The 114,366-nt window shown below is 41.6% G+C and overlaps 3 protein-coding genes and 1 long non-coding RNA gene across 5 annotated transcripts; 2 read left to right on the forward strand and 2 right to left on the reverse strand.

The window, feature by feature from the left end:
* Window positions 1-3,100: 3,100 nt before the first annotated feature.
* Window positions 3,101-6,113, reverse strand: LOC116421032 (basic proline-rich protein-like). The gene is made up of 2 exons (XM_031949365.1): window positions 5,822-6,113; window positions 3,101-5,724 (listed from the first exon to the last, which is right to left on the reverse strand). The coding sequence occupies exons 1-2, from the start codon at window positions 6,111-6,113 to the stop codon at window positions 3,101-3,103; spliced, it is 2,916 nt and encodes a 971-aa protein (XP_031805225.1).
* A 7,412-nt stretch (window positions 6,114-13,525) lies between these two features.
* On the forward strand, window positions 13,526-66,972 carry OGDHL (oxoglutarate dehydrogenase like). 2 transcript variants are annotated; one of them, XM_031956269.1, is made up of 24 exons: window positions 13,526-13,679; window positions 13,815-13,978; window positions 27,801-27,996; window positions 31,416-31,601; window positions 34,554-34,656; window positions 35,272-35,387; window positions 35,857-36,011; window positions 37,300-37,446; window positions 42,640-42,730; window positions 43,224-43,403; window positions 43,702-43,830; window positions 44,636-44,815; window positions 45,602-45,754; window positions 46,466-46,568; window positions 47,222-47,350; window positions 49,291-49,441; window positions 55,452-55,579; window positions 56,571-56,749; window positions 59,848-59,919; window positions 60,524-60,649; window positions 62,515-62,587; window positions 64,611-64,774; window positions 65,472-65,623; window positions 66,230-66,972. In XM_031956269.1, the coding sequence occupies exons 3-24, from the start codon at window positions 27,802-27,804 to the stop codon at window positions 66,351-66,353; spliced, it is 3,036 nt and encodes a 1,011-aa protein (XP_031812129.1). In that variant the 5' UTR covers window positions 13,526-13,679; window positions 13,815-13,978; window position 27,801; the 3' UTR covers window positions 66,354-66,972. The 2 variants fall into 2 exon arrangements, with proteins under 2 accessions (XP_031812129.1, XP_031812128.1); XM_031956268.1 differs by lacking the exon at window positions 13,815-13,978.
* A 15,183-nt stretch (window positions 66,973-82,155) lies between these two features.
* Window positions 82,156-85,490, forward strand: LOC116421925. The gene is made up of 2 exons (XR_004232520.1): window positions 82,156-82,261; window positions 85,243-85,490. It is a non-coding gene; the product is annotated as an uncharacterized LOC116421925 (long non-coding RNA).
* C2H10orf53 (chromosome 2 C10orf53 homolog) lies at window positions 85,483-109,825 on the reverse strand. The gene is made up of 3 exons (XM_003755185.2): window positions 109,375-109,825; window positions 87,708-87,827; window positions 85,483-86,643 (listed from the first exon to the last, which is right to left on the reverse strand). The coding sequence occupies exons 1-3, from the start codon at window positions 109,469-109,471 to the stop codon at window positions 86,579-86,581; spliced, it is 282 nt and encodes a 93-aa protein (XP_003755233.1). The 5' UTR covers window positions 109,472-109,825; the 3' UTR covers window positions 85,483-86,578.
* Between the last annotated feature and the right edge of the window lie 4,541 nt (window positions 109,826-114,366).

Genomic DNA, 114,366 nt, shown 5'->3' on the forward strand with positions numbered 1-114,366 from the left:
CAGCTTAAATACATCTAATTGTGGGAATTTACCAGGTAAATTCACAAGGCAGCCTTTTATTCTTTTGACAGGTCTCGTTAGAACATTTCCTTATATGAATTCAACATCCTTCTCCCAGGAATGTTTAGTCAACTGTCCCATGTCTCCCCTCTTGGACTAATCAGAATATATACAATTTCTTTTCTATATAACAAGTCTTTGAATCTTTGAAAACAGGTGTTATACCTTGCCCAAGGAAGGAAACAAGCATGCATTTATTGTGTGTGCTACGTGCCCAGTATCGTGCTAAGCACTTTATAAATATTATCTCACTTGAGACTCATAACCACCTTGGGAGGAAGGGACTGTTAATATTCCCATTTTAAAATTGAGGAAACTGAGTGAGACATAGGATCACACAACTAAAGGTCTAAGGCTAGATGATTAACTCCAGGCCCAGTGTTCTACCTATTCACTACTTAACTACCCCCAGTCTTTTCTTCTCCAGGATAAATGTAATAAACTTTTTGAAGCACTTTCCTTAGAAGAATTCTTTGACAAGTCAGCTAGATGGCGCAGTGGGCACCAGCTCTAAAGTCAAGAGGATTTGAGTTCAAATGGAACCTCGGACACTTAACATTAATTGTGTGACACTAGGCAAGTCACCCAACCCCAAATGACTCAAGGGGAAAAAAAAAGAATACTGTGAGGTAGATGGTTCAAATATTATTATGACCATTTTATAAATGAGAAAACTGAGAATTTACAAATGTCAAATAACATGTTCAAACTGATGCTTTGGCTTCCAGTGAAGTTTTCCCATTACACCACACTGGGTTAAAGGCTATGAAAACATTTTTATATAAGAGAAATAAAATAATCTAAACTTTTAATTGTTCCAAATGTTCCATTCTAATCAGCAAAATTAGCTTGATGCATCAATTAAATTAGAAAGCATGATCTCACTCCCAGCAGGAGCCAACAGCAGTTGATCCATTTATTCTGTTTCCTGGGCTTTTCTCTCTCTCCCTCTTTCATTATTAAGAACAGTTTCGAGAAAATGGACATTTTTTTTTTTTTTAAACCATTGAAACCTAGCCAGGAAGTTTCCCGGAGAATTTCTGGCCTATTTATATGAAAATCTTGATTTTTAAAAAATTAAATGTTACAAATAATATGGTCCAAATGATGACTTCTGCCCTTCTGTCCTCTTCTGGCCTTCTGATTACTGCCAGGAAAATGGGTAGATAATTAGTAGTCTATTGTTGAGATAGTTTTAGATTTCTTCAGGTCCTCATTTTCATTTAGAGCCCTAAACTAGTTAAAAACCTGAATTTGGACCACTTAAGCATCTAGGATTAGCTCAATGTAAAATGCTAAATTTAATGGCCCGAGGACAAAGCTACCATTACCATTTCCTAGTTATGGCTTTGCCGGAAGAGTGGAGCTGGTCTAAATGAAATTTAGATTTAACTTATTTTTTAAAAATGGACCTGTGATTTTCATCTGCATAAGAAATATTCATTGTCCAAACTCTCTCTGCTGATTGACACAGAGATTCAATAGTAACTTATGTCTTCGAGAGTTGTCTGGTGCACTACGGGGTTAAGGTACTTGTCCAGCATCTCACAGTTAGTAATAATCACAGTTTAAAGGGACGGCTTGGACTGAGACTTCTATTATTTCAAGACTGATCTTCTATTCACTAGGTTGAAATGAGAGGCAGTGTGGAATAGTGGATAGAATCAGAAGTCAGGAAGATCTGAGTTTGTATCCTGTGTGAACATGGGCAAATCATATTTGAATAATTTTCTAAGTTACAAATGAATTACTGATCTGTATTTGTGGAGAGTTTCCTTACCCACAGTTCCTCATAATGATGATTTTGACCAAATGTGAAAAGGACCAGAGCTAGGGGGATTGTGATTTATTTGTTAGCTGCTTCTGGGAATCTGTTTTTTCACCTTTCAGCTTTATTCAGTAACTTCCCTGACTGGAACCATTCTTGAAAATGTTTCTGGTTGTTACTGATTCATTCTTGCTTTAGCTTCTTTTATGAGTCATCTAAATAATGCCCACGAACCCTCCCAAGGGGGATGGCTTTGATGATAAATCCCTTTAAGACCCATCTGCTTACCGGAGTCTACAGGCTGAGAGTGGGCAATCTTATCTCTCAACAATGGAATTTACCAAAGTGTCTGATTCCTGTGGCTTATGCTCCTAAATAACAGGAGAGTCAAGTTCTCCATGTGTAATGAGCAATTTTAATGTTCTGGTTTCTTGAATGAAAAGAATTGCTAACAGGTTATATTTAAATCACTTGCCATATCTGATGGGTATAGCATCTATTAGTACTTCCTATTCTACAGATGAGGAAGTCATAAGAAAGGCAATGCAGCATAATGGATGAAGTGCTGACCTAGGAGCTGTACTTGGACAAGTTCCTGCTAGATTTCTCTATAATAAACTGACTTTTACGGGAGGGAGATCCATCCAGGAGATCTCTCTATCAGTAAAATCACTACTAGTCCAGGCTCTATCCTTTTCCAGTTGAGGAAACAGGACCTGAAAGGTTAACTTATTTGCCCTGGGGTCACACAGCTAAGAAGTGTCATTTCTGGGATCCAAAATTCTTTAGGGACACTAAAGAGTACCAGGAACGGCTCTGAGGTCTTAGCTTCCCCCGTTTCTCATATTTTCCCTCAAATTTGGAAAATCTCTGGGCTGTTCTTTGAGTGGGTGCTATAATGTGATTTCTTGCAAGTAAATAAAAGAAAATCAGGGCAAACTGATTCTAGAACAAGCATATGAAAGTGTGGAAGAATTGATGGCAAATTTGTGAATAAATTTCATCTGCCATTAATAAGTCTAATAAAAGGTTCGTTATGTTTCAAAGAATGTCAAATCATTGATTTCACTTTTCATCTCTGCCCAAACACCTCCATTTAACACCATTATCTAAACAGAAACAGTCAACTGTCCACTTCCCATGTAGTTCATCCACTTTTCTGAAGTCCCCATGTCAAGATTGTAAACCTGAATTGATTTTTTTTTAATGCTGTCCTGCCTGTTCCTGGATATCTAGGTGATCCAGTCAGGATGACTCATCTTCTACCTGAGTTCAAAGCTTCAGACACCTACAGCTTCCCTGGGGAAGGGATGACGCTCGGGTCCAGGAAGGATGGCGCAGGGTCCCTGGGGAAGGGAATGACCCTGCAGGTCCCGGGGAAGGGATGCTGCGGGTCCCCTGGGAAGGGATGACCCTACGGGGTCCCTGGGGAAGGGATGACCCTGCGGGTCCCGGGGAAGGGATGACCCCAGGTCCCTGAAGGACACGCGGGTCCCTGGGAAGGGATGCCCTCGCGGGTCCCTGGGGAAAGGATGACCCTGCAGGGTCCCTGGGGAAGGATGACCCTGCGGTCCCTGGGGAAGGGATGACCTTGGGGTCCCGGGGAAGGGATGCGCCTGCGGGTCCCGGGGAAGGGATGACCGCAGGTCCCCTGGGGATGACCCCTGCGGGTCCTGGGAAAGGGGATGACCCAGGGGTCCCTGGGAAGGGATGACCCTCAGGTCCCCTGGGGAAGGGATAGGGGTCCCTGGAAGGAGACCTCGGGCCCGAGAAGGGATGACCCTCGGGGTCCCTGGGGAAGGGATGGCCCAACGCCGGGTCCCGGGAAGGGATGACCCTGCGGGGTCCCTGGGAAGGGATGACCTCAGGGGTCCCTGGGGAAGGGGATGACGCCTGCGGGTCCCTGGGGAAGGGACTCTCCCTGGGAACGACCCTGGGGTCCCGGGAAGGGATGACCCGGGGTCCCTGGGGAAGGGATGACGCCTGGGGGTCCCTGGGGAAGGGGATGACCTGGGTCCCTGGGAAGGGGATGACCTCTGCGGGTCCCTGGGGAAGGGATGACCTGCGGGGTCCCTGGGGAAGGGGATGACCCGCGGGTCCCTGGGGAAGGGATGACGCGCGGGTCCCTGGGGAAGGGATGACCCTCACGGGGTCCCTGGGGAAGGGGATGACGCGCGGGGTCCCGGGGAAGGGATGGACGCCTGCGGGTCCCTGGGGAAGGGATGACCCTGCAGGGTCCCGGGGGAAGGGGATGACGCTGCGGGGTCCCGGGGGAAGGGGATGACCCTGCGGGGTCCCTGGGGAAGGGGATGACCCTGCGGGGTCCCTGGGGAAGGGGATGACGCTGCGGGGTCCCTGGGGAAGGGGATGACCCTGCGGGTCCCGGGAAGGGATGACGCTGCGGGGTCCCTGGGGAAGGGGAGACGCGGGGTCCCGGGGGAAGGGAACGCCCGGGGCCCGGGGGAAGGGATGACCCCGGGTCCCGGGGAAGGGACGACGCCGGGGGTCCCCGGGGAAGGGGGCCCGCCCCGGGGGCCCCGGGGGGGGGAGCCGGGGTCCCCTGGGGAAGGGGGACCCCGGGGTCCCCGGGGAAGGGAGACGCCGGGGTCCCGGGGGAAATGACGCCCGGGGTCCCGGGGGGAAGGGGGTGGGGGTCCCGGGGGAAGGGAGACGCGGGGGCCCCGGGAGAAGGGAACGCCGGGGGTCCCGGGAAGGGGGAGACCCCGCGCCCCTGGGGAAGGGATGACGCGGGGGGTCCCCCGGGGAAGGGACAGCCGGGGGGTCCCCTGGGGAAGGGAGCCCCGGGGTCCCGGGGGGGACCCCCCGGGGTCCCCGGGGGGGGAGACGCCGCGGGGTCCCGGGGAAGGGACGACCCGCGGGGGTCCCGGGGAAGGACGACGCCGGGGTCCCCTGGGGAAGGGACGCGTGGGGTCCCGGGGAAGGGGGACACGCCGGGGGTCCTGGGGAAGGGGACGACCCTGCGGGGTCCCTGGGGAAGGGGACGACGCTGCGGGGTCCCTGGGGAAGGGGACGACCCTGCGGGGTCCCGGGGGAAGGGGACGACCCTGCGGGGTCCCGGGGGAAGGGGACGACCCCGGGGGTCCCGGGGAAGGGGATGACCCTGGGGGTCCCGGGGAAATCGGGACCTGGGGCGAGGAGCCGCCCCTCAGGGACTGGCCGGGAGGAGGGCACACCAGCGCGGCCCCGGGCCTGCCCCCCGATTTCGCCCCCTTCCCGCCCATCTCTCGGAGCGGGAGGAGGGCGGGCCTCCGACGCGACCCATTGTGACGCCACGACGCCGAGAGAACCCGGAGCGGCGAGTTCACCGGAGCTGCCTGGCCCAAGAGATTGCCGGCCACGGACCCGGTAAATTTCCTTCCCGAAACGCCCGGCCGCGGGCCCTCGCCTCGGCCGCGCGGACCCGCGGGTTGGGGGTGAGCCCCAGTTTGCCGCCGCCGCTGCGCGTTGGCCGGCCCGGTGGGTCTGGGGGAGCGCTCCCGTAGCCCGGCCCCCTCCGGCCGCCGGAGCGCGGGGCCCCTGGCGGCAGAGGGGGGAAGGGACCGGCTCGGCCGGGCGACCCCGCGCCCGGCGCCTGCGAGTCGGGACCCCTCCTCCCCGCCCCCCGCTTCCCTCTCCGGGGGCTTTCCCGCTCCGACGGCGAGAGAAGGCCGGGTGGGGGCAGGGTCTGGCGCCCCGGGTGGGGGGAGTGCCCCTCCCAGCAGGGGGCAGGTGGACGGGCCGGGAGCAGCCCCGGGGCCCCTCCTCCGGCCGGAGCGGGGAGCGTGACTTTGTGCGTCGCCCTTCAGAAAGGGCGGGAGGAGGCCCGAGGGAGCGGGCGAGGAGAGCCCGGCGCATCCCTCCGCGCGGCGGGGGAGGGCCTTCGACCCTCCCTGATCCTTCCCCACCCCCGCAGTGTCTGAGAAAAGTTTTCCTCTGCGGGGAATCCCTTTCCCGGCGCCAGGGGGGAGGAGGAGCCAGCCCAGGCTCTGGGGCCGGCCCCTGCCAGGGATCCCGAGAATTTCTGGAGGCCGGGCCTGGAGGTCAGGGCGAGGCGGAGGAGCGCGGCTCCCGTCGGGAGCCCGACGTGGGACCGAACCGGGAAGAAGCGCCTTAACCGCAAGGAGTAGCTCTCCCTCCCGGCGGAGCTCCGGGCATCCTTGCGGCCTGCCACCCCGTCCCGCCTGACGGTGACAGCCCACGCACGCGCCGAGTCGGAGCTCTGCCCCGGCCATCCACCCTCCCCGCTCAGTCGCGATGCCTTGTGTCTGCCGAGCGCCCCAGACATTTTCCAGGGCCCAGCGGGGAAGCCCTTTGTTCTGGGCCCCTGACCGCCCGGGAATCTGGAACCAACAAAACTACTTTCTTTTCCTTGTAGATTAAAAAACACATTCATTTAACAAAAATCAACTGAGCGCTGATAGGCTCCAAGGAAAAGCTATGTCCTTGTTCTTATAGGTTCTTACTGTATAGTTGAGGTCAAAGGATCACAGATTTGGGGCTTAAATGGACCTTAAAGATTGTCTAGAATACACCAAACCTCCTCTCCCCCCTTTTACAAAAGGGAGCGTCAAAAGTAGGGCCCCAATGTCTGTGAACTTTCTACTTCAGCAACCTTCTTCCCTGTGAAAGTTAGGTTGACGCCCTTCCTCCACCCTTCCTTCTTCCCACCCTTACAGTCAATAAATTCCAGTGACTCCTGTTACCTTTGGGATCAAACATAAAATCTGGTTTTTTGAACCTTTAATAATCCAGCCCCTTCCTACCATCCTTTCCAGACCTTCCTCAGCTTCATGTGCTTTCTCTTTGATCCAGTGGGTTACCCCTCCCATAAGACATTCCATCCCCCTCCTTGTGACATTTTATCCTGGATGTCTCACATGCCTAAAACTCTCCCCTTTTTTATCTTTTTTCCTAACTTCAGTTTCCTTCAAATCTCAGTTAGAAATCTGACCACCTACAAGAAGTCTTTCCAGATCTCCTTTAATGCCAGTGTCTGCCTTTTCAGACTGTCCCCAATTTATCTTGTCTGTGTCTTGTTAGAACAAAGTTGTTCACATGTTGTCGTCACCATTAGAATAGGAGTTTCGTGAGGTAGGACCTGTCTTTGCCCTTTTGCTGTCTCCCGGGCACCGAGCCCTGTGCCTGGCACATAGTAGGTGCTTAATAAATACATCTTGATTTGACTGGGCTGATACTGATACCGACACAGATGTGCCATCTTGAGTGATGTTGAATTCTTCCCCTTCCCTTTGCTCATTAACCTGGTCTCTCCAGTGGTCTATCGAAATAAAAATTCTTCTGCTGCATTTAGTAAACCCTATTTAACAACAAATTCTCTTGTTTTTAAGCAGGCAATGAATGTTATTTTAATGTTTTTTAGGATTCTTCTACAATCAGGACCCAAAGCCATACTTCCTTTCCCTTCCTTGTTATACAAACACATTCCAGGCAAACTTAGATTTTACTTTCCCAGTTTACTACTATCTTCCACATTCCTGCATTTACAAGTTTGTTCTTAACTTCCCTCTCCTGAAAGCCCTTCCTTTCCAGCCAGATCTTACTTTTTCACAATCCACAGACTAGTCTCCTCTTTCTCCTCCCCTGCCTTTTCATGGAGCCTTCCCAGACTACTTAAATTCATAGTGAATCCTTCTCTCTGAATTTATAGTTTATTCATGAGAGGAGAGAGTAAATACAGTTAGTATCCACAGTGTTAAAAGTCATCAAAATACACACAAAAGTCTAGCCAGTGTATTTTGGATGGCTGGATCATTTATTAAATTATCCTCATTTAACTACATATTTAGCCAAGTTCTCAATTTCCACATGTCATTCGGCCAAAGAGATATATCCTAGAGACCTATTTCCTCATGGATCATAGCTAGATGTTCTATGACCTTGAGTAAATGTGATCCATATGTATTCTCATTTTTATTTTTATTTTTTTATTTGAAGCTTTACTGATTTTTTTTCCCAATCAATCATTTTCTATAATATAATCTAAACACTTTCCCTGCCTGTGTCATACATATCCTTGTAACAAAGAAAAGCTAATTAACCATAGCAACAGTTAGTAGCCATTGTTTTCCATCCTCCATTCCAGCAATGGGTGGAGGGAAATATATTTCTTCATTTGTCTTCCAGAACTAATATTTGTTGTTGTTGTTTTTGTTCAGTCATTTCAGTCATGTCCTATTCTTTGCGATCCCATTTGAAGTTTTCTTGGCAAAGATATTGGGGTGGTTTGCCATTCTTTCTCTAGTTTATTTTATAGACAAGGAAAGCGAAGCAGTCAAGGTTAAGTGACTTGCCTAGGATCACACAGCTAGTCAGTGTTGGAGGCCAGGTTAGAGTTCAGGTCTTATTGATTCTGGCCAATGCATTTAACCTGTTTCAATTATCTTTTAATATGCTTTCCATCTGTAATATTATGGTCGTTGTGTATATTGCCTTGGTCCTCCTGTTTCTTTGCTCTGTATCAGTTTTACTGAATACTTGGATATCATAATTTGTTCAGCCATTCCCTACTCTCCACACTTTAAATATTTCATTCCCAAAGTTACTTCCTCTCCTGCCCTCTACTTTTATGTGCCTCTAATCTTAAATTACAGTTTCTTAATAGGCCTGGTTGGGTTCTGAAAACTAATCTACTACCAGAGTCTGTTGAACACCCTGAAATCCCAAGGTTTCTCTGGGGTTGGCCAATTAGTTCCAAGTCTGACTTAGTTAAGGCAGTGGATAGAGTACCAGGCCAGAGAGAGGAAAACCTGAATTCAAATTCTGCCTTGGACCCTTACTGGGTCATCACTTAACCCTATTTACCTTAGTTTTCTCTTCTATAAAATGAACTGAAGAAGAAAACGGCAAACTGCTCTGATGTCTTTGTCAAGAAAACCTCAAAAGGGATCAGACATAATTAAAAATGACTAAACAACAACATTTGGAATATCTCCTAGTCCCTAGCATAATGCTGGACACAGGGTAGGCCCTTAAATATTTATTGAATTGAAAATCAACAATCAATAAACATCTGCTAGACACTGGGGATACATAAAGAGGCAAAAGGAGCAAAAGCTCCTGTCCCCAAGGAGCTTACAAGTTAATTACAGCCTAAGGGAGATGGGAAAGGGGGACTCCTCCATGAGTTTACATGTCATTCTTATATTCATTTCCAAATCTAGGTTCCTGTCTTGTCTCAGAAAAATTTATGTGGTGGATGTTATGTGATACTGTCCCCCTTTCCCATTTTTTCAGGCTCTGTTTCTTTAAGCACTAGCTCCTAAATTGCATCCATTATTTTCTTTCTTTAGGCCAACAGTCAAGTCAATAAGAAGATTAAATGTTTAGCATATATTGGACTACTTGCCATGCAGAGGAGGGGGTGGAGGGAAGGAGGAAAAAATTTGGAACAGAAGGTTTTGTAAGGGTCAAGGTTGAAAAATTATTCATGCATGTATTTTGAAAATAAAAAGCTTTAAAAAAAATAACAAGGTTCCTTGGAAGAAGTACAGAGAATCATTTCCAAGAACACCCTGGTCTAGTTACATTGGGAATGTTACTTCATTTCTTCTAAAAATGAAGGAGTAAGTAGGACTAGAGGACTTCTAAGGGCCCTTCTCCCTCTGGGTCCATGATCCCATGATCCCTGGATACCAGTTGTGGATTCAGTAAATTTACACGGACATTTGACTAGTCAGAAAAGACTTGATATGAGTGGTTTGGAGGGAAAGCACTGTGGGTTCTGAGCAGGGAGCAGTTGCTGTGGGTATTTTTTTTTATGTGGGTATATATATTTTAGGGCAACAGTTTAGGCCCTGAAAAGATCGCTGGGTTCCAATTCTGCCTTTGCCACTTAGGGAGAGGTACAGGGGATAAGGGCCGGGCATAAAGAAGACCCTGGATGGAGAATCTCCCTCCTCAACGCATTCCTCCACCTTCGAGTTTCAGAGATTGCCTAAAATTACCCACAGTCCAAAGCCAGGATATATTAGAGATGGGGCTTGAACCCAGAGAAGATATAAGGTTGGTTTTCTTTAAAAAAAAAAATCATTTGTTGAGAGGCAATGGGGTTAAGGCCCAGAATCACACAATTTGTAAATGTCAAACGTCTGAAGCTGGATTAGAACTGAGGTCCTTCTGGGCAGGTTCGAAGCTTTCTTTATCACTAGTGTTTAATTCAAAGAGAAGGATCCCTGCAGCCCCACACTGACCTAGACAATCACAGATTAACATCATCTATGTTGTGTTGTATTTATATTTTTGTTCAGTGTTTCCAAGGTATTTTGATACCTCCACTCCTACTTATTGAGTGACTTGGCCATGTTCATGTTCTCTGAACCTCAGTTTTCTCATCTGTTAAACGGGCATGAAAATGCCTGTAATGATTAATGGGGTTCAAATGAGATCTCAGAAGTAAGTGAAGAGCTTTGTAAAAACTTTAGATGCCAAGGAAATGTCACTCAGTATTGTTATTACCCTTGCAATGGGGAGGTAGGAGGGAAAGAATTCAGAACTGAAAACAGAATAAAACGGAATTTTTAGAAAACCCTGTAAAATAGGTGCTATCTGACCACTCCCATTTTACACAGGGGGAAACTAATGTTCATTGAGGTTTTAAGTCCTGTGGGGTCACAAAGCTGTTGTCTGAAGTAGAATTTGAATCCCATCTTCTCACTCTGAATCCGGCACTCTTGTTGCCTCTAATTCTAATGAAGCTTTGGAGATGGAGGAATTGATCTGTGTTTCCAGGTCAGGAAGGGCAGCTGGATGGTGCAGTGGACGGCTCACTGCTCTTCAAATCCAGCCTCAGAGATTTACTAGCAGTGTGGCTCTGGGCAAGCTCCTGACCCTGATTTCCTCAAAAATAAATTCAAATTTAAAAATGGAAAGGCTTATAATGTGGTATGCCATCCTTTGTATCCAGAGCCCAGTTAAGGGAGTTGGGGGCCTCTGGCTAAGGTCTTATTTGTAGGCCACATCTAGAGGAAACTTTAACATCTGGCACTTGTTGTTTTCCAGCCAGAGAGGCTGATGTGATTGCCAGGAGGGAAGCTGGGATTGATGGATTTGCTGACTGGGCAGTTCAACCCAATCGTCCCCATGGCAGCAAGGAGCAGGCAAAGCTGATGATGAGCCTTCTCTCCCTCCCCTCCCTCTCTTCTCCTTCTCCCTTTCCCTCTCCCTCTCCCTCTCCCTTTTTCCTCTTCCCTCTTCCCTTTTTCCTCTCCCTCCTCTTTATCCCCTGTCTCCTTTTTCTCCTTTACCCCCCAACCCCTCCCTGTCACTTCTGTCTCCCCCATCTCTCTTTATCTCTCTTATTCCTCTCTTTTCTCCCTCTCCCCCTTTCTCCACCTTCCTTTCCCTTCTTTCTCTCCCTCTCCCTTTTTCCTCTTCTTCCCTCTTCCCTTTTTCCCTCTTCCCTTTTTCCTCTCCCTCCTCTTTATCCCCTGTCTCCTTTTTCTCCTTTACTCCCCAATCTCTCCCTTTCACTTCTGTCTCCCCCCATCTCTCTTTATCTCTCTTATTCCTCTCTTCCTCCCTCTCCCCATCATCCAAAGTCCTTTAAAAATGAGAGCCAGAGCCAAATCCTGGAGGGGTGCCAGGCCTTGTGAAGACTGGAGCTTGGGTTCTGCTGGGTACACAGAGTCTCCTGCTGAGTTGGTGAAGGTGAATGCCCCAGAATTGTGAGTCCTTGGTTAGTCCACAAGTGCCAGCTGAGGTCACTCCTTAGCTGATAATGTTTTCAAAACAAAATGTTCCCACAGCCGGCAATAATGGGATGATGGTAGCTATCTTTTTCCTGAGCTCAGAGATGTATCCTCTGATTCTCCCAGAGATTGGTGAACTGCTTTTGCTTGACAGGTTGATATTTCAGCTGGATTTTCCTGGCTGTAGTTGGGATGTTTGGATCTCAGTCCTGGGCCATGATTCTTTAAAAAAAAATTTTTTTTAAATTAAAACTTTTTATTTTTCAAAACACATGCATGGACAATTCTTCAACATTAGCCTTTGCAGAACCTTGTGTTTCAAATTTTCTCCCCTTTTCCCCACCCCTTCCCCCAGATGGCAAGTAATCCAAAATATGTTAAACATGTTAAAATATATTTTAAATCCAACATATTGTGCATATTATACAATTATCTTGTTGCACAAGAAAAATCAAATCAAAAAAGAGGAAAATGAGAAAGAACACGAAATACAAATAACAAAATGAGTGAAAATACTATGTTGTGATCCACAATCAGTCCCCACAATCTTCTCTCTGGTGTGGATGGCTCTCTCCAAATACAGTATCATTGGAACTGGTCTGAATCACCTCATTGTTGAAGACAGCCACATCCATCAAAATTGATCATTGTGATCCACAATCAGTCCCCACAATCTTCTCTCTGGTGTGGATGGCTCTCTCCAAATACAGTATCATTGGAACTGGTCTGAATCACCTCATTGTTGAAGACAGCCACATCCATCAAAATTGATCATTATATGGTTCTGCTCATTTCATGTAATTTTCTTTAGGCCTTTCAAAAATCATCCTTCTGATTGTTTCTTACAGAACAATAATCCATAACATTCATATACCACAATTTACCCAACCATTCTCCAGCTGATGGGCATCCACTCAGTGCCCAGTTTCCTGCCACTACAAACAGGGCTGCCACAAACATTTTTGCACATACAGGCTCCTTTCTCTCCTTTATGATCTTTTTGGGATGCAGGCCCAGTAGTAACACTGCTGGATCAAAAGGTATCCACCATTCAATAACTTTTTGAGCATAGTTCCAAATTGCTCTCCAGAATGGCTGGATCCATTCACAACTCCACCAACAATGCATCAGTGTCCCAGTTTTCCCACATCCCCTCCACATTCGTCATTATCTTTTCCTGTCATCTTAGCCAATCTGACAGGTGTGTAGTGGTTGGAATCTCAGAGCTGTCTTAATTTGCATTTCTCTGATCAAGAGTGATTTAGAGCACCCTTTCATGTCGCTAGAAATAGTTTCAATTTCTTCGTCTGAAAATTGTCTATTAATATCCTTTGATCATTTGTCAATTGGCGAATGTTGGGCCATGATTCTAGAACTTTTTAGAGCAGAGGTTCTTGGAGTCCCAGTAAGCTAGCCCTTGGTTGGGTTGGGTCAACGCTTACACCTTTGAAAGACATTACATATTTTTCTAAGTGCTTTTATATCCATTCTCACCTTAGTTTTGCCCAGCATTCCTGTGAGTTAAGTATTATAGTCCCCATTTTCCAGATCAGAAAACTGAGACCTATAGAAATCCAAAGAACTACTATTTTTTTTGTTTCTTAGAGTTTGAGTATTAACTGTACTAGAAGATCTCTGGGTCCTTCCTGATTCTGGGCCACTTAGTAACCTAAGTCAGGTCTAGAATCCAAGTCTCCTCACTTCAGATCTGAATTTCTTTGCTCTCCCATTGTTTGTGACATTCTTGGGCAGCCAGCCCTGCTGAGCTATGTCTCTTTTATCAGATGCTATTTTATGCACATTTTATCAGGCACGAGACTGTCTTCTAGGAAGGCAGGGCTGCTGGCAATCTACCTGATGCAAGATGCAGGAGTGTGCGGGGCAGGCTGAGATGTGCAGAAGGAGAGCCTGACCCTGCAGCAGGGGCAGTGACGGCCTTCTTCTCTGAGCCGCTTGGAGCCCTTCATCTTAGGCTCTGATTCACTCTTGCCTTTCCTTCCCTTTTGTCCAGACGTGCCATCCATTGCTATTCGGATCTCGTCGTCTCCTGCATGAGAAGACATTCCTGTCTGTTCCCAGGGGACCCAGGACCCTGGATTCTGGCCCCGCTGACCCCTGAGCCTTTGACAGCTGCCCAGCCTCGTGTAAGTAGGCAGGTCACAGAGGAACCCGGTCTGCCCTCCTCCCCGGCCCTGAGCTTCCCGGAGGCTGTCTCTGTGAGGGCCTTCGCCATCTGGTTCTGGTGATGAGTCCGTTTCCTGCATGTCTGGTTTGGGCAGGAGCTTTCAGGACAAGTCAGGTCCCAGCGAAGCAATTAACCGCGGCGTCTGCGCCAGAGAACAAACAGAGAGCAGCCCCAGAGACGTGTGGGAAGCCGAGGAGCCGAGGTGGTAACTAAACAGGAGGTGGGACCTGGAGCGTGAGGTTCTTAGGAGCAGACAAGGTGAGGCTGGAAGAGCTGTACTGTGGTCTGACCTCTCATTTATAGAGGAGGAAACTGAGGCAGGAGCCGATTACCCCTAGTCACAAAGACAGAGTAACAGCTGGTTTTTGAACCCATTTGTTCATTCAGACATTTATTAAATGTCTTATTGTGGACCAGGCCTTGGGTTGCTGGGTCAGGCTTCTGAATCCAAATCCTGTGGTTTGTGCAGTTCCTTCTCTGTACAGTCTTAATGCGGCTGTAGGGACGTACAAAGAGAAATACAAAATGATCCCCATTCCTCAAAGACCCTCAAAGCTCTGAGTTCAGTAGCCTAATACAGTGGGGTTTGTTTTGAGGAGGAAACATACTAGGGCAAAGTAGGGCTGGGGTAGGAAAGAAATACGGGGAGAAAGGAAATCCTCAGTTATGGAAGCAGTGATATCCAAAGAGACAGCTTGACTTGCTGGATCAATTGGTCCAGTAGAGTAGAAGCTCCTTGAGGTCACTTGCATTTGTGTCCTCAGCACTTAGTGTGGTATATAGTAGGTGCCTAATGAATGCATGTGAAATTGAACTGGTGCTTTTATATAGTAGGTGCCTAATAAGTGCATGTGAAGTTGAACTGGTGCTTTTTATATAGTAGGTGCCTAATAAATGCATGTGAAACTGAACTGGTGCTTTTTTACAGTAGGTGCCTAATAAGTGCATGTGACGTTGAACTGGTGCTTTTCTCCCAACGCTGTATATCATACTGGGAGAGGGCAGGGATCACAACTTACACTTTCACAAGTCCTTTCTCTGGGCTCATAATTTGTCTCCTCTGGAAGTATGGTTGGAGGAATTCACAAATCATGTAGCACATTGGACTCCCTGGCTGCCGTACTCAGGGGTGGAATCGCAGTTACTGTTACAGAATCCGGGAATATCAGCGTTTCCCGGGGGGATCATGACGTCCTTAGCCTCTAAGGGAAAACATTAATTACCTGTGTTGTGGCTCTGTACTGGGAAGGGCCTATTTACAGGGAGATTCTGCAGAGAATTTATTCAGTAAACATGTGGCACAAATACTGGCTATTCATGTATTTTAGGGCAGTTAGGGGGAAGAATGGATAGAGTGCTGAATCTGGGATCAGGGAGACTCGTTTTCCTGAGGTCAAACATGGCCTCAGATGCTTACTGGCTGTGTGACTCTGGACAGGTCGGTTCTGGGTTCTGTGACCCTGGAAAAGGAGATGCTGGGGCTGGAGCGGATATGATAGGTAGGAGAGGAGGGGGGCGGGCTCAGGCACTTGAGAGCTCCATTCTGCATTCATCCACTTGGGCCTTTCTGGGCAGAACCCACATTCTTCCCCATAGGACTCTACCTCTTGTCCCACTTGCACACTTGCTGTAGCACCTGTCCCTGCTTCCACCCGGCATCGCCTTTGAGAATGAAGGACAACGACTGTGCCTCAGAAAGGTTTCCAGATGATTCCCACTATGTAACCTCCGTCCTTTCACTGGACATTTTTCTTGGGTTACAGCCCAGTTGCTCACACCTCCCCCAGAAACTCTCCTGGGTCCTCCTTTCCCTGGGGCTGGGAGTGGGAGGCCATTTATCTCCAGATCTCTGGGTCTTGGGCTTTACTTGGACCAGGAAATGCCGAGCTAGCTCTGAGTTCAGTTGTCTAATACAGTGGGGTTTGTTTTCCCACTTAAATCGATGGGGTTGTGCAAGATGGATGTCAGGGCTCCTTTTCAAGCCCTGGAATCAGAAACTGCCCATTTAGTTCTCTAATTATTAACCCAGTGAGATTTGGAAAGTGCAGGGAGGATCTGAGTCTGGGGCTGGGCGGAGCTGCTGACCATAAAGGGACATTCATCTTGAATCTGCCCCTGGGGTTTCCTTGGTAACATGTCATAAAACAGGGCTAAGAGAATCTTACCCAGGAGTCTGCTGGGGGCTAGCTGGACTGAATAAGGGGTTTTTCTTGGTTTAAAGCCCTCCCTCTTGAAGTTCAGGGGTGACCCTCTGGACTCAGTGGCCGGCAGTGTTGTTTATAGGGATGAGCTCAAAGTCAGCAGTTAATTAACCAAGGTGCAAGTAGGACAAAACAGTGTGTGTGTTTAGGCAGCGTTACCAACCCGGTCAACCAGGAGTCAGTGACATCCTGGTGACTAACTGCCTTCTGCTGTCGTCATTCTCTCACCGATGTTTATTATTGCTCCTGGGCTTTGGGGGGATTGGGGTAGGGTGGGGTGCACAGACTGCCCTGAGCCTGCAAAGCTCTCCCCCTCACCTCCTGAGCTTAGAATCCCTAGCTTTCCTCAAGGCGCAATCACCTGTCACCTGCCCATCCCAATCCCTCCATCTGGCCCCTCTCCCAACAATGCCTATTCATTTTCCAGGTATTCCTTATCCACTGGGGTAGTGTCGTTTCCTCTAGTAGAATATGAGCTTCTGTAAAGGGCTGGGGTTCTTTTTTTCTTTTTTTTGTCTGCATCCCCAAACCTAGCATATTGTAGACACTTAATGGATGCTTATTGATTAATTGATTTGAAAATTAATGAGCCCCTTGAGAACAGGGATTATACATTACAATCTAATTAGGGAGAGGAGACAGATGTCCCACTTCCTACCCCCCTTTTAAGCAAGGATGGCTAGATAACGAATAAAGCCCTGAAGTTCATTAGAAGTTCCTGCCACCTGATCCACTGACCCACTTTCTATTCTTATCCCTGCAATCTACCATCCCAGGTTCTGTGTTCTCAGTGATTTAAAAAATTTTTTTTACTTGGCTGGAGAAAATTGGAAAATCACCATACTGGATCTACCACAAATTGCTTTTTTCAACCTTAACTGGGATCTTGTGACTGCACAGGAGTCCTTTTGTTCATCATTTATCGACTACTCCCTTTCATGTTACCCAGAGCTTCCAAATCTTGTCCTCCAACCCCCAATTTTGCTTCTATCTCCAACAGAATTCCCTCAGTGGAGGGTCTTCTCTCTGACAGGAGATTGAGACCATCCATCTTGAGCTGCTTCATCTCCCCATTTTCAGCCTTCTTTCATCACCCATTCTGCCCTTTCCTTCTCTTCTAAGGATGAAATTGCGTTTCCTTTTTTTTTTTTTTTAACATCCTTTCCAAAGCTTATTCTCCCATTTGTGAGTCCTTCAGCTCTTTGCTGCTTGTGCTCCAGGACAAGAAATATTTATGAGGTGCTTTTTCACTTGCGGCTCTGTGCTGAGGATACGGAGAAGAAAAGAAATATAATCTACTGGGGGCTGTAGCATTTAAACAGATAAATGAGTTTAAGATAATATAAGAGGAGAGTTCTAGTGACTAGGCAAAGAGAAATCATGAAAGACTTCCTGTAGGAAGAGGTACTTAGGCTAGGTTTTGAAGGGAACTGGGGATTCTAAGAAGGAGGGAGTTATACGTCCAGATGTGGGGTCAGCCTGCATAAAAGCTTGGAGATGGGAGATGAGCATGGAAGAAAGTAATTTAACCAAAGGATAGAATGTAGAAGGTGTGAAGGGGAATAAGGTGAAATAAGACTGCAATGCTTAGCTGGAGGCAGTTTGGGAGGGCTATAAATATCAAGCAGAGGAGTTTGGTTTTTATTCTAGAGGTAATAGGGCCCCTGAGGATTCTTGAGTTCACAGACAGACCGGTGCTTCGGGAAGATGATTTTGGCAGCTCTGTGGAGTGGGGATTGGAGAGGAGAGGAAGTGGGAGTACCTATTTTATTGTATATCTTGAACCCCTCTGGCAGACTGGGAAGCTTGTGAACTCCTTCCCAGAATGTTTTCTAAATAATGTGTGTAGGATTACTAAGGAAACCTATTCTATTTGCTTATGTATATATAGAGGGAGAGAATCAAAGAGAGACAAGAGACAAGATTAACAGAGAAAGAGAGACAGAGACAGACAGACAGACAAATTTAGAATTATCATCCATCTATATATCTACACACACAAGTTCATAGACCTTGAGACCATTCTGGACTAGAGAGGAAAGGAGACCCATGAGATTGTCACACCATGGGGGAGAAAATAGTGTGTGTGTGTGTGTGTGTGGAAGAGGGGACAGACAGATGGCTCATTGAGTAGTCCCTCTTCTCTCCTTGATCTTTACCCTTTATACTTCCTTCCTTCTTCTCTGTCTATAAACAGTATAGTACAGATAACAAACACACTAGAAATCCTTGTGGAAGGAACTTGTGAATTGAGTTGAAATGCTTGCTTCCCTAAAAACGAAACATCCCTTCTTCTCCCGGATTGCTGGGGTTCTTGGTTCTGTTGCAGCCTTAGATTACTGTTTTTCTTTTCCTCTTCTTAATCAGCCCTTTAGGAGCCGTGCTCTGTGATTAAGGCATTCATCCCCTCATTGCCCCGCAGCCTGGCTTCTGCTCTCATCTTCTGACAGAAAGCGCTTTCTCAGAGGCCCCTTGGTCACCAGACCCAGGGGGCTTTTCCCGGGAGGTGCTGTGCTGAGCATTGGCCCTGCAGCCAGAGGATCCGGGCCACTTCATTTCCAGAGGTTTCTTCTGTAAAGTGGGCAGAGGAAGGGCAGGGTGTGGCTCACGTGGCCCCTGAGATCCCTTCCCCCTACAGATGCATAATCCAAGGCCTCCAAGGTATCTGTATGAATATGCATCCTGGAAGGGGAACTTCCTTCCCATCCTTTAAATCACCTCCATAGTAATGGTAATATATATCACTGGGATCAGAACACCCTCTTTTTCTAAAATCTTCCTAAGCTACTTAGGGGCTGCTTGTGCTCTAGGACAAGAAATATTTATGAGGTGCTTTTTCACTTGCGGCTCTGTGCTGAGGATACAGAGAAGAAAAGAAATATAATCTACTGGGGGCTGTAGCATTTAAACAGATAAATGAGTTTAAGATAATATAAGAGGAGAGTTCTAGTGACTAGGCAAAGAGAAATCATGAAAGACTACTTAGCTACTTAGGGGCTTAGTAAAAATAAAAAAACCAGAAGCATCTTATCATGGTATTCACGGCCCCTCACGGTCTGGGTCCTGTCTAATCTAATTTTGTACTATTCTCCACACACTCTGAACTTCAGTTAATTTTCAAAGAGCTTTTGCAAAAGTACTTACTGAGAAAATGTAGCCAGAACAGAAATGACCAACATTCTCTCTCAATGCTGGACACACTCTCAGTTCCAACCTAGGGAAAGTGGCCCAAGTTTAAAGCAGTTGTTGCTGAGTTTTCTTCTGAACGTGGTCCAGCCAATCCAATCACCGGCTTCTTGGCTGCAGGGCGAGTCCAGTGCTTGGTTCTGCTGGCAGAGCAGGCTCAGTTAGCAGAGCTGCTCTCCCTTTCAGAGCTCAAGGCCGAGGCCCAGTCCATTCCATCTCTAAAACTCCAAATATGGGAGAGGGGGATGGTTATATGGGGGAAAGAAACAATACCAGAGTCATGTTCTCATTGTGTGTTTATTAATCTGAGTGTTGAGAACCATGTGGTACCGCCTCTCTGGGGCCAAGTATTCATGGTTCCATTCTAGCTTCTTCCTTGAGGAGCACTGGAGCTTGTCTTCCTCAATTACAGGAAAAAAGAGCTGTTCCAGTTACATTAAGCTCTCATCTCACTCCCTTTTGCTTCTGTGTATTATTGCGGTGCAGTCATTTTAGTCATATCTGGTCCTTCAGGATCCCATTTTGGGTTTTCTCATTTTGGGGTGGTTTGTCATTTATTTCTTTGGCTCATTGAACAGATGAGGAAACTGAGGCAAACAGGATTAAGTGACTTGCCCAGACTCACAGCTAGTAAATGTCTGAGACTGGATATTTTGTATGTCCCCTATCTCTGGAATGGACTGCCTTCATATTGCCAACTTTGGTAGTCTTTTCTCAGAATAGGGCAAAACTTGGTGTTATCTCATTGATGAAACCTTTCTTGAGCTCTTCAGAGTAAAGAAGATCAAATATTTCCCCATGTTTATTATTGAACTTGGTAAGAATATTTCCATAGTGTTTTACAAATTTAATCTAAATGGCTTTAATCTGAAAAAAAGAAAAAAACTGCCTTTATACATCTATAGCAAAGTTTCTTAAACTGTGGGTTGTGACCCCATATGGCTTACATATGGGACTGTGGAACTGACTGGGAGGGTCCTGAAAAATTTGGCAACAATGAAAGGTATCAAATGTTTCACCAAGATTTAATTCTTTATGTAAAAATAAAGAAGCACATCCATCTCCTTAGTATGCAAATTTGCTTTCATCTTTAATAAGTGGTAAAATTATTTATTTACAGAATTGTTTTAAAATAAATTTCTTTATGATTTATTATCAGTAAATATTTGATTTCTACACCTATTTTCTATACCTCTATACCTGAGGTTATGTAACAATTTTTGGGATGTAAAGGGATCACAAGTGGAAAAAATTTACGAAACTCTGCTTTATGTTAGTTAAAATACCTAGAGTTCACAGGAGACAAAATACAGAAAAGGACCTAGGCGTAAAACCTGAAGACTTCAAACATCTGCTTAAAGTTCAAGCAACAAGCAAGGGCAGTTTTAGGCATTCTGAAGCAAGGAGACTAATCTGATCTTCTTCATAGGCATCCTTGAGATTTGGTGGAATCCAACCCTCCAGACAATTGCTCTGTACAGGTAGAGATGAGTCTGTATGGATATGGATGACTGTACAGCTAAATGATATCTCTATAACTTATACAAGAGAAACAAAAAAAATCAGAGCAGGTGGGTCCTCATGGTGGTAGAGAGCATTTGAGTAAAGATTCCCAGAAGGAGAAATACAGTGTTATTTGTTGCAATTTTAAGCTTTAATAACTTGAGGTGATTTTTATCATCGGGGTATATTATAATCCATAGTTCTGAACAGGAAGGGGAAATGAAGAGGTTGAGAAATAAATCAGAAGCCCAGCACAAAGACATAATAATTATATTCTAGTCCTTTTTTCTGCCAAAGGCAGAGCAGTCAGTGATTTTTAACATTGCTTAATGACAATTTTATCTTTCAAAAGGTAAATTAAATGATAAGGGAAATTTTTCTTGTCAATTTGATTTCTCACCATCAAGGAAGAGATGGTTCTTAGGATGGAAGTGATAGAAACCTGAGGGAATTGTTAGAAACTCCCAGAGTTTGTGAGAAAACTGAATTGCTATTCCCGTGGTAAAGCAGGAAAGGTGTCTCTTGCTGTTTTTTCAATCATGTCTGATTCTTCATGACCCCATTTGAGGTTTTTTTTTTTTTTTAGCAAAGATCTTGGAGTGGTTTCTCATTTCTGTAGCTTATTTTACTGGTAAGGAAACTGAGACAAAAGGGTTAAATGTCTTGCCCAGAGTCACCCAGCCAATAAGTGTCTGAGGCTGGATTTGAACTCAGAAAGATGAGTCTACCTGTCTCCAGGCTTGGTGCTCTGTCCAATGAGCCCCTAGCTATTGGGATAGTTGAATAGTTTTAGAACTGGTTCAGTTGGTCAGAAACAGTGTCTCTGTTACCCTAGGGATTTGTGCTTAATCCTGTGCTGTTTGACATTTTTCATCAGTAACTTGAATAAAGGCAAAGATGATATCCTTTTGAAATCTGAATGACACAAAGCTAGGAGGGAGAGCCAGTGTGCTGAATGGGAGAATCAGAATCCCAAAATGTTTTTACAGGCTAGAATATTGATCTGAATCTGTTGAAATGCAGTCAAAATCAATGTAAAGACTCAAAACTTGGGTACAAAAATTTTACTTTGCAAATAAATATAAGATGAAAGAGTTTTACTTAAACAATAGTTTGTCTAAAAATATCAGAGGGGTTTAGTGGGCCACAAACTCAGTCTAAGTTAATGGTGTGATATGGCAATAAAAAAGCAAATGTGATCTTGGTCTTTATTAAGAAAGACATAACTTGAAAATATGTTTAGAGTGCTTGTTCATATATAATCGATATCAGATTCCTTGCCATCTTGGAGAAGAGAGGAAAAAGAAAAAATATGGAACACAAAATCTTACAAAAGTGAATTTTAAAAACTATCTTTACGTGTGTTTGAAAAAAAAAAAGCAAAAGAAAGGCATAACTTCCAGAGACAAAGAAGTGACCGTTTTATTCTGCTGTAGTCAGATCGCATTTCTGAGCACCACAATTAGGGCATGAGTTGGAGAACATTCAGCAGAGGGGCAGCTAGTGTGGTGCAGGAACTCAAGGCTATCTATATTCTCAGAGAATTGGTTGAATTTGGAATATTTAAGACTTGGGAGTATAAACAGATATGTAAATATCTGAAAGGCTGTCACGTGTGAAATAGAAATTAAATTTGTTCTGGTCACATTGAGGGCTAAACTAGAATCCATGAGTAAAAGTTGCAAAGAGGCAACTTGGAATGTGATATAAAGAAAATCTTGCTTTAAAATGTATTTTTGTTATTCTGCACTTAACAAACATCACTTCTAAGTCCCATGAGGGAAAGGATCGTCTTTTGCCTCTTTTTGTATCCTCTGTGCTTAATACAGTGCCTGGCACATAGTAGGCACTTAAATGTTTATTGATTGATTGACTGACCAGTTAACATGAGAATTTTTACCTACAAAAAATAGAAAAAGAAAGATTTCATATGAAATCCTGAAGTTTTATTATAAAGAGCTTTTTAAAAAATATTTAGTAAATTCAGTATGCTAGTTTTAAAGCTATGCTGCTTGTTGTTATCTTCTTTCTAAATCTCCCTCTATCTCTTCTATGTTTTTTGGTGCCTTCTCATTTTCAATAACCTATCTTCTTCTCAAATCCCTCTTCCAAATTAACCCCTCTCTCCCTCACAAAATAACAACAAAACCAAAGCAAACAAAGAACTCCTCCCCTGGATAAATAGACCCCATTACAGTAAAATGTCAGCCATGTCTGAAAATGACTCTCTGATTCGGTATCTCACATCCATCATCTTGGAGCAGGAGGTGGACAGCATGCTTCCTTGTAGGTGTTCTAGAATCAAGGTTTGTCATTGCATCAATCAGAGTTCTTTTAAAGTAAGAAAATCTTGCAAATAAGTGGAGGGATGTCAAGTCAGGATGGGTTGCCTCAAGAGATTCAGCAGATTCCCCCTCAATGGAAATATTCAATCAGAGGCAAGAAGACATATTTGTTGAGTGTGTTGAAATAGCCTTTTTAAAGTTTTATTTTCAGTTAAGATTTTTTTTTATTACGTCCCACTTATATTTTGCCCAATGAAAAGGGCTTTTTTTTTTTTTTAATATGATTTTTAGAAGTTGATTTCTGAGGTCCCTTCCAACTTGTAAGGGCAGCCAGGGGACTTAGTGAAAAAAGTACCAGGCTTGGAATCAAGAAGACTTTTTGCTTATGCTCAAATCTGGCTATAGACACTCACTAGCTATGTCCCTCTGGGCAAATCACTTAACCTTGTTTGCTTCAGTTTTCTCATCTGTAAAATGAGCTGGAGAAGGAAATGGCAAACCATTTTGCTAAGAAAATCCCAAATGGGGTCATGGAGAATCAAACATAACAGAAACAACTGAATGATTCCAACTCAAGTTTTTTGACTCTGAAACTCTTGGAAATATCAGATATTACTCTTATTACCATCATGCTTTTTGGTTTCACTTGTCTTTTTTCATTGTAACTTGTATCCGTGTATGTGTTCCATTGCCCTATTAATTTTAATTTATTATATCAAGAACTGTCATTTTTTATCCCTAGGGCCTAGTCTGTAGCACAGGAGAATTGATAAAATGATGAAATGAAATAGCATGTAAAAGAGATTTGAAAACTGAATTAAGGGCTTAAAAATATAAGAGAATTCTTCTCTCCCTGCCAATGTAATGAATGACATGAGCGATTCAGTAACTGTTCTAGAAATTCAAGAAAAGAATGTTGTCATGGAATAGAGTATTCAAGGAAGACTTCATGGAGAAGACAGGATTTTGGGTAGACTTTGGAGGATAAGTAGGCTTTATTTATTTATTTTGCAATATATATATATATAATTTATAATTAAAGCTTTTTATTTTCAAAAGCATTGATAATTTTTCAACATTGACCCCTGCAAAACCTTGTATTCCAAATTTTCCCCTCCTTTTCCCCACTCTCTCCCCTAGATGGCAGGTAATCCAATACATGTTAAATGTATGTTAAATCTAATATATGTATATATATTTACACAATTATTTTGCTGCACAAGAAAAATCAGATCAAAAAGGAAAAAAATGAGAAAGACAACAAAATGCAAGCAAACAAACAACGAAAAGAGTGAAAATGCTATGTTGTGACCCACACTCAGTTCCCATCATCCTCTCTCTGGGTGTAGATGGCTCTCTCTAATTACAAGATCATTGGAACTGGTCTGAATCACCTCATTGTTGAAGAGAGCCATGTCCATCAGAATTGATCATTGCAATGTACAATGATCTCCTGGTTCTGCTCATTTCACTTAGCATCACCTCATGTAGGTCTCTCCAGGCCTTTCTGAAATCATCTTGCTGATTGTTTCTTACAGAACAATGATAGTGACAGGTAGGATTTATATAGGTGGAGAGGAAAAGAGTGCAATGTGATTGGGAGCACTTTATCAATCCTGCTATGGATTTTTTTTTGAGCGATAGTCATTTTGATTTGGCAGACTGGAATTTTTTAAAAAGATAATCAGACCAAGCTCTGTAGTACTGGTAGCAGGGGATAGAAGAGTTCTGTTCCTAATAAGGGCTGAACAAAAGGAAATAATAATAGACTCACCCTAGATCATGATGGATTTTGGCTGGATATATGGGATAGTATTCAAAGTAGCTCATAGGCTCAAAGGATCATTGATTTAGGGCTGGACAGAGGTAGTAGACCATAGAAGAGATTCCAGGAGCATCTGGAATTTTTTTGGTCTTATACAGATTTTAAAAATGTAAGAGAGAATCTCAACTGTCTGAGGTGGTTGAAGTGTGTCTGAAGAAAGATGAATGAGATGACATTTCAAAGGTCTTTCGTGTTTCCCCAAAGTCTAGAATAACAACAATTTGAAATAACCTGAGTAAAGCTCTTAGAACTCTGCTAAGAATGGGCACATAGGAGGTGCCCTATCAGGATGAGCTATCGTCATTATCATGATCATGATTACCATGTGCAGAGATCCTTGTCAAGTGCTAGGAAAGATCCAAAGAGAGATGAGACCGCTTTTGAGCCCTTGTAATAGTTATAGCTGCCATTCATAGCTTGCCTCTGACACTTTCCACTTGGATGACCGCCTTTGGCTAGATAGTGAGACCTTCCTAGTCTCAGTTTCCTTATTTGTTAAATGAACGGGTTGGACCCGGTGGGCTCTGCTCTGGATCTGTGATGCTTTGATCTGTCTTACAAATACCTGTATGGCCTAACGACCTGGGGGACGCCCCCCTCCAGGGCTGTGCTCTAGGATGTCTTGTCCTTTTGTTCTGGGCCATTGCTGCCCCTACCCACATTCCCCTCGATCTCAGCACATCCCTTGGGTTAAATAATTATTTCTTTGAATGTAGCTCCCAGATCCTGTCCTATTCTCTCCCTTTTCCTGCTGCCTTTTAGACACCCCAAAATAGATACCCACAGACATCCCAAACTCAAAAAATATGTCCAGAACAAAAATCACAATCTCCTGCCCTGCTCCCTCCCGCCTCCCTTCTTCAGAAGAGCTTCCTACTGTCGTCTTTCCTCCTCCCTCCACAGCATCTGTCTGATACAGTGAAAATCTAGTTTCTGCTGTCTCTGACGTATATTTCCTCTCCAACCTCAGCCTTCAGCCTAGCTGATGGACGTGGTAGGGCCTAGCACGGCGCCTGGAACATAACGGGTCTTTAAGTGTTTATCGACTTGCTCTCAGGAGCTCTGCTGATGCTAAGTTGGGTCAGATCAAGGAACATCGAGGGGACGGCTTTCCTTTCTATGGAAGAAGTGTTAGACTTACTCTCCTTGGCTGAGTTGCTGTGAACAACAGATGAAAGCTATGGGGAGTCTCACTTTGCCTTAATGTGACAATATTCTGGGAGCCTGTCCTTTGCAGAGTCCTCATTGCCTCTCACCTAGATGACTGAAGTAGCCTCTCTGCCTCAACTCTTGCCCTATATCTATCTGTTTTGATATTTAGACATTAAGTGAGTTTCCTTTTTTAAAAAAAACATGTATATATACACACACTTAAACACACATACAGATATAGTTAATTAAATATTTCCCAATTATTTAACTTTTCCCAATTCAAGATGATTTTTTGAGTCCTTACCTCTTTTTTTTTTAATTAAAGCTTTTTATTTTTCAAAACACATATGTGGATAATTTTTCAACATTAGCCATTGAAAAACCTTGTGTTCAATTTTCCCCTCTTCCCCCACACCCGCCCCTAGAGGGCAAGTAGTCCAGTATATGTTAAACATGGTAGAAATATGTTAAATCTAATTTATGTATTCATATTTATACAATTGTTGTGCTGCACAAGAAAAATCAAATCAAACCATAAAAAAAGAAGCCAAATAAAATGCATGCAAACAATAAAAAGTGAAAATGCTATGTTGTGAACCACATTCAATTCCCATAGTCCTCTAAGTGTAGAATGCTCTCTTCGTCACTGAACAATTGGAACTGGTTTGAATCATTTCATTACTGAAGAGAGCCTCGAACACCAGAATTGATCGTCTATAATCTTCTTGTTGCGGTGTACAGTTTTCTTTGGTTATATTCCTCTCACTCAGCATCAGTTCACGTAAATCTCTCTAGGTCTCTCTGAAATCATCCTGCTGGTCATTTCTTACAGAACAATAATATTCCATAATATTCATATACCACAATTTATTCAGCCATTCTCCAACTGATGGGCATACATTCAGTTTCCAGTTTCTGGCCACTACAAAGAAGGCTGCCACAAACATTCTTGCACATAGAGGTCCCTTTCCCTTCTTTAAGATCTCTTTGGGGTATAAGCCCAGTAGTAAGACTTCTGGATCAAAGGGTATGCACAGTTTGATAACTTTTTGGGCATAGTTCCAAATTGCTCTCCAGAATGGTTGGATGTGTTCACAATTCCACCAACAATGTATCAGTGTCCCTGTTTTCCCACATCTCCAACATTCCGCATTATCTTTCCCTGTCATCTTAGTCAATATTAGAGGTGTGTAGTTGTCTTAATTTGCATATCTCTGATTAATAATGATTTAGCGCACTCAAGGTGACTTTCTTAAAGCATATATTAGCTAATCTCATTCTCCTATTCAGTAAATTTCAGTGGGTCCCTTTTCCCCAAAATCAAATACTTTTTAAAATCCTCTAGCCTTGAAAGAAAGTTTTTTCTAATCTGATTCCTTCCTATGCTTTATTCCTCTCCCACACTCTGTGATTAGTTTGCTGTTTCTCCATTAATGGCCGTCTCATGTAGTTCCCTGTCTTTTGGTCTCCATGCTCAGACTGCTGTGTGCCCTCCTCTCTTCCCCTTTGGTTTCTGTCAACACTCAGCTCAACTCCTATCTTCTGCAAGAAGCTGTTCCCAATTCCCCAACCTGTATTGAATAACTTTTATCTATTTGTATTTATTGATTTTATATTTGTGTTATATGTCTGTCTATTTGCTTATGTCTTCAGTAGATTTTATATTTGTGTTGTATGTCTATTTGTTGCTTCTTCCAGTATTCTATATTTGTGCTGTATGTCTATTTATGTGTTGCTTCTTCCAGTAGATTTTATATTTGTGTTGTTTGTATTTCCATTTGCTTGTGTCTTCCAGCTCGTCCTGTTCAAGTAGTGTTTCCTTCCTTCTTTGGCTGAATTTGTGGACCGAAGTCACTGATTCGGAGCCAGGACCTTCAGTCACCGGGCTGAGGGCGGCTGGGTTTTATGTTTTATTTTTCCGTTCCCAGGATGAATCAGCTGAAGGTCCTGGCCAGCCGGCTCCGACCTCAGGCTGCCCAGCTTCTGGTGAAGCTCCACGCTCCCCTGCTGAGCCAGCGGGGTCCGTCCTTCAGGCCACCTAAGGCCTTCCTGAGCAGTGCCAGCTCCAGCTATGTGGAGGAGATGTACTTTGCCTGGCTGGAAAACCCACAGAATGTGCACAAGGTTGGTGAGCCCCAGGGATTCTAGAAATGCGGCCTCTGCCTCCCTTGGCCCTCCAGGGCAGGGGGAAAGTGCTGACTAGTCTGAGCCTCTCATCTCAGAATCAGGCTGCAAGGGGGGCATGGGGATGGGGGTGGGGGCTGGATTCTAGTCTCTTTCTGCACTGACTTACTGAGTGATCTTGGATTTTCACTTAATTTCTCTGGATCTTGGTTGTCCCAAGCCTACAAACTCTACAGTTTTGGGTAATAAGTAAATGTTTGTTAAAAGGTTTTCTGGGAGCCTTCCTTTGCATTTGATTCATACAGTGACTTAAAGGAAGCCTCCCTCACCCAGAATATTGCCCTCACTATTTTGTCAAGTCTAGGCCTGAAATCTTTATCATTAGAGTTTCCAGGTGTGTGACTTGTGGTGTCTGCTTACTTCTCTTGGCCTTCTTCTTACCTGTAGAACTTGGAGGCCAGATTATGGGACTTCTCCTGTCTCTTTGAGTTCCAAATGCTACGATAATTTGATGATAGCCTCCTGATATTTTAGGGCAAGGATTATTGGTTTAGAAACCTCCAAATGAAGTCAGTTTTGATTTATGAAAGTAGCTGATTGAAAACCCTCCTAATTCAGGACCACCATTGATGGGTAGGCCCTAAAGGTCATGAGTAACAATGTCAGATTTTGCATTTCCATCTTATTCTATCTCACCAACATGTCTGAACTTGGAATCCAGGCTGAAATCTCAAATAAAGATGCTGGGAGAGTGCTTTTAAAATTATGGAGCAAAAGCCATCCGATAAGTGTTTATTGAATGCTTAAAAAGCCCAATATACAATGACATCCCGAGGAAAAAAAGTAGCTGTGATTGTGATCTATTTAAAACTCCCCATTATCGTTCAAGTCTATAAGACAAATCAAGGTGAACAGATAGAATCTTAGGAAGAAGGACAACCATCCTTCATGATTAGCTCAGTATCATTATCAATTCCTCCCATCATCTCTAGGATGTACTTCCCATGTTAGAATTAAAGGTATGAGTCAGAGGAAAATGCCATTCAGAGGAGATAGTTGTAGTTCGCAAGCTGGGAAGCTGGGAGGTAAAGTAGGTGCTCTTTTCAGGTTGTATTTCAGTTGAGGGAAGTGTGTGTGTGTGTGTGTGTGTGTGTGTGTGTGTGTGTTTGAGTGTGAGAGACAGAGACAGTCAAGAGACAGAGAGAGAGAGAAAGATAGAAACCAACAAAGAAAGATAGAGACACACAGAGAAAGACAGACAGAGAGATCCAGAGATGTCACCAACTAGATATTACCTTTCAAGGACTAAAGTCCACCAAGGGCCATTTGGACTTTTACAGTGTCATTCATGGGCCATACAAAACATCACCTTAAAGAACTCAAGCCCTGGAGGGTGGTTGTTGCCTGCGGTTGCCATGGAAGGGCCAGACCAAACATGGCTGGTGGTCCCCACCTCTTTTAGAGCCAGATCTCTCCTTCCTTCCTTCTGGTCTGTCTTCCCTTGCCTGTGTTTGCTCTCCATTGGCCTCTGCTCTGCCTTTGTCCCCATGTCTCCACCATCTTCCCTTAGACTCCCTGAGTCCCCTTCAGAACTTAGCCATCTCCTGCACAAGGCCTTTGCTGACCACTCCAGAGTCGCCTCATATAGATTTTGCGTTTTTGTGCGTGATTACCTCTGCAACATGTCCTCCCCGTAGGATGCTCATAGAGGAACTGCTGAGCTTCATTTTCCTTTGTGTACCTAGTGCCTGCACAGTTCCTGGAATATACCAGTCTTTAAGTACACATTGACTGGTTACTTGTTCTCAAGATCTCTGCTGATGCTAAACTTTGCCAGATCAGGGAATAGTGGGGGAATGTCCTTTCTGTGGAAGAAGTATTAAACTTATTCTTCTTGGCTGCTGAGCTGTGAACAGCAAGTGGAAGTTACAGGGAGGCTCGTTTTACCTCAATATTGCAGAAAAACATCCTAACCATTAGAGCTGTTCTAATATGGAATGACCAACTCCATGGGGACAGGGAGTTCCCTGTGCTGAAGTTTTAAAGCAGAGGAGAAATGACCACTGGTGAAGGACCCCCACTTGTGGGATTGATGGTTCAGGCAAGGGTTGGACTGGATGACCTTTGAGGTCATTGATACAGTGGAAAGGACACTGGTTCTGAATTCAGATCCTATGGCTCCCACTCATGATTTGTATGATTTTGGGCATGTCACCAGAGGGGCAAGGCCCCTGCTTTATATTTATGAATGCCAAGAATTCTCTGAGTTGAGGGAAATGGCTTGAGTGAGGCTGCGTGTCTGAAGAGAAGAGGCTTTAGGAAATAGCGACCACAGAAATTCTGAAATCGGGTCCAATGTCTGGAAAAAGGCAGAGTGACTCCCATTTTCTGTAGGCCTTACCTCCAAGGGCCCACCATGTGTGTTTTTGGATTGCTTTGTTCCCCAGTAGATTGGATGAGGGAGCTCAGTGGGCTGGAATAGGATAGTCCAGGGAACATTGCAGAGATTAACAGGGAGAATGAATTAACTCATTTGCAAAGGGTAAGACATTCTAAGCAGTGAGAACAGTGAGAATCTTACATGAAATAACAGAAGGAAAGCACTTTGCAAATCTTAAAGCACCAGTTAGAGCACTTTAAAGTTGGCCACACCGATTATTTTCTCTCTGTTGGACTCTCCATTCATCCACTCAATTATTCAGTCAATTGACAAATATTTGTTAATGTCTACTCTGTGAAGTTCCTAGTGCCCAAGATACTGGGGAAGATTCAAATTTTAGCTGATTTAATATTTCTACTTTCAAGAGGTTAGTATAGTAGGGGAGCACAACATGATATAGATAACTAAATACAAGCTTAAGCTAACAAAACTTAAAGCTGCACTAAGACCTTTTGGATTTCCTGTATAAATTGTGCAGTTTTACCATGTTGATCTTATATTTATGGTATATGTGTATTAGACATAAATATATATATGTAAATATTTAAGTTATTTCCCTAAGTTTTACTAGCCTAAAACTGCACTAAGATTTTTGGAACACTAGTTATTTTGAAGTCATAAGACAAAGTGTTATATGAAGTTAAAGGGAGAAGATGGTCACAGAACTAGGAGAAGGCTTTGTGGAGAAAGTGGTCTTTGAGTTGGGGTTTCACTGTCTGGGTCATGGATGTGCTAATCCTGGTTGGGACTAGAATTTGTGCTACCAGCTTCCCCTTAAGACTTCTTTGCCAACCCCAAACCCATGGTGGTTAATGTGAAACCCTCTCTGGGTATCTCCTACCTCCTTGATTGCCCCTTTGGCCCCTTACCTTGGTTTTTAGGGGCTGTCAAGTGCTATTATTATTGATATCAGTAATGTAATTATTATCATCATTGCTGGTATCCCCTGTTTGCCCCATTTCCCCATTTCTGCCTCCAGTCCTGGGATACTTTTTTTCGGACTGCCAGCATGGGAGTAGCCCCAGACCATGCCCAGCCGGGGCTTCCATCCGTTATTCACCCACCTGCTGTCCAAGAGGGCCCTGGACGCACCAAGAGCCAGGCCAAGACCGAGAAGCTGGTGGCAGATCACTTGGCTGTACAGTCTCTGATCCGGGCCTATCAGGTAAGAGCATTTGGGTACGAAGGGGTCCAAGGGGAGAATCACGGTTTCCACCTTTAGAGAAGTTGGGAAGGGGCGGGGGTGGGGGGGAAGCTCAAGCTCCAGTTGTACCTCTTCTTCTGCCTGCTGCCGTTGTGGTCATCTGCTGGGGCAGCGAGATACCGTGGGGAAAGCCCTGGACTGGGCACCAGGGTTGGAGTCTTGGCTTTTGCTGCTTAATAACTGCCCGACCACAGATGCCTTAAGTTCTCTTGAGCTGCTGTTTCCTCATCTCTGAATGAAAACACTTACATTACTCAGGTACACTCGGGTATTACAAGTATTGCAATACCTGAGAAGAGTCTTGTAAGCAGTGAATCTGTCCCAGCAGCATCTTCGCCACTGCCTTTGAGAAGACAAGATTTGGGGCCAGGTTAGGAACTTGAGAACTGGGAGGGAAATTGAGGATCATCTGCCCTCCATCCCTTCCCTTTACATATGAAGACAGTGGGTCCATAGGCAGGATGTGGATCCTTCACGATCCCACCAGCAAGAATGGCAGAGTGGGACCTAGAGCTTCTGACTCCCAAGTCTTATTTATTAACCCCTTTTCCTTGCATTTCTGAAGCTCAGACCAGCTCATGGGGAGAAGAGATGGTCTAGAAATCTTCTGGGTCATGGAGGAAGCCAAATTGGAATTAAATTCTTGCTTCCTCCAGAATTGACGATATTGAGAGACCTTCATTATAAGAAGAACAATTCTGATGGGACTGTATTTGGGCCATTGATCCACAACGGCTCTGTTACTCCTTGCAAAGTTGTATACAAATCAGATTTTTGTGAATAAAATATTATAAATGCATTTTTTGGGGGGTGGGAATTTTTTAAAGAGCTCTAGAGTCATTCCTTTTTTGGTAAAATATAGTCCTTTGGGTTAGTGTCCCAATTTATCTCAGATTTTTTAATTGTGGAGTCTTTGGGTGGAGGGAATCTATCTCATCTAGATTAAGTCCTGGATAATTTCTTGCATGCAGTCTTGGTTTTGACCAAATATGGTTAATTGCAAAGATTCTCTCTGGGGTTGACTGGGTAATGAGCTTAATCATTCTAGTAATTGGTGGTAGTTGAGATTGCATCATTTCATCATAGAAACTTGTCTCTTGGAGGGGATTCTTAGAACAAAATGCATGTGGGTGGAGTGGTGATTTGAGGAGGGAAAGGTGATGATTATTAGGTGACGTAAAAATCGTCATAATGTCATCCAATTAGCAAATACAAATTGGTTGGGAGAGTTGCTCTAATTGTTGATTCCCAGAGGGTGTTTTTGTGCCTTAATTTGATTCAATAAGCATTTATTAAAATGTTGACTATGTTCAAAGCCTGCTGTTAGGTGCTGGAGAAAATTCAGACAAAAAAACAAAAACAGGCCCTGCCCTCAAAGAATCTGCATTCTACTGAGGGAATCCAAATGTACAGAGATATGAAAGCACACTCTCATTAGAGGAGATGGCTCCCGTGTTGAGTCTTGAAGAAAGCTTAGATGTCTAAGAGGAAGAAATAAGGAAGAAATATGTACCAGACACCTGTGATAGAGTGACAAGGGCTGCATTTTGCAATTCTTTCCCTCCTACAAGTCAAATAACTCATCTCTGTCTCCTCCTCTATAAAATGAGGAAAGATGATTCTAACATCCCTCCAGGGTATAATTCTGTGAGTCCCACAAGCTTAGCATGTAGTTGAAGTGGACAGCTTTTTTAAAGGAACCAAGATAGGCAATGGACTGATGAGTGGGGGCAACAATCTGACCTATGTGAGTGGAATGTGGAGTGTGTGTGTGTGTGACGGGGAGGGGATAGGAAATAAGTCTAGAAAGGGAGATTGGAGCCAGATAGTAAAAGACTTTAATTGCCAGGCTTAGGAGTTTGTGTTCTACCGGGCAGCCACTACTGGATCTTGAGTGGGGGGGATGACGTGATCAGGTCTGTGATTTAAGAAGATTATTTTGACAGCTGTGTGGAAGAGGTGGTTTTAATTTTATGGTCAATACCTTGACACTTCTTCATTTGAGGGTCATCAGCTTATAGATGTAATCATTCTGATGCTCCATATAAGTAAAAAGCAACTTAATTTAATTGTAATTATATTTATATTTCACTTTTTAGAAGCACATCTTCTTTGGCTTAAAAAAATAACAAGGAACATAAAAGAAATAATATAAAATATTATATAGACACGTACACACACATAGATGTAACACACATATATAAGTAAATATTATACTTGCATGTAAACATCACATGGTTATACAGACATATATGTAAATATTATATGCGTGTGCAAAGTGTTTGCACATATACATACACATGTATGTAAAACATGTATGCATATATAGGTATGTGAAATAATATATATATAACATTTTATATTATTGGTTTTATTTATTTTTTGTTTATTCTATTTATATATGTATTTATAATATAATATAAGTACATAGTTATATTTATTATATATTTATTTTTAAAGCCAAAGAAAACTTACTTTTAAGAAGGGAAATATAAGTATATTTACAATTACATGTATATGTAAGATACACGCACACACACACACACATATATATATATAACTGTATATTTCATTTGCTGATATATGGTAAAATTACATATTTGGGGATTTGAAACCTGCCAGTAAGATTAGATTACAGGGAGGGATATGCATGTGTGTGTATTTATCTAAATACTTTTAAGTCATTTTAAGCCTACTTTCTGGGAGGTTGCTGCTTGTTGGGAAATTCTGAGGAGGCCTTAATAGGCATTGCTGGGATTATTGGCTCCATATTCTTAAGAATGGTATCTCTGTGACACCCATAGGAATAAATAGCATCACCTCTCTGCTGGTTATTCAGTGGAGGGAATTCCGTGCCCCTTGTTTTTAGGAGCAGTAGACTGTCTGGCTCACTTCCAACCTTCTCCCCAACAGATCCGCGGTCACCACGTGGCCCAGCTGGATCCCCTTGGAATTCTGGATGCTGATCTGGACTCATTTGTACCCTCGGATTTAATCACCACCATTGATAAGCTGGGTGAGAAGCAGTAGCCACTTGTGAGAGCACAGGGCCAGTCTGTGCAAGCTTTCATTGCTTTCTTGCTGTCATTGGCAATTAGCTGGTGTTTATCAAGTGCCTCCTGTTTTCAGGCACTGTGACTACTCAGAAAAGATAAAACACATCCTGCTCTCAGGGAGCTTACAGCCTAATAGGGGCGACACTGTATATAACTTTGCACAAACAAGATAAACAGGGTAAATTGGAGATAATTAGCTGAGGGAAGGTACCAGCATTGAGAAAAATCAGGAATAGCATCCTGCCCAAGGTAGGACTTGAGCTGCTAAAGATAATCCCTCAGAAGCCCAAAAGAAGGATGTTCGAACCCTGTCCCTGCCCTCAGCCTTTTGCTCATGTAGGACACTGCATCTGGCATGGGTGTGGATTCATGACTGAACTTCCTGCTCTCTAACCCCCGAGTCCCCCCATAGTCTCTATCTTCTATGCAGAAGCAGGGTCTTCTTCAGAGTAACAGGACAGTGGTGGGTCAACATATCTCCTCTGTGAAGATGGAAAGGGTTCTGACTCTGCTCTAGCTTGGACCTTTTAGAATCCTGCACTGTCATGACTGAACTTCTCCTCTCATGCTCTCAGCCTTCTATAATCTTCATGAATCCGACTTGGACAAGGTTTTCCATTTGCCCACGACCACCTTCATTGGGGGCACAGAGAGCACCCTGTCTCTGAGAGAGATTATCAAGCGTTTGGAGGTAAGCAGGTCATACCATCACATCACATAATCTGCACCCTGAAGGAGATGCAGATTTTAGCTTCCAGAAAGGCTGTGAGAGGGAGAAACCCTAAGGGCTTTGATTTGTGAGAGGAAAAAAAGCATGATTTAGATGGGGTTTATTTTTAAAAGAAGGATAATTCTCAGAGGAAATAGGATCGCTTGAGTCCTAAAAGTCCAAAGAGAGATGGTCTGTGAGGTTTATTCCTTCTCCACTTCCCAGGCAAGTGATTAGACAAGAGTTCATTAATTAGCAAGTAAGTCCAAGTGAAATGGATAGAAAAATGGAATTCTGATGGTATTTTTTTGAGAATGCATTGGTAGCTACAGGTTTGCAAGGTTCTGTCCCAAAGGCTTGTTGCTGTTCCCCTCTTCCCTTGGTTCTCTGAATGGGAAGAATGAGGTGGTGGCTTGCCAGCCTCGTGGAGTTCCTCTGTCTCCTTCTCCAGAACACTTACTGCCAGCACATCGGCCTGGAGTTCATGTTCATTAATGATGTGGAACAGTGCCAGTGGATCCGGCAGAAGTTTGAGACCCCTGGAGTGATGAAATTCACCAACAAGGAGAAGAGGACTCTGTTGGCGCGGCTGGTGCGGTCCACCAGGTGGGATTTGGGGCTTAGAGGGGGCCCGGGAGCACCTAGGTCTCCTGCTGGCTTCCCGGGCCATTTTGGGCCTGGCTGTCTCTCAGTGAGGAGAACCTGGCCACAGTGGGAAGCCCAGCAATGAACGTATTAATAGGAAGAGTCAGAACAGTGGGATATTCCTGACCTGAGAGAAGGTCCTGCAAAAATGACACTGAGACAGGCCTTTCTTTAGTGGCTTGGAAAGGCATTCTTTATCCCTAATGTCATTTCTGAACTGAAGTAGGTAGATGTTCATGAAGAAAAACAGTCTTGGAATGAGAGGAGCTTTGGAATTGGAAATGAGGCAAGAATGTAGAAATACCCAAATATTGGGTAGGGAGTTAATTGCCCCACGATAGACCCTAAATGTAAGGAACATGGTCCAAGACCAAATCCACACCCAGAGAACACCCGCTCCCCTCATTCCCACTCGTTATTTTTCAAGTGAATTTTGTTGAATTAAACAAAAGAGATTATGTCAAGTATACCTGGTGCTCCATGGGTGAGAGCTGGGGGAAAGGAGGGGCTGTTTTTGGAGGAGATTAAGTTTGAGGGTGCTAGGACTCTTAGGTAGAACTATAAGTTCCTTTTCCTCTTTGCCAGCCCCAGGCCTATCCTGCCCAACACCGGGGTTATATTTAGGATTAAAGCTTGTGCCGACTGATGCTACTGAAAGGCAAAACCTACTTAGCTCTTCTTTGTGCCTTAGTTTCTCAGTGCTGTTTTTATTGTGTGTCCCACTTACTGCTGGCACCTTTTCCATGGAGAGAAAATATTGGGCTGACTCCTCCAAATTTTTGCTCCTCACATCTCTTGGATTAAAGACCAGTAAGCTAGACAGCCATTGGGCTTCTCCTGTATCTCCCAAGATGAGGCACATTGACTTTGGTTCTTGGGTTCATTGCCCTATGGTTTGGTGCCTGAGTTTTTAAAAAAAAATTTGATAGCTTTTTTTCAGCATAATTGATTTTCTTGTCATTTTATTTTATGTATTTAAAAACTATTCTGGGAAAGAGTCTATAAATTTTACCAATTAGTCAGAATGATTCACGACACAAAAATATTAAGATCTCTCTCTGATTTAGTGCAAGACTGTTTATCTCTTTCCCCAAAATGAATAAGCTATATTTCACTTAAATTTGATATTTTGTCAAAAAACTTGCCTTTTTGGCACAGTTGAGTGTTGGTTGGGCCCCTTTTGCGAACTCCCATGATTTTGTCTTTTTGTAGCAGATATTGACCCTCCTCTTCCCCTCCCCTATGGCAGATTTGAGGACTTTCTGGCCCGGAAGTGGTCCTCAGAGAAGCGATTTGGCTTGGAGGGTTGCGAGGTCATGATTCCTGCCCTCAAGACGATCATCGACAAGTCAAGCGAGATGGGGATCGAGAACGTGATTCTGGGAATGCCGCACAGGTGGGAGCTGAGGAGAAAGGAATTGTTTCTGGGAGATACTGGGTTTAAGGGAGCTAGTAAGATTCTGTGCTAGGACCCGACTGCCCTTTCTCTCAGGCAGACCCATTTCCAGCATAGCTAGCTCTTGGCTAGGGTCTAGACTGGTGCCATTGGTTAGTGCCATTCAGATGCTACTAAAGGGCAGAACCTTTAGCTCCTCTAGGTCCTTGGGCAGATATTTTACATTTCTAGGGTAAAGAGTGAGCTTAAATTTGCAAAGAGTTTCCAAAAAAAACCCTATTAACCAGCTCAGAATGCACCATCATTTACCACATTTCTCTGACCACACCCTGGGTCAGAACCAGCTGTCACCTGGTAAAGAGAAGGCAGTATCACAACTTACTTAGTACTGAGGAGAATGAGAAGTACACAGGTTAGTCATATTCGTTCCTTCTTCTCCATTTGTTCTCCCATCCATTTGTCTCTGTGTTTATCCATTCACTCATCCACCATCATCAACAAAGAAGACTTTCAAAGTCAGATTTCAGGATCTTACTCTTAGCCATCACCTGTCTGGCAAGAGCTCAGATGACTTCTGCTCCTCTAAACTCCAGAGATACAGAATTTGCTGTCTCACAGTGAAGTCTGTTTCACTGGTGGAGGACTCACAGTTTCACAGGGAATCCATTCTATTGGGGGCTTTGCTAAAAATTTGTATTGTAGTAGGAAAGAGTACTGGATTTGGATCCAAAAGACATGGGCTTGAATTCAGACTCTGCTCTTTGATGTGTGAGATGCAGAATGGAATAGTGGATAGAGAGCCGGCCTTGAAATGAAGAAGACCCGGAATCTGAGAGATATGCTGGCTGCGTCAGCTTGTCAACTTATGTAACCACTCTAAGACCTTGGGCTCTTCATCTGTAGCTTGGCCAGGATAGCACCAAGGTCTTTTTAAATCCTCAGTTTCTATTCTTTTGATCCTTCTACTGGGTCAAAATATTCTGCTATAATTTCCACCCATTGTTCCTAATTTTCCTTTGTAGAACCTTCCGTTCAAGGACTATCTCTTTCCTATGATAGAAGTTCAAATATTTGAAGATCTTTGTCTCTTCTAGCCTTCCCTTCTCCAAGTTATAATTTGTTTTTTTTTTTTTTCCTTCTCCAAACCCTATCATTATGGACATGCTTTTATTATTATCTTGTTCCTTTTTTTGATGAACTTTAGCTCTAGCTTTTCAACACCTATCCCAAAATATGGGACTCAGAATAGAAAGCAAAGCTTGTGAACTTATCTGTCTGGGGCAGAGTACAAGAGGACTATCACCTCCTGCATTCTGGATGCCATGTATCTGTGGGGAAGGTGGGGGAGATGAATTGGACTGGTGCTTTCACCAGGACAGGGAACTCCCCGCTTGAGAGAACTTACCCTATTAAACCACATCAGCTGTTACAATTATGGTCTTACAGAGCTCCCTAGAATAGTCCTGTCAAACTCAAATAGAAATAGATGCCCGCTGGCTCCAGATTGGCTTTTGTTGTTGTTGTTCAGTCACGTCTAACTCTTCATGACCCCATTTGGGATTTTTTTGGCAAAGAGGCTGAAGTGGTTTGCCATTTCCTTCTCCAGTTCATTTTACAGATGAGAAAACTGAGGCAGACAGAATTAAGTGACTAGTCCAAGATCTCAGACTTAGTAAGTGTCTAAGGCTGGGATTTGAACTCAGGAAGATGAATTTTCTTGACTCCAGGCCTGGTGCTTTTTCCAGCAAGCCACCCAGTTGCCAAACTGACTTAGAAAATCACAAATTAACATTATCCATGCTGTATTGTATTATTTATCTATTTTGTTAAACCTTTTAAATGACATTTTAACCTGGGTCAAGTGCATTCACCAGTTTTATGGGCAGCAAGTTAGACTCTTCTGGCTAGGACAAGTAAATGACTTTCCCAGCTCACACAGGCAGTATATGTGGCAGGCAGGGCTTGTGCCCAGTTTTATCCAGCTTTTGAGGCTGTTTCTCTCTCAGCTGTTTCAAGCTGCCTCTCATATATCTACTAAAATTTCATTAGCTTTTTAGCTGCCTCATACTATGCTTGTGGTATTCCAATACCCCAGGTCTTTTTCTCATGAATCTCCCTCAACTTTTACCTTCTCCTTCCTCTCCTAAATATTAGATTTTTTTTTTACTCTTACGTTCAGGACTTTAATACTTATTCCATTTCATCTTATTAGATTAATCCATCATTCCAACCTAAGGAGATTTTTTTTGGACCCTGATTTGGTCATTTATTGTATTAGTTTTCTCTCTCAGTATCATGTCACCAACAAATTTAATAGATGGATAGAGCCTTGCAGCCCTTCATCTTCCACATCTCTCCAGGTTGATATTGATTCCTTAATCAGTGCCCTAAATATCTGATCATTCAACCAGTTCAGATTCCTCTTAACTGTATTATCATCTAATACACACCTTTCTGTCTTATCCGCAAGAATATTATAAGAGACTTTGATATGTGCTTTGTTGAAATGCAAGTATGCATTGTTTATGACATTTTCTTGATTTACCATCAGGCAATCATTAATTTTAAAGTTATAAAAATAGTATAGCATCATTTATCCTTAATGACCCCACACTGACTTTTATTATTAATAGTATTTTACTTTTTCCAGTTACATATAAAGACATTTTTTAACATTCATTTAAAAAAATTTTTGAGCTCCCAATTTTTTCTTTCCTCTTTCCCTTCCTCCCTCCCTTAAATGGTAAATAGTGAATAGGTTATATATATCCAACCATATAAAATATCTTTCCATATTAATCATGTTGTGAAAGAAGAAACAGACCAAAGGGGAAAAAACCCATGAAAAAAATGAAATGAAAAATATGTTTCAAGCTGCCATTAGACCCATCAGTTCTTTCTTTGGATGCTGGATAGCATTTTTCATGATGAGTGGGATTTTTTTGGTTGTCTTTGGATCATTTTTTGCTGAGAATAGATAAGTTCATTCATAATTGGTCATGTTACAGTATTGTTGTTAACTGTATATAATTTTCTCCTGTTTCTGCTCATTTCATTTTGTATCAATTCATTTTTCCAGGATTTTTCTGAAATCAGCCTGCTCATCATTTCTTATAGCACAATAATATTCCATTATATTATTTTATCACTTATTTAGCCACTCTTCAAATGATGGGTATTTCCTCAGTTTCTAGTTCTTTGCTGCCACAAAAAGAATTGCTATCAATATTTTTGGTACAAATAAATCCTTTTACTCCTCTTTTTCCCGTTTTCCTCCCCCTCTTCCTCCTATTCCTCTTTTCCTTCCTCTTCCTTCCCCTCCTCCTCCTCCTTTTCGTCTTTTAATAATTCAATAATGTAATAATAATTTAATAAAACATTTTAAATAATTTATTTATTTTGCCAGGAACCATTATCAAATTTATCAATTTATGGAATCTAGTACTTCCCCTTAAAAAAAAAAAAAAAAAAAGGACACATTTTGTCATTCTTAAGCCCTGTGGTATTTCTTTTCTCTATCTCCCTTAAATATCCAATAAAAACAAATATCATATGGAGAAATTTTGTTTTTTTTCCTCCTATTTCCTTCAATATAATTTATCAGGGGCAGATGACCTGAACATATCGAAGGCAGGTAGATACTTTATTCCTATGTTGTGATTTATTTTAGGTTTCAATTTTTTAACCCTTTTTATTATATCTTTTTCAGTCATTTTTCTCACATAAGAGCTAATGGGAATTGAGTAGCTTGACTTTCTCCCTGTCATCAATCATTATTATTTCATCTACCCTAACCTCTACCCCCTTCTTCCTTGTTCTTTTGGCACTAAGAGAGTGGAAAAGAAATTGTTCTTTTTATTTATTTCCATTGGCTTCTTTCAAAAGCCTTAGCTCATTCTGCGCTTTAACCTCCCTGACCCTGTTTTTACAGGAATATGCCACCCAGAAAGAGAATATAAAATATTCATCCTGTGTTTACATGTCCTTGCGCCTGTTTTAAAATCAATCAGTCAATCCAGGAGAATTTATCCAGCCCCCACCATGTGTCAGGTGCATTGCTCAGCACTGGGGATATGTGAAAACTAAACATAAAGCCACATTAGTATTTCTTGACACATCCCCTCTCACTTCTTATAAACTCATAGATTTAGATCTGGGAGGAATTTCAGAGATTATCTAGTTCACGGGCCCTTTACTTGGGGTCCACAGACTGTCAGGGCTTCTGTGGAGAGGTTATAGTGGGGAAAAAAAAAAGTCTCTATTTTCAATAACCCCTAACTGAAATTTAGCTTTTCTTCCAATTATACAGATGCTAGACATAATCCTGGGCAGCTGTTTGTGGGCTTCACCAAAGTACCACTAATAATAGCTAGCACTGTGAGTGTCTCCATTATGGGAAGCTCCTTGAGGGCAGGGACCATAGGCTTTTTGTTTGTTTGTTTTTGCCTTAATTTGCTTTTCCCATGCTTAGCACATTGGCACTCAGTAATAAATACTTGTTAACTTGAGATTGCATTTTAAAGTTTGAAAAAAAATAATATATTTATATAAAAATATATATTTATACACATATACATATAAATAAACAATATGCACATAAGTGTATATGTACCTATATAAAAATACATGTGTGCATATACATAGTTTTTATATGTAAATATATGTTATACACATCTCATATATATGTTATTCATTTATATATATCATTTGGTCCTAAAAACCATCTTGTGAGATAGGTGCAGTTATTATCTCTGTTTTACAAATGGGGAAACAGAGGTTAAATGAAGACCTATCCAGGGACACACAGCTACTAAGGGTAGGAGGCAGTATTTGAACTCAAGTCTTCCTGACTTCAAATTAACTAATTTTGGCACTGTGTAGGTACTACTTCACTGCCTGGCGCTTAGTAGGCACTTACTAGTTGCCAAAGGGAGTCCATGACACAAAAACGGTCCAGTCCATTGCTTTCATTTTCCAGATGAGGAAATAAAATAAAATAAAGTTGAGAAATAAAATGACTTATCCAAGACAACAAGAATGGCAGATAGAGGATCTGAACCCAGATTCTCTGTCTTAGAAGTCCAGGGCTCATGTTGGGATTTTGTTTTGAGAGTTTACCATTCCCTGGAACTGATTCCCTTTTGGAACATCAGATTGTTGGGACTTTCCCACAGTAGACTCCTCTGTCCCCAGGGGCCGGCTCAACGTCTTGGCCAACGTGATCCGCAAAGAGCTCGAGCAGATTTTCTGTCAGTTTGACCCCAAGTTGGAGGCAGCAGATGAGGTTGGTGGCTGGCGATGGCCGGGGCAGGGAGAGAGCCGGATGCTTTGTTTCCCAGACCTTCCTCTGGTAGTGGAGAGTGGGTATGATTTGGGGGAGGGGGAGGAGGCTCAGCTTAGGGGCTGCTCCCTCAGCCCAGTTTTGGGAAGCTCCCTAACACAAATCTGCTTAATGAAGGAGAGGGAACCTGGTCAGGTTTTTCCCTTTGTGGCCCTTGTCGCCTGGATCAGCGCTTTCTGGACATCATGTACCCAGGGCCTGTCTCGGGGAGCTTTCTGTCTGAGACATCTCCAGTAGGGAAAGACATGCTCTAATTTTAGGGGCAGTAAGTGGCAGGGGGCCGGGTTTCTATGGGAAAAGCATTGTGGCCAGAAATGGTGTCCGGGGGGACGGTTTGGAGGCTCAGGAGTCCAAGGGCCCCACCCTGTGGCTCTCTCGGTGATGGATCCTGTGGACCCGCCCTGATTGGCTCACCGCTGTTCCCCTTGGTTTCCAGGGCTCTGGGGACGTCAAGTATCACTTAGGCATGTATCATGAGAGGATCAACCGGAACACAAACAGGAATATCACCCTGTCCCTGGTGGCCAACCCCTCCCACCTGGAGGCCGTGGACCCTGTGGTACAGGGGAAGACGAAGGCGGAGCAGTTCTATCGGGGAGATACCGAGGGCAAGAAGGTAACGGGTCCTTGGAGAAGAGGCGTGTTTCTTGGATTATGGAGGGGAGAGGAAATGGGGCAGGAGGAAGTCGGAGCCAAATGGAGTTTTGATGGAGAGGATGGAACTTCATCCCTGTGAGAACCTCCCTTCCCAGTCTGATGAGAGTGGATGCTTAAGATGTATGTCAGACATGAAAGGTGTGTGGCCCAAACAGCTCGACACAGCTAGTGTCGGAGACCCAGGGCTTAAGCTGGACTCCAGGGACAGGAGGGAGGCTCGGTCCTGTCCGTCTAGTAAAGATTTCTTTTCTGTTAAGGTCATGTCCATCTTGGTCCATGGAGATGCAGCCTTTGCGGGGCAGGGTGTTGTATATGAGACTTTCCATCTCAGTGACCTGCCGTCCTATACCACTAATGGCACTATCCATGTCGTGGTCAACAACCAGGTGAGGTGAGGTGGGGGTTGGGGAAGCAACCCAGAAGGTCCCGGGGCTGACCAGCTTTTCCATCACTATGGCTCTCAGAGAGACCTTCATTTCCCCCAAGGCCCATCCCTGACCACCTAGGGAGGTGGTTGGGCTGAGCACACAGTTTAGCCAGTGTGAAAATAGATAAACAGAGCAAGTTAAGGGAGTCTTGAACTGTATCAGAGAAAGGACCAGTGGTCTGAACTTCACTTTTTTTTCCTTGTTGTTCTTTGGTATTTCTGACCTCCGCTGCTTCAGATTCACAGTTGAAAAATAAAATTAAATCCATGATTGACCTAGCTAGTATCAGAGGACAATAGAATCCACCAACTACAGATGACCAGTCAGGTGGGGTTGACTTATTAGGTGTGGTCTACCCTAGGTGTAGAAACCCCTGTAAGGTTTTAGTAGAAAGAGTAAGCTAGAAATCGAGAAGTAGGTTTGTGTCCCAGCTTTCTCACCAACTAGCTGGGTGACTAAAAGTAAGCCAACTGACCTTCTCTGGACCTCAGAATTCCCACCTATAAAATGACCTCTAAGGCCTCTGCCAGCTCAGGCACGTTCTGGCATCCCAAATCCCGCCAGCTGGAGTCAGTCAGGGTTCTGTTGTTGGGTCCGTTCTCTCTCACCAAGGGGTTGGTTGGCTATAGGATTCCCTGTGGCTCCATTCAGGCCCCCAGGTAGAGCCAGCTGCCCCTCCAACACTGTGACTTGTGGGTCGGGGCTTGGTTCTCTGGAAAACCTCTCTGGGAGGAAGCCCCATTATTGTCCCCTGTCTCACCAGATTGGATTCACCACCGATCCCCGGATGGCCCGCTCCTCCCCTTATCCCACAGACGTGGCCCGTGTGGTCAATGCACCCATTTTCCACGTGAACGCAGATGATCCCGAGGCCGTGATCTACGTCTGCAGCGTGGCTGCTGAGTGGAGAAACACTTTCAACAAGGATGTTGTTGTAGACCTGGTGAGGGAGGGAGTTGAGTGTGGGATGGCCGGCAGCTTTGGGGTCCAGGTAGCCTACCTCCCTGAGCCTCCCCTTTTGGGGGATGTAGCTACATAGAACAGAAAGAACATAGCTTTGGAGTCTCAGGATCATAGAATGAGAGTTGGGAGGGACTCAGCAGCCGCTGAATCCCACCTCCTTATTTTATAAACAAGGAAACTAAGGCAGAGAAAGTATTTGTGATTTGTGAGGGGTTCCATAACTAGTAAGTACCTGAGGTAGAATTTGCCCTGGGAGTCCTAGCTTTAGAGAAAGGAAGAACTATCAACTGTGCCACTGAGCTAGCCTTTCTACCAAATGGGGAGGTAGGAGAAAGGGGAGGGACCAGGACATGCCTTATGTTGTAGAAGGTACTTTTGACCTGAGCCTTAAAGGCAGCTGGGTAATACAAAGGGGTGGTGGTGGTGGTGGGGATTTATTAGATTCTCATTCTCCAGTATAAACAGCCTAGCCTCTTGTGCGCTGTGAACTATAAACTGTGGAAATAAAATGTATGTGTTACATATTTGTTATATATAAAATTCTCTAAATATATAATTACATTATTACCATAATGCTATAATATGTAATGCTATTTGTGTGATGCAGTGTGTAATGTATAGGAGTAACTATATTCCCATGCGTCCCTGCGTTGCCCAGGGTGTACAGGGGCAGCCCAGGGTCGTCTTGGCCATCGGGGTTTGTCTCTCTGGGTGGTTCTCCTGAGGTGGCTGTGACCACGTTCCCTCCCTGAACCGTTCCCCGTAGGTGTGTTACCGCCGGCGTGGACACAATGAGATGGATGAGCCCATGTTCACACAGCCTCTGATGTACAAGCAGATTCACAAGCAGACGACGGTCCTGAAGAAGTACGCAGACAAGCTGATTGCCGAGGGCACCGTCACTTTGCAGGAGTTTGAGGTGGGCTTGGGAGCGGGGAAGATCTGGGTCAGGGGTCCACGGGTGAGAGGTGCTGGGAAAAAAAGGGAGTCACTTAAGCCCTGCTCTGGATAACTCTGCAACACTACGAATGGCGGAGAAAGTGGCGATCTGTGTTGGTCTGAGGAGTTCCCTCAGTGGGGAGTTCCTTATGTGGATGAAATCCCTTTGTATTTACTTGTCTGTGTACATGGTATTCCCCCAGGAAAGGTAAGTTCCTTAAGGGAAAGGGCTCTTTCTTTAGCATACGTGCTTCACAGAAAGTGCTGAATAAATGCTAAATTAAATTGAGTTATTCCAGGGGACCAGGAATCTGGCCTGACCTAGAATTTCTCACATGTTGGACTTGGGGCAAGACTCATAGGATGCAGCCTCTCCTCCCTGCCTTTCCTGTTCCATGGTGGGGTGGGGGATAACCAATTATATAATAGTCAGGAGTGTGCTTTGGACATCCTCCAAGGGGGAGAAAAAACAAGGGGGACCAGGACTGTTCAGGTGGGCCTGTGCCCCATTGGCCGACAGAAGATGGCTGACTCCTACAGTGCCTTTCTTTTTGTACTACGCTCTCCCGAGGCTATCAGCAGCCTCATGTGCAGCCTGGAGGGGGCTTAGGAAGCCCTTGGAAATTGGGGTCCCTGTAGGGAATGGGGGACAACCACTTGTCTTCACTGAGTACGTTCGTCATTGCTATAGGAAGAAGTTGCCAAATACGATAGGATTTGTGAAGAAGCTTATACCCGGTCCAAGGATGAGAAGATTCTGCATATTAAACACTGGCTGGATTCCCCGTGGCCTGGTAAGGCTGGAGGCAGGGAGGATGGTGTCGGTGCTTATAGCAGCGGTGGTCTCTGGGCTGGGTTTAGAGCAGCTGGGTTTCAGGGGTCATAAAAGCTGGAGTCAGGGCTCAGTGCAGATCCACTCCAGAGGCTTCCTAGTGCTGTAATCTTGTGCAGGCCTCAGTTGGACTCAGTTTCCTTACCTGTAAAATGAGGTGATAATAATAGCACTCCCCTCCCAGGACTATGGTAAGGATCAGATGAGATAATGTATATGAAGGGCTTAGCAAACCTTAAAGGGCTACATTAGTCTCAGCTATAATTATCTAAAAGTCAAAAGTGAGTTCAGGGATCAATTGGACCTTTGTGACTTGGACAGAATGTTTATAGTAAAGAGTTGGGTAGGAGAAGATGAAACTGCAAAAGCAGGTCAGGCTCAAATGTGGAAGGTCTTCAGGGCCAGGTTAAGGAGAGTTCTCCTTATAGACTAAGAATGGGAAAAGGAAGAATCAGGCCTTTAAGAGCTTCTATCTGTCCTGGGTCCTTGGATAAGACAAACACTGGGGGTGGACTCGGGGCCTCCCAACACCAGGGAAACAGGATTTCCAGTGGCCCTGTGTCTCCCCTTGCTTCCTTCCTTGTATTCTCCGGATCACCCTGATTGGTTTTTCAGGCTTTTTCAACATGGATGGGGAGCCCAAGAGCATGACGTACCCTGCCACGGGCATCCCCGAGGACATACTGCTGCACATTGGCAAAGTGGCCAGCTCGGTGCCCCTGGAGGATTTCAAGATCCACGGAGGTGAGCGGGGCTCTTGATGCAGAGCTGGGGTGCATCCCCTAGGGAGAGGGAGAGGAGGATGTCTCCCTGGGCAATTGATACCCGCTGCTAACCGGTGGGAAGCTGCCCAGGGTCAGATGAGAGCCACAGGAGCCTAAGGGAATTCACTCCTGTAAGCACAGGAGGAAAACAAATCGGATCATGCACTGATGCTCACCCAGTGTCTAGTGTACCAGCGCACACCAGTCCTACCAGTGCCAAGGAAATGTTCCCGATGACGGGAACAGGAGGGATTCAGAGGGGAGAGATGTAGGACTGGGACTTGGCCCTGGAGTCTGCGAAGCATTAGACGGAGAGATAATGTTCTTGACCTGCACAAAGGCCAAGCAGAATGTGAGGCCACAGGTTTTAGGGGATTTGTCCCCAGCTCTTGGGTGGAACAGAATCCCTCATGCTTCCCTTCTTCCTTAGTTGGGAGTCCCTTTGCTCTTCCAGGGGTCGAGTGTGCAATGGGCTTGGCTGGAAGATGCGACATCCATGTGAAAAGCACATTGAGTCCGTTCCCTCGGCCCCGTTAGAAATAAGTCTTCATGTCCCTTAAGGGTTGTAATGACTCCTGGTAATGGGCTTATTAATTGTTGCTGGCGTCAGCTTATTGGATGGAAGGCCGCCTTGTGTTATTAATGGGAAGGGCCTGGTATATTTTGTGAAAGTGGCTTTGGATTGGCTGTGACACTCCAATTACATTTTCAAATGAAACTAATCCGAAGAATTAATTTAAGGAGGATTAACAGCTGTTCCAGCACCTCCTGAGGAAAGCTGGTTCCCGGCTGGGAGGAGAGGGCAGGGGGTGTGGGGTAGCCGTGTTGGAGTAGTAGGCTGTGCTGGTGGAGAACAGAGAAGAGCTTTAATGGAGTTTTTCTCCATTGAAAATGGAGAGTTCTCCATATAGACCAAGAAGGGGAAGAGGAAGAATCTGGCCTTGGAAGAGCCTCTATCTGTCCTGGATCCCTGCCAGAGTCTGGCTGTGCTGGGACAAGGAGGGCCGGCACTCCCTGGGGGCTGACAGCTCCTAGAGCTCCATCTTTAAGCCAGTTAGTTTCTTTTTTTTTGAGAGGAAGTGTGACCGAGAAGTAAATGAATGAAAAGGCCTCTATTAAGTGCATACTGCAGGCAGTTAGGGGATGCAGCAGATAGAGGGATGGGCCCAGAGTCAGAAGTACAAGTTCAGATCTGGCCTGGTTGTGCAACTCTGGGCAAATCACTTACCCCTTTGTGCCTCAGTTTCCCCATCTGTAAAACGAGCTAGAGATGGGAATAGCAACCACTGCAGCATCCTTGCTAAGAAAACTCCAAATGGGGTCACAAGGAGAAGGACGTACGGAGTAGCAACAGGCTGTGCAAAGCACTGGTACTAAAAATGGGGAAGCAAGACAGTAGCTGCTGCCCAGGGTTCTCGTTCTCGTGAGAGAGATGGTAACTACAAGAGGTAGATTGGGGGGAAGGGCCTGTGGTCTGTGAGGAGCAGGGCAAAGCAGAGGGTAACACAGTTTGTCAAAATGTTATTTCCACCCACAAAATCATGTTTATTTCCAATGTTGAACTGCTGTCCAGTGCTGAGGATTTGGGGCAAGGAGCCCCTGCCATAGGTCTTCAGATGGGGACAGACTGCGTGTGTGCAAGCTATGTTCCTACGCCATAGAACGAAAGCTGGGAGGGCCCTGAGACCTGAAGGTTGTGGCTGTAAGGTCACACGTAAGGGTTGGATCTGAACTCGGATCCTCTGGCTCCCCCTCCCCGAACACAAGGCCGCTGCTTTGCTCACAGGGTCCGTCCGGCCTGGGTTGTTCCTGTGGAGGTGGGGGATGGTCTCGGCCTTGGTCCTGGCCTTGAAGTTAAGTCTGTGGGGGAGGAGCCTTCTTCATGTCCTCCCCCCTGCTGATCTGCTCCCTCTGCCCCAGGGCTCTCCCGGATCCTGAAAAACCGAGTGGAGCTGGTCAGGAGTCGGATGGTGGACTGGGCCCTGGCAGAATACATGACCTTCGGCTCCCTCTTGAAGGAGGGCATCCACGTGCGGCTGAGTGGGCAGGATGTGGAGAGGGGCACGTTCAGGTGAGGAGCCCGGGGGAGAGGCCGGAGAGGTTTGGGTGAGGAATAGAAACGTCGGAACAGCCAACAAAGCGTTCGTATGAATCCCCTCCACACTAATAGGGGAACAGCTTGCTGTCAGAACATACCCAAGTTCAGAAGGCAATCAGACATGGCTTGGAGCAGCCCAGACGGCTGTCACTATATTCCTAGAGGTCCATGGACTTTATCATTAGAAGAAACCCTTAAGCCTCCATTCTAGGCCTGTTAACTCTTACTTTGCTAATACTTCTAACACATCTGAGAATCTAGCTTTCTACCTCACAGCAAATTAGAAGGGGTAAAGGGTACGGTGTACAGCTAGGTGCCCTGACAGAAGTGATGGGACCTCTGAGAGTAGTGTCAGAAACTACAAAAAGCGGATACCAAAACCCCTCAGAAATAGGATAGGCTGGCAGTAGGGTTAAACAACCTCAAATATTTCAGTAGCCTCCGAGGACTTTTCTAAATGACAGCTCAGTTATAATCATGAGTTAGCAAGAGAAAGTTAATGTATCTCCAGCATACTCTGTTTAAGAAGGTAGAGAAGTTTTAGTGTATTTTGTAAATTCATTTTATTTAGTGTTTTCTATGAATTCATTTCAAATTTATAAATTCTATTTGGAGTTAAAAAATATTTTTGGTATTTGAAGATGGAGTTGACTCTTATTCTAATGATTCTGGACAGCAGAGGTTTTACTGTAATAATTCCTTATATTTGTAAAGTGCTTTAGACCTATTAAAAGTACTTTCCCACACTAATCCTCATGATAACCCTGTGATCATTATTCCCACTTTGCGGATGAGAAAACTGAGATTTAGTTGACTTTTCCAGGCAGTAGTAACACCTGGCTGTGGCAGACCTAGGATTCCTGATTCCCCACCCAGGTCTCTCGACCCCCAGATCATTGGAGTAAACAGCGTCTGCTCTTTGAGTGCCCGTCCTGAGATTCTCTCCTCTTCTGTCCCAGTTCTCAAGTCTCCTCTTGCTGAAATGGGTCTTCAGATGCCCACCTGGCCCCTTCACCTCCCGGGAGAGGGCTTATTGCCTGGCGGGGATGTTAAGGAGAGCCACTGCTGCCTTTTGCTTGGGGTGAGCAGACTCTTCCGTCTCTGCTGAGCTGCCAGAATGTCCAGGGGGCCCAATAATCTTCCCTGCTTGGGCGGGTGACCAGAGAGCTGACCATATTGGAAGGATTCACTCAGTTAGCCCCCATCATTACTCGGGAAGCTAATGGGTTCCAGTAATTACTTCAAGCATCTCTGTTTGGATAATGGGCTCTTGTAATGCTGATAGATGGAGCTAAACGGCAGGGCTGGGCTTTAGAGGGGGACGGATGGGGAGTGGACTGGCCAAGGATGAGAGCACAGTTGGTCCTGAGAGAAGGCTCTTTGGGCAGCACCAAGGAAACACATTTCCAGCCATGGGCAGACGATGCCATTTGGGCTTCTGTTCTTGTAAACAGTGGGGGAGCATGTGGGAGATGCGACGGTGACCGTGACCTCCCTGATGGGATCACAGGACCACGGAAGGGGGAAGAAACTGTCTGACTAGCTGTAAATGGCCATAGAGACTTTTCAGGACCAGAACTGGATCTGGGCTGGCGGGCAGCATTATTCATTCTATTGCATTGGAAAGACTCCGTGGGCTACACTGAGTGCATTTCCCTTTTATCCACTCTCACATATGCTAGGATCTTCCTCCATTAATTACTCTTCCCCCTTTGATTCTTTGATTTTTTTCCCCTTTCTACAGGTATAACAAATACAATCCAATTTCTCTTTATTTTTATAACAAAAAATTGCAATTTCCCTTAACTCTAGTTACTCTTTCAAGTAACCATCTCCCTCCCTCCTTCCCTCTTTCTCTGTCTGTCTCTCTCCATTTCTGTCTTTGTCTCTGTCTTTCTGTTTCTCTCTGTCTCTGTGTCTCTCTCTGTCTCTGTTTCTCTGTTTTTCTCCTCTGTCTTTCTGTCTCTTCTCTTTCACTTTCTGTCTCTGTTTCTCTCCATGTCTGTATTCCTCTCTCTCTGTTTCTTTCCATCTCTGTCTGTCTCTTTCTCTTTGTCTCTCTCCTCTGTCTGTCTGTCTCTCCTCTCTCTCTCTTTCTCTTTCTGTCTCTGTCTCTATGTCTCTCTGCCTCTCTCTCCTTTCTCTCTCCTCTCTCTCTTCTCTCTTTCTCTCCTTCTCTCTGTCTCTCTCTCTCATCTCCTTTGATGCCAAATGAGTAGAGGAAATAGTTTCCACCTGATTTCCTTCACTTTTCCCTATCCACTCATTCCTTAATAATGGGTAGCATTTAAATGGTGCTTGAAAAGTTGCAAAGTGCTTTACAAATACTAACTCATTTTATCTGTATAACAACCCTGTGAGGAAGGGGCTGTTGTTATTCCCATTTTATAGTTGAGGAAACTGAGGCAAATGGCAGGTAAGTGATTTGTTCAGTATCACACAGCTATTATGTATCTGAAACTGAATTTGAACTCAGTCTTCCTGACTCCAGGTCCAGTGCTATATCCACTGTGCCACTTAGGTGCTTCAGCTTATTGAAAAGAAGGCCTTCTTGTGACATAATTAAATCAATACTAAGTAGTTGAATTGTGTTATTTCTTAACCATATGCAGTGTGGCTAACATCTGTGGGTTTTTTTTTTTTAATTTTTCATTCTTATTTTTTAATTTTATAAATAATTTTTATTTTTCTCCAGTTACACTTAAAACACTTTTTTTTACATTTGTTTTTAAAACTTTGAGTTCCAGATTCTTTTCCTTATCCCCACCCCAACCCCCATTAAAGAAAACACATGCAAAGTTATGCAAAACCTTTCTTTAAGTCACAACATCTGTGTTTGTTTTACGGAATACATTCCCTTGGTAATCACCGGTGGGCTCCTAATTACCCAATGGGGCGATTGTCTCATGCCCCTCAGCTCTCCTTCTCTTTAATCTCCTAGCACTATTGGATGTGAGGGAACACTTCCCCTTTCGCTCTTTCTGAATTCTCTGTTCCTGTTAATCACAAGGCACCATGTCTTGCTGCGGGGGAAAAGCCAGGAAGACTTGGTCAGGTGCAAGTCCCACAGTTAACACTGTGTGATTTTGGACAAGTTCCTGAACTCGGTGCTCTGGGCAGCCCTCTAAGATGATAAGTTACTGAGAAGGTGCTTTCCATGGGTAGAGGGAGTTCCTTCTCACCTGAGAGTTCCTTATTCCTTCAAAAAGAAAAAACAAACAAAGGTCTGGCCCTTATCCCACTTCTTAAAAACCTCAGCACCTTTTCTGGGTCTCTCAGCTCTCCTGTCAGGAGCTGCCAGATTCTGTCATTCTTAGTCTTGGCTCCGTCCTTCCCTTTCCATGCCCGTCGGCCACGCTCGGGTTCAGGCCTTCATCACCTCCCACAAGGACTGCGGTCTCCTTGTCTTCTCATTCCCAGCTCCCTCTCCCTCACCCCAGATAGGATCTTCTCCACGGACAAATCCCGGCCGGTCCCTCGGCCTGATGTGTGGGACCCCTTCTGTCTGCTTTTCTTAGCTTACATCACCTTAGCTTTTTAAAGTGGGTTGCTGCCAGGCAGGTCTCGCCCGCACCACACGGAGGAACAGAACCAGACGTTGGCGGGCCCTCCCAACCTCCCGGGACAACTTTGATTTGCAGTAACAATAGCCTCTCACGTCTGTAAGACTTTCCACTGCCTTCTTCCCAGCCACAGCAGAGCCAGGGGCTCCCAGCATCATTCCTGCCGTTTCCAGGAGGAGGAGGCTAAAGCTGAGGGGGATGATGTTCTGGGGTCAGGCAGGGAACAAGGCCTGGAGCTGGTTCTGACTCCAAGTCTCCAGTTTCTCGCCATTACCAGTTCGACTTTTCTCAAATCCTGGTGGTGTCCATGTGGTCCCTGTCCCTCTTTGCTCTTAGCTCAGTGCCTGACACACGGCGCTTAATCAATGCGTGTTGCCTGCCTGCCTCCTGGGCTGCTTGAGTCATCTGGCTTCACTTGCTTAGTTTTGTCGTTCATTCGTGTCCGACTCTTCATGACCCCGTTTGGGGTTGTCTTGGCAGACACTGGAATAGTTTGTCATTTCCTCCTATGAGGAAACTGAGGCAAACAGTTAAGGGACTTTCCCCTGGTCTCAGAGCTAGGTTTGAACTCAGGAAGATGAGGCTTCCCAGTGCTTTGCCCATTGCACCACCTGACTGCCCAGTGTTTAATACCCAGCCCTGTTCAGCACTTCAGGAAAGAATAGCAAGACATAATGGGAAGAGGGCTGCAGCAAGACCAGAGAACCTGGGTTCAAATCTCAGCTCCACAACTTACTGCCTGTGTGACTTTAGGCAAGGGTGCAATGCATGGAGCACTGGGCTAGACATTTCCTGGTTGTGTAAGTCTGGGAAAGTCACTTAACCTCTCTGTCTCAGTTTCCTCAAGTGTAAAATGCTTCCCAGGCTGCTTCTGAGGATCAAATGAGAGAATATTTATAAGGCCCTTAATACAGTCATTGGCACATAGTAGGTACTTAATAAATGCAGATTTTTTTTTTCTTCCTACATGGCCTCTGTGGGCCTATTTCCTCATTTCTAAAATAATGGAGTAGATTTAGATCCATAATCCTGTGACCTGCAGATGTGATAAACCTACCTTCATAAAGCAGGGAGAAAAACATCAAAGACACCAAGGTCTTGAGTCCAAAGCTTTGGTCAGGCGGTTCCACCAAGCTCCAAGTATGGCTGGCTGGCTGTTCTACTGGCAAGCCCAATTTGCAGTACAGGGCCCATTGTTTCTCATGCAGGAATCTATTCCTGAGCCTCCTTAGTGTTACTCCTTTCCCCCTCTATGTGTGTATATATAGCTTATATATACATATAAGCTATATATACACACATACATACATGCACACATATTGTTTGTGTGGAATTGCTTTCATGTTGTGTCCATCATTGAGATCAGGGACTGCATTTTGCCATCCTCTGTATCCCTAATGTTTATCACAGCACCTGGTACATAGCTAGCTATTTATTTATTTTTTGCTGAGGCAATTGGGGTTAAGTGACTTGCCCAGGGTCACACAGCCAGAAGTGTTAAGTGTCTGAGGTCAAATTTGAACTCAGGTCCTCCTGACTTCAGGGCTGGTTCTCTCTCCACTGCACCACCTAGTTGCCCCTCACAGTAGGTATCTAATAAACGATTATTGACTGATTGAGAGTCCTATGCGGAGCACTGAGTGGAGGGGAAATAGGGAGAAGCGAGCTGGGGGCTAAGAGAGGAGGAGATACAAGGACAACAGCCTGCCACAATAGAAAAGGGGCCATATTTGAAATCAGCAAGTTTCTGACTCTGCCTTTCCTTACCTCTGTGACCCTGGTGAGATGACTTCATTTCTCTGGGGCCCTGTTCAACGTCCCTTCTCTCTCTGAATTTCTGACCCTCTGTATAAGACATGACACCTACTTTTTTTTTTTAGTAGATTCACACTTTTAATATCACAGTTAGTAGATAGATCCAAAGTGGATTCCATGAGGCCTAATCTCAGTGTTGGTAAAATCTTTAAAGAAGCTTCTAGTTTATTGAAGGAAGGATAATGTGGGGAAAGTATGAGCATTGTAAATAGCCTGTGATGGTGGGAAAGTCAGGGAATGCTTCCTGGAGAAGGTGAAAGTCTGACTGGGCCTTGAAGGTAAATAAGTGCATGATCTTTAATCATGGCAGATCTGATTCTTATTTCCCCGTACAAGGAGCCTCCCCAGTGATAAGGGGGAAAGGGTGACATTTTGGTATCTAGTTTTCCTGAGGCCGGGGGATTCCATCCAGAGGATTCTATCTCATGCTTGAGGGAGACACTGAAGAGGCAGAAAAAAAAAATCTCTGAAGAAAGTGTTTGTTCAATGAGAATCTGTTGAGATTTGCCACATCCTCAGCCCTGAAAATGGTTTGGATGAGAAGACAGAAAAAAATGACAGGATTTGGTTCGCCCACATCCAGTTCTGTTTCTCTTTGTTTGCAGTCACCGGCACCATGTGCTCCATGACCAGGAAGTTGACCGCAGGACGTGCGTCCCTATGAATCACCTCTGGCCTGACCAGGCCCCCTACACCGTGTGCAACAGCTCGCTCTCCGAATATGGAGTCCTGGGTGGGTCTGGGCTCTGGAGGAGCTGTGGGAATGGCGTGTTGGGAGGGGAGAAAGTAGGGGGCCGTTAGGAGGTGCCGCAGCAGTCACCATGGGAGAGATTCAAAGGTGGAAATGAGGTTCCGCCATTGGCAGAATCCGGCAACTGTTTGGCTAGAAGGGGTGAACGGGAGGGGAAAAATCAAAGTGTGTGTAGGGGGGGTTCAGCCAGAGTAAGTGGCAGAATGTGTTCATCTTAATAGAAGTACGAGTTAGGGAGGAAAACACATTAGCTCTGGAGAGAAGGGAGAATCAGTTATCCCTCTCTGGCTGGAGTCGTCTATGAGATATTCTAGTCTCTTCCCCTGTCCCTGGTATGGTGAGGTGAGATGCGCCCAAGTCCTAGAATGGGGGAGTCCCAGCTCAGTCCTCTCTCGTGATCTTGGCAACTTCTCTGTCTCAAATTTCTTCATCTGTAAAATGAAGGGGGATGGCCAGATGATCTTTACCCTTCTGCTTCTCAACCTCTCACTGGACGATCCAGCCCTGAGCTACCCCAAGACAAAGCAGAGAGCTGATACTTTTAAAAAAAAATCCACTCTGGTGCTGTCTCTCCCTTCCCAGGCTCCTCCGCCCAGTTTCCCTTATGCACAGCCATTCCTACGTGTGTAGTGTGCACTCCTTGCACGGGCCCTTGAGCACTCAGACCCACACACCTGCCAGGCAGCGGGCCGCTGCGGAAGCCCCCAATAGGAAGGCTTTGCCAGCTGGAGGGACTGGCCCGTGGCCTGTGAGATTGGCGCCTTCTCCCAAGCAGCGCCTGGCCCGGCCCAGAGGCCCAGCCCGGCCCGGAAGCCCAGCCCGGCCCGGAGGCCCAGCCCCAGTGGTTGGGAACCAAACCCCTGGGCTTCTGGGCGGCCGGAGTGGGTCCTGGTGGAGCTCAGATTAGGGGTTGAGCGGGGTGACAGGGAGCAGGTCCTCACCCCGGCCGTCTCTTCTTGTCACCGCTCTCCAGGGTTTGAACTTGGCTTTGCAATGGCCAGCCCCAACGCCCTCGTGTGCTGGGAGGCCCAGTTTGGTGACTTCTACAACACGGCCCAGTGCATCATCGACCAGTTCATCAGTTCGGGTCAGACCAAGTGGGTGCGGCACAACGGCATTGTGCTGCTCCTCCCCCATGGCATGGAGGGCATGGTAAGGCCCGGCTCAGAGGGGGTGGGGACAGGGGTCAGGGGTTCTGGCGGCCACGAGTTCCCTCGTGTCTTCTCTTCACCGAAGGCTGCAGCCCTGTGGTAACTGGGAGAGTCGGCCTGCGATCCAGGGAGTCCTGGCTCCTCACATACATCGGCCATGTGCTGGCGCTTCTCTCAGTCTTATAGATATATAAAGTGATAAAGTTTTATATATATATATATATATATATATATATATATATATATATATATATATATAGTGATATAGTTAGCACTCAGGCTGTAAGTGTGAGAAATAATCTGGTAAGGCAAATTCTTTTACCTGGAAGTTTGTTCTAGCATTGAAATCCATTCTGCGTGAAAAGTGTTGTGTATTGGTTAACATCTATAACTTACACCCCTCTGGTGCGATCTCTCCTTAGAGAAAAGCATAGCTACCTTATTTATATGTATGTATTCATTTATTATATACAGATATTTATATAGTTATGTAGAAGTTATTTGTATATAAATATAGGTAACTATTTGCATATAACTTATATTGTATCTAACTATTGGTATATAGCATATATTATGTTACCATTGATATTTAGCACATCTTCATATTATAAATAGCTGAGTATTACATATAATTACACATCATAATATATGTATAGCTGCATTATATGAGAGTATTGATATATAGCATATATTATATATTGCTATTGTACAATTATATAAATTATATATAATTATTAGTATATAATTATATATTGTTACATGATATACAGCATTATATGTGACTATTGATATGCAGTGTATGTTTCATGTTGCTGTATATAATTATACAAAGCTATATAGTATATAATTTTATATTATTACATGGTATATATTATATGTGATTATTTTGATATGTAATTTTATACATAGCTGTAATCTTTAGCTATATCATAGCATTTATCTATATGTAATGTGTAATTTTCTATGATTATATTTCTATTTAACTGGATCATATTATATAACTATAACAGACTATATTTGTATAACAAAATCACATTTATAACACAATTTTTATATGTATATAAATATTTCTTATAGAACATTATAGCCCTTTTATATAAAAACATATATAAAGTTTCAGTGCTTTGATGGACCTGTAATGTTGGTGGTGAAGGAGTACTCTTCAGTCATGCAGATTGTAACCTATTCATTCTTGTCCGTGGTGCAAGAACTTGTAAATCCAGCATGTGGACCCACTCAGTATACTGAGGGCCTTTTTCTTTTCCTTGCTATTTCCTGGATTCCAGTGATTTGTGTAGTCTAGCCATCAGCCCAACTCACCTTTCCTGCTCCCAGTTAAACATTTCTCCTTTAAGGATACCTATAAAAATAGCCACAGTTACAAAGGCTGCAGTGGGAGGAGAATGTTGGGAAAAGATTATCTTTGGAGAGATTCCCTCCCCTTCTCCCCCTACTCTGCCCTCCCAGCTCAGCTTGGTGACTGGGAACAAGAAACAGAAAATGTGATTCTGCTGAGAGCCTTGGAGACTCCAAGGACGACTCCAGATTGATTGATTAGGAGACAAATTGGACTTTCAAGACGATCTCATTCCCTTTCAAGTTCCTCTGGTGGAAGCATCATTCTAAGTCTTCCTGTCATAGCTTCCTTTGGTTGTCTGGTGTCTAGAGCCCTTCTCAGAAAATCTTGTTTTTAAATGTATAAAATAAAATATATAAGATTACAAAGAAAATATCCTGAAATATAGTTCACACACACACACACACACACACACACACACACATTCATCAAACTCTAGGATAAGAATTCTTGTCACGGGTATCCACAGATTGGGGAAATTCTTTGCATTCAATGACTCCATCCCCGCTCCTGCTGAGGAGATCTGAAGGGGAGGATGCTTCCCTTATTGGTTCCTGCTTGTTGAGGCTTATTGATATTGGAATGGAATGTCTGTTTCACTAAAGCTTGGCTCAGTAAGGCCGGTTCTTGGATGGTACTGACAGAAGGGGTGTTGGAGGTAGTAGGATTTGCTGAGGAATTGGGGGACATTGGTACAGAGTTTAGGGTCTGAGGCATTTTGCTCCATCTTCTCTGGGTGGAACAAGTGCAAGTGACAGGTAAAAAAGACTCATGGGACCACATTTTAATTCACCAATCTGACAAACATCTTTCTTATTTGCACTCTTCTCTTTCCCTCTCTACCTTGACTTCCCTCCATTTCCTTCCAGTTCACAGGACCCTCTTTGGTTGTGTTCATCTCTGTGACTGTTAATCTCTCTTCTCTGAGCCCTCCTTCCCCATCCACTTCTTAGTCCTCCCCAATTTTGCTTTTCATTATACATTGCTATATTCCATCATTGTGTGCTGTGATGCTATTGCTGATCGTTAGCATTTATAGAGCACTTTAGGTTTGCATAGACCTTTGTGTATCTCTCACCATTTGATATCCCTTAATGTTGTGTCCTCCCTCTTGTTTATTTCCACTTTATCCTCCTGTGTTCAGAGTTGTTGGCGTGTTGTCTTCCCTATTTTAAGGTGAGCTCTTTGAGAGCTTAATGTTTTGATTTTCTTTGCATTTTTGGCATTTAGCACAGTGTGTGCACACAGTAGGTGCTTAATAAATGTTTAACTGAACAATTGACAGATTTCTTACAACAGCCTTGTGAGGGCGGTGCTGTTATTATCCTCATTTTACAAAAGAGGAAACAGGCTAAATGGTAGGCTCACGGTCACACAATTGATAAGGATGTGAGGAAGGCATTAAATCTGGTCCTCCTACTTCCAACATCCCTTAGCTTAGCAGACAAGTCACTTAACCTTGTGGAGCCTCAGTTTCTCATTTGTAGAATGGGGATAATAACAGAATCTATTTCACACCTATTTTGAGATTCAAATGAAAAAATAGGCAAAATATTTTGCAAACTTTAAAATGCCATTATTAGTGGCAGTTTTACATTATTATTTGTTATTGTTTCTTCAGGTCAGGGACCATAGCCTTTCTCCCAGAGCCAGTAGTGTGTCTCTCCCTCCAAACGGACACAGATCCCATGTCCTGCTAATGTGTAGGAAGTTTTAGGTGAATGAATGACTGTCATTTTCAGGGCCCTGAACACTCCTCTGCCCGACCCGAGAGATTCCTGCAAATGAGCAATGATGATTCGGACGCCTATCCAGTAAGTCCTGAGCCCCCACGGCCACTCTGCCTCGCTTTCCTCCCTGGGGCATTTCTTGGCCTTTGGGGACAGTGCGTTCTTTCCTTCCCTGCCCTTTGCTGACTTGATAGGGTCAGCAGATTCCTTCTTCTCCATCTTTTATTCTCTACAAATTGGGTTTTTTTCCCTCAGACTCTGGGGTTGAGATCCCAGGTTACCTAGTGGGGGAGAGAGAGCGATCAGGAGAAAGGGCAGAGGGAAAAGAGACATGGGGGCATTGAAGGCAAACTCATTTCTTTCAGTCTTGCTTCTGCCTGGACCTGCCTGGGAAAGGGGTTGAGGTAGTTTCCAGGAAAGTCAGGAGAGTTCAAAAAGGGGAGGACGGGCCGGCCCAAAACTGATGGTTAAGTCCAGAAGGGTAGGATGTTGTGGGGAAAACTTCTCAGGTGAAACTAGTTGGGGATGGGAGGGAACGGAGAGAGTTGATCAGTTTGGCTCCTCCTCGATGGAAAGTGTACTCTGCCTTACGCTGGACTCCTTTGGTCTGGATCAAGGAGGAGAGGGGCTTCTTAGGGTTGGAAGTTGGAAGCTACGGGGGCTTCTCAGGTGAACTTTCTGTTCCCAGGAGTTCAGTGATGACTTTGAGGTTGGACAGCTCTATGATTGCAACTGGATTGTTGTCAACTGTTCCACACCTGCCAACTACTTCCACGTGCTCCGGAGGCAGATCCTGCTCCCCTTCAGGAAGCCGGTGAGTTGTGGGTTGGGGAGGGTTTAGTCAGGCCCTTGGTATGGTTAGCTTAAGGTGGTTAGGGTCATCTGAAAATCTCTGAGGCTTTGATTTGTTTTCTCAGAGCTCCAGGGAGAACATGAGATTTTTGTGGGTTTAGAAAAAAGTTATTGATGTTTTTGTTTTTAGATCTGAATATACCCCTTTCCTCCTTCCCTACCCAGAGAGTCTTCATTTGTGACAAAGAATAAACAGGAAGGGGGGAAGGGAAAGGTCAATTCAGCAAAACTAACCAATGTATCTAACAGCTTGACAGGAGATAAAGTGCTCCCCACCCATCGTCCCTCATCTCTGCAAAGGAGGGAGTTTCATTTTCTCATCTTTGGGGCCAAGCTTGGTGATTATAATGACACAGGATTCAGTTTCATTGGTCTTGTATTTTATTGGGCTTGAAGAAATATCCCTAGTGTGGAATGGATGTAGTCTGGATTTCCCTTAGGAGCTTACCCTGAATTCCCCTGGAATTATCCCCTGCCTGCCCCTTATCAATCTTTTCTTTTATTATACTGTCACTGGGGGAGGAAGGAACAGAGAAACAGGATAAACTCCTGCCCAGAATAAAGCTGTTGATAGAATATGAGTGTCCCCATCACATAATAACACCTTGCTACAATTGTAAAGTGCAAAATGTTTTCACATCCATTATCTCATTTCATTTTCACAACAGTGTGGTTACAGAGGCAGGCAGGAGTGTGCCAGCAAATGCTTAACAACCAGTTCTCTCTAAAAGAAAATAGACACGTTATATGTCTAGATTTCATCTGTGTCATTAATATTTCACCTTAAGTCTAGACAGTCAATAAAACAATAAAGTTGAGCCCCAATTTCTAGTGCTTTTTATTGTCTATTGAGCCCTGATTTCTAGTGCTTTTTGATCTCTGAGGTGTAAATGGCAGACATTTTAGGCCCCATAGAATGTAGTGGAAGAAGAACAGCTGGTTGCTTTTTGCTGATCTATAAAGACCAAGTAGTTAATTGGACTCATAGAACATCAAAGCTGGTTTCTTTCTTAGCTTAACTTCCCGCTCATAGGTCTTACAGCTAGAGAAGATGGGTGGGGAGTTGGAAGGAAATTTGTAATTGTGATTTGTAATTCCCACTCCTGAAAATGTCATAAAAGTAGCCTGGCGCTCAGCTATGTAGGGTTTGAGATCGCCTTCGTGTTCTCCCCTCGTGATGCTGCTCAGGGCTGGGCTGAGGCTGCTCCCTGAGTGCCATATGTCCTGAGGCTGGCCCCAGCCGAGGTCGGTGTGGCGAGGGGGTGGCAGAGGAAACTGGGTCCCGTTCCCCCAGGTAGCTGGACTATAGAGGGATGAGTGAGGACTCAGAGATCTGTATTCTAGCATCAGCTTCTTCATTGACTCACTGGGTGACAGTGGGCAAGAGGTCACTGAGTCTCTTTTGGCTTCTCTTGCTTCCTTTGTAAAATGGGATTAATCTTGCTTGAAATAAAACTTGTGTGAATGTGCTTTGAAAACTTTAATCTCAGTCCAAATATGGCACAAATCTCTGAGATTTGGGAAGCAGGACCCTCTCTTCCACTCCACGGATGGGGATAGGAATGGGAGAGGAGGGAGGGGAGAGAGCCAATGTTTGCAAAGCACCTGCTCTGACCCAGGGACTGTGAGACCTGCAATATCTCCTTTGTTCCTCATAACAGTCCTGGAGGTGGGTGCTCTTCTTCTTGCCCTTGTACAGCCGAGGAACCAGAGGCAGATCGCACTTGTGATTTGCCCAGGGACAAGCATCTAGGAAGTGTCTGAGGTCAGCTTTGAACTTCCTGGGTTCTGTGAGTGGGACCATCTGCCTTTATGTCTCTTTTCCAGCTCATCATCTTTACTCCCAAGTCCCTGCTGAGGCATCCTGATGCCAAGTCCAGCTTTGATGAGATGGTGTCTGGTAAGGGCCCCTTTTTAGGGCAGGAGGGAAGGGGAGGGTGTCGGGTATCCTTGAAGATGGACTGGGTTGGGGATGGACGTGCCCTGCCTCCCTCCCCCTATACTGTTGCTGTGGGCAACATGGATTCCTGACCCCCTGAGCTGATCTGGGCCAGCTGTGGCTCCCTCCGTGGTTCCCTCCGATTGTGCCCAAGGGATGGATGTTAGCCTGTCCAGAACCTCCTGCTTCTGAGCACAGAATCCTCCTGGATCCATAAAATGGGCAGACAGAGAATACAGTTGCTTGAGGGCCACAGAGCCCTCGTTCACCGCTCAAGGCTGTACCTAAGAGAATTTTCCCTTTAGTCAGGGGGGAAAAGTCAGCTTGCGAATCGTTATAAAAGGTCACTAATCATCCCAGGGCCAAACAAGCAGCTCAGACAGTGGGTGCCATGGGAGTTCAGCCTCGGGGAGGAGGCAAGATTGGAGTTAGGCCGTGAAGGCTGCCCAGGGTGCAGGGGGGGGGGGGGATGGTATTCCTATCTGGAGGAAGGACAGGAGCCAAATCCCTGGGAGCCAGGGTTTAGAAAGACCCTTCCTTGGGGCAAGGTGAGCATTCTTCCTTGTTCTGTCTTCTTGGCCTGGGGATAACCTCTCTCAGGTTATTCTGAGCACCAGAAGGGATGTTGATGGGAATGCTCCGTTTGACCCCTGAGTCCTTTTATAAATGTTCTTCAGGTTCCTTAAGAGCTATAATGACTTCTGGTAATGGGCTTATTAATTGTTGCTGACATCAGCTTATTGGACATGTTATTAATGGGAACGGCCTGTGGTATGTTGTAGCTTTGGATCAGCTGTGACATCCAAGTACATTTTCAAAGGATCCGCAACCCTTTCTTCCAGGGCCTGTTGGTCACCTTCCAGTCTAACTCTCTAAGTACCGAAAGTTATTTGAAAGTTTTCTGCTGAATTGTTAGGGTCGCTTCTCTGCTCTATGGTGTTTGGCTCTCTGCTGGTTATGGCTCCCAACTAGGAGTTTGGCTAATAGATATTGGAGGGCCCACTGGTACGGACGTATCCATGCTGGGGTCCGTGGGGTATCACAGGGCCACATATTTAGGGCTAGAAGAAACTTTAGTGGTCAAGGGCCCAACTCATCCCTTTTATATATGAGGAAACCGAATTTCAGAGAGGTTTAAGTGACTAAGTCAGAATAGCAAGTAGATCTAGTTTGTCTTGTCTTTTTGCCATCATACAGTACCCCTTAGCACATGCTTGTTGAACTGAATCAAATTGATTTAGATGAGAGAAGCAAAAAACAGGGCCATAGGTAAGGGAGCTTCCATTCTGCTGGGCAGTTAAGATCTCCATGTCTCTCAGAAATGCCTAGAGAAAAATAAAGGTTGACTTTATGGAATCAGGGACTAAGTTGTACCGTTCTGCCGCTTCGGGCTGGCTGGTGGGAGGGCAGAGAATGGAGAGATCACTATGAGCTGAGTCTATTAGGGAATCCTTTGTAATACTGGGTCTTTAAGGATGGAAGCCATATGTGAAGAAAATGGATCTGGAATGGCTGGAAAACTAGATTCTCTCTGACTCTCTCTCTCTCTCCCCCTCATGAGGCAATAATTGCCCAGGGTCTCACACCCAGGAAGTGTTTAGTGACTGAGGCCACATTTGAACTTGGGTCCTCCTGACTTCAGGGCGAGTGCTCTATCCACTGCACCATCTCGCTGCCCAAGGCTCAACCTCTTGATACAGTGACAAGACTTATGGTTGTGTTTTTGGGGTATCTTGGTACATTTCTTTCCTTTTTCCTCTATATGCTGCCTTCTCCCTTCTCTTTTCCCTCTGACTGGTTTCTAAGGGCCTGCACCAGCAGCTCACAGATCCATGTAGCTTGCAATCTTGGGAGGGAGAGGAACCAGATGTGGGTCCAGGGCCATTGCTGGAAGCTCTGTCCTCAGGTTGCCAGGCTGGGGACTTCTCCCTCTCTATAACTGATATTTAAGCCAACATTGGCCATTAATGATGGTTTCTCTAAGGTACCAGCTTCCGACGGATGATTCCTGAGGAGGGGTCGGCGTCCCAGGCCCCTGAGGATGTGAAGCGGCTAATATTTTGCACAGGAAAGGTATATTACGACCTAGTAAAAGAACGGAAAAACCAGGATCTGGACAAGCAAGTAGCTATTACTCGGCTAGAACAGGTAAGCAGTCCTCAACCCAGCCTTCCTCCTAGCAAGGATCTTGGAACTTCTCTTGTGAGGATCTTCAGACCTCGAACTACCTGAAGGTAGTTCTTCCTCCTTCCACCTCCTCCCCTGTCTAAAACACACACAAACACTATCATAATTCCTCTGGGCAGGTTGGAGAAAACAGAAAAAATGCTAGATTGGGAAATTTGGGTTCTTGAATTAGCTCTGCCATTACATTTCTGTCCTCAGTATCCTCATCTCCAAAATAAATCAGATAAAATGAAAATAATAGCTAGTTATTTGTAGAGCGCTTTAAAGTTTGCAAAGTGCTTTAGAAATATAATTTCACTTGATTCTCACCTCGACCCTGGGAGGTAGGTGCAATTATTATCCCCATTTTATTACCCTCCAGCAATGACTTGCTCAGGGTCACACAGCTGGTGAATGATTGGGGCTGGATTTGAACTCGAGTCTTCACGACTGTAAGCCCACCCTCTGTGTCACTCGGCTGCTAAGACAGGCCCCACTTTGGGCCAGCATGAATCTCGGTGTGGAGCGAATGGGAGACGGCTAGATCTCACAGAATGGTAGCAGGGGAGGGGTAGCCAATTGCATTTTGCTAGCATTGACTTTTCACTGGCAAAGGGGTCTGGTTTTTTGTTTATTTCTACCCTTCTTTCATCTTTGGTCATGGGCTTTTCTCCCACAGATCTTTCCCTTTCCCTTTGACCTTATAAAACAAGAAATAGAAAAATACCCCAGAGCCGAACTCATCTGGTGTCAAGAGGAGCACAAGAACATGGGCTATTACGACTACATCAGCCCCCGGTTCCGCACCGTCAGCCGGACTCGGCCCATATGGTACGCGATGGACAGGCGCGGGGACGCTCGGGCCGCGGCTGGAGTTTGTGGCCATTCGCACGTGCTGGCGGTTCACTCTGATGGAGAGGGGCTTATATTGTTAACCTGGAAGGGTCGCTGTTGGCCGGACCCATTGGGGAGACCTTTGTAAAACTTGATCTTTATTTGAAGAAAGAAGCAGAACAGCTTCTGCAGGGTAGAAAGTGCAATAGACCAGAGAACTAGGAGCCCAAAAGTAGGAGGAATGACGGAGTCCATATAGAGCATGTGACTGGGATCTCATTGGGGATGAAGGGAAGGTTTTGTGCTTGAGTCCAAGAGATTGGGGATTGGGGGAGGGGGAGATGGCGCTAGGTAGCAGCTCTCCTGATAAAGATCTGGAGACTAGTTCAATCTGAATCAATGATGAGATCTGACTGCGGATCTTTGGTTAGGTCAGGAGCTTCCTGGTGCCAGGGGATTAAGAGGGGACCGACGGTTCCACTGCTCTCGTGGAGAGACCACCCTGGGGCCACAGTCTGGGGCGGGGGACTCCTGCTCAGCGGGTTTCTGACTCTCCTTGAAAGGCTGCTGCTGGGAGATCATTTCTGGTTTCTTGCCTTCCAGGTACGTTGGGCGAGACCCGGCCGCTGCTTCCGCCACGGGGAACAAGAACACTCACCTGGTGTCCCTGAAAAAGTTCCTGGACACAGCCTTCAACTTGGAGGCATTTGAGGGAAAGACATTTTAGAGCCGAGGGGCGGGTGCCCTCCCTCTGTCCTCCAGGTGACTGAGCGGTGTGAGAAAGAGCGGCTTCCAAAGACTGGAACAACTGAGGGAGCAGGAAGTGTGGAGGGCCAGCCTTTGGTGGACTGAATCGTTTCCCTTTTCTCTTGAGATCCTGAGGAGGGAAGAGACCTTGGGAGAGGTGCTGGCGGAAAAGGGCCTTGGGCTGGGGTTTTCTTCAGGACTAATACACCTTTGCCTCTGCTCTCCAAATTGATGGTGTAACTTTCTCTTCCTGGGTTATCCTCTTTCCTAATTAGGATCTTATCTCTTTTTGAAGCCAGTGGAAATGACTGATTGAGAGTAGCCCATCTCTTACCCTTCCTTTCTTTGCAGCCCGAGGTGATTAAATGAATAAGCAGCAGATGAAAAGGAAATATTATTTTGTGTTCTTCTAAATGGGAATTTCAGCAATAAACCTGGGTGAAGCTAAGTAATGTTGGAACAATTGGGTTTTTTGTGCCCTGTTTTACAGAGCCACATAATATGAAGTTTGTCTACTCCTGTAATCAGTGTGCCCAGGACTCAATGTGTACCAAAGTAGAAAACAGAATTAATGTAGAAATAAACAATGGTAAAACATATCTCCTTGCCATCTTCTCTCTGTGGAGGTGTGTGTATATGGACATGTGTGCCAGAGAGAGAGAGAGAGAGAGAGAGAGAGAGAGAGAGAGAGAGAGAGATGGGAGGAAAGAGGGAGAGATAAAGAAGAAAGAGAGAGAGATAGAGAGACAGAGCGAGAGAGAGAATCAAGATGGGGGAAAGAGGGAGAGAGAAAGAAGAAAGAGAGACACAGAGAGATAGAATCAAGATGGGAAGAGGGAGAGAGAAAGAAGAAAGAGAGAGAGATCTGTGTGTATTTCTCAGTGATGGGCAAATAGTTGGTGCTTAATAAGTGCTTATTGGTTAACTGGAAGTGGAGTATAAAGAAGCTCTCCATTCCCCATAGATTTCAAAAGGACAAAACACATACTCTAGGCTTAGAGTTCTCCCTCAGAGAGCCAGGGCTTGTGAAATGTTGAAAAATCTATTGGTATTTTCCATTCTTGTCTTCTGTTGATTTTACTCCTTAGTAAATGGCTGGGAAGGTTACAGGAGAGGGTTTATAATACTTTTTGAAATAGTTTTAGAAATCCTTAAAGGGAAAATAAAACCAGACTCCAGCCAGGAATTTTAAATCCTTTAAATCTCAAAAATTGTTATACCCAAGAGTGCTTCTAGATAATCTGAAAGAATGATTTTCTTTGGTAATTACTTAACCCTATGAAAAACCAAATCTTTTAAGGCAATTTTTGCTAATGAGCAATATAAGTTTTAGGACTGAGGCAGTTTCCAAACCTGTGGTTTCATTTGTACAGGGGAACTCTCTGTTAACAATGTTCTCCACTGATGTGAGGAAATTCCTCTGTAACTTTATAGTATAAGAGAATTGTTTAAGGCACTGAAAGGTGATTCACTTAGCTGCATGGGCCAGAAGCAGGATTTGAACCTGTCTTCCTGGCTCTTAAGACCAGTGTTTTAGCTCTTTATACACTATGTCCTGGGGGGTAGGGATAGATCATTGGACCTGGAATCAGGAAGATTTGAGTTCAAATCTGGCTTTAGACACTATTTCCCTATGCATGTTACAATCTCTGCTTGCCTCAGTTTCTCATCTATGGAATAGGAATAATAACAGCATTCACCTCTTGGGCTTGCTGTAAGGATCAAATGAGATAATATTTGTTAATTTTAGCACAGTGCCTGGCACATAGGAGATGCTGTATAAATGTTAGCTATTATATTACTACTATTTTAACTATTCCAGGGGAGAAAAGTACCACTTGTGGAGTCTGGGGATCTGGTTCAAATCCTGCCTGTGACACTTATTACCTTTATAACTCTGGGCAAGTCACAACCTCACTGAGCCTCAGTTTTCTAATCTATAAGATGAGAGCCTCTGAATCCTTCTAGTTCTCCATCTACAAACTGCCATGCTCCTAATGAGGCTGTAGTCATTACAACCTAGAGCTGAAAAAAGACCTCAGAGATTATCTAGTCCATCCCCCTCTCAAAAACGTTGGCTGTAAAAAAAGTGTTCCCCCCCGCAACTTTCTGCTTCCCTTCTAATCTTGGCTGCATTGGCTTTGTTTGTACAAAATATTTTTTTAATTTAATGTAATCAAAATTATCCATTTGGCATTTCATAATGTTCTCTAGTTTCTCTTTGCCCATAAATTCCTCCCTTCTTTACAGATCACCCCCCTTCCCCTTTTAGAGATTAGGAATCTGAGACCCAGGGAGATTGTGATTTGCCAAAAAACATACTGCTTCTCTCTATATTTGGTACCAGTTTCTAGTGTTTCAAAAACACTGGACCCAGGTTCTCCAATTAAAAACACTGAACCTATTTAGAGTCAAGTACTGCACATTAATTTCTAAGTACCTTTCCTAATGGTTACATTCCTGTGTTTTTAAGCCATTGTCACTAAATATGAATTCATAATTAGCCATAGAGAATTACTCTGTGTCCCACTTAGCATAAGTGTTTGCTTCATTAGTGACACTACCAGCTGGTAGCTGCTCTTTGAAATCAAAGCAAGCCCCGTTGTTTGCCATGAGGGACACACAGCAACCTGGGTGAGCTGCTGGCGTGCTCTCTGACTTGATTGGAGTTGAGAAACAATTGTCTTCCTAGAACACCCTGCATTATATCCCGGTTGGATAACCCTGTTTGTGAATCCTTGGACCTTTGGGGGGAAAAACATAATTAGAGGCTACTTCTGAGCTGAATGTCATCCTAGTTTTCATTGACTTTACATGTGGCAAGTTGTGGAAGCAAACGAACTCATGTTTGCAGAAAATGTCTCTGCAGGCTGTGGGGGGAGTGGGGGGTGGGTGGGCCGGAGTGCTCAGCTGAAGGAAATCCCATCTGATTGAGGAAATGGAGGTAAGAAGAGAGCAAGTCTTCCTGCTTCCAGTGACTCCAGCAGAGGAAAAACTTCAGTGAAACTACATTGCACTTGGTTGGAAAACAGACTGAATCAGCTTAAAGTTTCCAAATTAAAGTTAGTTGGAAATGTGTACTTAAGCAACCATTATGGCTCAGGGTTTTTCCACTGTGATGAAGGTGTGATGGAATCAGAAGACCTTCCCACTGATGGCTGTGATGGAGCCAAAGGATCTTCCAAATGATGGTTGTGATGGAGCCAGAGGTCCTCCCCATTGATGGCTGTGATGGAGCCAGAGGTCCTTCCCATTGATGGCTGTGATGGAGCCAGAGGATCTCCCACTGATGGCTTCTCTACTTAGCTTTGGACAAAGCTCTTAGCCTTCCTGGGCTTCAGTTTCCTCAACTCTGTAATGCGAGGGGGTCTCTGAGATCCCTCCCCGCTCTAGGACAAAGATCCTATTATGTCTGAAAGAAGCCAGTATCTCTGGTGGGTCAGTAGTTTGCCTCAATCCCCTCTGAACCCTTGGTTTAATATATTGATATTTCAGTATTTCTCTTCTCCATCAGTCTGGTCCTGCTTCTAGCTCTCAATCAAGATGATTCATAGTAATGAGTGTCAAGCAGTTGATGCATTAATCCCATTAGCTAAATTGGACTGGGGGAAGATGTCCGTTCAGCTGTTTGCTGTGGCTTTTATGAATGTGCTGTGGAGAGAATGATGTTATTTTTCTCCTTCAATTGCCAGGCTTTCCAGGGGAACTTTGAACACAGCCAGAGTTAATTCCACAAACGTGGATGGTGGAGTGGTAAAATCTAACAAATTATCAAAATTAGCATGTGGTATTTGTTGTCATTCTTCTTAGCTAAAGTGCAAAACGAAAATAACCTGTGGTGGTTCTGTCCTCAAACTGGACAAGCGCTGTCCCCATGTCTTCCTTCTCCCCCGCCCCCCATCAGAATGTAAAGTTAAAAGACCACATGTTTCTCATTTTATTGCAAATACATTTTATTGGGGGGGAATTAGTGTATATTTCCCATTAATAATGTTCTTTCTTTTTGAGTTCTCTTCTGAACAATAGCCTCAGAAAAAACCCAGCTGGAAACAGCTCCTACTGCCTAACTCAGTAGTCAGTGGCTCAATCTGTTCTTCCTGAGTTGGACTTAATTTTGTAAAATGACAAAAATCACAGGTTTTGGACCAATCCTGCATGTTTTCTAAAATTATACAAGTCAATTTCCCCTGTTCTTCTGGAAAAATAAACAAACAAATAAAACCCACCATTGTAGAATCCTGACATAAGTCAGACGTGATGGAGTAAGGCTGATTAAAGGCACAAACACTGTGTCTTTGTGTGTTTGAGATGGTGTGCACTAAATCATGGATTTATATTCTTAGGAATCTATATTAGGGAAAACTGATAGACAGGACAGCTAGGTGGTGCCACAGTGCATAGAGAGGGAGATCTGGAGTCTGAAAGACTCATTTTTCTGACTTCAAATCTGACCTCAGAAATTAGCTGTGTAATTCTGGGAAAGTCACTTAACTCTGTTTGCCTCAGTTTCCTTATCTGTAAAATGAGCTGGAGAAGGAATTGGCAAACCCCTCCAGTGTCTTTGCCAAGAAAACGACAACAGGATCATGAAGAGTTAGATTATGAGTGAAGTCAATGAACAACAAAAAAAATAGAGGACTGGATGAGGAATCCAGAGGAGCTGGGTTCAAATTCTATCCCAGGCACTAGCTTTATGATCCTGGGCAAGTCATTTAACCTTAGTTTCCTTATCTATAAAATGGGGATAATATGAAGATGAAATGAGATATATATCTAAAACTTTTTGCAAAGCTTTAAGTGCTAAAAAATATTAGCTAGTTAATAGCAATGCATTTCTTAAAAGCAATTAAGCTGAAGAGAAAAAAGGGGATCACTTAAAGAAAAGTAAATTCTAAGAATCATAATCCATAATGATTTGGAAGAACTGAAAATGGAATTCTCCTTTATTCAGCAGAGATGCAGGGGATTGACTACCATGGCAGAAAAGTGGATATGTAATCATTTTATCTGTTGTTTTGCTTAACCTTTTGTTATAAGGGGTGATTATATTTCAAGATAGAGAGCAAGGGCTTGTTTCTAGAAATGACGGAAGTAAAACCAAAAGGCACCAATGAAATTTACTTGAAAAAATGAGTTAAACAGATTTACCTTCCAAAGTGGTATATCTGTAAAGGCAAAGTTTGTTTCTGCACATAGCCTCCAAAGCTTTCTTCACTGATCCTGTTATTGTAGGGTTTGTTTTTTTTCCCCCCCAATTCAACTCAACAAAATTTGTAAAATGTCTGTTGCGTGCAACTATATTGTGTGCTGGGGCTCTAGTAGTGAAATCATTCCTGCTTTCAGGGGTCTTACAATCTGATTTAGAGGGAGGAGAGGAAGTTGGGAGTTTAAGAAAGTATACAAATAAGTATGATGTAAGTTCAAACAGACCAAGGGCAAAAGAGAAAGCTAGTGAAAAATTGGAGGTGCTTTTTAACTTGGAGGGGTCAGAAAAGGCTTCGTGAACAAAATAGTATCTGAGTTGGGCAAAGAAGGAAGGGATTTCAGTAGATGAAACCAACTGAATCTCCTGAATCTGCAATAGATGGAAATGTGTGAGATTTCAAGCATAGGGGGATGATGTAAACGAAGGTGCACATGTATGAGAGAGTAAGACTAGAACCAGGTGGAGAGCGTGAAGTTTGGCTACAACATAGAATAGCTAGTCGATGATTTATTGCTTACTATGTGTCAGGGATTGTGCTAAGTAGTGGGGATATACATATAAAAAAAAAAGTCTCTGTCTTCAAGTAGTTTACAATCAATTGGGGAAGATAACACAAAAAGAGCTAAAAATGGGAGGAATGGGGTGGGCAGAGAAGATACCTAATAGATAGAAAACTAATAATGTAATGCAACCAAATGAGAAATGAAGTGTTCTAAGATGAGCTTCTGGAGTTCAGGCCCTCTCTCCAATCAGAAGGACAAAGGTTGGTGATGAGGTAAGAGTCCTAAGGCTGATGGGATCTTGTAAGACGATGAGGTTTCCAATAATGAACTTCCTGGGACATGGTGAACAAATCAGTTCCAAACTACTATTTTTACCTTTTCGGCTATTCTGTCTGGAACTTCTGCATTTAGCCCATACTAGAGTGTATTATAATTAAATCATTTGTATATATATTTTTATTTAATGGGGCCCTAATTCTTAAACTAGATTGTGAACTTCTAGAAGGCAAAAACCAGTGCCTGTTTCAACTCAGTTTCCCCAAACACCTTAAAGAATTGTTGATAGTAAGTGCGGAACCCACAATTGCTAAATTGAATTGAGAGAAGTTTTAAATACTAATTTTTTATTTATTTATTTATTTATTTTTAATAGCTTTTTATTTACAGGATATATACATGGGTAACTTTACAGCATTAACAATTGCCAAACCTCTTGTTCCAATTTTTCACCTCTTACCCCCCCCCACCCCCTCCCCTAGATGGCAGGATGACCAGTTAAATACTCATTTTTTAAAACAATACACAACAATATTTTATTATTATTTTTATCATTATTATTATTACACATTTAATGCTCTTTAAACTTTAAATACTCATTATTACACATGCAAGAGATATATGATTTGACCAGCACAGGAATAGTCTTGTTTTTTTTCCATAGAGCAATGTTTCCCTGGGTTTTATTAATGGTTTGTATTTAGCACTTTCTCCAAGGAAAGCAAAAGATATTAGCAAGAACTCCATAGTGTCAATTAAAAAAGACACTAAGGTCAAAGGATTAAGCCAAAGTACCATGCTATTATAGTGGAGAATCTAGTAAAAGAATCTGTTATTCTACCCACTGGACAACACAATGAGAAGACTATATTGTACAGTAATACAAAACCTGTAAAGAAACTGGCCTCAGCAGGAAGGGAACCAGGCTCTCATCCTTGTAGCCCAGAACCAGCCTAAGGGTATTTTTTTTTTAATGTGAGAATGGAAGCCACCAGTATGAACTGCCAATTGGAAGAAGACAAGAGATCTGGGGTGATAAAAGTAAGAAAACCCCTCAGTTCAACTGAGTGCTATCTGCTTTCTTAACTGAGGTATTCCTTACACAGTTATATGCCATAATATACATGGAGTTCCAAAAGCCTTGGTGTAGTTTTGAGTTTTACTAGCTTAAGAACAACTTTTTTAAAAAAGGCTAATAAATAGTCAAAGGTTCTGATAAAGGCCTCATTTCCAAAATATATAGAGAATTAACTCTAATTTATAAAAAATCAAGCCATTCTCCAATTGAAAAATGGTCAAAGGATATGAACAGACAATTCTCAGATGAAGAAATTGAAACTATTTCTAGTCATATGAAAAGATGCTCCAAGTCATTATTAATCAGAGAAATGCAAATTAAGACAACTCTAAGATACCACTACACACCTGTCAGATTGGCTAAGATGACAGGAAAAAATAATGATGATTGTTGGAGGGGATGTGGGAAAACTGGGACATTGATTCATTGTTGGTGGAGTTGTGAACGAATCCAACCATTTTGGAGAGTAGTTTGGAACTATGCTCAAAAAGTTATCAAACTGTGCATACCCTTTGATCCAGCAGTGTTACTACTGGGATTATATCCCAAAGAGATTATAAAGAAGGGAAAGGGACCTGTATGTGCACGAATGTTTGTGGCAGCCCTTTTTGTAGTGGCTAGAAACTGGAAACTGAATGGATGTCCATCAGTTGGAGAATGGCTGAATAAATTGTGGTATATGAAAATTATGGAATATTACTGTTCTGTAAGAAATGACCAACAGGATGATTTCAGAAAGGCCTGGAGAGACTTACACGAACTGATGCTAAGTGAAATGAGCAGGACCAGGAGATCATTATATACTTCAACAACAATACTAGATGATGACCAGTCCTGATGGATCAGGCCATCCTCAGCAACGAGATCAACCAAATCATTTCTAATGGAGCAGTAATGAACTGAACCAGCTATACCCAGAAAAAGAACTCTGGGAGATGACTAAAAACCATTACATTGAATTCCCAGTCCCTATATTTATGCACACCTGCATCTTTGATTTCCTTCACAAGCTAATTGTACAATAATTCAGAGTCTGATTCTTTTTGTACAGCAAAATAATGTTTTGGTCATGTATACTTATTGTGTATCTAAGTTATATTTTAATATATTTAACATCTACTGGTCATCCTGCCATTTAGGGGAGGGGGTGGGGGGGGGGAAGAGGTGAAAAATTGGAACAAGAGGTTTGGCAATTGTTAATGCTGTAAAGTTACCCATGTATATATCTTGTAAATTAAAGGCTATTAAATAAATTAAAAAAATAAAATAAAATAAAATAAAAATAAAAAAAAAAAGGCTAATAAAACTTTAAACTGCACAAACATTTTTGGGACATCTTGCACAATTATGTTTATGCCAATTTTCTTCCCAAAAGATAGGTTTTGGTCTTGGTCTTTTGTAACAGTGGCCAAGATTCCCAGCCTATTTGGGAAAGAAACCTATACGGCATATAACTATGAAATACTGCTGATGGAATGATGGTTTATATAGCTAAGTTTGGGGTTTTAAGCAAATACTTAGGACAGTGAACAAAAGACAAATGGATGATCTACCTTAAAAAAGAAACTGGAAAATTTTCATGGATTTTGACAGTATTTTGAAACCACTAGCAAACTAATGTATATCCCCATAATTGCCTTACTCAGGAGAATTGCCCCAAATTCCAAATGGATTTAAATTCCATTGTGCTGCCTACCTATTAGTACCACTTTACTACCAGCTTCAAAAAGCAGCCCCACAATTGACTGATATTTTTACATATTTTCCATTGTGAAAGTAGTATGGATAAAGGCCAAGAGGTACTTAACTCTATAATTCCTCTAATGATTTAGAATCCTTGACAGCCATTTCAATGATCTGAGCATATTTTAAAGGAGAGAATTAGTCATAGCTTTCAGCTTTAATCACAGGCTGCTTTGGACCACTTATGGTGTTGTGATTTGGTGAACTTGAAATGGGCTCTCCATAAACTCCCTTTTTATGGCATTGTTGTATATGTTCTCTCCATAATCCACCATCAACACAGAATCCAGTTGGTGAGTTTGGAGAAAATTACACTAAGTCTGAATTTGTGTACATGCATAAAATTGTTTAAACAAAATGATTTTTAATTTAAACTGAAAATACGAGAATATGCTATCAAGACAATAAACATTTGTTAACCATGTACAAACAAGAAGTAGAATAAACTGGAGATAATCAACAGAGAGAAGGCACTAGCATTAAGGGGGATCAAGAAAGATTTTCTATAGTTGAGATTTTAGCTGGGAGTTGCATGAAGCTAAGAGAGGCAGGCAATACAAATATGGAGGAAGAAAATTCCTGGCATATTGAATAGCCAGTGACAATACCTGAGCTGAGATATGAATAGCTAGCAGGTCAATGTCACTAGACCCCAGATTAAGTGTGAGTAAGGTATAAAGATACTGGAAAAATAGAAGGGGGCTGGATAGGAAAGGCTTTGAATGCTAACTGGAGAATTTTGTTTTGATTCTGGACATTATAGAGTCACTGCAGTTCATTGAATGAGGGTAGAAGGTTGACATTATCAGACCTATATTTTAGGAGGTAAATTTAACATTTAGATGAAGGATGGACCAAAGTAGGAAGAGATTTGTGGTAGGAAGCCCAATCTTTTAGCTATTGGCAGTAGTCCAGATGTGAGGATCTGTACAAAAGTGGTGATAGCATTGGAAAAGAAAAGGAATATATATATATATATATATATATATATATATATATATATATATACACATACAGAGTATATAAAGGTAAAATTGACAGGACTTTGCCACAGATTGAAAATGAGATAAGAGTGAGAAGTCAAAAATGGCATGGAGGTTGAGAGTATGTGACTGGGAAGATGTTGATGCCCTTAATAGTAATAGGGAAGTGTTAGGATAAGGGGAAGATTCTGGGGTAAAGAGAATGAATTGTTTTAAACCTGGAAGTTAGGATAAGGGGAAGGTTTTGGGGTAAAGAGAATGAATTCTGTTTTAAACCTACTGAAATGAATTTAAGATGTCTTTCAGATACAGTGTGAGATGTTCAATTGACGGCTGGAGATGTATGAGTGAAGGTCAGGAGAGACGTTTGAACTGGATAATATCTTAGTGAATTATTTTTTTCAATTAGCTTTTTTACCTCCTTTTGAATTTGGCCAAATGAACTTTTAAATGTGTTTTGTTCATTGGATTTTCTTTTTCCGTTTTCACCAAATCTATTTTTTTAAGGAGTGGTTTTCTTCAGACAATTCCTATGTCTCCTTTTCCCAAGCTCTCATTTCCTTTCCCCATTTTTCTTACCTCTTTTAAGATCCTTTTTGAATTCTTCCAAGAAAGCCTAGAGACCAACTCATATCACCTTTTGGGGCTTCATCTGGAGATGTTATGCCTTTAGTGTTTTCAAGATTTGAGATTTGTTCTTCCCTGTCTCCATAACAGCTATTTATGGTCAGAATTCTTTTTGCTTTTTTGTCCATTTTTAAAGGTTGAGGTCTGCTCATAGGGCAAAAGGGAGATTATCCTGAGCTTCCTGTATAGGTAACAGCAACAGCGGTTTTATACTGTGCTTAGGTGGTGCTGGCAGCTTTCTTCCCATGCTGGGAAGTCCAGTTTATTATTCTGGAGTTCAGGGGCTTACTGTTTCCTTCTGTAGTTGTGTTGGAGATCTCACAGCTAGTCCGGTGATCCACTGGTTTCTAAAGCAACTCAGGGTAGCCAATGCTGCTGTATTTTAGCTGAGTCTCCCACTAGATTCCCCTGGTGCCTGGAGCCCTTTCCACCACCGAGGGTATCCTTGTGCTAGGTCATGTCTCCCCTGCTAGATTGAGACAGGCGTTTTCTGAAATTCTTCCAAAATACCTTTTGCTGGAAGTTTGTTACACTCCAAATATTTGTAGGTTAAATCTCCAAAAACCTATCCAGAGGTTTGAACTGGTGTTGATTCCGAGGAAAACAGGAAGAGCTCAGGCAAAGACCAACTACTCTCTGGCATCTTGGCTCTGCCCTCCCCCAGTTGAATAATATCTTAAAGTTATTAGCAAAGAGATGATAACTGAATTATTGGAGCTGATGATTTAGCTACATAGAAAAAAGAAAGGAGTGTCCAGGATAGAACCTTAGGGGAAATGCCCATTTTTCTAGTAAGCATGTCCTGAGTAAAGATCCAGCAAAGGAGACTGAGAGGGTCTACTTAGACATGTGGAGAGCCAGGAGAGCTTTATCATGGAGAAGAGAGTTACTAACAATATTAAAAGTTTCAGAGGGTTCAAAAAGGATGAAGATTCAGAAACAGAAAGAATGAGGATTGAGAAAAGGCCACTAGATTTGGCAGTTAAGAGATGACTGGTAACTATGAAGATGGTCATTTCATTGAATAAACATAATGAAACAAAAAAGTCTTAAAATACCATATTTCAGGAAAGCATAAAATAGAAGAAGAGCTGGGATCACAGACTAAAATGTCTCTCTGTAGAAACCATAGGAAGTTTTGTGGCCAAAACATTCCAGAACTTTCATGTCAATGGAAAACTATCATAATCAACTGGAAAGGGTCTTTGTAGCAGGAAGTCCTAACTGGTATCATTCAGGGCTACTTATCAAAAAGAAATAAAAGGAAAACAATATAATATGCTATATGGAAAAACAAAGAAAATCTGCTTACAGCTAAGAAAACATTCTGTAAAGTTAAGCAGAATCATGCAAGAAAAAAAAAATCAATTTTTACCCGAATTAATGACTTTAAATTTTTTTTGAGAAATATATGAAATGTAAAATGCGCAAAAAAGAAAAGTAAACATAATTTTTCAATTGTTTCAATTACAAAAGGAGTCAGGAAGAGTTGGCCCCAACTGAATAGTAACCACAAAAATCTATCCCACTAACTTGTTAGGATAACAAATATCATTCTAAAATGAAATTTGTTATCTTTGGAGACATGAGGATTCTCCTAACTGACAACCTTCAGGCAAAGACCAGATGAACATTTGACCAGATATACTGTAGAGGCTTGTTTTGTTTGGCTGTGGGCTGGACTAAATGATCTCAAAGATCCCTTCGATCTCTAGACTTCTGTGGAACCTAAGGGTCATTGACTAATAAAAAAAACAAACATAGACTGTCTCCAGTCTATGACAGTTATTTTAAAATGTAAATTTAGTAGTTTTTTCCCTTTTAACAGAAGCTGATATTATAACTCCATAAGTTATCAACCTCTGTGGAAGCATTGTACTATCTCTTGAGTGAGTTATAAAGATAACTTAGATGGCACCTGATTTCAGTCTTGAGTTTACAATCTGGCAAGAAGGACGAGAAGAGTATAATTACAACTCAAAACAGAATACAAATGCAAAATTGTCAAAGGTAGGAAAAGTACAGATAAGATTCTTTGAGAGTTCAAAGAAGAGCCAAGGCAATGGTGTGTAGGGAAAGGCAAACAATTAGGTCTCTGGGGGAAAATATAAGTATGATACTCTTTTAAGTTTAATTTACACCATTAACATTTACCCATTACTTTCTTAAGAGAATCAACAAAACAAATCATTCCATGATTTGTAGAATTTGCTGATTTCTAAGGTATAAATGCTCACACTGAAAATTTAGCAATTCACTCTTGTAAACCAGTTTGAGCTCATTCTAGTAAACGTGTGTGTGTGTATGTGTGTGTGTGTGAGTGGATTGGATTGAAAAGGCTTTATAAAGGTGACAGTTGATCCAGACCATGAAGGAAATGAAGGGTATAGAGGGTCATTTTCTGGCACAACTATTGTTCCTCAGTCTACCCTCCATCACTCCTTTCTAAATTATGGAAGATTAGATCATGTCCTATTGTGTCAACTCTATCTTACTCTTATCCTGGTGACTTGAAGATTCATTTTAGTACAGAGAAAAGTGTGGAGAAGAGGAGATTGAGAGGTTAGAGACTAATCCTATGCCTATGAGACCCTCCACGCAACTTTAATAGGGAAAATTTGGTAGTGATAACCCTTTCTGCCATTCCTCAGTTTCTGCATCTATGTATTTGTGACTCCTCTCTCTTTCTCTTCAAGTTCATGGAAAACATCAGGAAGATATTTTCCAGTGCACCCAGTTGATTGGGAAACATTTTTCCCTGGAAGAAAGTATGTTCTTGTCTGAAGGGCTTTAAGAAGAAGGGTAGGGGAGATGATGTCTAGTAGGCTGTTGAAAATAAGGGTCTGGAGTTCAGAAAGAGACTTGGGGGTGTTCAGATATTTAGTATGATTCTCCATAGAGATGACAGTTGAAGCCTACAAATAATGGGTAAGAAGATGAAGAGGAGCCATTTAAGGAGACAGGAGACATACCTAAAGTCATAAAAAGTGAATCAGAAGAAGGGATTGTAATGGAAGTTATAAAAAGGATACAAATCAAAAAGAGAAGGCTACCCCATGGCATCAAATGTGAAAAATCAAGAAAGATGAGAATTGAGAGGAAAAAACCATTTGGGAAGTCATTGGAAGGACCTCTGAGAAAAGCACATTCAGGAGATAGAAACAAGATGGCAAAGAATTGTGGCATTAGTGAGTGGTGAAGAAGTAAAGGCATTGGGTATAAACTACTTTTTCAGGCAGTTTGTCAATGAAAGTGAGGAGAGCAGAATGAGAGAAGTGTTCCTTTAGGATAGGTATGCTTTTAGGTATGGGGGAAGAAACCTGTGGTGACAGAGAATGAAGATAAAAGAAAAATGATCGAAAGAGAAAGATCCTGGAGGAGGGAATGGAATTAAAAAAATGCAGTTTGTGGGTTGAGTCTGGGCAAAGGAAAGGGCCACTTTACTTTCAGACACCAGAAGGAAAGGAGAAGAGGTGTCTGCAAAAACTCAGAGAAACTTTGGGGGTTGAAAGAGTTCATATTTATGGTTCTGGTTTCCTCAGTAAATCAAGAAGGAAGTGCATCTGGAGAGTGAATGGCATAAAGCTGAAGTTAAGATCTTGAATGAAATGGGAAAGATTTGGCAGTATTACTGTGGAAAATATGACAGGGACTCAATAAGAGTGCTGACTGACAGGGGAAGCCATTATTTCTAGTATCTGAACAACATGCTTTTGTTACTTTTGTACAAAATTGTATGTTGTGTCCAGGCTGGGGTAGAGATAAGCACAGATGGGACATCATCTATAAAAGAAAAAGTAAGATGGGTGCCAGGCAATTAGCCAGTGTCACTGTTAAGGAAGAAGCATTTATTAGAATGACAGTTGACTTCTTCAAGGAGCAGAGCAGGCAGGAACATGACCAGGACAAACATGATGTAGAAATACAAAATGTCCAACTTCAGCTTATACAGATTAGCAAACCAGCACTTAATGGATGAGGGAGGCTCAAAAAAGCAAACAACTGGAAGCAAACCATAAGGAAAAAGTCTCCTGACTTCTCGGAAGCCCTTCAAGTCCAACTCCATCCCAGTGAATTTATGCTTCTCCTTGACCCTCAGTCAATCAATCAATCAATCTGCATTTATCAGGTATCTGCTACATGTCAAACACTTGGCATTGGGATATAATAACAAAAATGAGAATGTCCCTAAACATAAGGATCTTCTATTCCAATGGGAAAGACAACACGTATATAAGTAGACATGTCCTTGCTTATTTTTTTAAAGTAAATATAACTGATCTGTTCTTTTTTCAGCAGTTTGAACCAATAACCAAGTTCTTGTATGCTCTCAGACTCGTTTCTTGGCCAAACCACTGTGACTTCATACTTCCTCTATTGTTATGTCCCACTGAAACCTCTTTTCCATCACTGGGGATTAATCTTCCTGGACCGTGTGTTGCACTGTCCCTCCCACTCACTAAGGGTCATACAGCCAGGTAAGACTATGATAAAAACAGCATGGGCCAATAGCACCATCTTTTATACCAGGAATAGTGCTAGTTTCCTTCCCTGCTGTACCCAGTGCAGTTTTAATGTAGAGAAGTTTATAGTTCCTACAGCCCAGGACCTAATAGATTCAAGCCTTCATGCTAAGCTTTGGAACAAACCCTATTAATAAATAAGAAAAATGGGAGTGACATTGACTGGGAGAATGGGAATATTCTATTTCACCCAGAATTCTTGGTTTTCCATTGCCAAACTCTTCCACTAGGTAGATATACTTTGTTAACTAAAATATTCGCAACATGGACTTTATTTTTCAAAGGCTCATGGAAGATTCTCAGCTTGGCTGTCCTCCCTGTGTTTTGGGTTTAGCTTAGATTCCCAGTTCATAATAAATATTTACATAACATCACCTATGTCCCAAAATACTGTACCAAATGCTAAGTTCACCCTAAACTTAATGATAAATTTCTCTAGTAAAAGCATTTTCATATTTTAAAATCAAAGAATCACTAAAATATTTATAGCAACACTTTCTGTAATAGTTAAGGATTGGACATTGGGAGGGTAAGGCTCTTCTCCAAGGTTCAAGAGTCAGCAAGTGTTAAAAGCAAAATTTGAATCCAGGTCTTGCTGGCTGGCTCTCTAGTCATTATAACACTGCCTCTTACAAATGGGAAGAACAAGAACAAAAATTTGAAAGTGAATGCCATGTAAGTTTGGTCTGATGAAGATTTATAAGATTTACAACATCCCTCCTCTCTTGGCAGATTTGGGGGACTATGAGTATTGAACACTCCATATGATGTCAGAACTGATTGTTGTATTGCCCAGTTTCAGAAAACTTTTTTTTCCATTTTTTAAAATTCTTTGTTATAGAGAATGGCTCTCTAGTTGGAGGAAGGACAGTGGACATATTGGGAAATCAAAGTGCTAGAATGCCAGAAGCAAGCAATAAAAATTAAAAGAAAAATCCCAAAACCACAGGTACTTCATCTTTAGGTCTATGAAAGCTGTCCTTTTAAACTAGAGTATACTGTGTTGTCACATGTGCCTAAACAAAACAATGCCTGAAGGAATGAATGAATGAATAAACTTTGTAGTATTAATGACCAACTAAACAATTGTATGATGGGGAATACCCTCTGAATTAGTGTCAAAAAATTTTTGAACAAGTTCCATGCAGATTGATGTGTCTCATTACATTGAGGCTTATTTAGATATTAGTAGAGAAAGAGGATGAAAATAATTATACTGTCAGATCAAATCTTCTGTATGTCCTGGAGTTTTTCAAGCAATGTTGTTTATAAGCCACAGGGAATAAATTATAAATAGGCTGGAATAGAATGAGCACTGCCTCTGGAATCAGAGGTTCTGAGAGCTTTATATCCCCTCTTTAATGATCACTACTCATTTATGTAGTGAGTAGTGAGACTATTTGGATAAGTCACATAATTTCCCTGGGTCTCAGTTTCTTTATCTGTAAGACAGTAGAGTAGAACTAGAAGGTCTCTGAAGTCCCTTTCAGAAGAAACAGGATCTAATGGCCATTGTGAATTGATGTTAAACAGGGAATCAGACTGAGAATCTAGGGGCTTTGGCAGAATACATTTTGGCTTAAAAGCTTTTAGCAATCATACTTTGTTTTTCAACTGCAAACACTGGAGGGTTTAATAAAAAAGATTTGAAATGGAGAGCAGGTCCCTGGAGTCTGATGGAAGAAGCAAGTCTATTGTGGGGTCACTAATTAAAAGCTGAATGAATGGAGGCGGAATGTGCCTGAGTCCAGCACACAGCAAGGTTGGATTTTAAGCTTACAGAGACATTCATGACTGAATGGCAAAGTCCCCTTTGGAGGAAGACTTGGAAAGCCATGTAGGGTGAGGAAAGAGAATGAGCTTTGGTTGGCGGGGTGGGATAATGAGAACAGATGACCCAGAAGAGGCAGAACCACTCAATTTATATCTCCACTTGTCTCACAAAGAGAATGATGTTCAAAATGAGGACAGAATTAAAATCATTAAGAGGTAATTGAAACTCGAGATAAATGAAAAAGGGGATGGACAGAAAGAGAAGCTCAAGCTGTCCTTAATGATCTCCAGTCACCTGACCCAGACAAATGATATCTAAGGCACTTAAAGTATACTCCAAGAATATATTTGGCAGATATTTTTGAGGAAGTCATGGAGCACAGCAGAGATAACATGGGACTCAAAACAAATAAATGCTGGACCAATTTTCAAAGTGGGGAATAAGGTAGAATTTTCAAGCTGCACAAATCATTGTTTAAAAGATTTGAGAATAAATTATTAAAGGGCTGAATAGGGGCACTTAGAAAGAAAAATGACAAGCACTATTAACCAACAGTTAATTATCTTCCATATTTATGAAATGCTTACTATGCTTCATGTATACACATATACACATATACACATATACATATACATATATATATATGTATATATATATATATATATATATATATATATATATATATATATATATATATTACATATAAGTAATTAAATCAATTCCTGCCCTCAAGAAGCTTATATTCTATTCAGGGAGGTGGGAAGGGAAACAGCATGCACACAGATAATTAAATACAAACTATACACTGCAAAGGGCTGAAACTGAATAGGGGCACTTGAATCAGACAAGGAAACACTTAAGGCTAATTACCTATCGGACAATAACTATTAGCATGTTTGGAATTTCTCTTCTCACAGTCAATGTTAGCTCAATGCTTGGAGTTAAGAGAATTGTAAGGAGGGATTAGGGGGTGGAGTGAGACAGCCAGAGTCACTTTGGAGGTAAATGAAGAGAAGGGAGATTGTGGAGAGCTTGTGGCTCTCCCTTGTCCATCCCCTTCACTTCTCTCCCTAAAGACCAAGAACTTTTGCTTATCCTGACTCTGGCTGATTCTGAGGCCTCCAGGGGGCTAATCCAGACTTTACAATACACAAATGTACAAAATAATTTTGAGAAGTCATTAAAAATGGAAAAATCAGAAAAGGCCTCATGCAATCACTAGATAAGAAAAGCATCACAAAGTATACCTGAATTTTAGTGAAACATTTAATAAAACCCATCAAGATATCAAACAGTTTAAAACAAATGACAAATAGTTGTTTAATTAGGTAGATTTAGATCTGGTTGAATGAAAGGAGCAATTGGATATTGATATAAATCCAGAGGAAGGTTTCTAGTGGGATGCTGCAGGATTTCCCCCTTGGCCTTTTCTAAATAATTATTTTTATTAAGGTCTTCGATGAAGACAGGTGCTATTGTCAAATTTGGCAATCATACAAAATTGGAAATGGGAACTAGAGAATGCTGCATTTTTCTGAGCTTGAGTTTCTCCCCTTAAAGAAAAGATTATGTGTTTCTCAAAATTCCTAAAGTAATCTGAAGTCCATGGGTAAAACAGTTTACTTGATTAAATGTCTGTGGACATTGATTTCAGAATGAGTGCATAGTTCTAAAATGGTAGCATTAACAAACCAAACCAAAACATTTTTGGTATGACAATTTCCTACACTGACTACATATCAAATCTTTGTTCATTCCATGTTTGTTGCCACATTTTTGTTGTAATTTTCCCTTAAAAAAAGAACAAAATATTCTTCCTCCTCCTTGAATCTTTTCAGTTTTTCCTTTATAAGACACCTGTTTTACTCATAGTAATAGCTCAAAGCATTCTTGTTTTAGTTGACAGAATAATTTTTGATAATTTTACAATATTAATTCAATTATTTCAGGATTTCAGAGTAGGAAGGGAAAGACATCAGAGGTCATCTAGTTCAAAGCATTCTAAATAAGCAGCTGCCCAACCATTGGTGATATGAACCTTTGATTTCTTGAGCTGGCTGTTCTGCTTTTGGAGATTTCTAATTTTAAGGAATTTCCTTTCCTTAATATGAAGTCTAAATCTGCCTCTTGAAAACTTGTACCCATTTCTCTTCTAGGGTTAAGCAGAACAAGTCTGGTCCTTCCTTTCACATGGCAGATCTCCAAAAACTTGAAAACCCCAATCACTCTTCCAAGGGCAAAGTGGATGTCTAAGAGAAGTAAAAACTTGGGGTACAAAGATAATCACTGAGGATCCTAAGCAAAGATGGCCTAGGTTAATGGAGGAACTCAGCCCTGAAGGCCAATGAGAACAAAGGCTTGGTTATTTTGCAATATGAACATATATTAAATGTATTATAGCCAGTTCCTCTGACTAATGTCTTTCTGGAGTAGACTGGCTCCATAACTCAGACTCAGGGAGTGATTGGTAGTGATAAACTTATAGTGATTATTATATCCCTCACCTTTCCGTTCTATCTGTGGGGTCTGATCAACCCTAGTGAGTCCCCAAATCCCAGTCATGAAAACATTTCCCTGAATTTCCATCATGTTATCCTTCATATTCCATCAGACACTAAGTCTTATCAATTCTTCTTTCACAATTTCTCTCCTATCTACCCTTCCCTATCATTCCTACTAACACTGACCTAGTTGTCACCTTTATTACTTCATGGTTAGATAATTATAGTTACCTTCTAGATAGTCCTATAGTTAGTTTCTCTCATCTCCAAAATACTCTGTACACTATTATTACCAAATTTGATGTACATTCTATACAAATATTCCTATGGAACTGCTTTGATCAGATTATTTTATTTTATTTGCTCAAAACTTGCTCATTATCTACCAAATAAATTCCAAACTATCTAGCCTGGTATTTGAGGTCCTTCACAATTAGGTTTTAAATTGGATCTGTACATCTCAGAATTCTGAGTTTTAGTTTTCAGACTTTCAGAGAACTAAATTCTAGCTTCAAAAAATCTTTAATTTTCATTCTTGCCCATTTCCCTCCTTACTACAGACTGGATTCTTCACAGCTGCTGGCAACTTAACATTGAGTGACGGTGTTGCTATTATTAGATAGTATTTAATTTTTTATTTCAGCTCAGTGCAAGATAGACTTGACAATCCATAATTGTAGCCATTTCCCTATAGGTCAGGATTAGGAGATGCTGCAGGAAGCAGGGTGTAATTATCATCATCATCCTCATCATCATTGTTGGTAGATGGATGCATTGTGTTTACCAGTAGCCAGGGTAGAAAAGCTTTATTGGTGCACTAGGTTGTTGGTGTTTTTTTTACATACCTTGGACTGCCCAGAGATGAGCCTCTGAGCTTGACAAGGTGTTTTCAACTCCACCATCAAACTGCCTGTTTCCTGCCATTCCAGGGGTTAGAAATCACTCCAAGCCAAGAGGGATGCTTCACAGAAGGGGAAATATAGCTATTTTATTAATAGGCATGTAGCACTGCTAGCCTGGCCCTTTCACACAGTGGATCTAATCTGCCATCACCTCCTAGGGGAAAAAAGTTCAGTTGGTTAGTTTTTCCCATAGTTCATTATTATTTTATTAAACTATTCACCTTCTCTTTAAAAGGATTTCTGAAAATTATTAGAAGAATGAATGTAATACTTACTAATCTTCAGCAAGTGAGATTGACAAAGTTTTAAATTCAGCTCATGACAGCTGAGAAATGAATAAATTCAGCCACATGTAGTTTTGGGACAGAATTTCTTTAGAAGTAATCTCTGATGCTAGAGTAAGCTTTTAAATCAAATTTATAATGGAATATGCTTCAGAATATTGCCTTTAATTATCCTCACAAACTTTGTTAGGCTTCTCAAATGGACCTCTACCTCTCATGGCCAGAGACAGTTTACCAAATGTTTATTGAATTCCTATGATGTGTAAGGCACTGAACAATATGCAGAGATGGATGCCATGAATAATCAGGGGCATCATGAGAGGTAAACTAGCCTTAAGATTGTTGTGAGGATCAAAAGATATATTTATAAAGTGCCTAGAACAGTGCCATGCTATACAAATTCTGAATTGATGATAATGGCTTTAACTGGTGCCTATCTGAGAGGATAGGAATGGGAATACAACAATCATCTTCAGAAGTTTTCAGACAGAAACTGTAATTTTTTAAAGCATTAAAAAATCCTTTAAATTCATATTTTTCTGGTAGAACTCAGAACAACATGCAAAATAGTATAGTAGAAAGAGTCTCAGTTTCAAAGTCAGGCACCAGAATATTCTAGTCCTAGCTCTGTCACTACTAACTTATTGAGTGACCTTAAGCAAGTTGCCTTCTCAAAGTGTAAAGTGAAGAAGTTGGAACTTGAAGATACCATCCAGCTCTTACTGTCCTGTTCTGAATACATGTAATGCATTATGATTGGGAAGAGCTGGCAGTGTGACAAAACACTTGGATTTAGCATTGTTTTTAAAATATGCTGAGCGACTCTTCATTTATACTCAAATAAGAAACATTGCTCTTTCCTATATTAATAAATACAGAGGTAATCTCCTTTAAAAGGGAAAATGGCTCTCAGGGTCTTGGATTGGGGACTTACCAAAATCCAACTCACTAATTTTGCACTGGAAAACGACTTCACCATTCACTATGAGCTCTAGGGCATCCCAGTCTTGTATCCTCTGTAGAATGACATGGTGTCCAGAATCTTGTAATATAGCTGAAAAACAGGAAAAATAAACCAAGTGAAATGCAATCGTTTCAAGTTATTATGATTGACAAACTTGTGAATAGAAAGAGCTGTGTTTGAGAGTCAGGAAACCATGGCTTTTAGTTTTTCCTTGCCACTATCCATATGAGCTTAAGAGAATCAATACCCTTGTGATTTTCAAAAAATTTTTTTGATTTTCATCTCTAAAATAAGATAGTATCAATGATCTTGATAACTCCTTTCAATTGTGACATTCTATGAAAATGAGCTAACTTATTTGTGTTGAGAATACACCAAAAAAGTACAAATAAAACCAAGCCCCAAACAAAATGACAAAAATGATTTCAAGTTAACATTCAATTCATTTTATCATATTCAAGACTACTGAATTCACTATACTAGACTCATATCTAATATGAAAATGAACATTTCTTAACTGATGACACTGCCTCAGATGATTATCTGGTTGTGTGTTATGGATAACTTTTGACTCCCCAAATTGACAGAAGGCTCTACCAATCCACCCTCTCCCTATTCCCCCCCCAACACACTTATAGAACACCTAGCTCCTGGCACTAAAATCAATAAAGATTTAGCTTGAATCCTGGTGGAGTACCAAGAAGCACTGAACAAAAACAAAAACTGAAAAGGCTATGAACCCAGCTTTAGGGTGAGATTAGCTTTCTCTCCAAGTTAATACCAAGCAGCTTCACAATAACTGTTGAAAAATGAGCTTTTATGAATACTTTGATAGCCAAGAGCCTAATGGAGCTTTCTTGTGCCTAGGCTTATACATCAGCCTTTTTACCCTCACCTTCAGACTTGGTAGTAGATTTGCTTTTTTTAATCAATTTTTATTTTACTCACCTGGGAAAAACTGCTAATATATAAAAAGTATGTTCTTTGTACTTTTCAATACTATATATTTTCTTCTTATTATCCCTCCTTTCCTGATATTTTCACTCTGAAACAAGAATGTGTATGCCACCAGAACCATTATCAGTAACTTTCACTTGTATTTGAATTCTTTGACTATATTAGCTAAAGAACAGTGAATCACTCAAGATTACATAAAGTCAACTTAACTAGAATCTCATTCCTTTGATATTTCTCCAGTAGAGAACATTAAAGCAAAGTACTATTTTGAAGGAGGCTACAAAATGTTGGCTGTTTGTGAGAGAGGGGAAGAGAATAGAAAATGATTCATGAATTACTTTTTTTTTTTTTAGTTTTATTTTTTTATTTTTTTTCTCTTTTTTTCTTTTTTTTTTTTTATTTAATAGCCTTTTATTTACATGATATATACATGGGTAATTTTACAGCATTAACAATTGCCAAACCTCTTGTTCCAATTTTTCACCTCTTACCCCCCCCACCCCGACCCCCTCCCCTAGATGGCAGGATGACCAGTAGATGTTAAATATATTAAAATATAAATTAGATACACAATAAGTATACCCGACCAAAACGTTATTTTGCTGTAGAAAAAGAATCAGACTCTGAAATATTGTACAATTAGCTTGTGAAGGAAATCAAAAATGCAGGTGTGCATAAATATAGGGATTGGGAATTCAATGTAATGGTTTTTAGTCATCTCCCAGAGTTCTTTTTCTGGGCATAGCTAGTTCAGTTCATTACTGCTCCATTAGAAATGATTTGGTTGATCTCGTTGCTGAGGATGGCCTGATCCATCAGAACTGGTCATCATATAGTATTGTTGTTGAAGTATATAATGATCTCCTGGTCCTACTCATTTCACTCAGCATCAGTTCATGTAAGTCTCTCCAGGCCTTTCATTAAATTCTTTTAAAGGGTTTTAAATGTGTTTGTATTTCAAGTCTCAGTTTTGGAAATTTAGGATTTCCCTTTAGTTTAAGGGAAAAAGACCTGGCAGCTTCTGGAGAGGATATATACTACTTGAATTTCTTCACAAGATAGGGATCCTCATTGAGGGTAGAAACAGCTAGAAAGTAACAAGAAATGAGGTGACAGATACATAGGCAGAAATAAAGGAATGAGGGTTGACTTGCTCTCTTCTTCCTTTTCTAATCGCTGGCAAATTGATGTCACTTTCTTTAATTTATTTTTAAGTCCTTTTTGGCTGAGATAAGACTTCTGAAGCAATAACATTTTCTCAAAGTTTCTTTTTTTTTTTTTTTTTTTAAGTAGGGGATGAATTATTCAAGAAAAACTCAGAATGTTAAAGCTGGAAGGAACTTTAGAGATGATCTAATCTAAACCTATTATTTTATAGACAAAGATATAGGTCCAGGGAAGAAAAGTGACATGTGTGTGTGTGTGTGTGTGTGTGTGTGTGTGTATTGATGTGACTGATATAGAACCAAATGTTGTTGTTTAGGCGCTAGATGATGTGCTTTAGGAGAAGAACCAAAAGTTGGGGTTTGGTCATGCGAAGAATTTACAATGGCCATTTTCTTTGGCAAAAGGGGGGTTTATTTAGAAGAGGTTACAGACAAAATAGGAGGTACAATAGACATCAAGAATGATATATGAAAAAGAATGGGAGAGTTCCTCAGAGGAACTCATATGGCTCCAGTAGAAAGGCAACAGCCCATGAGGTTGGGGCATGCCCTTAGATGGTAGGTTAAATCCTGAAAGGGACTTAGCACACTAAAATGTAGTTAGCTATAAGGAATTAAAATACTTTTTCTGACTCTGCTACCTTATTTTTTTCTAAGCAAAATTAGAATCTCTGGATAAGAACATACGCATTCCACTTATCTAGATACTTTGTATATCACTTGAGGGCAGGATCCTATATCTTATTTAAACTTTGTATACATCTCAGTTCTTAGGATACTGTTCTGTACCTTTTACCTGCTTAATTGGATAGATAAAGGAATTGGCCTATTGCTTCCTTGGTATAGTGAACTTCCTTGTGAGGAAACTCTCTCTGCTAATACAGGTGGAAAGGTTGGCACCTTCTCAGCAACAGAGCCTTGTAGAGTTGCCCAGAGCATCAAGAGCTTGTGATTTGACCAGTATGTGCTGGAACCCAGGTCTTCCTGAAATCAGAATCAGCTCTCTATTCAGTCAGTCAATAAAGATTAATTAAGTGCCCACTGTGTACCAAGCATTGTTCTAAGCATCAAGGATACAATGCGTATTCTTATGGACAAAGCTATACGGTTGCAATCATAGGATCCTAGGACAGAAGAAACATGTGGATCATTTTTAAATCATGCCAGAATCGTGAATAAATTCCTTCTACAATATCTTTGACATGTAGTCATGCATGGTTTCAGTGACAGAGGACTCACTACTTGAAATTAAATAGATTTAAATGTGAATCAGGAGAATTACATTCAGGTAGTCCTGATTCTATCACCAAGAAAATTGCATCATCACAGGTTTAGAGCTGGAAAGAACCTACCAGACCATTTATTCTAGTTCTCTCATTTAATGGACTGAGGAAACTGAGATCCAGAAAAATTAAATTACTTGTGTAAGATCTTACAGGTAGTGAGGAGCAGAGACAGAATTTGAGCTCAGGTCCTCTGACTTCAAATCCAACATTTCACACTGTATCACGCTACATGACTGTGCTAGGGTGATTCAAGGGGTTCTATTTCTTTAATTCAAAGTTCTTTATCTGGAAAATGGAATGACAGTCCTCAAATGACATTTACTGAGGATTCACTTGGTACATGACACTTTACTGGGTTTTGTGCTTCATACATTAATATTTTTTGCTCAGCTAAATAACAATGATTCACTAAGGCTTAAGAAGGTACTCTAAGTGATTAAAATGGAAAGAAGTCAAAAAGAGGTATCTGTTTTTATCTATTTTTAAAAATCCTAATATTTCATTTGATCTTGCTTTCAGAAAAGTAGACAAATCTGCCAATTAATTGTATTTAATTACTGTGACAAGTGCCCTGTCTAAATGCTGGCATGTGTCCACTTCATATTTCGATTGATTCAGCATAACCAATTCCAACTGTGAAATATTTAATTGCAGAATTTTAATTTCATTTTGCAGAGAGAAACTTCAGAAAGTGACATAGGAAAGATTCCAATTAGTGAGAGAGCTCTCCTGGAGCACTCAGGGGCTGTGTGATGTTTCCATTAGCTATTTTCAGCTGGGTAGCCTCAGGGAAAGACAGCAAAAGTAAATTCTGAAAATTGTACATATTTTAAAAAAGAAACAATGGCCTTCATACCCTTGACTCTGAGATTCCATTGTTAGCTAGCACCACTCCAGAGAGGAACATTTCAAAAATAAAGACTTCATATACACCACAAAATTCATAGCAGAATTTTTTTTTTGGCTGAGGCAATTGGGGTTAAGTGACTTGCCCAAGGTCACACAACTAGGAAATGTTAAAGTGTCTGAGATCAAATTTGAACTCAAGTCCTCCTGACTGCAGAGCTGATGCTCTAACCACTGCACCATCTAGCTGCCTCCTATAGTAGCATTTTAAAACCTTATTTGCCTGTTTCCTTATCTATAAAATGAGATGGAGAAGGAAATGGCAAACCAGTTCAGTATCTTTGGGAAGAAAACCCCAAAGGGATAATGAAAAGTCAAACATGACTGAAAAATGACTGGATAACAAAAGAAAAGTGCCCATGGAAACAAAACAGATGTCCACAGAATGGGGAATGATTAAACACACCTGTGGTAAATAACATTGAAACATTCCTGTGTTGTAAAAAATGACAAATATGATAATACAGAAATCCATGAAAAGACTTATATGAATGGATGCAAAATATATTTATAGAAATACACACACATATAAATTGGGGATAGTCACAGAAAGAAAGAATTAGAATTAAAGGAGACTGGGAAAGGCTTTTGGAAGAAAGTAAAATTTTAGCTAGGACTTAAAACCAAGGAAGTCAGAAGACTGAAATGAGAAAGAAGAGAATTCAAAGCATGGGGAAGAACCAGAGAAAATGAAATGTTAGGAGATAGAATGACTTGTATGAGGAAAAGCAAGGAGGCCAGTGTCACTGAATTACAGACAAGAGAAAAGGGAATAACTGGTTTAAAAGACTAGAAAGGTAGGCAGGATGCAGGGTTATGAGGACTTAAAAGGCCAAACAGAAGACTATGTATTTAATCTTGGATGTATGGGGAGACACTGGAATTTGAGATCACTTTGTCAGCTGAGGGGAGGATCATCTGGAGTGAGGGGAGGCTGGAAATGAGAACAATAACCAACAGGCTATTGTAATGGTCCAGGTGTGATGTAATAAGGTTCTGTACCAGAATGGTGGCAGTATCAGATAAGAGAAGGAACATATATGGGAAATGTTTTAAAGGTAGAATTGATAAGACAGTGACAGATTGGCTGGAGAGGATGGTATGTGAAAGAGTAAAGAGAGGAAGAAATCTAGATTTTTACAAGAAGGATGGTAGTACCCTTCAAAGATCTTAGCCAGGCAACCTGGTGATAGGGTGAAAATTCATCCATGGAGAAATACTAAGAGAAATGAATAGCAACAGGTCCAAAGACAATAGTCAACTGGACTAGTCACTGAACCAGCCTTTGTTCCTGGAAGTGAAGAGCCAGGAGAAGCCTGACAGACTCTGAATGGAATAGGGTAAAATCTATAAATAAGGGGTGTTGGAGAACATTGTAAAAGAGGACAGACTGTATTCCAGGTACACACAACCCTGATCACAGAGTTTTCACTTGATGGATCCAGGATAGGTTTGGAAATAGTAATGCTTTTCATTCTTCACACGGCAAATCACAAAAGGGATACATATGGGTCCAGGCTCCCCCACTATGTCAAGTGGGGGATATGGATCCCAAGTTTCCAGTGAAGTTTTTATGTCATATCCCAGTAATACCTGCCTGAGCTGATACCTGCTCAATAAAGGCATAATGACAAGTAGAGTTTTCAAGGTGATTGGGTTCAACTTGTCAGTTTTCTCCAGCCCTCAGACTCTTCTGAATCTCAATAAACAGTCATGTAAGAACTGGCTGATTCTGGATGCACTTGGATGTCCACTCAGAATTTGTTGAGGACATCTACTCTTCCAGTGATGGGATGACAGTCTTAGACCTTTGAGATAGATAGCACAGACTTGTTCCTTTCCAAAAACTCCCTGCCATCCTGAAGTAGTTACATGTTGGGTTTGTGGATTGCTACCTGCAGCTCTAGCATGATTTCCTGAAGGTTTTGGATATGTTAGAATAGTCTTTGCTGTCTTTGCTGGTCCTTTGTTCTTCCTTCAACTTTTCTAGACACTAATATTCTTCTTCCATTTGGAAGTGTTGCACTTATCAATACTCTTCTATAAGCATCCATAAAAGGTCTCTCCATCCTTTCTTTTTACTGAGAGAGAAGTTTCAAGTTGCTCAGAATCTCTTGGAGCTTCTTTTTGTAACCCTTAGCAGCCTCTTCTATAGGGAGAGTTTGTGTGTCCCAAGCTCTGGTATTTGCAGCAGAGCACACAGAAAATTGTCTGGTCCTCCTCATAAAAGAATTTGAAAACTTGTGAATGGGACATCCTCTCCATCCTTCAGGACTTGGCAAACAGAGCAAGATGACCCGTTTACCAACATCAATTAGCTTTTCTAGGCATTGGGAGTTCTCTGACCTGGGAAACCTGCCTGCAATCAAGACAATAAAAAGGCATAGCATCTACTCTTCAGTTCTTGGTCAGATGCTCTGCAAAAGCTATGATCACAGTCCATACTGGCTGGTTGAGAAAAAGTAGGTCTTATAGTTGCTACAGGTAATTTCATTCTGCAGGTTCCAGACCATTTCCATATTGGCAGTCATTTTTCTCTCTTTGGACCTTCTTTCCTGCAGCAACTGAAAGCAAGAGAAATTTCCACTTAAGGAAATATTTTTGATCAGGATGATCCTCTTCTTTTATAGAATGTAATGCCACTGTTTTAGTGCTTCCCACATAAGCTGTGAAATCATCTTTTCTTGAATCCCCAAGTTAAACAAGTTAGCACTTGCTAGTTGCAGTAACCCTAGGCCCCTAGGATTCACACTTCTAGTTGAGCACCAGTGAAGGTCAGGACTTTTCAGCAAGTGCCCCAGCCTTGTTGGAAATAGGATGCTCTTCTTTTCAGTTTCTTGAAGAATGACAGCACAATGAATAAAAACTGGACTTAAGAATCGGGACACAGTGATTTCTGCCTCTGAAACTTCCTAGCTTTGTAATCCTCCTTATTTCTCATCTGGCTGGTATGGATTTTCCACTATGCCTCCATTTAGGTTTTTGGGACACCAATCTCTCTTGGCAGTCCTATTATCCAAATCCTCCTTTTCATTCTCTACTAAATCCTCATCCAAATCATGCCTTCTAATGGGAGTTGTCCTACAGGTTTCTGTCCTGGGCTCTCTTCTTTTCTCCCTCTACATTACTTTATGAGCTGATCTCATCAGTTCCTCTGGATTTAAGACTGACTACCTTTGTGCTGATGATTCTCAAATTTCTCTCTTTTTTGTTTATTAAAAAAACTTTCATTAAAAGGGTATCATTCTGGTAGAGAAGAGAAAGAAGGATATAGGGAGAAATTTGGTCAATGAAAAACCAAAAGAGATAAAATGTTTAAAAAAATTTTAGGAAAGAACTTGAAACCTTTTTCTTTAGTTCATATGTGATATGTGTATTTATTTTCATTGAACTTTTTTGTTCAATACTACTTAAATGTCTTCCTCTGATGGCTACTATGAGGGGGAGGTATCCCTGGGTTTGTGAGAACTATGTCAGCAGAACTACCAAGATGGAAATATTTCTAGTCCAGGCCTGTGATAGACTATGTGTGTGTTTCTTAAAAGACATAAAATAAAATCCTTTGACATAGTATAATGAGATTTGGAGTAGAAGTCAGAACTGGGTTCTGCTTCTAATTTAATTACTTGCATGCAATGTAAATCACTTCACCTCTCTGGGTCTCAGTTTCTTCATGTGCAAAATGATGAAGGTGTTGGACTAAGTCAGGAGTTCTTAACCAGGTGTCCATGACTTTTATTTTATTATAAAAATATTTTGATATCTATTATTTCAAGATAATTGGCTTCCTTCATAAACCTCTGTATGTTATTTTCTGTATTTAAAAAATATCCTGAGAAAGGATCCATAGGCTTCAGTAGGTTGCCATGAGGTCCATGATACAAAAAAGGTTAAGAAATTCTAGACTATGGAGAGCAGTTTGGAACTATGCTCAAAAAGTTATCAAACTGCATACCCTTTGATCCAGCAGTATTTCTACTGGGCTTATATCCCAAAGAGATCATAAAGAAGGGAAAGGGACCTGTATGTGCACGAATGTTTATGGCAGCCCTCTTTGTAATGGCCAGAAACTGAAAACTGAGTGGATGCCCATCAATTGGAGAATGGCTGAATAAATTGTGGTGTATGAATATTATGGAATATTATTGTTCTGTAAGAAATGACCAACAGGATGATTTCAGAAAGGCCTGGAGAGACTTACACGAACTGATGATGAGTGAAACAAGCAGGGCCAAGAGATCATTATATACTTCAACAACAATACTATATGATGACCAGTTCTGATAGAACTGGCCATCCTTAGCAATGAGATCAACCAAATCATGTCCAATGGAGCAGTAATAAACTGAACCAGCTACGCTCAGCAAAAGAACTCTGGGAGATGACTAAAAACCATTACATTGAATTCCCAATCCCTATATTTTTGCCCACCTGCATTTTGGATTTCCTTCACAGGCTAATTGTACAATATTTCAGAGTCCGATTCTTTTTTTTTTTTTTAAATAGCCTTTTATTTACAGGATATATACATGGGTAACTTTACAGCATTAACAATTGCCAAACCTCTTGTTCCAATTTTTCACCTCTTACCCCCCCCCATCCCCTCCCCTAGATGGCAGGATGACCAGTAGATGTTAAATATATTAAAATATAAATTAGATACACAATAAGTATACCTGACCAAAACGTTATTTTGCTGTACAAAAAGAATCAGACTCTGAAATATTGTACAATTAGCTTGTGAAGGAAATCAAAAATGCAGGTGTGCATAAATATAGGGACTGGGAATTCAATGTAATGGTTTTTAGTCATCTCCCAGAGTTCTTTTTCTGGGCATAGCTGGTTCAGTTCATTACTGCTCCATTGGAAATGATTTGGTTGATCAGAGTCTGATTCTTTTTGTACAGCAAAATAACGGTTTGGTCATGTATACTTATTGTGTAATTTATATTTTAATATAGTTAACATCTACTGGTCATCCTGCCATCTGGGGGAGTGGGTGGGGGGAAGGAGGGGAGAAATTGGAACAAGAGGTTTGGCAATTGTCAATGCTGTAAAGTTACCCATACATATAACCTGTAAATAAAAGGCTATTAAATAAAAAAAAAATTGTAGACTAGACCTTTGAAGTCTCTTCTACTTCTAACAGCCCAGGAAAATTGTAACACTGGACCCTCCAACTTTGGTTAGTAAAGATAATAATTCAATTTAATCAGTGACTCACTGCCTCCATTTCATCATGGCCTCACTCACTCCTCAACCCTTTTTCTATTTGACTTCAGTATCCACCATGGCAGAGAAATCTCTCCAAGATCTCTAAGTATAATGGTGTTTTTTCCTATCTCACTCTATTTGATTTCTCTGAAGCACTGACACTGCTGACTACAGTTATTTACTTCCCTTTCCTTGACATTCCCTCATTTTCTTGACACTGTGCTTCCATATTTCTCCTCCAAACTCTTGACTCACTCCTCCTATAATCTTTACAATCTCTTTATACCTCACTTATACCTGAAATGTAAGTATCTCTCCAAGTTCTGTTTTTTGTATTCCTCTATGTAAAACACTCTCTTCTTTGGTGATCTCATTTATTCCCCTGACTTCAATAATCATTGCTTTGAAAATGACTATAAAATCTCTACAGGGCAGCTAGCTGGTAGGACTTTTGTGCAATCCTGGGCAACTCACTTCTTAGTTTCTTCATCTGTAGAACAGAGATCATGATAGCACCTACCTCATAGTTTTATTGTATCAAAGAATTAAAATGTGTGTAAAGAGTTTTGCAAGCCTAAATGCACTATATGTTAGCTATATAATTATTATTATCTCTCAAATCATAACCTATTGTTCTTATTTTTCCAACTGGCTGTTAGGTAGTTCTTCTTGGACTTTTTATTGGCACCTTAAGCTTAATATCTCTAGATCTCTCCCATCCAAACTTTGTTTCTTCCTCCTAACTTAAGTTGGTGATATCACCAACCTCCTATTTACCTAGGTTTGAAATATCTTGTGCTGTGAGGCATATTATCACACCATAGTGCTCCAAACATCATTATCTCTGGTACAACTGCTATTGCTACTATTAGTACTACTGCTATCACCACTAGTAACTACTGCGACTACTACTTCTACTACTTACTGTTGCTACTGCTGCTACTACTACTCTTGCTACTACTTCTACTGCTACTACTGCTGCTATTGCTACTACTTCTACTACTGTTCCTACTGCTGCTACTATTACTACTTCTACTGATGCTGTTATTGCTGTTGCTGCTGTTACTGCTACTACTGCAGTTGCTGCTACCATTTAATTGCTACTACTTCTACTACTGTTGCCACTGTTACTACTATTTCTACTGCTACTATTACTGTTGCTACTACAACTACTTTTTATTGCTGCTGTTGCTGCTGCTATTACTGATACTACAATTTCCACTGCTATTGTTGCTGCTGCTGCTACTACTACTACTACTACTTCTACTGCTGATACTATTACTATTTATGTTTGAAACTTCAAAGTCATCTTGGGAAGCAGGGCATACTATTATGACACCAGCAATACTACTACTACCACTTCTACCTTTGGAACTACTACTGTTCCTGCTACCACTACTGATAGTATTGCTACTATTGCTGATACCACTATTATTAGTGCTACTATTGCTGTTGCTGCTACTATTACTACTACTATTACTACTGCTGCTGCTACTATTACTATTATTATTAACAACTAGCATTTATATAATGCAAAGTGCTTTAGAAATATCTCATTTTATGTGGAAATATGTATAGAAGAATTGTACATGTTTAACATATATTGGATTACTTGCTGTCTGGGAAGGGGGTGGGGGAAAAGGAAAAGAGAAAAATTTGGAACACAAGGTTTTGCAAGAGTGAGTGGTGAAAATTATTTTTGCATATATTTTGAAAATAAAAGGTTATTATTTTTAAAAAAAGAAACAATGCATTTTATCCTTACAACAACCTGGGAAGTAGGGGCTGCAGGTACCCACATTTTACAGAGTATAAAAACAAGGCTAAAAGAAATTAGGTCATCACTTAGTGCTGCCTAATACTACTACCATTATATTTGATTGTCTTCTCCATCAATCCCACCCCCATTCCTAATATACAACCAATTGCCAAGTTCTGTTGATTATGCTTCTACATGAAGGTTATCCTTCATGTTTGTTTTTTCCATATTAAGGGAAGGGGCAAGGCCCTTGGAGTTAAATGACTTCTCCAGGGTCAGCACAGCTAGTAAGTATTAAGTACCTGAGGCTAGATTTGAATTCAGGTCCTCATGAGTCCAGGATCCCTGCTCTAAGCACTGTACCATCTAGCTACTACTGTCCTCTCAATTTTAATGAAAACTATCCTAGTTCATATCTTTATCTCCTTTCTCCTAAAATAGTGGCATATTTATTGTTTTCTGCTTCTAGTTTTTCTTCTCTCAAATAGCTTTTCATACCACAATTCAAATAATCTTCCAAATGCACTAGTCTAATCATATCACTCTTCTATTTGAAAACATTTGGTAGCTCCCCTTACTGTTCTGTAATAACTATAGAATAAAGCAACAACTTTATGATCTTGGCATTTTTGAAATCTATTTGACTTTTTTGGCAATGGATAAAGGAATGGAGCTGAAGTCAGGTAAACCTGAGTTCAAATCCAGCCTTAGACATTTACTAGATAAATGAACTGTTTGCCTGTTTCCTTATCTGTAAAATGGAGACTCTAAAAGTACCTAACTCTCAGTGTTGTTAACATAAAATGAATTATTTGTAAATCTTTTTACAAACCTGAAAGATATATATTATAGATGTTAGTTGTTATTATTAATTCTACTATTTTATGTCCTCCATTTTTGTCCTATCCCTTTCCCTAATCTCTGTGACCTTATTCATGCCAGTTAATATCCTAGAAGGAGGGTGCTATGTTCACCATCCCAATCTTTATCTGTGGAAATCCTTTCTGTTCTTTAAATTTCAATTCAAATGCCACTTTCTCCATGAAGCCTTTCTTGATTTCTCAACAGCTGATCATTATCTTATCATTACCTGTGATTCAAACTGGTTGAAGCACATTGATTGGAACTTTCTTTTGTGCTTATCACTCTTTTCTGACATCAAAGTTATTTTTGTCTATTGTCACTCTTCTTCCTCTCTCCCTCCCCGTCCCCCCCTCCCCATTTGCACTTCACTGTAAGTATTTCTCTGGCAAATCTGTCTCTGTACTCCAAGCATCAAATTTCAAAGTACTGTGGTACTTTGCACGTAGTAACTGCTTAACAAATGTTTGTTGAATTAAAAGTAGTTTCTATTTTTTAAATCGTCTTAAACAAACAAAGCCTGCTATAGTTATTGTGATTTTGTAGGCACAGGTTCACGTGGGCTTACATACCCTCAGTTCCAACAGTGCCAACAGCAAGGGCGAGAAGAGGTACAATTATATCTGGAAGTAGCAAGTGGGTGGTCTACACTTTTGTCTCCATGACTCCTTGTGGCTGCCTACAGTGACTGGAACCATTCCCTTGCAAATGTACTCTCATTTGATATATAGTAATGAGGGTCTGAAGGAATTATGAAATAGAGTAGACTACCCTCCCATTAACCTGTTGGGGGCTGGGGAGGATAATGATCACATCAGCATCATTATAGGCTTTTCTTGTTAAAGCAAGAGAGCATTCTGTACATGGCAAACACGATTCAACCTGCAGAATAGTCAAAATCAAGCCTGGAGGGTTTTAGAATTAAAAAAAAAATTAAACACAGTATGGAAAAACGTTTATAAGTATCCTTTCTGTTCCTTACCCTACTTCTATTTTCTATAAAAGTCCTATCAGAGAATCTCAGAACATAATAAAAACTTTGAACAATTCCAAGTGCCTTTTTTTTTTTTTTTTTTTTTTTGGTTACAGTGAGCCATACAATTCCCAAGTATTTGGAGGGTTTTTTTTTGTTTGTTTGTTTTTGTTTTTGTTGTTGTTGCAGGGGATAAGGAAGAGGAAAGGAAATCCTGAAAGACAATTTTAGTGTTGTGATAGCCATGCCACAGACAAGTTCAAATTCTGTTAATTACTATATTATGCTATACTATACTTATATATAAATATATACACATACATATGTATATATATATGTATATATACATATACACACATAGTGTCTGTGTGTGTAAATTTAATTTCCCTTGAGCCCAGTTCCCCCATGTTAAAATGAAAACATTGGAACAGATCAGGGCATCTTAACCTTTTGCATTAATCTTTCAGCAGTCTGATGATATCCAAGGACCCCATCTCAGAATGTTTTAAAATATTTAAAACAAAATACATAGTATTACAAGAATTATATGGAAATAAAGACCAGATCTTTCCCATAAACAAATTCACTGATATCCCCCTGAAATTTGTGTATAGACCTCATGTTAAGTATCTCTGGATAAACTAATCTCCAAGATTCCTGCATACTCTAATTCAGTTCAACCAACATTAATTAACCACCTATTGTGTGTGGGACACAATGATGAGCTCTGGAGATACAAAAATAAAAGAGGAAATGGTCCTTATTCACTGGGCATTTACATATTGCTAGGGCAACAACATGTACACAATTAGGTAGATACGATATTTAAACAAGATAATACAAAGTATCTTCAAGGAGGAAAGAGGGTACAAAAACTCTAATCTCATAAATAAATTGCTAGTGATAGACATTTAATAATAAACTGATTATCTACTAAAAACAATTAACAACAACAACAACAAAACAAACCAGTGTCATGGAAGAAAAGATGTTTTTAACTTTCATATAATCTCCTGAACAGATAGATGAGATAGTGGATGGAGCATCAGGCTTGAGTCAAGAAAATTCATCTCCCTTAGTTCAAATGTGGCCTCAGACACTAGCTGTGTGATTCTGGGCAAGTCACTTAACCCTGTTTGCCTCAGTTTCTCATCTGTAAAATGAATTAGAGAAGGAAATGACAAACCCCTCCAGCATCATTGCCAGGAAAACCTCAAAATGGGGTCAGGAAAAATCAGACATGACTCAACAACAGCACAGAAGTCTATGATCTTTTTATCTGCTTAGGAATGAATGGGCACAGGATTGGAAGGTTATTCTTTGGCAAAGAAATGGGAACTTGAGGTAACAAGCTATTAAGCATTAATGAAAGTGCCACTGTTCTTTAAAATGTCATGACTATCCACTGAGGACCAATCTTTCAAGTTCTTAATGGTTGCTAGAGGTTGGCTATGAAAAAAAAGGCCAGATAAATTTCTTCCTTGAAATGGAATACTTATAAAAAGCTCTGACTAAACTTCTGGATAAATCAACCTAAAGCTATTAAGTCCCTCACAAAAGGAAGGTCTCTCTGAGGCCTGACACTTTATTCATTAAGTGGGATTTGTGTTAACTGAACAAAAATAGAAAAAAAAATTTGGAATACTTTGCAAAAGTTATTTCACACCCTCTGTCAGTGATTTACATGTCATTGTAAAGAGGTAAACATAAGGAGATTTCTCTTCTTCCCCTATGTGTGGGAGATGTAACCACTGCGGTCATTAATGGCCATTGTGATGTGCACCAAGGGAAACAAAAGTGATTTGCTTTGTCAGTTGAATGAGAGCAGATTTTATTTTCAAGGGTCAGTTCCTACTGGCAACTATTAGAGGATTAGCTGATGGAGATAAGTGAACTAGACAAAGAAAAGCTGCAGGCAAGGAAACTAGCAAATATTTCTTGTTAAAAATCCATTTCATATTTCATCACAATCTCTTTGTCCAACCATCTCTCTCTCAATCACTCCTTGCTCAATGTGATGTCTGGTTTCTTGATGAGTCTATCATCTACTTTCTATCTTTACTTGAGTCAATGTTCAATATTGACCAATGGTCATTTATTTCAGCATTGCTCTCTAATCCAACCTCAAATCTCTCTCCTATTAGATAATATGTTGTTTTCTCTCTGCTAATTCTCAATCCTAAATCATCTCTGCCAACTTAATTATTCTGACAATTGTATGAAGGATGGACCGGAAAAGGAAAAGGGTGAAGGAAATTCTAGGCAGGTCTTAATTTGGCAATAACTTGTAACTTGATGATGAAAATGGGAACAGAAAAATGGAATGTGATAAAGATTGCATAAGCAGAAGCAGCAAAACTTGCTAACTGGTTGTCTTTGAAAAGCCTGAGATAAGGAAGAATAAACAAAAAAGATCCCAAAATTGTGAACACAGAATATGGGATGACTGTTGATATCACAGACAACAATAATGAAGTAGGATGAAGGAAAACTTTTAGGGATGAAATAATGAACTCAATTTTGGACTCTGCTGAGTTAAGGTATTGATCAATTGAACTGAATTGTGTTTAAGGTATTGGTTAGGCATACAGGTATGCACATGTTCCATGCAACTGAAGATGTAGGTATAAACCTAAAAAAGAGAACTGAAAATCATCACCACAGAGGCAGTACAAATGGAAAAGCCATGCATGAGTGGGAGGGGGAGTAAATGTGATTGTCAAGAGAGACAGGATGGAGAAAAAAAGAATTGAATTGGAATGCATGCAATGGTTAATGAGATGGGGAAATAAAGAACTGCTGAGTTGCAGTGGATACCCATTTAAAGTTATGCCATCATAGGCCTATAGTAGGAGAAGTCTACATGGTTGACCACTACATTGATCAGAGTTTTTTTCATTTTTCTTTACAACTTGGTCTTTGTAAAAATTGTTCTTCTGGTTATGCTTATTTTACTCTAGATCAGTTCATATTATCTAGGATTCTCTGAAATTGTCTTTGATTACTGCTAATGTTAATGTTAACTTTTGTTACTGCTAATAATTATAACTATTCTATTATATTGGTATACCACAATTGGTTCAGCCTTTTTGGGTACCCATTTAGACGAATACTTTTGATTTAATTTCTTTTCTTTTAAACTCCCCTTCAAGATCAAGGGGTTTGTTTTGTATTCAACTCTTTCCTCCCTAGGATTATCTTTCTTCTTAGCTCTCCTAACCCTCATCCCTACCTCTGCTCCCATTATTCTTGTTTTCCTCTTGGGTTTGATATATTTCTACACCAAATGTGTGTTTAACTTTTTTTTTTTTTGTCCATTTCAAATAAGAGTGAAGTTCAATTGATGTACACTCTCCCTTCTTTCTCTCCATGTCTGCACACTCTTCTCATGGCTCCTAATAATAGCAAGTTTCACCTTCTTTTTATAGCAATGCATTCCTTTTAATCTCCCTTCAATTTCCCTCCTTCAAATCCTCAGAGTAGAACCAATCCACTACAATTCCTCTATTTTTCTTAACTTCCTCAATATTCTTTGAAGACATCAAATTTCTGAAAGAATAAGTGTTTCTTTTCCCTCTGTTAGAATGTTAGCACATATAGTTCTCTCCAGTCTCTTAAATTAATTTACCTTTCCAAGTCTTTCTACTTTTGTGTTTGCATTTCAAAGTTCCTACCCACATCTGTTCTTTTTGTTATTAATGTTGGAAATTATTCTAATCCATTAAAATCAATTCATTCTTCCTCCCTCCTCCCCAATTTCCCCATATTAAGCTTTCCTGGAAAAGTTGTTCTTGGTTATTAAAACCTATTTCTTCTGACTTTTGGACTATTGTACTGCAAGATCTCTTCTCATTTATAGTAGAAGCTGCTGGTGTTATGTGATCCTGATTATAATACTAAAACTACTTCTTTTTAGATGCTTGCAGAATTTTTTATTTGATAAGAAGTTCTAGAGTTTAGCTAAAACAGTCTTGAAATTTTTCTTGTCAGGTTTTCCTTCTGAAAGTAATCAGTGAATTCTCTCTATCTTCACTTTGCTCTATTTCTTTTATGTCTGGGCAGGTTTTGTTTGATTTCTTTAAATAAAATGTCTATTTTAAAAAATATGGCTTTCAGAGAGTCTTAATGATTTTTAAATTACCTCTTTTCTTGGTTGGTTGTTTTTGATATATATCCTATATGTTGTTCTAATATTTCTTGCTATCTAATAGAGTCATTGATTTGTTTAGTCTATCCTACTTTTCTGGGAGTCCATTATTTAAGCAAGGACTGTTACTTTCTGTGCTAATTTAGTTATTCTTCTTTTCAAGTCTTTCCCCCAGAGCTTTTATTTCATTAAAAAAACTCTTTATTTCTTCTAGGTATTCATGTAGTCTTTGTGGAAAATTCACTTTTATTTTTTAAATCTCTATCTGTAGTTAAAAAGAATTATTCTCTTTCACTGGGGGGGGGGGGAAAGAGAATCTCTAGATATGCACATTTTAATTTTGTTTATATTTTAATAGTACTTTATTTTTCCAATTTTATATATATAGACAATTTTTAACATTCATTTTTACAAAATTTTGACTTCCAGATTTATCTCCCTTCCTCCCTTTCTTCTCCTCTTCCTAAAATGATAAGCAATCTGATAGAGGTTATTTATGTGCAATCATGTAAAACACATTTCCATATTAGTCATGTTGTAAAAGAAAAAAACAAAATAAAAGGGGGGAAATACACACACATATATATACACAAATAAATTAAGTGACTATAGCATGCTTCAATCTGTAAACAGATTCCATCATGAGTCCTTTGGCAATGTCTTAGATCATTGTATTGCTGAGAGGAGCTAATTCATTCATATCATACAATGTTGTTTTTACTGTGTACAGTGTTCTGATTCTGTTCATTTTGCATTAGTTCATGTCTTTTCAGATTTTTCTGAAATCTGGTTGCTCATCATTTTTGATAATATAATAATATTCCATTGTACTCATATATCATAGCGCATACATTCATTCTACTTTTCCAGACATATAACATATTACTATCTTTTATAGACTCTATATTCTAGTTATGTCAAATTGGTTATCCAGTCCCTGATCTAACTTTGCATACACTGATTATTCCTGTTCCTTGAATAGTCTACCTCCAACTCCACCTGATAAGACCCTCCCCCCACCCCCCCATTCTTAGCTCAACTGATTTAACCTCCAGAAAAACTTGTTTGGAGAAGTGTAATATCCCTCTTTTGAAATTTCTTTTAATATTCTGATTTGCAAATCCACTACATATTTATCTATTAAAAGAATATAAAATTTTTGGGAATGGGAATCATTTTGTTTTTGCTCAACACCTAGTGTAAAGTAGGTGATTAATGTTTGCTAAATTGAATTATAATAGTTTTTTAACATGTTGGCAGATAATATTTGATAAACATTTGTGTATTGATTGATTCTTACTAAAAGATTTATAAACTCCTTGAGGGAAGGGGGGGAGCAGTTTCTTGTTTCCTCTTAATATCTCAGTTCCTAGTTCAATATGTTGCATATAGTAGACTTTCAAAAAATGTTTACTGAATTTAGTGAGTATAGAGTGTTGATTGGTGTTATTTCTGTTGAATTATTTTATTTATATGTAATAATGAAAAACGAATTCTCAAATTGCTTAAGTTCAGAAAAGATCAGGCATATTTTTAAGATCAATATGAAATGACAGAAAATAGTAGGAAGAAGGTTAAGATTTTTTTGGAACTAGAAATAGTTTTTAGATCTAAATTGTATATGTACAAAGTTTTGAAAATTAATTTGCCCCTAATGTTATTTTAAGAAGTACTCTTTGGACTTCTATGGAGCTGAAAGTTGGAAGGGACAAAAGACAGAGAAACAGAAATGGTTAAGGGAGTAAAGGGATCTCTTTATACCTTGGAAAACTTTGAGGCTTGAATTGATCAACCTCATATGAAAAAGCCAGCAGTGACCTGTCCTATGGCAAATATTTTCTCTCAACTTTTGTCCCTAACACTTCATCTGTATAAGACTTAGCAGGAAGTGTACATCTGGTCATGAAAATGAAAAGGGGATTCTTCACTAAGTCAATGCTGATCTCACCCAGAAGTATTGTTGAAAAGAAGAAGATAGACTTCTTCCACCTCCTGCCTTGGGGTGATAAATCTCAGTTTTGAGGCCTTGAGGAAGCCAAAAAGGTGAGATTTTTGTCAATCTTAAGGTGCTAAGGTTTGCTGTCCTTGTCTTATGAAATCACTGTAACACTCCACTAAATGAGAGGGTGGGTTGATGGAGACTGAAACTGCGCATTATGGAATAACTAAGGGAGTCAGGCAGATTGATCCATCTAGCAAAGAGACCTTGACTTAGTGTCCATTACCTTCCTGGCCCAGTCTGGCAATTGCCCAGTAGCAGTTATCAATGTACAATTCAGCCTAAACTTTCCTGGCAGGCAGCTCACCTTCCATGCAGAACCAGATCAGCCCACTCCAGTGGACAGACTATCTGGTAGACATTATATCATGATAATTTAAGTGAAATGGATATTTCCAAAAATATAGACTACCCAGATAAAACAGATCAGAAAATAAAATACTTAGTATTATTTTAGAAAAATAAATTGAACAAGCTATTAATGAACTCTCTAAGAAAAAATCTTCAGGGCTAAATGGATTTACAAGTGAATTCTACCAAATAGTTAAAGAACAATTAATTCTGATACTATATACTATTTGGAAAAATAGGGGAAGAAGTCCTACCAAATTCCATTTATGAACAGGTAGGGCCAAAACAGAGAAAGAAAATTATAGACCAATTTCCCTAATGAATATTGATGCAAAAATCTTAAATTTCTGCAAAGAGATTGCAGTAATTTATCACCAGGATTAATATTTTTTTAAAAAAAATTTCCAGCCTCTAGGTAGCTCAGAGGGAGTCCTTTGTAAAGGATTTTTAGAAAGACATAGACAAGAATCACAGAAGTTGAGAAGGTATAGATACTTTGTGGTATTCTGGAATCACCAAGGTGAAAGAGATCTCTGTTGACAATCCAACTGCTACCATACCCAGAATATTCCAGACTAGTCATTTAACCTCTGCTTGAAGACCACCATTGTGTGTGAACCCACAATTCTCAAGACAGAACTTTCCATTCAGGGTCACCTGTAATTGTTGAGAGGTTTCCCCTTACATCACTAATTGACCTCTTTGCAACTTTTACCCATTTCTTTTTATTTTGCTTTTTCAGAAGGGAAGGTAAATGAAAGGAAGGGAAAGATAGAAGGAAGGGAGGAAGAAGGAAAGGAAGAAAGGGAGAGAGGGAAAGAGTGAGGGAGAGATGGAGGGAGAAAGGAAAAGAGAAAGGGAAGAAGGGAACAAAGGGAGGAAGGAAAGAAGGAAAGAAAGGAGAAAGGAAGAAGAAATAGAGGGAAGGAGGCAGGAAGGGAAGGAGAGAAGAAGGAAGGGAGGAAGGAAAGAAAGAGAGGAAGAAAGGGAGGGAGGGAGGGAGGAAAGAAGGAAAAAAGAAAGGAAGAAAGGGGAGAGAGAGTGAAGAAAAGAAGGAAAAGAAAAAAGGGAGGAAAAGAGGAAGCAAAGAAAGAAGGAAGGAAGGGAAGGTGGGAGGGAAGGGGAGAGGGAAGAAGGAAAGGAGAAAGGAAGGAAAGAAGAAATGGAGGGAAGGAGGCAGGAAGGGAAGGAGAGAAAGAAGGGAGGAAGCAAAGAAAGGAAAGAGGAAGAAAGGGGAGAGAGAGAGTGAAGAAAAGGAAAGAAAAAGGGAGGAAAAGAGGAAGCAAAGAAAGAAGGAAGGAAGGGAAGGAGAGAGGGAAGCAGGAAGAGAGGGAAGAAGGAAAGGAGAAAGGAAAGAAAGAAGAAATGGAGGGAAGGAGGCAGGAAGGGGAGAAGAAGGAAGGGAGGAAGCAAAGAAAGGAGAGAGGAAGAAAGGAAGAAAAGGGAAAGAGTGAAGAAAAGAAGAAGGAAAGAAAAAGGGAGGAAAAGAGGAAGCAAAGGAAGAAGGAAGGAAGGGAAGGAGGGAGGGAAGCAGGGAGAGAGGGAAGAAGGAAAGGAGAGAGAAGCAGGAAGGGAAGGAGGGAGGAATGGAGGGAATGAAGGAAAAAGGAGGGATGGAAGTACTACTACGAGAGAGGGAAGGAGGATGAAGGAAGAAAGGGAAGAAGATAGGAAAAAAGAGAAGAGGAAAAGAAAGAAAAAAAAAAGGATGGAGGAAAGAAGGGGAAAAAAGCATTTATACAGTGCCTACTGTGTACCAGGCTCAATGCTAAGCGCTTTACAGGGTCATCATTTCATTCGAGCTTCACAACCGCCAGGGAAGTGCCGTCACTCCCTCCACGTTACAGAAGAGGATACTGAGGCAAACGGGACCTACACCCTGGGCCCGGCCCGCCCCCGCGGGTGTCGGAGCAGGGCACCGGGCCCAGGGGCCCCCGGCCCGCCCCCCAGCCCGGGCACGTGGTCGCGCCGCCGCGCCCCCTGCTGGTTCATTTCCAGCCCCCCCCCCCCGCGCTCACACAGCAAGCCCTGCAGGCGGAAGGTGCGGTGCTCCAGGGTCAGGCCTAAGGCGCGGTAGGGCCCGTAGCGCATGTAGACCAGAGCGTTCGGTGGCATCGCGAAAGGCGCAGGCGCAGATGCGGCTGTGGCCCCGAGGGCTGGGCTGGGCACGAAGGGCCGCCCTGAAGGCGGGACCGAGGTTGCTGGGGGCGGAGTCTCTCCGGTCACCGCGTGGGGGCCGGCAGAAAGGAGGTTAAGGACCAGGAGGGTTTGAGGAAGACTAGACGTGAGAGAGCCCTCGCGGGGGCGGGCGGGCGCGCTCTGTGCGGGAGCGGGCTTCTAACTGCGGGCCTTGCTCATGAAGTCACAAAAGGCGGCCTTGTCCCCCTCACAAAAGGCGGTCCCCAAGCCGGGCCCAGAGCGCCCTCCCCCAACAAGAAGGAGCCTCCCAGCGCCATGGCGCCAGGGGCCCCAGGGGGACCTGAAAAAAGCCCCAGCGTCCTCAGTGGCCCAGGTCCCCGCCGAAGCATCCAGAAAACTTAATTAAAGAGGAGCGTCCACTGGGTGGCGATAAGGCTAAACCGGGCCTCACACGTGTGACCCTGAGCAGCAAGTCTCTTAGTCCTGTTTGTCTCGGTTTCCTCACTGCCAAAAAATAGGAAAAGGAAATGGCAAGCCTTGGGCCTCCTTGGCAAGAAAACTCCGAGTGAGGTCATGAAGAGTCAGGCGCCAAGAAAGGACGGAGCAGCTACGAAAACAAGGTGGCTGCGGAGTTTCATGAAGCATTAAATGAACCCTTAGCTTTGCGCTTGTTGCTTTTTGTGCCTCCACTAATACCCTGTCACCCCGGCTACGGCAATGCAATAGACTCCCTGCTTGAGCCTTTTTTTCCTTTTTTTTAATTTTTTTTAATAGCCTTTTATTTACAGGTTATATGCATGGGTAACTTTACAGCATTAACAATTGCCAAACCTCTTGTTCCAATTTTTCCCCTCCTTCCCCCCACCCCCTCCCCCAGATGGCAGGATGACCAGTAGATGTTAAATATATTAAAATATAACTTAGATACACAATAAGTATACATGACCAAAACGTTATTTTGCTGTACAAAAAGAATCAGACTCTGAAAATATTGTACAATTAGCTTGTGAAGGAAATCAAAAATGCAGGTGGGCATAAATATAGGGATTGGGAATTCAATGTAATGGTTTTTAGTCATTTCCCAGAGTTCTTTTTCTGGGCGTAGCTGGTTCAGTTCATTACTGCTCCATCGGAAATGATTTGGTTGATCTCGTTGCTGAGGATGGCCAGGTCCATCAGAACTGGTCATCATATAGTATTGTGGTTGAAGTAGATAATGATCTCCTGGTGCTGTTGAGCCTTTTTTCCAGTCCATCCTCCACATCCCGTTAATGATTTTCTTCAAGGGCACTTCTGATGGTGCAACTCTTCTGCTGGAAAAAGCACCCCTTCTAGCTCCAGCATCAAACACGTGATCCTTCCAGTAGCCTTTAAGGCTCCCCACAACTTGTCTTTCCACCTTTCTCCATTGTCCCCTTCAGCACTCTTAAGCTCCAGCCCAAGTAGCCTCTTTGTGGTTGGTGGAAGAAGATCTCTGCTCCTCTGCAGTGGTTCTCCATACCTGGAGCGCATGTTCATTTCAACTCTTGACTCTTCCAATTCCTTGTTTCTTTTCAAATCAAAGACGCCTTATCCATACGGCCTTTCCCGATTCCCTCCCTCCTACTCTTCCTAAGCTTCTAGTTCCCGTCACTCAAGATTTTTAAAAAAATTATTTAGGAAACAGGGTTCTGGGTGAAGTTTTAAATTCTCTGATAGATGTAAATTCTTGGAAGGCATTTTTGGTCTTTGCATCGCAGTCCCTGGCAATATGTCTTGGTACATAGTAGGCACTTAATAAGTGTTGAATTAATTTGTGTAAGACATTGTGTTGATTGTTGCTGCAAAAGAGAGAGAGAGAAATTCGTTCTTTGATTCATGGAATTTAGATCCTGGAAAGGACAAGAAGTATAGCCATCCACAGGTAAATATTAATAGAGTATAGAAAGAAGATAAGTGCTATGATCCAAATGCCATAAGAATTGTTGGGGGAGAGGGAGCTATGAGGAACAATTATTGTGGGCTGGGGAGGTCAAGGAAGGCATCATAAAAACTTTAGGAGTTGAAATTTGGATGAGTGGGATTTAGATACTTGGAGAGGAGATAAAAAGTTGACAGAAGTTTCTCTCAGAAGTGACTGTTACCCTTTAATAGCACTATAAAGTCTATATCCCTAACAGACTATAAAAAAGGAAAAGGACCACCCATGTGTACAAAAATATTTGTAGCAGCTCTCTTTGTGGTGGCAAAGAATTGGATATTGAGGGGGATGCCCATTAACTGGGGAATGGCTGAACAAATTGTGGCATATAAATGTAAAGGAATCCTTTTGAACTGTAAGAAATGAGCAGGCAGAAGTGAATGTTTTTCCTCCCTTGATTTGGATATTTACACCCCACTACAGAGATGCTTACAAGGATGGGAAGGGAGGAAGTCTTGAATTTTCAAATGCAACAGATCAATATTTTTTCTCCCTAGAGGGAGAAATTTAGGATTAATTTAGAGAAGTTATTAGTTCTTGTTTCAGACTGCTTTGGCAGTCACCTGGAGCATTCTTCTCTATACAGTATTTTTATCTCCTGTATCCAATATTCAAACAATATTAAACTAAAAGAAAAATAGAAAAAGGCATATTTCCTCAAACTAAGATCAAGGAGTTAGTATGTTATTTAGGAAGAATGTGGCAAATAAAGGGGAAGTCTTGGTGATCTGACTTTTTTTTTTTTTAAATTGGAATTAAATTTTCCCTTTTTAGCTAATTTTATGGGAAGCTTGGCATAGTGGTTAGAGAGATAGCATTAGATTCAGGAAAACTTGTGTAGAAGTCCAGAAGTGCATCCTAGTTCTATAGCTCTGGACAAATTATTTAACCTTTCAATGCCCTCATGTGATGATCTGAGACCCTCAGAAATGGCAGAAAAAGTTTCTCATTAGGAACTCCCTTTCCCAGTGGAACCATGGGTGTGGTTAAAAAAAGAAGTAAAAGAAAAATCTATACCACCCCTGCATTCTAGGGGAGCCTGGCCTTAAATTGAGAGTATTTTTGAACTGGTCCCTTCTGTTTCTTGGGGTAGAGGAATGATACATGGAAATAGGAACAGATATTTGGTTGCTGTTGTAAATATGAGTTCAAATTAAAATAATGCACTTTATACTTTTAAATAATTGCTTTCATGTACATGTGAAAATTTACTTAGTGCTAGCCCAATACCTGACAATGCTTTTTCATTCATTCATTCATTAATATGTTACTTTATTTGATGATCACATTATTCCTACAAGATTAGTGACTAAGATATAATTATCCATATTTTACAGAAAGAAAACAGACTATGATTAATTTACTTGCCCATGGTCACACAGCAAATCAGTGGCAGAGTGGAGAAAGACCTCCTAACTCTTACCCCTGCTACATTCCCTACTACATCATACTTGGATGTCTATTTCTGTGTATTTGCATATCAATTCTCTATCTTTGACTGTTTCTGTCTCTGTCAGGTTCTCATTTTAAACAATTAAAACCCTTGAAGCTTTATACTATCAATCATCTTATCATCTAAATCTTCCACCAGCACTATTATAGGATAACGCTATTATCTTAAGGCATCCATCCATCCTTGTCATCTTGCAATGTAATAGAGGAAACAAATACATTTTTTCATCTTTCATTTTTCTGCCTTCCTAATATATAGGACACATGCTGATTGGTCACAAGAGAAATGCCCAGATACTGGTTGACATAACTTATGGGGACAGTACTAAACAAAGCACAGTACAGCTACTATAAACTAAAATGAAAGCAAGTGATATCTTTGTTGGCTTTTTATTTAATATACAGATTTATATTTCTTAAATACTTTGTCATGTTTATCAATATACAGTTTTTTCATCATATATATATATATATATACACACATTTTAAAGCACAAAACTATAACTTAAAATTGAGCTGCTATAAATACAATTTACACATTGCCATAAATTATACTATTTTATAAAAATAGGACTAAAATATCAACTCTATATTTTGGCAATTTATAAGGAATATGGGAAAGTCATATACATTTTAAATTTTGCTTTATCATTTTACAGTGAATCTCCAGGTTTGACTGAGAACACTCTTTAGATACACATGTAAGATACATACCTAAAAGTATTCCTATGGTTATGGCTCAGTTTTGCTTTTGCATAAATATTTGATATTTCAAATCTCTTTCCATCCCCTTTCAGGGAAAAGCTATTATTTGCTGCCAATCAAAACCTAGATTTTTAACTCTCCAAGTACATAAAAATGTGTATCTAACTTCAAAACATATAATATATGAATTATTTTCTTAACAGTTTTGCACAAGTAATGTATGTTCATATTCTACCATATATAAGTGGTAGAAACGAGTTTGGTTCAAACAGCCTTGTGTTAAATTAACCATCTTAAATAACTCAAAAAACATTCCATAAAATCACAGAGTAACCATATAAGTAGCTACGCCTTTCTGTTAAAAGTGAAGTAGCCTAGAAAATAACTTGTCTTTGTTGCTTTGAACAGATACATGTTTTTGAAAATAGTAAATTCGTTCTTGTAACTTATTCTAAATGGAATCACTGCATTCATCCTGATATAGCTCAAGGATTTAATCCCTTTAAATCAACAAGCATTTGTTAAGAGCCTAATGTGTGCCAGGAACTCTTCTAAATGCATACAAAGAAAACTACAACTTCAGATAAAGAAAGAATAAGGAGAAAAAAACATCCTTCAAAGATAGATACAGTTTGTCTTGATTTTCAAAAGTAAAATGTAGCTAATAACTTATTATGTATATTATAATGGGATCTCACATGGCAGCAATAACATTTGTGTGAGAAGTGAAGTCCTGTCTCTAAATTCAGCTTTG

This window comes from Sarcophilus harrisii, chromosome 2 (assembly GCF_902635505.1).
Source record: "Sarcophilus harrisii chromosome 2, mSarHar1.11, whole genome shotgun sequence".
NCBI classification, from domain to species: Eukaryota; Metazoa; Chordata; class Mammalia; order Dasyuromorphia; family Dasyuridae; genus Sarcophilus; species Sarcophilus harrisii.

Excerpts from the sequence above, each read along its gene's own strand:
- LOC116421032 (XM_031949365.1), bottom strand. The coding sequence starts at position 6,113 with ATGTCTGGGGCGCTCGGCAGACACAAGGCATCGCGACTGAGCGGGGAG. Across the intron at positions 5,725-5,821 it reads GGGATCCCTGGCAGGGGCCG|GATCAGGGAGGGTCGAAGGC; the intron begins GCCCCAGAGCCT and ends GGGGTGGGGAAG.
- OGDHL (XM_031956269.1), top strand. The coding sequence starts at position 27,802 with ATGAATCAGCTGAAGGTCCTGGCCAGCCGGCTCCGACCTCAGGCTGCC. Across the intron at positions 36,012-37,299 it reads CGGCTGGTGCGGTCCACCAG|ATTTGAGGACTTTCTGGCCC; the intron begins GTGGGATTTGGG and ends CCCCTATGGCAG. Across the intron at positions 45,755-46,465 it reads TCACTTTGCAGGAGTTTGAG|GAAGAAGTTGCCAAATACGA; the intron begins GTGGGCTTGGGA and ends TCATTGCTATAG.
- C2H10orf53 (XM_003755185.2), bottom strand. The coding sequence starts at position 109,471 with ATGCCACCGAACGCTCTGGTCTACATGCGCTACGGGCCCTACCGCGCC. Across the intron at positions 87,828-109,374 it reads CCGCCTGCAGGGCTTGCTGT|CTATATTACAAGATTCTGGA; the intron begins GTGAGCGCGGGG and ends CCTGTTTTTCAG. Across the intron at positions 86,644-87,707 it reads AATTAGTGAGTTGGATTTTG|GAGGTGATGGCAGATTAGAT; the intron begins GTAAGTCCCCAA and ends TTTTTCCCCTAG.